Here is a 144,179-nt window from a genome sequence, read left to right as displayed (position 1 = left end):
CATATTTCATCCATAGAAAGAACACGAAAAGACCCACAGAAGCACTTTGAAAAGAGAAAACTGCTATATGCATACAACAGAAATGACTGATAGCATCACAATTTATTGAGTATCTACTAAGTGCTGCAATGTTTAAGTACTTTGCATACATTATTTCCAATCCTTACAGACAACGTAGGCATTTTCATCTTTATTTTATAGGTAAGGAAATTGAGTTTCCCAAGAAGTTAAGTAACTTACCACAATCTATGAGATGAATTAAAATTTCTGGTTCTAAAGCCCATAATTTAAATCACTGAACTACTCTGGCTCTAATTACTTAAATATATCTATTAGATATTCATAATTATTTAAAAATGTGTATTAATATGAATTCTCCAAATTACATGGATGTTATATTATCACTTATGAAAACCAGGATTTTTGATCAATTTCCTGCCTTTCTAAGGGAACAAGATTTGAGAGATATTTGTCTCTTGACTATATTAATTGGGAAAAGAGGGAAAGATGCCAAGGACTGAGGTTCTCAAAATCAGTCACTCAGGGGCATAATCGCTTTGGTATGAAGATGTAGTGGTGGAATTTGGTATTCTAGGTAACTTCAAACAGACTTTTTTCAGTATGATATGTATTAATAATGTTTTCATCAGAAGTAGCACTATTTTCCCCATGAATTTAGCAGTTCTAAGAGTAAACAGGCATATAGGGTTCATCTGGATCCCTTGGCACCATTACTTAAAATGAATAAGAAAATTTAGGAAGAGAACTGCCTTTGAAGACTTACCTTACCAACAGTAAATGAAGAATATATGATAAAGATATGTTAATATGCATGTGGTATTGATACAGGGATGGAACAAGCAGTGAAGAATACAAAGTCTAGAACAAGATCAATGTATACATGATGATGTAGTTATGATAAAAGTACATATCAAATCAGTGGAATAGATGATCTATTCAATTCATGTGTTGAGACAATTGGTTGCCCATTTGAGAAAAGATGCTATTAGATCCTTACTGTTCACAAAAAAATTCAGGGTAAGTGAGAATTTAATGTAACAAACAAACACACAACAAAATAACAATACCATAAAAATCCTAGAAGAAAATATAAGAGAATATTTTTTATGAACTTCAGCCAGAGAAGTTTCTAAGCAAAACATGAAGTTACCAAGTCATATGTGAAAAGAAGTGACAAGTTTAACTACATAAAAATGAAAATTAAAAAAAAAAATGAAAAATTTTCTCTATTCATTAAAAAATGTTAAGAGACAAACAATAAACTGAAAGAAAATATCTGCAATACATGTAATATTCAAAGGAGTAATATCTACAATAGGTAAAGTTCTCCTACAAATCTAATAGTAAAAAGAAAAATATGCCAATGGAAAATTGATCAGATATGGAAAGGCAAATAATTCTTGGAAAATGAAATACAACTAGATAGTAAACACAAATGTATCATCTCACTAGCATTCAGGGAAATGCAGATGAAAGCAAGTTACCATTTTTTCTCCATTAAACTAGCAGAAATGTAAAAGCCTGCCCATGTCTAGTTTTAGTGAGGATGTAAAGAGCACACAAACACTGTGATGGAAGGTGAATTGATACAATACTCATCCAGATTAAAAATACACAAACTACCTGACCCAGCAATTCACCTTTAAAAGCAATTCTATAGAAATATTTTGTACACCTGCTCAAAGATATATGTATAATGTTCATTATAACATTTGTAATAACTGAAAATTGGAAACATACTAAGAGTTCATTAGCATTAAGATAATAAATATGGTACACCTACACATGGAATATTATGCAGACTGAAAGAGGTCCATTGATTAGTAAAAAAAAAAAAAAGGCAAATCTTAGAATAATATGTGTAGTGTAGTCCTATTGATATAAAAATCTATCTATGTATATGTGCAGTGCATCGAAAAGCTCTGGAAAGATATACCTACAAATTGTTAATAATGGGAGGTAGAGCAAGACTGAGACTGGCTGATTGAAGAGTGTGTGTGTTTGTGTGTGTGTGCGCATGTGTGTGTGGTTTTTACTCATTAGACTGTATTGTGAGAAACTTTTTAAAAATTTTACAATAGTTTTTTTCCTTTTTCAGTGAAAGTAATAGTAATAAGAAATCCACTGTCAAATTCATATAAACAGGCATGTTGTAGGGGAGATAAACATATTGTTAGCATTTCCTTTCACGTGTTTACATAAGAAGTCTAGTTGCTGACCCTTCCCAGTTTAGCACCTAGTTAAGAGAAAGGGCTTTGGAGTCAGATGCATGTGCTAAAGTGCCAGTGGAAAATTGCCAAACCTTTGGGAACCTCAGTTTCATCATCTGGAAAATGGGGATAAAGGTTCTCATTTTACAGGACTGTTGTGAGGATTTCGGAGGTAATATACCTAAATTGCAGAACTCAAAATCTGGCCCAGAGTTTGATGAATGGTCACTTTTTGTGGCCTCACAACCATTCTGTGATGTGGTAAGACATACTTTAACTCTAATTTTTTACAGATGGAGAAATTCAGGCTCAGAGAGGTTAAACAGCTTTTTTAAGATCAGACAGAATCTGGGACAAGAGTCTGGATTTAATTATTATTTTTCTGGATTATGGTTCTTTTTCTTAGAAGCTGAAGGAATTGAAGGTTGGATAATTTTTACTTCAAAAATTGCCTATTTTATCTACATTTTAGAAACTACTAATTTCACCTGTGAAACGAAAAAAACTAATATGCAGTGGAAATTGGTATTGAAGGAACAAAAAAATCCCCCAGTAGCTCTACATAATTTCCTATGAATTGCCTGGCCTCTGATGTAGAAATATCTGTCATTTCATGGACTCTAGGGCCATGAAAGAGACAGATTTCTGCTCTATTCTGATTCAGATGGTTTCTTCTTCTAATCTTCCATCTCACTCCAACTAGCCTGCCCCAGTCTAGAATTTCAGCTTCCCCTTCAGTTGACAGAATCCTCAGGCCTCCAGCTTGCTCCCCTGTCACCCTGACTCCTGGGCAGCTGTAATGCAGTGCCTGCTACCATGTTCATTGATTGAATGAATGATTATGACTTTCACATGCTCTTTGTTTCCATCTTTCATCAATGAATAGAATGTTTAGTGCTACAGATTTCAGTTCAATCTAAAGAGGAAATATCTAACAATAGGACAGATTATCTGGAAAAGTTTGAGGATCTATCAAGGATGTCTGTAGTGGGTAGGGAGGTACAGATCATATATATGATCTCTGCTTGGTTCCTGGGTTCTGAGATTTTAAAATCAATGTTGAATATCTGCTTTTTGTGTGTTTTGTTTTGTTTTGCAGAAATTATTTTCCAGCTATTCATTTACTATGAAACTACTTATTTTCATGGAGGATGATTTGCTCAAAAGTTATCCTTACGCAGAAAGAGAAAAAAATGACCCATTGATTAATAATAGTCACAAAATTGCCATTAGCATTATGCAGTTTTTAATGAACCATCATCTATTTTAAGCTAATATTTTTGTGATATGAAACTGACCACACTGTCTTTACAGAAGGGTGACTGAGCAGGGTGGTCGGATCAGTACAGAAAATAAAAATAAGATCAGGGGCTTCAGGCCTTGCTTTTGGTCATGGGACTAAAACTTGGTCTCTAATAAAAACATTTTGAAAGCCCCAGAGGTGGTAGGAGTTTTCTTTTGGTTGACCACCGTAAGACTTCAAGGATTCGCCTTCCCTATGGTGACAGGTTTTCTACAAGACTGTGGTCTGGGCGGCCTCTCCAGGAAGCCAGCAGGTAGCACACAAGTTTTATGAGGACTTTGATTTGCATTAAGTCTCCTACACACACTTCTGAGCAAAGGACGGGAGGGGGATTTTCCATGAGGAGATCCGTTGAGTTTTTGTGCCAATTGAAGACTATGAATTAATGCTTTTCTGATATTCCTAAAATTAAAACCCCATGAACTAACCATTTTAGGGTATTAAGCTTTGCTTCAAAATGCATTCTCCACAGATGAATCAAAGGGCCTAATGCATTTGCTATTTGGGAATAATAAAGCATGAAATGGGGTGCAGGACTTATATATTTACATAAGAAGAAAGAGCTGGAAAAGTTTAGGAGAAACAACGACAGAGGAAGGTGCCACTGTGAGACTTGCTCTGAAAAAAGCAGGCATGTAAATTGCTCCTCTTCAAACCGCTACCCAGTTTATGACAACTGAGGTGCATAAAGGATTTTGGAGGCCTCACCCCTTCCTTTCCTTTGGGTTCCCTAGAATTTCCTCTAGATTTTGGCATTACCCTTGCCTTGCTGTGTAGTCCTGGGAGTACGGTTAACATTGTGTGACACCTATAACGATAGTAATGACCTGGGAAGACAAGAGGTGAAGTAGAGGTGGTTTCTAACTAAGGAACAAAAAGACAAGGGAGCAAAAAGGGTCTAGTTAGCTTTCTCTCTCTCCTCTCCCCTCCTCTCCTCGCGTCTCCTTTCTCTCTCTCTCTCGCTCACCTCTGCCCGCCTCCACACATACTTGTACACTCTAGCTTTTTTTTTTCTTGGCCAGAGCACCTCACTGTGTAGTTGAAAATATTTCACATCATCCAGTGAAGAGAACAAGGACAGTTACTTGACCTTTTTTGCACTTAGTGGCAAGTCATTTCACAGAAAGGAAGCTGGTTTGTCTAGGGAATTAATAAAGAGGAAAATACTAATATATAAAAGGCATTAGCAATAAGAGAGAAGCAAAATCTTTTAAAAATCGCTGTTAGCAGAAGAAAGTCAAAAGCCTTGAGTTTCTTTGGTTATTTCTAACACTGCCTTTTGTTGGGTATCTTTTGCTCTCAAATTTTTGCCAATTGAGATATAAGTTATTTCACTGAGATAGCCAGTAGAAGTGATGGGTTTTACCTATAGCATCAACAAAACCATTGCATTCAGTTAGAAGACTCATTTGTTGTCTATTTCATCTTCGGGGCAGGAGTTGCCTTACTCAGGGGAAGCTATATGGTAACACTCAAATACGTTGTAGATGGAGACTTGATTGGGCTGGCCTTGAGAGTACGGCAGTGTGAGTCAAGACCAACACTGTAATGTGTTGTTTGATTCATTAGTTGGATGATGGTAGCGTGATGTAGTAAAAATAATATATACCTAGAACTGTAGGCCTTAATTACCTCAAGAACTTGCTAAAACCGCCTGATCCTGGTCCATCCCCAAAACTCTGATTTAGTACATCTGGATAGGTCCCAGAAATCTGAATTTTTGACAAGCATCTTAGGGCCAACCTTTGAGTAATACTGACCTAGAAACTTAGGTAGCATGAGGACATTGACAGAATATGAGATTTAATATTGTAAGAACTGGATTTGACTCATCTTCACCATTTAGTAACTGTGTGATCTGGGCAGGCTACTTAACCTCTGAGCTCAGTTGCCTCATTTTAACATGGGTAAACATGCAACTACCTTATAGGATTGTTCTCTGGATTAACTGGAAAAAGATATGTGAAAACATATTGTACATTGCCTGGCACCTAATAAGCATGTAAACAAGTTCCCCCATCATGACATAATCTGAAGTGTTCCCGCAGAGACTGTTTATCTAAAACATCTGTCACAAGTAAGTACCTGAACTTCCTACCAAAGAGTCAAGCCTTTAGGTTAAAACATAGTCTTGAGTAAATAACTGTTGTGGTCCAAGTAAGTCACTTGGAACTGCTTATCCTTTCCTGGTTCTTCCTGGGATGTGTTCTGGGAACAGGAATCCTATGGCATTAAGAGGTGGTATAAAAAAAGGTTCATGGTCAAGTGATTTTGGGAAATATAAGATTATACAAAATCAATAGTTTTTTGGTATAAGCCTTTTCTGAGCCTTTAATATGTTAATACACGTTTTGAGTCTATAAGAGTGGGCTTGTGTATAGCCTTCCCTAAATTTAACAGGAAAGTCTCTTTGAATGAAGCATCTCAGGAAAATTTACTCGGGAAACACAATGACGTATTTTCACACATTGAAGTTTTAGGTTTGCTCGCAGAGAGCAGTAAACTGAGAGAAATACTTCAATGGGGGATTTAGGAAAGAAGAAATAGGAAAAAGCATGGGCGTGGGATCCAGACCAGGGAGGGCAAATCCAAGTGAGAAGCTCACAGCAACAGAGGATATCCTGGGGGTCCCAAGGGTCCTGGAGGCTAAGCCCTAAGAAAAACCTTCATAGTCAAAATGCCTTTGTCACGATTTAGTCTAGTACTCCTTGGCGGGGGGAGCAAGTTTCACGCTTCCTTTCTCTGTTCTTATTTTTACTTTCATAGCTTCTGATCTGCCTAACTGAAGTCACCTAGATACCACAGTTAAAGTGCATTCCTCCTCCTCCTCAACCAAAACCCAGAAACGTCAATTAGATATTTAACATATGTCAGGCATTGAGCTGGGAGCTAAGAATAGAAAGATGAACAAGGTATTGTTTATGTCCTTGAAGAACAGCTTTCTAGTAAGAGAGAAATATAGGTAAACAGATGATTACAGTTGCATGATAATGTTAATTAGGTTACACATACCACTTATAATGAATGAGGGGCAGTGTTTCAGGAATTGAAAGTATCAGAAAGATTTTAGGTATAAAGTTATGGTTGAGCTAATTGTTGAGGGGTAAGGGTTGCCTGAAATGCAAAAGCTTAGAAGCGTGAAGGATATCAGAGTTCTATAGGACAGATTTTCGGCTGGAAGCAGGGAGCACACATATTTGATGGAGCACGCAGCCCTTTTAGAGTGTAAAGGACTGGAGGTGAATTCAGAAAGCAATGACCCTAAATCCACCCTATAATTAAGAGTTATTTTCCATCCATAACACAGTGACGTTTATGAAAGAAGTCAGCCCTATTACACTATGGACAGGGGGATCTAAAGGACTTTGTGGTAACCCTGATAGATCCCCTTTCAGGTGGCCTTTTTGGGAACCTGCATGGTCACTGCTGAATCTTGAGTGCATCATCTGTGCTCTTTGCTTAGACTCATTCTTGAGTCAGATAGCCCATCTATTATCATCTGAAATTAGCCTGTCCTTTAAGGAGTAGTTCACATCTCAGTTATACCCAGTATGAAGTTTTCCCTGACTCAGACTGTAGTTCATAGCATCATCTTTTTCTGAATGTATGAAGTGTTTATGGTCTAAAGAGAACATTAGACACACAAGTCATTCTCTAGAGTCGCTTCTTACATGTGAAAGATCCCTGAAAATTTATTCAATTACCATTTAAATTGGTAGGTCTGATCTGAGCACTCTGAAATTCAAGAATTAGCTAGTTTTTTCTTTGCTAATTTCTTGGCTGTGACCTCTCTTTCCTGGAGCAGTGCGGTCCAAGGTTTCAATGTACACCTTGACAAGCAGAGGAAATGGGAATTTCTCCCCAAGCAGGGAAGACTGTATGCAATCTGAGGTCAAGGGACAGGTCTAATATCTCTTTTTATCCTCCCTGGTTTCCAGTATTATTCTTTGTTGGTTTGTTGGTTAGTGTGGAGAGAGAAGCACCTATATAGAATTAAAACTGTGCAAGTACTTTCCTGGACAAAAGTGGCTACTCATTGTGAAGGTAGTCAGACAGAGAAGCCATCTCTCTGCCTCAAGGCAAGTGTCCCTGATAAACACCTACTTCTTTTCTACAAGGCTCTATGTATTTAAATTATTTTGAAAAAGAAAACCTGGGATATTTATGAAATAAATCTGCTTTCCCCTAAAATTCACAAATTAAGAATTTTAAAATATGTTTAGATAAAATAGAGATAAAAGTCCATAGACCTATTAATTATTTTAAGTTCTGGCAGAAAAAAAAAAACTATGCTGTTAAAGAAATAAGAATTTTAAGAGCCACCTCTCCAGTGCTTTTTGACAAATGTGAAAGAGAAAAGCAGAATGCTGTCTCCTTCATAACTGCTATTACTTTAGGCAAAACTTTGGCCACAAAGTCCACTTCCTTGCCTCTCTGATTTTCTTATTTCAACAATTGCACTAAATTCTGGGTAAATTAATTTTCCCTCAAAATGAAAGGTCCTTTTAATAATTTCTTGAATGTTCACATCATTGTCATTAATGGGCTTTGTTCTGTTCACTGTAGGATAACTTCTTTATATATTTGTCTTTTCAAATGCTTTCTTCCCATGAATAGACATCATAGTAAGTCACTTGAAAAAATCTCCTGTAAATATGGATTTTTTTTTCAATATTATCAACCATTGTCTCATAATTTTCTTTCATAACTCTGACTTGGAATTACAGAAACCCTGGTCATGAATGCCAGGTCACATTCTATACTTGTAGCTTGAAAAAGCCATTTGATAAGAAATACAAAGCTTTTTGTAGTTAAAAAAACAATAGTAAAGCATCAATATGGGTTAGGATTCTGAAGAACTTATTTTTAAGTATCTTTTGTTCTTTTTCAGTACTTTGAAGTTTAAACTGAGAATTCAAGATAAAAATATGAATAGTTAAGAGTTCAAGGAAATGTCACTTCTAGAGACCATATTCTTGAGAATATATATATATATATATATATATATATATATATATATATATGTATTTTAAAAATATTTATTTATTTAATTTTTGGGAGGGGAGGGAGGGAGGTAATTAGGTTTATTTATTTCTTTTTTTTTTAAATGGAGGTCCTAGGGATTGAACATAGGACCTTGTGCATGCTAAGCACGCGCTCTACCACTGAGCTATATCCTCCCCCTGAGAATATATATATTTTTTAAGTGACCAAATGTGGGATTCAGGGTAGTACCGTGGTTAGGGCTGTAGGAACCAATGAGTGACACACCTGATTGTGCTGGTCTCTCGGCTCTTCCACTCATTAGTCCGTCGTGTGACTTTGGTGTCCTCATTTATAAATTGAGGATTACAGTAGCTACTTGAAAGGGCTTTTATGAAAATTAAATGAAGCAACCTACATAAAATGATTAGCAGTATCCTAAACCTATCAAGATAGCTATTATTTTAACAGATCAAGGTAGCGTTTGTTGTAAGACACATGTAATCGAATGTTAACTTTGTGGTCTGAAGTGTTTTGCTATTAAGCAGATTCTTTAGTAGGCCAAATCTCTTGTCACTGAAGTGTTCTGAAACATACCTTGATGTTTAATAGAAAAACACATTATTATTATTATTGTCTATATTTGCCTGTTATTTTGGCACTGTATGGAATTTACAACTAGGAAGCTAAATAATTCCAGGAATGGGAATTTAGAAACTTTTTTTACATAGGGCCCAAAGGAACCATATTATGGGTGATAGTACTTTCATTTGAGGGGCTCGGGTGAGAACACAACTTTCCCAGGAGATTTATGTGATTGAGTATTATTTTTGTGTGCTTCAAGAGGATGGTCAGTCACATAGAACAGGTCAGACCCATACTCCTAGTTCTTAACCTAGAAAAACAAATCAAGTGGATTCAGAATAAATTTATAGGCCACACACCCAGGTGTATCAAAAGCACTTTATTTTTCTACAGATAGAATTAATGTCTACCTCTAGCTTTCATTTACTGAAGGGCAGAAATTCAATTTCCCTTTAATTCAGGTTTGCATCTAAATCCTGGAGGGTTTACACGGTGCTCACTCACCAAGGATTTCTGGGGCTTGACTCAAAGTGTTTGGTGCGGGACTCAGTATCCAATCCACTTTAAACATATAGCACAATTGCTTTCTTGTCTATCCCCTCTTCCTGCTTTACCTTCCCCCCTTCTGGAAGACCTATATTTAGTTGTTGGAGTAAAATGTTATGTCTTCTCACATCGTCTCCTTCCAACTTTTTTTTAATGGATAAATCTTATGTACTGAATCCTTCAGAGATTAGATTTTTAAAATACTAAAGCTCAGTCTTGCAAGTAAAAAAGCTGTGTGTTTCATTTAAGGGCTGTCAGAAAAAATGTGATTAATAAGATATTTGATGATATTAAAGAATTATTGTTTAATTTTTAAATGTGACAATGGTATTTATTGTGGCTATATTTTCTTTAAAAAAAATGAGTCTTTCCCAGTTAATACATCTTGTACAACAAACAAACTGGTATGGAGAAAGGGAATTACCAAAAAGTCTTTATCTTTTGGAGAAGCAGAGTGGGTAAGGGTGTAGGTTAATCAGGATTGGCCTTGAGTTGATGATGGTTGAAACTGGGTGGTGCATAGAAAGGAGTGTATTATATTAATCTCTCTGCTTTTGTATTTGTTTGAGAGTTTCCATAATAAAAATGTGGGTTTTTTTTTAAAAGGCATGAGTTCTAAGAGCCTATTACAGCAATCAGAAAACAAGAACTGAGTGTCTGTGTACTCTGCATTCTTTTAGGTCTTCCTTCTTTCCTTAAGTAATGCCTAGTTCTGACCAACTGAGAAGAGTCGCAGAGTGACATAATATTCTTGGAAGAGGAAGAGCTTGTTAATACATCAAAATTTCACCCTATTACACAAACCAACCGTTTACTTCAGAGTTTGGATATGGATATATTTAATGATTAATAACATGCATCATTGATACTTCCCTAACATCCTTGGTTATATATTCACCATGTTAGATGTGCAAAGTGATGTAGAAAGTTTGGAACTGCTAAAATATTTTGTAGACTTGAGGAAGATTTTTTTTAATCAGTCAGTTAGCCAGCAGGTTTGGGGGTAGGAGCTGGGTAGAGATTATACCATATGAGTTATTCTGCAGAGTTCAGCTAGTGGAAAATGTCTTCTAAATTATGGCCTCTGTTGCTGAGAATTTGTGTAAATTGATCTAACCACATTCTTGAAAATGTTAACAAGCTCCTGTAAGAGAAAGAAGTTGGTAAGTATAAAACACAATATTAAAGTAGTGGTAAAGTTCATGTCAATATCAAAAAAGAAATGACAAAGGCAGCTACTGTGTAGGCTACAGAATATTTAGCAATTTAGCAATATTTAGTAATCAGCAATATGGCTGGTTTCATCTCTGGCTTGTCCCCTACTGTAGAGAAGTTTTTCATAAAACATTTATTGAGTACCTATGCTGTGCCGGGAACTGGACATGAGAAGACAAATAACATAGATGCCAACATAGAGCTCACGGTATGGTAGGTAGCGGGAAGTACAGCTTGGTCTACTTCTGATTACCCTCTCATTCTCTCACTCTCCCAGTTTATATTATTATGTGTAAGATTAATACAAATATTAAGTTCAGGGGTAAGAAAATTCTGCAAAACTTTATAATTAGTTTGAAACATTTAGAAACACATAGATTTATTCTCCTTAATGGCAGAATAGCTAAGATGAACAACTACTGAATATTATAATTTAGTGCATTACTTTTCTTTAATACTTTTGAATTTCAGAGCTAGGTGTGAGAGAAAAGGTATTTTTCTTCTCCACTTGTTTGTTCTCCCACCCATTTCTTCTTTCTTCACTCCCTATATCCTTCCTAGAGCCACAGTGAAAATTACTTTAATTTCTGAAAGGCACTTCTGTGGGAGAGAGGGAAAAAAATATTACAGTGGAAATAAATGTTGGAACAGGCAGTGTCTTCTATGAAGGACACTGAAGTAGCTAATAGTTCCCCTAAGAGATTACCAGTGGAGTGGTCTCGAATGAAAGAAAGGTGGCATGAAAGATCATTGCTTCAGTTATTATTAATGGATTGTTATTCCCACAAAGATCATCTGGGGAATGGTTCTGATTGGTCAACTGGTACCATCAAACGTGGTTTGTTTAGCTGTGTGACTAATGCCACTGTTTTCAAGGTCTCCTCACGGTACTTCAATTAGATGGAGGCTATGGCAGTTAGAGAAGCTTTCTTGAACTCTTTGGTGAGTTTCAGGAAAGAAAAACTTTTCCATTAACTGTGAAATTTAAAAAAAAATCCTATAATGTATTTCTTAATGAGATTAGAAACCAGAACCCTGGTAGGCTTTTGTTTAGCTATTTTGCTAAGGGTGTTCTGCTAAGTCCATGCAAAGAATGAATAATTCAGATTGAAAACCTTAGCATTTTACTTAAAAGCCTTATTTTCATTTTTGGAAAATGTGACAGCAAGAATTAGTACTGGCACTTCTGTTTCAATAATGGTGGTGATGTTTAAATGACAACAAATACATAATTGGACTTACATGCACATTTATGGACACAAAAATGTCACTACCTATTTTGGTGGAACATTTTACACTTACTCTATAAACAACAAAAATCAGCTTAAGTTGTTTTTATCTATAAGCAATGAATCAATGTGACAAACTCTTGTGGTATTCATACTTTGAGGAAAAATATCCTTTTTTTCCATTCCCTGATTTTGAAAGAATGAAATTGTTTGTTTGAAATAAGATCCTTGATGAGTCCTCTTTAAATAAATGTTAACCCATTTTCATAACATTCCTAAAGGTTCTTTGACGATCAATAGTTAGACTCCTCTTCAAATTGGAAGATAGATTAGAGACAAACTGTAGCAGAATAATTCTATGCTTCCCTCAGTTTGACTGAGCTGAAGTTGTCTGAATATTATAGGGTATGAGATTAAGCATTTTATGGTGAGAACAGAGAAAAGAGATCAGGAAATAGAAAGTTGTGGAAAGAATGGGGGAACTCACTGATATCACCTTGAGTACCAATCATTTTACCCGTGGAAGACACAGGATAAATAATGATATAAAACAACAAAGAAAAATAACTACTTATCTCCCAACTAATGCATAGATGTCTGTTTTAAGATTACGAATAAAGCAAATTTGTGTATTAATAAGAAATATGGTTATGAGCTCAAAGACTTGCAGTGAATTCCTGGTCTACTCCATCCCAGCAGGAGGTCTGAATATTTCCATACCTCCTTGAATTTTCTGAGACACGTAGCCACTCTTTTTTAAATTAATTTTTTAAAATTGATGTATAGTTTCTGTACAATATTATATAAGTTACAGATGTACAATATCATGATACACACTTTTTAAAAGGTTATACTCCATTTATAGTTATTATAACCAACACTCTTATTATTACTTTCTGTAATAATATTACAATCTCTTGGCATGATACTATATGATCAATTTGTTAACTTGAATTTGTTAACTTTCTTTTAAATAAAGGGTACCTTGGTAGGTGTTTTCCCAGATGTTGCTAATCTTAAAAATAACACATGCATTCAACTTTGGAGTAGCAAACTCTGCTAGGTTTTTCCTAGAGGCAATTTTAGTCCACCTATTAGTTGGGACATGTGGGTAAACTCTGAGAATTAAATAAAACAACTAGCTACAGATATGTTAAGATTGACTGTCCTGTCTTTAGCATCTTTATAGGATTAATCTGATTTCTCTTGCAATGGGTCAACAAGAATGTGTCTGCTACTGTTTTTGTTCCCTGTTCCTTTCTTAGGCATATGTAATTCTTTATTCCTGTTTTTTGGCCAGGCTGCTCCACAGTTTATGAGCCCTCAGTGGTTTTCCCATCACATACAACTCACACTTTACCAACAGATGGTTCAGTACAGTTTGTGCTTGTCTCAGGTCCTGCCCAGGAATGCAGGCTGTCTCGAATGCAGTCCACAGTAGAATCCTGATACCTGCCTTACTGCTCCTCTCCAGTCATATCCCTCTTGCTCAGTTAGTGCTTTCATGCCCCTTTTTCCCCTAACAAGTCTAGGTTTTCCCTGACAAGAACGATGTTAAACCCACAATACGGTCTAAATCAATGATATTGTTTAAACAGTTGGATCTCTCAGGCACATCTACATCTACTAGCTGACGTAAGTTTTAGAGAATAAAATTATTCATTATTGGTAGAATTTAGGTCTCAAAAGATATATTGGAAAAGTTTTTTTGGGGGGGAATAGGGGTGCAGGTGAGTCAAGGGGTCTTGTCTGGCACCTCAGAAAATATTCCCAGTCTTACTTTGCTTACTTATAAGATTAGTTCTGGTGAAGTATAACTCTGCTTCTCCAGACCATCTCTCTCTCCCTACCTTCATACTGAAGATCAGGGAAACTTCCACTAAGAAGCTTTTCTTGATTAGTCTCACCATGCTTCAGCCAGCCTGTTTAAATTCTGACCTACTCTTCCACTGTTATCAGGCTGTTAAAGACCTCCAAGGGCTGGGGCCCTCCCACTTTTATAGACCCTACCCCACATTATATCACATCGAAATACACTGACATCCTACTTCAACTATGCATATACTTTTTTCTGCAAAAATAATTTAAAAGGATTGTGATACTTTTACGTCCCCAAATTTTTAGCTATGTATATCTTGTTTATTTTTAAATTGACTATAATTTTTTAGTAATCATTGTGCCTGCTCAGAAATTTTGGTGATGAAAAAATATACCTTACTCTTTTTTAATATAATGAAGTTTTATGAACATTAAATTTCACAAGTAACAAAGACGACATTATGTTGACAGTTTGTGGAAATTTAAGTAAACCCTTATTAGTTTACTTTTAAAGTTTTTGTGTTTCGTACTAAAATTGTTTTCAGGTGTCAAACATTTTTCCAAGTTCACAGAAGGCTCATTTTAGTGATCTCTGTATGTCAGGCAGTGCGCTGGCAGCTGAAGTTAAGAAGTTGAAAAGACAAAGTTCTTGCCCTCAAAGAGTTCAAGATGTGAGGAACATATTTAAAGAAATAATATCCATACAGTGTAGTAAGTGCGCTAATAAAAATAGCATGAGGAACACACGATGGCTGTGACTAACTCGGTCCAGCCCAGTTCTCAGAAGAGGTGACTTTTGAGCATAGCAATGACTGACTTCAGTCATTTCTAGATTGAAGAGACCCTGGCTCAGGATCCCGCATGGAGGATTATCTCATTGGTTATTTTCACCGTCTTTTAACTAACACGATCTTGAGTTCTTCTTGTTGAAATCTGGAATGTCTACCAGAGTTGGTCTGACATAATTTTCAACCTGTGGGGCCACCCTGCACTGTAGAGAAAGAATATGAACAGGAGGGAGATCCAATTGCATGTGGTCCTCAGAGAGGACAGTGGTGTTATGATCTCATCATATAGGTGAGGAAAGAAAAACTCAGAGAAACTCAGAGAAGGGAAGTCATTTGCCTAAAGTCAGATGGGTGGTAAAATGGCAGAGCTGGGATTAACCTCCCTTCTGTATGACTCCACAACCCTTAACCTCAGCACTCTATAGACTGAGACACGGAATGCACATTCCCCAACTCATCCTTTGGGTGCTATTCTCTAGGTAACTTGGTGTGTAGTACATTTTCTTCCATTAATTTCCTTCTCTGATGATGAACAGTAAAAGGACTTTTAAAACGAAGGGGGAAAAACTTATATCAGGAAAAGATAACTCAGAAAGGAAAAAACGTGGAGCACAAAATCATTCCCCAAATCCCCCCAGCTTTTCCCATAGCTTCTTTTATAAAGTGACAAGCATTTCCATCTTCACCCTATGTTTTTGTATACCTTAGCAAGAAATGTTTTGCTTGATACATGAATTTTGATAAGGTAAGATTCATCAGAATAAAAAAGCTATAATATTTCATATATTTGAATGAATTTTAGGAAGGAAACTGAACAGAATAGGAGTATTCATATTATAAGAACCATTTTTAATGATCTAATTTTAAGATCTTGTTAGAAGCTGAGAGTAGAACCCACACAAACATTTAGTAAGTGAAAGGTACTAATAGCAAAAATTCCTCAGAACCATGAAGATTAGTCTTTGCTATAAGTTAGGATTATATTCTGTTAGAAGGGTTCTGATTTTAGTATTGTGTAAGCTGTTTTCTTAATACATATCTACCCTCTGCCTAGGTGATATTCATGGAATAAGGCATGGATAATGCATTTAGTAACACTGAGCTGAATCATGCAAAACATAATTTGTGTGCAATTTTGGGGAGTGTAAAATAAAAGTTGTTTTAAATGTCAGAAAAAAAAAATCCATAAAATTAAAGCATTCTAATCAGAGAAAAAATTCAAAAGCTTGTGTCATAAAGGAAAACAATTTACTTGTGCCGGTACCCTTAATAAGTGCCCCAAAGCGTTCCAGTGCTGTTACATTCTCTAATGATATTACAGTATGTGGCACATCTCATCTAATCTGTTAGTAAAATCCTAAAGTCACTTATGTCAGTCTCTAATGCAAGCCAAATGAGTCTTTCCAGTAATAAGAAGCTTCACAGAATTAGTTTTCGTTTTGCAGAAAATTGCCATTGGGGCTGGCACTTTTATCTAAAAATTTCACTCGTGCATAAGCAAAAAACTCATATATTATTTGGTTACATTCCATCAGTATGAGAAATAACATTGTGAGAATTCTATGCATGCTAATGATATATAGAAATCCACCTGCTTTCAGATAAAATGAGTTTAATTTTCTGTTGCCCACTGCCTGGTTGGCCTTTCATAAATTACTTATGCACAGCTATTATTAAAATAGAGGGAAAGCAAATTAGAAAGTCCTCCTATCTCTCCACTGGATTTAGCCAAGGCAGGGCTGTGACAGCTAGAGTCAGCGTTTTTGAAAAAATTCTGCTCTCTTGAAAAATTTTGCATCTCTATACAATTCTATACCACTGTTGTAAACGTTCTGACCTGCCTTCTTACCAAATTAACCTAAATCCTTTCTATTTTTCAACATTAATGGAATCCTCTAGAGTCCTGCTGATATATATTAAAATATATTTATTGGTTAATTTGAATTCCAGTATTTTGTACCTCATTTCCAGCCCTCCTGTTATATCTGAACAGCTTTCAGCTTTAGCATTAAAAACTTACAAATTAAGATACATACAGTACATCTTACAATTATCAGATCAAAACAACTTAACTTTTATTGGAGTATAGAATGGCAAATTTAACTTTCTGATAAAATAGAAAAAGAAGGCTGTCTGTGGGAAAGAGTTAACTGGATTTCAAAGAGTGTTTTCTAGCTGATTGGGGGTGGTCTTTACTGGTCAATGAATACTTGACCTCCGGGTTTTAAGGACAGGTGAAAAGTTTTCATTTCTAGAGGGTTTTGGAATCCAAAGTTTCCAATAACTTAGAACTAATTTCTGTTAACTATTACTTTGTTCAATTATGATCACAAGTTTCTGAGAATATCAGGTGACAATGTCTTTGAAGACTGAATAAGCACTGGTGAGGCTCCACCCTTTCAATGCCATGGTGTTAAAAGAATGATCAAAACACTGTTTTGAAAAGCAACTTCACCTGCAGTTCATATTAAAAAAGATAAACGAATACTTCCAAGTCATTTCATAAAATTTCAATATAAACAGATTATTTTTAAAGACAATTGTATCCTGGGTTGGGGAGGATGGTTACCAGACTCAAATAACATTTAACCTAATTCTGGAAAATAAAATATGCTCATTGGTTTCTGTTGCTAAGGTCTTCGTCGTAGTGTTTTGATATAAGCTTTGTGCATAACTAAGTGAAGTTTTTTAAACAGCACCTTGATAGTATGTTATTAATACAAATAAAATTACAAATGAATATTTGTGGTGTATGGGTGGGGTGAAAGTGGAACAGTCTTAGGAGACTATAGTGGAATGAAAAAGGGAGACACATACCTCTTTTTTTTCTCATCTCTGCCCTGAATCCAAAGTAGCCATTTTTCTACGTTGGGAGAAATCTTTCCAACAAAGGTAACAAATGTACTTATACTGATGTTCAAAATGAATGTTGAAAAAAAATCCCAAGCAAATAAAACCTAGCAACACAACTAAAAGGCATAACAAATGATTTTGGAAATTGGCTGCTATAAGATACCAGAGAAAAATATCATTTTCAGGTCCATCCGCAGTGATTTTTAAATGAGGTCATCTCTCCTTCTGTCAAAGTTTAATGACAAAGTGTTTAACCCTTGAGAGAACTGGATGAAAAATATTGTTTATGTATCCAGCATTATTAATTCTTAAAAGTCAGTGTGCAATTATATGGTCTTATGATGCCTTTAAAATAAATCTATTCTGAAATTTGCAAGGTGGAATTCACTAGCAATAGAGTTTTGTCAAATGTCTCAGAAAGGATACAGAATTTGAGATCGGTGAACTACTTGACTCATGATATGTTAATCCTCTGTGTATAAAATACTTAACTAGCTGAAGCTTCTTAGATGTACTGTTTTTACCTTGGCAATGGTGGTTTGAGCGAAGAAATCCCAAGGAAGACAAATAATCAGTGTGTCATTACTCCCCAGGAGTCTGCATAAAGTCTAACATCTGCATGAAAAGAGAATCGTCTGTTCCTTTAGATAGTTTAAGGTAGCAGCATAGTTGGCATTTTGCAGACACAGCTTCCTATCAGTTCTAAGGGCTGTAGACTAGGAAGGAACTTAAATCTAAATTGACATTAGAAAATGAATTAAATTATCAGGATAGTTAGGGCAAAAAGCTAAAATAAAGTTTTGCAAATAAATCAATCACATGCTATTCCTCAAAAACTATACCTTGTTTTTCCTGTAGACTATTTGCTTTGAATTAATTCATCATTTAGTTGATCCATTGTTTCTCTGTAAATTGTTTGAAAGGCAGCATGAATGGAGTTGTGAAAAGTTAGGAACCGTTGAGTCTCACAGACTTAGATTTGAAACTTGGCTGTATCATTAGCTAGCTAGGTAGGCACATAACCTCAAGGAATCGTTAATTTCTTCATTTATAAAAATGGAATAATACCTAATTCACAGTTTATTGGGAGGATAGAATAAGATCATGTATGAAAATGATTAACTTATGGGTATGTAGGTGCTCAATAAACATTAGGCTTTCTTTAGTACATTTAACCAGCTGCAGGTATGTAAGACTTTTTAGAACGAGCTTCAGCTCTTACACAGTTTTGGTGGTATTATAGGTATGATTTCCCTTCAGTCAATTGTAGGTATGTAAAAATTTTATTGTTGTCGTGGTACTTTAGCTGTAACATATGTTTTTGTAGTGTAGTGTTATGATCTCCATATATAATTCCTCAGTATGTACATCCATGAATGAAGCAGAGAAGGGCTTGTTTCTTAAAAAAGGACACGGACTTTGAAAATACAAAGGATTTCAATACATTCTTAAATAAGAAAATACTTGAGTTGCTCATTGTAGAATATTTGAGAATTATACAACAATATAAGTTGAAAAATGAAAATCTCGTTTCTCTCCATATTCCAAAGACATTTGAATATGTTGTCAGCTTATTTCTAAACATATATCCATTTTTTTACAAAACTGAGATCATAGTGTATTTGCTAAGATTTGATAAACATTTCATTTAATAATGTATTACTCTTTCCTCATGACAAATATTTTTTACAAGCATAATTTTTAATGATTGCAAAATAATTGATTGAATGATCTGACAATAATTTATCAAACCATTTACTATTTGTGGATACTTAGGTTGTTTCTAATTTAGAGCTATTATATAAATTTATTTAACAAACTTTTGTCTGCATTTCATGGTGTCTTCTTAGGTGTCAATGAATATAGACATTTTTGAGGTATTTAGAATTTAATGCCAAAATCCAATAGAGTTATAGCACTTTATACTCCCACAATAAAATGCAAGAATATCCTTCTCAAATTCCCTCTGCATAAGTTGAGCATGTTATTTTTCAAAACTTTTGTGAATTTAATAAATGAAAAATACAATTTCTATCAGAAGTATGAGTACCAGTTTCCTGTAAACCTAATCAGCACTGAACATTATCAACAAAACACAAGATATTTCATTTGTTTTGATTAAATTTATTTTAAATGAAAGGTATATTTGTTTTTACTAGGACTTTTTAAATTGCTAGTCTGTTTGAAAAATTTTTTTCTGTTTATTGGAATTTGAGTTATCTTCTTTGGTAAATCATGTTTTCTCATCTTTTTATCATTTACCTATTGGTGTGTTTATCTTTTTCTTATTGACTTATAAAAACTATTTTTATGTGAAAATAAAAACCATTTAGTATTTTGCGTTTATTTTTGGCCTTTTAATATTATGATGTTTTAAAATGAATATAGTCTTACTTTCCTATAGTAAAAAATAAATCCTTTCCTTTATTTATAATGTTGTAAATTTCAATACTTTTATAAATATTATCTCCAAATATTTTACTCATGGAGAGTAGAAAAATTATTGCTTAAAATTAATTCTCCTTTTATAGTTTCATTTTTTAGATTTTTTGCAAACTGAAATTTATTTTTGTATTTATGAAGAGGTAGGGTGCTACTCTTATTTTTTTCAATACAGTAGGCCACTTTTTCCAACCTCTTGTATTGATTAAGTCTCATGGATTTAAGACACTTTCTGTCTTACTTCTCAGTTATCTATAAGATCTGTGTATCTGTAGGTAGTTTTCCCCTAATATTATGCTCTTTTATGCAATACAAATCTTAGTCATTTTAACACTATTTTGGCAAAAATAAAATAATAATAATTACAGTAAATGATAATTATCAAGAGGAGAAGAACGATCATTTCAGTTAAGTCAATGAGTCATTTGCTAGGTGACCTTGGGTAAGCTACCTACCCCATTTGGGGTAAGTAGAGTGGGAAGGATCTGTAAAATGGGGAGAATAGTATCAGTGAACTCGTCAATAGACATTCCACTTCAACTCTTTAGTGGCCAATAATAATGGTCTTATCAAGCTTAACAGTGAATGGTTTAGATAAGGTCCTGTCTAAGCCAATTTGGGCCAATAAAACTTGAGAAAGTCTTGTTCAGGGCTTCTGGGCAAGAAGCTTCCTGCATGTTAGCAGATGGGCAGGAGTGGTTTCTGTCTGTCAGTCTGTCTCTGACGCACATACATTTCTCTTACACATGAATAAGGAATTCCATTTCCCTGTCTACTACTGGCAATCATTTGAGATTATGAGGCAAGCCAGCCTGAGGACTAAAGCTGACTCAAAGAGAAGGGGAAAGCTGAGAAAATAACAGGAGATGGAGCCAAGAGCCCTTACCTTGCTTTGTCTGAAGCTCACACTACTACTGGCCAGTCACTGTTACTTGCAACTGAAAGCATCCAGATTGATACATATTATCTCTTCCTGGTCTAGTGTGACAAGCAAATAAAATCATGATTCCACAGTGCTTTAGAATGTGGCCAGGAACGTGGCAATATGTGGTTGTTATCATTAAGATGTTGCTAGGTACAAAAATGTTGCTGTTGTTATGCTTGAGTTCGTTTATCACCCATTTCTATTAGCAGAAAATGTTTGAGTGTGCAGCTTCAATATGTTTATTTACTAGATACATTAATGTAAATATCTATGTGATATATAAGTAAAATGTGTATTAGATGTAATATATGTAACCTTGTATACTGTGAACATTATAAAAATTCATAAAAGAGGAGAGAACTAGGAGGAGATAAAGATGAATAACTAATTTAAAAATTATTTTGTTTACTTATTTATGTTATAGAAAACCCTTTCCCACTAGCAGCATCATCATTATTAAATTTATTTATTTTTATAAAATACCTAGTGGATAACATCCCATTGCCTAACACTTATCATCTCAGAAAAGGTCAACAAATTATGAACAGCTGTCTTTTAAAAAAAAGTCACAATTCTCCTTTAAGTTCAGCCACTCTTTTAAGTACTTTTTGAAGAAGCTACCAGCAAAATCTGTAATAAACCTGGCTTCTCTCTTTGTCTAATGTCAGGCATTGTAAAGATTCTCTTCTTTAATGAGGGGAGAGTATAGCTCAAGTGATAGAGTGCATTTTTAGCATGCATTAGGTCTTAGGTTCAATCCCATACCTCCATTAAGGAAAAAAAATTAAATAAATAAACCTAATTACCTCCCTCTCCTCCCTCCACCCCCCAAAAAGACTCTCTTCTTTAAATCTTAATATCCATTTGTATATTTTGGCCTCATGCATAAACTGCAATAAGCCATAATATGCTGAAAGCTTGTAGATGAATTAGGGCTTTCCTGTTGACCCTCTTCATTGCTAAAACCACACACTTCCCTCAGCCAAACTGACAAACTTTTTATGATAGGGTGACCAATTTAGGGTGTCAGTATCAATTGTATATTAAGTACTATAAGGTTTCTTGTATTACTTTTTTAAGATAAAAATAAGTATGAACTCATTATTTCTTCTCCTATGTCAATAGATTATCATTATGTACTCTTGGCCTATGAGTGCCTTGCATTGGAATTGAATATCAACTGTGAGCTGCTAAAAAAAAAATATATATATATATATATATATTTTTTTTTTTTTTTCAGGAAGAGCCATCATGAGGTAACATGTTGAAACAACTGAAAATCAATCCTCAGCAATAGAATATCCTAGTTGATAAACTGCTATGAATGTAGGGGCTCTTGTTTTTATTCTGGCCACAGTATTGATTACAGACTGTATAATGACAGTCACAAGTACAAACCTAGAGGAGCTGATGCTAAGGTAGAAATGGAGGAATAGCAATGTTAAGTCAAGGAAATCACTTCTCCCAGTTAAGGGACAGAACCAGGAATTTATCATAGTATATATTATCATAGTATCTAAATACTATATAGCTAATACTTCAAAACCACATGAAGTATTATCATGAGTGCTTTCCACATCAGTAGAAACTCAGTAACATTATCATTTATTTGTAGGAAAATGCAGATGATTTTAAAATAAGGTAAAAATGTTGTTACATCTGGGTACTCTGAACTCTTGGCAAGTGAGTTGTACCTTTGAGCCAAAGTGTACTGCTCCTTAAGCACTAAACCCTCAATGATCAAGCCTTTTATTATATTTAAATTTTTCTAGTATGAGTTCCAATCATCTATGTACTAAGCAAACATTTTCAAGAGTCTTCTGTAGATCGCTATAGAGGGCTCCTTTGATGTAAGACCATTTGGCACATCCTTGAGCTCTGCACAGCTGCCCTTTTTGAATTCTTGCTTTGCTTTTTATGGTGGTTTTATCTTTTCTTTTTCTTCTGCATTGTCACTTCTTGTTAATATACTAAGTTCTGCTTGTAGAAAATATCCTACAGCCCTTCTCCCCCTTCTTAATTTGCTGCTTCAAGTCAGTTTTGGCCTTGAAACAAGTTAGAAATGTTCATTAATGATTAGATTGGTTTGGATTACTGGCATAATTTCTCTCCTGTGAGCGAAGTGTGTCAGTTTTACTGCCTGTCTGTTAAAATATACATTTAGATTACTTAATATTCTTTTTGTTTTTGGCTTTGAGTTTGGTGAGGGGGCCACAGACCCATGCTTCAGAATAGGTAGATTGTTATTCCGGCACTCAGTGTTTCCTGCTTTTGACCTGATGGCTGTGGATTCCTGGAAATCTGTCACATTTCTGTGTTGACTGATAATCCTTAGCTCATGAAGGATGGTTATAAGCATTTCCTGTTATCCCAACTTATTAAATGACTTTTTCTCAGAATATGGGGTTTGAAAAAAACACATAAACATCCTAAGTAATGTCAGAAAGAATCCTGCACTGAACACTAGTGACACCCTACTGAATTTCTGTAATTCTTTTAAGACCAAATTACAAAGTATTAGTTGACTACGAGTTGTTTCTTTTTGACTTCTGGAAACTTGGTGTCATTGCCTAAACTTTTGGCTGAAATAAAATAAGAAGTAAATAAAGTAAAATAAAATAAAATAAAATAGAATGCATTTATTGTTTGTCCCACAATAACTTAAAGTTTATTTGCCTATTTACGAAAATTAGAGTTGACAGTGTTCACTTGATATTTGAGATGCATTTTATAATATGGGTTTTTTTGCAATTTTAAAATTATTTAAGACCTTTCCTTTGAGAAGTTACAGAAATTTATTAATCATACAGAATGAAGTCCAATAACACCACTTTCTGTCTGCTTTGTATTTTATAATTTCCAAAGCATTTTCTCCATAACTTCATTTTTTTTAGTTCTCAGAACAATGCCAAGAGGCAAATGGGACAGGAATTACAACGATGAGATAAGAAAACGGAGCCATATCAAGATAGCAACTAAGGGTCTGACCAAGGAGGTCACATAGCCAGCTTGTAACTGGCAGATCTCAGATGGGAATGCTGAATCTAGTTAGTGCTTTTTGCCCTTCAGCATGCTGCCTGAGGGTGCAGTTCATGGAGCTCCTGATATGAAAATGAATGCTTGATAAAAACCTGTTGATTGATTGATTAGTATGGAAACAAGTCATCTCTAATTGAAGTGAGGAGACTGGCAAGGATCTCAGAATAGGCCTGGAGAGGACCCGGCACATGCTTGTGGATTTTGTCCTCAGTCACTGCTGGGTCTTGCTCCTACTGTCCATGAACTGGCCCAGGAATACTTCTTCCCTGGCAGGGTTCATACCAACTGTCCATGTAACTAGGATTAAGGAGGGACTGTAGATAAGTGATCTCCCCACTAAATAGGCTGAAAAATATTGGAGATTCAATGTTAGAAACAGTGGGTCTTTGCTTTCCTATACATGCAGAAAAAGAACACTGGAACAAAGTTCCAGGTTTTCAAAGTTTGACTTTCCAGGACTTCAAAGTTCTGTTTTTTTGGTTTTTTTTTTTAATCTTGGGAGAGGACTTTAGGATGATGTATCACATATCAATACATACAGTATTTTACAGTAATCAGTCCTTTGTCCCCAGAAGCTCATTTCCTTTCTTACTTAGTACAGGGCATATCCCAGGAACTTAGTAAAGGGCATGCTACAATATTAAGAATTCTATAATTAATGTTGGCCAGGATTTGAATTTAAATCCTTTACTTTTCAGGGTTTAATTAAACTGAGACATTACTGTGAGTGGAATGAGACATTTTCCTGACCAACCGTTAATATATTAAAGGTTTAATGTGTAAGGATTTTATGTTAAAAGTTTAAAACATATTTGGAATAATGCATTTTCCTTTGAAGTCAGGAGGAGTGAAAAGTTATCTTGCCTTAGCATGAAAGGAAATCACCTTTCTTAAAAGTGGCCTTATTCAGGCAAATACTATTTTATCTCTTTAGAATTCTCAGTAGCTGTAAATACACTACAAGATTGTAAGTATAATTATAGACACTATACCAACATAACTGCTATAGTTTAGAAGGTTTTGGTTCTAAATTACTAATTCATTTTAGATCACACTTTTAGCTGTGAAATTGAGCTCTTTAGGGAATAATGGTAATATTTGCAGGTGGCTTAACTGCAAAACTCTCGATATAACACAATTGTGTACTCAAGTGCTTAATTTCAGGCTTTACTTGGGCTATAAAAGATTAACTTAATATATGTCCTAGTAAGCAAGCTCTAAGAAAACAATCAATCTGTTGACGTTTACAGTGTACTCTAGAAAGGAAATACTGTTCATTTTCTGGCAATCATTTTCCCCCGGAATTACAAATTATATGCATTAACAGCATTAATATCTTAGATGTCTATGGCAAATTTTTTCCAATAATTCAAGTGCTTTTACATTTATTATTTCACTGTATCTTATCATCATTATCTGTACTTCATTATATTTCAAACTCACAAATCAATGTTAATTGAAAATAGCATTATAAAATTTAAACATAAAAGAGAAATGCATAATCTGAAATCTATGAACTATAAAAATTTTAAAAAGACAAACCTCCAAAATTGCTCTGTTCCAAAAATGAATATTCTTCAAATTTCACAAGATGAAACTATTAGTTGGATTATTTAAAATCCAACTAATATTGAATAAAATCATCAGGCATAAATAAAACAGCCAGAAATGCTATAAAATAAGCCCTCAGTTTTTGTGTAAAAATAAACGTGTGTTTTCATGCTCCTACAAGCTTATAATCTTCTGCCCCACTTCTCTGATCTTAGGAAGAAAGGATCAAGTTCTTTTGCTTTTTTTTCTGTTTTGTCAAAATAGAAATCATAGATCTTAGAAGAAGGAGACAAGGAAGCAAAACAAATGGCAAGCTAAGGGCCAAGTGGACTGAAAAGAAGGCTGAGTACATTTTCACGAATCCGACTGTTCTCTGGAGTTGGCTTATCAACGTCTTGTATAGTGGTAGCGGTAGAATAACTGTCACTCATGTTGATGTTCTTCCTGAAAACAGAGAAATTGCCTATTAAATTTAGGAAGAATATAACTTTCACAGAGTCCTCAGATTAAGATCCCTGGCACTGAAAAGAACGCATGAGCACTCAGAAATGTTTAATTTAAGATTGAACTTGGACCATTTACCTTTAATTGTCACCACCAGTGAATCCTGAAGTTGGATCTCTTGAAACTCACTTATGGTTTCAGCAGCACAAAGGTTAAGTTTCCTTCCAACTTGCCCTAGGCTCTTCTCAGAAGCTGGGAGAGCAGTTCTCCCAATTCCCAAGTAACTTATTCAAGACTGCGTAAGGCAGAGCTCAAATTCTTCTGTTGAGGACTTATCACTACTCAAACCAGAAGGAAATCTAAAGAAGTCTGCCAAAATGCTTCTCTGCTGCCCTCCCCAACCAAGAGAGATATAAAAATGGAAAAGTTACAAAGCAAATACAGGCTATGGAATATATATATATATATATATATATATAAAATGTTTCAAAACCCCACCACGTTGTCTTATTTGCATAAGCACAAATCGCTTTCAACTTAATGCCAGAGAAAAAGGCAACATTCCCTGTGATGACTTGCTGAAAAGCTCACTGTATTTGTTTGATAATGGATTTTAGTTCATTGTCATGTACTTCACTCTTCATCAGCAGGAGCACTTCGGGGTAAAGAAACAGGCTTTTACCACACTGGAACAAAAGCCATATAAGAAAAAAAATCCCGAGCAGATGGAATATTATTTGCATTTGCACAAATAGTGGTTTTCAGCACAATTCACATTACTCCATTGTGAGCTAAAGTAAGCCAGATGTGTCTACAGCATGCTGCAGACACAGAATCGGCTTTTTGTTTGTCAGACTCAGAGGTCCCAACCTTATGATATCTTTGTACTTGTATATCCATTAGTTTTATTTCAGTTACTTATCAGGGGGGAAAAGAAGAAAATAGCACTATATATTTAAGAGGACCATTGCAGAGAGGGCCAAATTAACTATTTTTTTATTTTCATGAGTGAGGATCAAATAGGTTTCAGTTATCTGAATGTCCATCCAGAGGTCTAGATGATGACGTAAAGTTAAAAAGCAGAATGTAAGTGTAATGTAATTCAGTTTTCTATGATTACATTAAATAATCCTTGACATACGTATTTTCTTAAGTATCTCTCATGCAAAGTAGAACAACACATTATTTGATGTGATTAAAATAGAATTTAGATCTGAAATGAATCTTTGACACCATGTAGAACTTCCTCATTTTAAAGACTGGGAAAATGAGGTTCTGGAAGAGAAGTGAGTTGTCGGGAGTGGTACAGATAGGACTGGACCTTGGTCTCTTGACCTTGAATCCAATTATGTATTCATATATTAGCATTTTCTAAAATGTTTTAGTTGGGTTACAAGCTCAAACAGGTTTGATAATTCAGGCTTCAAAAAAGTTAAGCTAACAAATTTTTCTCAGCCTTTAGTATGTGCCATGCTGTTGTACCTTCCTAGGAGCAGGACATAATAAGCAGCATTTCCCAAAGTTACTTGGCCCAGACATCCCCTTTCCCACAATACATACCAAGGGTGACTTGTGTGGAATGGTCTTTAGGGGGTTGCTGCAGTGGAGTACTACATCTTCTCTACACTCTAAGACAGTGAACCAATTTAAAGAAATCACAGAGGATAAAACATGATGACTTCAAATTCTGGTACAGATAAACTAAAGGTATTCAGTTTAATTAGAAACAATAAGTGATGTTTTTAAAGACAGCTAGACTTTTTAAAATCGGGTAACATTCATTTATTTCATTTCTTAAGTAAGCCTCTGCTTTCCATGTTATTCACTATGTTTTATATAAAATAGTGTGCTCATCCATACATGCTGATAGTGGAATGGTGGCTGCTCTACTTTTTACCTAGGTAACGTCTACTGGGTAACCCAATAGCCATTTTTATCTGGCTTTCAGATGCTTTCATTCATTTATCCATTTAAACATTTAATGATGTAAGTGATCAAGCTCCTACTATATATCAGGCACTGTGCTAGGCATTGAGACTATAGAAGTAAATAAGAAGAGCACTTCTCCTCAAGGAGCTTACAGTCTAGTCAGGGAGAACCAAATAACAAATAAGCAAATATAAACAAGAAAACAAACATATCAAGAAAAAATAGTTACTATAAAATACATTACACTATATTCCATACCACATGTTATCCTGACATACTTTCCGATACCGTAAAATAGAGAGTGCTTATAACAGGACGCCATGCAAGCAAGTGGAAGGGCATATTATACAGACCCAGACATCAAGGAAAGCCTCCTGCAGAAAGAGCTATCTCAGCTAAGACCTGCAGGGTAACCAGATGTCAGCTATTGTTAGGCACAATGGAAAAGTGAGAAATCAAAAAACATTCTAGGCATAGAGTCTTGAATGTACAAAGACCGAGAGGTGTGTGGTAACATGACATGTTCTACGGATTCTGATGCAAGTGTTTCTATGTGCTGGGGCATAGAGTATGACCAGGCTTGAAGCTATATGGCTGGGTATTTAAGTAGACACCAAAAGATGAGGCTCTCATCAACTATGTAAAGAGTTGAGACTTTATGTACTCAATAGTGGGTATGGGAAACATCTGAAGGATTTTACTTTGTCAGGGTGATCCCTCTGCTTGCTCTATGTACTGAAGGGGAGGGTCAAGGCTGAAAGTACACAGACAAAAAGACTGAAATAATCTAGGAGAAGGATGGTGGGGAAGTAAACTTAATAGTGGTGGTGATGAAAATTAGACAGTTGGGAGAATACTAAAAAGAGAACATACACAGTTCTTAGTGATGGATGACTTGTGTGGACTGGGAAGAGAGAGAACTTTTGACTCACATGATTGGGGCGCTGGTAGGTTACTTTACTTAGTTGTACTTGGTTTAGGTTATTTCTTTAACCACTTGACAGCAAAGAAGAAAAAGTGCCTTACGTTAGATTTGAAATGATGGAGAGCCACAGGGAGGCAGATAAATATTCTCTTTTCCCCTAAAATCTGAGACTAAAAGAGAAACTATTTTAATCTCTTCTTACTGTAAAAATAGCAATATCTGTATCTTAATAACTTTTTAACTAAAAAGAAAACATTTTAATTTAGCAAATGTGCATAATCTACAAAAGCAGATGAAGAAAATAATCTGTCATCTCTCACTCAGAGACAGTTACTACTTTAACATACAGACATTTCTAACTGTCTGAAAGCTTATTATCTGAGTTCAGGAACTGAATTTTGATAGCCTGGAATATCTGTATTTCTTTCTAATCTTTTTATGTGTACATTTTACAAAACTGTATTTGTAATTGTGTCCTGACTTTTTGTTTAACATTTTGTTGCATATATATGTCCTGTGTCATAATATAATCTTTAAAAATGTGATTGTACTGACTGTACAACAGTGCACTGTATCATACTCTTTTGAACCATCTCTCTATTGAAGAACATTAAGGTTATTTTTGTTTTTTCACCGTAACAAACACTGTGGCAATGAATACTTAAAAATGCAATATTAGCCTTTAATTGTTTTTAGTTCATATTCCTAGAAGTGGAATTGATAAATCAAAAGTCACATCTTGAAGTCTCTTAATAGATAATGCCAAACTGGCCTCATACTTTATAACAATATTTTGAGTGTTCTCTGTGTTCCCAGAACACAATTTTGAGTGTTCCCAGAAAGCAGACATATTTCAGAAAACGTCTTTAAATCAGGAGTACATAACAGATATTTGAGTTATGGGAAAATGTGATTTGCTACTCACTTGAAAAGTGGCAGTAGATATACTTGCCCTAAAAACCAAGTATTTAGTGTCTCTTTACACCAACTGACCATTTACCCTGGCCTAACAAAGGTGGGGACAGTGAAAGAGATCCAGTATGTAATGAACGCATCATTTTGTTATATAGTCAGTGGGGAATAAATTAGACAATACACGATCAAATATTTGACTACATATTTCCATCAAGAAAAAAGTTATTTGCCGTCTTCCCTTCTTCCTAGAAAGGAGATGCTTCCTCCACACCACTCCTTAACTGAATTCCTTTTCCAGGATCTTGTGCAGGAAGCTCTCTTTTCTCTGCTCTTCCTTCAATAGCACCCTTCCATCACTAAATTATAATTTTCAAAGTGTTAAAAATATCAGTTTCATAAGCACATACAAAATGATTCTCATACAAATATAAATAAACACATGACAAAAATTTTATTCAGCTCATTAATCAATGAAGGGCCATTATTGAAATAATTGTGACTGTATTGAAGGAGAATTTGAAAAACAGAGATATGTACAAGTAGTTGGGAATGCTGAAATAAACTTACTAGTAGATGGAAAACTGCTTAATATCCTTTAGGGCAGCAAACCATATGTTTAAGGTTACCTTTTCTATAGGGCAAAAGTCAACGATATCTCCACTGGACAAAATTCATTTGTATTGCTATCTCCAAGAATAATTTGCATTACTACCCAGTTTTGTTTTTTTTTTAACAAGTAAAATTCCACCTCCACAGAGTTTTAAAATAGCTTGGTCAACAGAAAGTCAGTCAGAGGTACACAAAATCAGATACATCCTGGAGGGGCCCTGGAGGGGCCCAGTAGGACATTTAATAATTGTTTTTGCCCATTTCCAAGTCTCAGATATTTTTCCTGACACAACCATGTCCTCCCTTTCAGTTAAATGCATTTAACATTTTTTCTTGTTTTACAAAAATTGTCCTTCTACATGTTTCACATTCAAGTTACCGCCACGTTTCTTTCTGTCCCTTTATCATTCAGCTTATTACAAAAGTTGCCTAGACTTCCTGCCCTCACATCTCTCCGTCTCGTTTATGCAGCAGTCACTGTAATCTCCTTTGAATACTCAACATTTCTCTAGAATCACAATTTCAAAAATGACCAAAATCCTTTCTGCCCAATCGCGTGCCATACTGCAGCCCTCGTTCTCCTGGGTCTGTCGAGAGCATTTGGCACTGTTTACCATCTGTCTTGACATGCTCTTTTCCCTTCTTTCCATGCCTCTATTCTCTCCTGATTGTCCTCTTACCTCTCTGGCTTCATATCTACTCATGTGTGAATTCAGCACACATTTCCTGAGTGGCCATGAGGTATCAGATCACTTTGTCAGAGAACAGAGGTATAAAGATGAGGAAGACATGGGAGGAGACTGATGAGTAGAAATAGATTTATAAACACATGATATCTACTCTTAGTCTAGTGTTTCCTATGTGCTAGTTGCTGTACCAATAGCTTTACAAATATCTTCTATTTTCAAAACCACCTTGCAAGGGAGGTATTTTTGTCCCTTTTCCCACATAGGAGAAAATTAAGACTCAAAATAGGTCAGATAATTTGCCAAAGGCCACGTGGCTAGTGGATCAGAGTGGAAATTCAACCCAGATCTGTCTAAATCTGAAGTCTGTGCTCTTGTCCCTAAAGCTCTAGAATAATAGTATTATAAGAACTATAATAAGAGTATTATTGTACAGAATTCCAGGGGCCTGATACAAAGGTTGAAGCATTCAGTTTTATTAGAGGACAAAGATGACGAGCCAACAAAATCTTGAAGAGGTATTATGATTGTGTAATGTCATCACAAATGACTATACATTCCTAAGGTAGATAAAGGAGAAGAGCACTCCACAGGGCGTGAGCATGGACAAAGGCGTATTCTTTAAATGCGGATGCTTTCAAATCTAGAGGATTCCTCTTCTGCCATCTTTTATTTCTCACTTGATGGGTTGTCTGTGGACGATCTCATCCACTCCAGAGGCTGTAAATACTGGTATGGATGTGTTACTCTCACACCTATGTATCTATTGGATCACTGCAACTGTATTCTTAACTCACTGGATGGCTCTACTTGGATACTCAACACACACTTTATTTTATTTAATTTATTTTTATTGAGGTATAGTTGATGTACAATATTATATGTTATAGGTGTACAGTATAATGATTCACACTTTTTAAAGTTTATACTCAATTTATAGTTATTATAAAATATTGGTTATATTCCCTGTGTTGTACAGTAGATCCCAGTAGCTCATTTTATATATAATAGTTTGTACCTTTTAGTCCTCTACCCATATATTGCCCCTTCCTCCTTTCCTCTCTCCACTGGTAACCACTAGTTTTTTCTCTATATCTGTGTGTCTGCATCTTTTTTGTTATATTCTCTAGTTTGTTGTAATTTTTAGATTTCACATATAAGTGATGTCATACAGTATTTTGTCATTCTCTGTCTGGCTTATCTCACTTAGCATAATGCCCTCCAAATCCATCCATGTTGCTGCAAATGGCAAAATTGCATTCTTTTTTATGGGCGAGTAGTATTCCACACACCTCCTTTATTCATTCATCTGTTGATGGACACTTAGGTTGCTTTCATATCTTGGCAATTGTAAATAATGCTGCTATGAACATGGGGGTGCATGTTAGTGGTTTTGTTTTTTTCAGATATGTATACCCAGGAGTGGAATTGCTGGGTCATACAATAGTTCTATTTTTAGTTTTTTTGAAAAAATCTCCATACTGTTTTCCACAGTGGCTGCACCAATTTACATTCCCACCAGAAGTCAACTTACACTTTAAATGAAACATGATTTGTTCCCTTCCAGTCAGGCTTCCTTCCATATATACTGAGATTAAACTGATTTCAGAATCTTCTTAGACTTCTACTGTTCCTCAACATTTAAAATTCTCTGAAAATAAATCACTGAGAACTATTGTTTCTCTTTCCTAAATTATCTCTTGAATCTGTCTTCTCTTATTCTCGCTGGTATTGCCTTAGTTTGGGCTTTTACTATTTCTTGTTGAGAATATTGCTTTATAATGGTACAGTGCAATGTAGCATAGATATGGTGAGGCACAAAGAATATAGGCTTTGGAGTTGAACAAATCTTTAGAATATCATTTCCAACTCTTACTAGTTAAATATACTTTTTGAAGTTATTTAATTTTGGGGGATCATGATTTCTCCCTCTATAAAATGGGGAATCATAATATCTACTTTCAGAGCTTTTGTAAAGATTTAATATGATAATGTGCCTAAAGTATCCAGTACCATGTTTAGTATGATATAGGTGTTCAGTAAATTTTGTTCAGTTGTCCTTTTGTATTCAGTTGTTATGTGAAATAAATGCAATTAAGAGACAAGCAAAAAATGAATGATATTGACACATATAACTGGAAGTTTCAAGACACTGTCAATCCAGGGCTGACACAATGTCCACAGAGCGCTTTTTTTCCTTTCATCTCTATTCTTTTCTCATGTATTGGTTTCTATTTACACAGACTCATTGTATGTAATGGCAGGATGACTGCTGGAAACTCACAGCCTACATCTTTAGAGAATGTTTTCTGAAGGGATCCATGGGTTAAATCTCAGGAAAGAGCTCAGGCTGGCTCTGCTTGAGTCATGTGCTTATCCATGAATCAACTGTTTGTCCCAAAAAATGCAGCATTAAAATTGACCTAAGCCTGTGGTTCTGTGGGACACTGATTGACAGTCTCACCAAGACCTCACAGAGCAGAGAGGAAGTTCTTACCAGGAAATGATTGCTTTCAGACAAAAACAGCATACCCACCAGACCTTTCCTACTCAATCTCCTTGTCTTCAGGATTTCTGTCCCGCATATCCTCCACCATATAAGAAAATTATTTTTCTAAAATGTAGAGTATATTATGTAACTCTCAAAACCTTAAAAACCTGTACCCTGCTTAGAGAATATAGCACCAACTTCTTTATAGGGCTTCAGATATTCACCCTATTTGACCCCAACCAATCTTCCTTTCTTTCCCACTGTGTACCACCAATACCATCAGACCCCTCAACAGATGCTGAGTCTTCCGTCTTCTTACCTTTGCTCAAACTCTTCTGCTTGAAACGACCCTTTCCCCCATCTTAGCACGGAGGTTGGCCAATTTGCTTTTCTAGACTGCAGTGGCATTCATTCTTTTGATCTACCCAGAAATACTCTTTCTAATAGAACTTGCTTCTATCCCTTTGCAATGATGTGTTTCCAAAAGCCTTGCCAGTCACAATAGTGTCCAATTCTGGCTACTTGACATAGGCCGTATAAATATCACATTTGTGGCCACAAGGGTGAGCAAGTAAACCAAGCTGGGCCAATTGGAGTCCTTCCTAGACTGAAAGTAGGCAAGAGAGACTCTTTTCTTTCTGAATCATTACTTTGGAATGAAGTTTAGCCCAAAGCTGCCAGTGGCCATGTTCCTAATACAAGGAGAAAGCTCATGTGTAGTAGAAGACACCAAAGGCAACATGCAAAGAGAATCAGACAAGAGAGGTAGAAAGACTAAGAGAGTCAGTGTGTTTCAGTCCTTTCCTAATAGTGACAACCCATAATCTCTGTTTTTCCCCCTTACACTTCTTTGAATTGAGTCTCTGCCACTTGAAAGAAATAGTCTTCCAGTTCCATGTTAAATATTTCTTCCTCTAAGCAGCCTTTCTAGACCATACCCTTATAGACCTGTTTAATTATGTATTTCCCATCTGCTTTTTAAAGCTATAGTTAAATGTGTACCTATCTCACTAGGTTCAATCATTCAGTAACATCTGCCAAGTATTACCATGTTTCCCTCTGTGCTAGCCTGGGAGCTTGACTCCTACCCTACTCAGCACAGGGCCTGGTACACAATAGAGTTTCAAAAAATGTTTATTACATTGAATTGCTGAAGGTCATTCAAAGAAGGATTTTCTTCCCATTGTGCCTGATGACATGTATTTCACTCTCCATTCCAAGCTCTGCACTGGTAATAGAATCACAAATAATCTACAATATTTCACTGAAAATGTAATTTTTGAAAAAATACATGAACAACTGGAGAACATGAGCTACATTTGAAGCAGAAAGGTTAGTTTTCAAATAATGAACTCAAGCCATTTCTATGTCTTACCTCTAAATAGCAGGTACAAATTGGTTTATTTGCATTTTCTTGGTTAATTACACATTTTGGAATGATCTTTCCATGTGGAAGTCATTGATAACAGGATCTAATTCCAGAGACCAAAGTGCCATTAGTTTCATTGAATTGAAGCATTTTCAGAGGTTGGAGTCAAAGCCTGTGAATTAGAAATCGTGGGTCTTAATTACATCTTGGTCACAGATTGGTTGTTTTCTTGGAAGCACACAACCTCAAAAAATTCAAGTGCCTGTAAAATGAAGATGAGAATCTTAGTTTCCTTCATTATCACTTTTATGTGGTTTCATGAAATACTACCTATACATACCCTTGAATTTCTAGGATGATGTGTGTTACTTTTCTGAGTTCTTAAATAGAGTGGCAATTTAGCATCCTGGATAAATAGGTAAATTAGGGTCTGGTCCAGTGGAAAGCAAAATCTAGTTCTTTGTAAGGAAAGTACAGAAATAAGAAAGAGAAGGAAGCCAACCTGAATCGGATGCTCCTATACACCAACTGGGTGTTGGGCAAGGGTCTTTATTTATTTTCAATCTTTAAAAGAGAGTTATAAGAAAGAGAATATATTTTACCCTAATGAGACCAAACCTCAGATACCTTAAACAATTGTCTTCAGGGTCACACAAACAACAACTGGATGATGGTCTGTGTGCTGGTCTTTGTAAAGTTAATTATGCTGTAAAAAGGCTATGCTTTTGGTTCTGGCAAATTAAGCCATTTACTCATAACATTTAATAAAAACTAGGCAGCCATTCTGGGTATCTGCAAAAGTAGTGTTATACAATTTGTTGTTAATTATTGTCAGCAATAAGAGGAACTTTGAACTTCAGGATGGTTTTGCTTTATCACAGTGGCTCATAAATTTAAAAAGTTAGCCCTTGAGTTTGTTTCTAGATGGGACTATAGGAAGGCTGTGGACAGTCATTCTTAAACCACAGATTAGGCATCAGATTTACTTGTGAAGCTTGTTGAAGAAACCAACCCTGGATGCATTTCATGTAGACTCTGATTCTGAAGAGTGTGTGTGTGCGTGTGCGCATGCACACGTGCGTGTTTACATGTTCCTCTCTGAGATAGGAAGATAGTAATCCAAGAATGACAGGTTTCCCTGGGAGAAGACAAAAGCCAGTCCTAGGGAGATGCATAAATATGGGAAACCCTATGAAATCTAGCATATCTGGAAGGTATCCTGGAGTCCCTAAACTCACCCTCCAGCTGCAGACATTTCTAAATTGGCTTCAGAATTTACCCACTCTTATGTAACCTGTGTGGCAGAGACATCACCTGGTCCTGACAGGTTTTCTCTCATCCTGGAGCAGGTTTGAGTCAAAACAGCTAACAGAAGTAAGAAGACAGCACCCTGGGTAAATACGTAAAGCAGCTAAAGTGAGAATCCCTTGGCTACAAGCCAAAAATCTTACCATGAAGGAGGCTGCACCCCTTTCAACCGCCAGATAAGACAGGATAATACTTTCATGTTTCACTTGGCCAGTTCATAATGTGGCACTCAAAAGGAAGCAAGTCTGTCAAGCTGGTGTCTGCATTATCTGATTTCCCCCACACTGCCCCTACTGTCCCCCATTGTGTCAGAAGTGCATTACTTGTTGGAGCACTGAGGCTCAACCAACGTGGAGAGTGGGGCAGGGAGGATTATGGTGAAGAGCAGTGAGGCTCAACTAATGTGGGAAGTGGGGAGAGGCAGGGAGACACATAACAACACCCGCTCTGCTTTGACTCACACAACCAAATCCACTTGAAAAGCTGGTTCAGATTTGGGTGTAACAACTCTATCGGCAAAAGACAGCAAGGGTTTTCTCAAAGCTGTTTCTTCAGAATTCAGAGGAAACAGTGTTAGGAGGATGTAAATACCACTCCCTTAATTAATTTTATTGAAGAGAGGTTTAATTGTGTGTGTGTGTGTGGGGGGTGGGTTTGTGTGTGTTTATGCACACATGAGTGCACTCATTTATTCCTCCACACACCAGCATGAAAACATGGAAGATGTCTTTCTTGGGAATGGCCATTGAGTGCTATGGGAAAAAGTGATTTCACTGGTGGTTTTTTTGTCCATAACACAAGGAATTTAATCTGATATTCCTTCCCCATAGAAACTGGCAGTAGTCAAATGATATAGCATGGGAGTCTGATGAGCATTAGGTGTATGAGGGTCCACAGTTTAGTTTGAGACTATATGCAAAAGCAAACAGTCTGTGGCATAGTCAGAACAATCAGTACATGTTGACTATGGATTCTGAATAGTTCATAGAATCATTATCAGTATAGGTGTAGTAATCACATTGATTATGAAAACTGACCTTAGAAAACAACAGAGATCATTTAGAAGACTGAAGTCTAACAAGTTTAAATAGATCAGATCATAGATGATGCCCTGTGTTTTCTCATCTCCGTACTAAAGAAAAATATAAATTCTTCAGGTGAGAATACCTGAAGAAATTGCCCGGTAACTTTTACTAGAGACTCTCAAAGTTACTTTAAAAATGAACATTAAACAGTAATAAACAGTTATAATGGAACAGCTGTCCTTTACCTGACTTAGTAGTGTTTTACACACATTATTTCAGTTAATTCTCTCAAAAGCCATAGGGCTTAATGCTTAATGCTCTTAGTACCCCCATTTTACCTATGAGGAAAATGAAACCCAGAGAATTTGAGTTCACACAGATAAAATAAGTGGCGGACTTAGGAATGAAACCTATAGAGGCCTGATCCCTGGAACCTGGTTCTTAATCATTTCTCTATTCTGGAACCGCAAGCACCTCCAACATAACCCAGAGATGTAGCAAGAGGAGTTAAATGGCTTGTCATATTGATAAATCTAGGGTGAGGTTTTCCAAATTCATAAACTAGGGTTGTTCACTAGGTCACATAACTTCATTAAAGCAAATCAAGTAATCCTCCTGGCTTCCTAGCTTGATATTAATAAAGGATGGACCAGGGAGACGAGATATCCAGTTGAAGTTTGTTCTAAGCACAGCCTTGTTTATATAAGCTTATATAATGTAAGCACCATCCTGCTGTCAAAAGATCTCAGAGAAACCTTATTACAGTCTCTTTAGGTTACTTTTCAATTAAGAATTGCTATTTAGAAAAGAAATAACCTTTCACCATAAAAAAAAGGGAAAGAAGAAAGACAAATACACATATATTCAAGAAAAAAATCACCCATTCCTAACCTTATCGCTGTTTAATTTTGTTGTGCTTATATTCTAGCTTTTTGTGTCCGTATATACATTTCTATTTTTCAAATAAAAATTAGATGTAGCATCATATTATTTCATTTACTGTGTTTCCTTGTCAATATATCAATATATGGTTCAGCAGCCACAACCTAGCTTTGCATTTATGAATTGTGAAACTTTAGGAAAATTGCTTAGTTTCTAAATGCCTCAATTTGCTCTTTTGTAAAAGAGAGGTACTATAACATTGCCATAAGGGCTTATTTTTAATATATGAAAAGTGCTTAGGGAAGTGCCTGGCACATAGTAAATATTATATAGACATTTCTTAAATGAAAAAAAAATACCGGAGAAAAGGATATGCACCCTTTTTAAGGATTCAGATATTACCAAATTGCCTTCAAGAAAGATTCTACCAATTTAATGCTTTCAGCAGCATGTGAGTGGAGCATCCATTCTCCTGCTCTTGGCAGAGTGGTTAAGAGTACAGAGGACAGGCCCAAATCTGGCTCCATCGCGCAGTGGCCATGTTATTTTGGGAAAGTTACTTGACCATACTAAGCTTCACTTTCTTTTCCTGTAAAATGGAAATGACAATAAATATCTACTTTTTCTTGTTGTTGTGAAGCTGAAATGAGATAATATAAGTAAACTGATTAGCACAGTGTTTCATATAGAGAAAGGGGTCAATAAATGACAACTCAGTCTATGTTTGCAGTCCCTCCATTTTAAGGACAAAAAAATTTGGACGAGGAAGTATGTCATCCATGACTGAAGAACTAAGGTAATGGGTCAAAATGATACAGGTAATCCAGTGAGGAGGATGTATCTGATTCTAGGTGACAAATTTTCGTGCCTGGCTGACCAGTATGGGTATCTTTTAAAAAACATTTCCAGGATGACTTCCTGTGGCAAGTGCTCAGCATTCGTTAAATAGTGACATGAACAGTGGGACAGAAAGTGCTTATTAAACCTGCCACTGTCAGAGAGGGAGTGCATGATTTCATCTTGAAAGAACCAAGAAAATACTATTCTACCAGAAAAATATAGTTGACTACTTGAGAAAAATCAGCTGCCCAAGTACCAGATAGAGAATAAGTGATGTTCAAATCAAGAAGCAAAAGCTCTGTCAGTCTGTATGTGCAAAACAACGTGTGATGAATCTACTGAGTAAGTCAACCTGTGAGACTCGAGCAGATATACTGAGAACTGGGTGGTGTCCTGCTCCTTTTGGGCATCACTGACCAGCCTTTTTGATAAGTAACAAGATAGGACTGGGTTCCTTAGTTAGGAATGGTCTTGAAGAGTGTAGGATGTCATCAGATAAGGCTTACAATACAAATGGCTGAAAAGATAAAAGTACCTAGCATTATTCACCTTGAGGAATTTGTCAGACATTTTTGTTATTTTTTTTTCAAGTACAGGCAAGACTCTCTTAGAGAGGAAAGAGTACAGTTGTTTATTTCCACTGAGACTGGAACTATGGGAAGTGGATTTCAAACTGCAGCATGAGAGATTTAAGTTAGAATGATTGGAAAAAACTTATCAGTGATGTGAACTGTGAAACATTGTAGATGATTACCAAGCAAAGCTATGTAATCTTTTCAGAATTATTTAAAATAAGATTTTTTTTTATATTAGTTTCAAATTATTTTAGTGAGCCTTAACTAAGGGCAGGTGAATAGGCTGGGTAGACTCTCAAGGTTCCTTTTTATGATTTGATGATAAAAAGACTTGATCCTGTAAAGATTGCTCTATCTTCTTTTTTCTTGCAGCTACCCAAGAAACAGCTGTTGCCTTGACAACAAGCGACATTCTTAGGTTCCTCATATGCTAATAGGAAGACGGCCAATTTTCTTGTTCATAAAAGAAAACTCTTGGTTAATGTGTGCATCTCTTTCTCTCTCTTCCCCACCCCTCTCTCTTTCACTTTCTTTCTCCCACCATTACCAGCCACCTTTACATGAACCTCAGTGAGAGGTAGAGTTAAAAGAATATGAGAAAGAAGATGAGAACAGTTAGTATTTTCAGAAATCCTCACTGAAACTTAAGAAACTCATTCTCAAAAGAGTTTGGAGTAAGATAATGCTATGGGAATAACAAGAAGTCAGCATTGGACATGTAGAGAAGAAAAACAATGGATGGCATGAAATTCTTAGAATGTGGGCAGGCATACTGAACAGATTCCAAGAGGAAAGCCTCAATATACCTTCAATGGTCTCATCATGGGATGACATAACCACTTCCAATTATCTAGGCGCATGTACACAGACATCATCCACTTTTGACCGGACTGAGTAATGGTATACAGATCTAGCTTCACATAGGATTTATGTGAATAATACTACAGAACATAGCAAAAGAACAGCAATTATTTCCACACACAGTTCACTAAAGTAATAGGCAGCAATTAGTACCCCTAGGGCAAGAACCACAGAATAATCCTGCTTTCTCCTTTGCTACCAGAAATGTAGCCAAATGCAGGCTAAGAAACAGATTGACAGCTGATAAAAAGTGCTTTGAGTAAACTTACCCATATATTATGTGGTGAGCTATAGTACATTGAGTTAAAGCAGGCCACCTCTCTGCAGTGTCTCTTAAAGCCTTCACTGTAAAAATGCCAAATTTCTTAGCCCGGTGGAGTGGTACTTTCTCCACACAGCAGCATGGAAGATTCAAGCCGTAGCACCGTACCAGGCTTGTTCTCACACTGTGCGCGCGGGGATGGTGTGTACATCACGACAAATGCATGTTTCTTTGTATCTTTACCCTACCTTTTTCTATACAGTAGTTATGTGGTGGGTATGTTTTTTGTTTGCTGTTTTCCCACTCCCCATTACCTCCCAAGGATCTTTTTTTGCCCAGAGGAGGGGTATTATTGTTGTTAAAAAGTATTTTTCTTCTGATTGTAAAAATAATTCATGCTCATTGTAAGGATTATGAGAACAATTCAGAAAAGAACAAAGAAGTAAAGGAGAGAATCTTTATATTATTTTGAAAAGCAGTACTGAAAGCAAAGAAAGCCAATACATATATATATATATATTTATTTCTTTAACTAACTGCTGGTATAGCGTAAGACACAGGATATTACTTCCTGCTTGTCTTCTTTATCTTTCTGTGTTTACCACGGACCCTGGAGCGTAAGAACACTCTGATGATGTGCACTGTGGATGTCGCTCTACACTCGACTAAAGGAGTGGGATTGTTAAGCACATGGGAGAATATATGAGGTTGAAAGGCTAAGCAAATCCACTATTTGTGGAACGATATTGCTGGCAGATTTTGGAGCTGGCTTTTCTCATCCCAAGTCCACTGGTCCCTGATATTTCCCGCAGAATGAGAAGACCATCCTCTTGGTTTGTCTCACTTTTAAACAGTCACAGGGTCTTATCTTCTGACTCTTTTCTCTTTCCTATTTCAGATCCTCATTACTGATCTCTTTTCCATTCATCCCCCTACTCCATTTAAAATTACTCAAGGTATCCCTATTGTCTGTAAGAGAATATTTTTGTGACATGGGACCTTTCCAGTCTCCCTGCCTCAGCTCATGGTACTCCCCCAGGCAAATGCTACCTCAAAAGTCACCCCATTCCCCATTCAGCAGTGTTGAACTATTTGTAGTTTCTCACTTCCCTCCACCTCCTAGACTTAAGATTTTTTACATTATTGTCTTTTTATTGTTATTCTCTCCACCTGGAATAAACTTTCATCTCAACTTTTCACCAGGAACCTTTGCATCCTCGTCTTTGAAGTTTCAGGTAAGACCTTATTCTACTGGTGTGACTGCTCTGCCCCTAATCCCCTCCCACCTGGAGCCAGACATGCTTTTTTCTGATAAGTCCTGATAACTTTGTTATACTGTGTGCATTTGGTGTGCTTTAGCTAATTTAACAAAAATTCTAGAAGGCAGCATCCTACTCTCGTTTCGCCTGCTGATATATGTCCCCATCACTTACTACAGAGAGTATGTCACACATTAGGTGCTCAGTGACTATAGTTTGAATGAATAAATGAATGAGTGAATGTCTTCTGTGTGCCTAGTGCTGGGGACCCAGTGTTAAGTACGCTGGACACTCTCTGACTTATGTTGCTTACAGTGTAATAGGGGGACTCAGAGAAGTAAAAAGAGGAAATGCCATATAGTGGAACTGTGAGGCCAGGGGAAGTGCAACAGGGCAGGGAAGAGTGACGTTAGCTGGGAAAGTGTGGGAAGCGTGTCCAGGCAGCAAGAACAGATGTGCTAAGGCTTGAAGTTAGGGAGAACTTGAGAAAAAGGAAACAAACTCATTGTGGCCAGAATTCCCAATGTGAAATGAAGAAGAAAAAGAGATGAGACCAGGAGAGAGCAGGGCCAGTTCCTGAGGGCCTTGGAATCCCTGTGAGGAGGCCACGCAGAGTGGTGGAGGAGCTTTTATGAGGAGGGCTGCTGTGCTGAGATTTGAGGGTTAGAAAAGTCATTTTGGCTGAGGTGTGGAGATAGTAGTAGAGAGATTAGTTATGGGGGCAGTTACCAGTCAGAAGGCAGCTTCTGTGGTCAGTTTCCTCACTTAATGGCAAAATTCTTGAGGGAAAGGATAACCACTTTTTCAATTTTGTAACTTAAGGGCTTAGGTCAATGTTCCTTTTTTAAAAAAATATTTTTATTGAAGTATTGTCAGTTTGGTCAATGTTCCTTTTACGAATGAAGAACTCTACATATGTCAATTATCGTACTTCAGAAAGACAGAAATAAAAAAAGCAACTTCCTTAAGAAGTTGTATCCTGTGTGGCTCTTCTAGTCATTGGGTCAATGTTAACTACCTCCAGGTGAGTAGTTAGTTAGACAAAGGCGATTTAGTGGCACCCCACCCTGATCTTGTTCTCAATAGATATGTAAGTTGATTTATGTTATCTTACTTTACCTGTAGTATAACTGTTGAAATTGTTTTTTATTTTGGGGTTTTAAATAAGATGTCTTTGCTGGATTAAGACCATGCTTTTCCCTGTTGCATGATCTACCTAGGAATAATCCACGCAATTCTACCTCTTTGAGTTTATTCAAGGAATGGTAAGAGTTAATGAAGATGTGAATGCAGGAAAGCACAAGTGACAAAACAGTCATCTGAAAGTCATCATTACTTCTGACTTCCCTGTATTTGTGTTAGAGTCTAGTCGTTAAAGTAATATAATTCACTGAATAAAACCTTTCTACTAAGCCTTTGGTCAGCAGATTAATAATACCTATATTGTGTATAGAACTCATCTAAAATTAGTGATTACAGTTCTCATTTTTCTTTTGATACAATGAAGAGTAAAAGCATGTTCAAAGAATGTGAAAGGACTTTGTGAAATCATATCACAGTTAACTTAATCAGAATTTAATATAATAAACCAATACAGTAATAAAAATGTCCTAATTTTTGTATAAGCAGTTGACATCTCTTTATCCTTATTTTATAATATGAGACTTTCAAAGCATTAGAAATTTGTGAGCTAATAACAAATCTACAAAGATAAAAAAGGCAAAAAATTGATACCTTCTGATTCAGAATATATGTCAAGTTTAGTTGTCGTGTTTATAGTAAATAAGTAACATAAATTAACTATTTGTAGGTTACTGGGTGATATGGATTGTTTTTGCTGTTACCTAAATAGAGTTCCTACTTTTCTAAAGCTTCCAGTCTTTTATGACTCACAAAGAAACATTAACATTTATGATCAGCTTAATCACTGATTCAACAAATTTGCTTTATAAGATTTCATATACCTAAGTTTTTTTAAGCATGTGTTATCTTCTTAAATGGATAGTTTACATGTTGATTTATCCATGACAGTCTTAATTTAAACTTTCATTGTTAATTATTATCATTGTTATGGTTGCTTCACAATAATAGCAACTAACAGTGTTCAGAAGAATAAGAGGGACTATGATATTGAATCTGGTTGTTTTAATGGAATGACACAGAGTTCTGTGTGACACCAAAGATTTTGTCATTTTACAGTGAGAATGAGCTGAGAAAAAAACCTGTTAATAGATTGTTAGGTTGGTATTTGGGCCACAGTTATTTCTGTTTTTTTTTTTTTTTTTTTTTTAAGTACATCTTTAAGGCTGCACCTAGAGATTTGGCTCAGATGTCAGGAATAATGAGCTTCATTATAATGGTAGACCTTGATGAGAGTTCTGGCTAAAAAAGAAAGAAAAGATTAAAAAAAAGAAAAGAAAAGGCATTTGTGGTACTTTACATATACAGACATGTAGCACCATCTACTGGATTTGAGTAAGTGAATAAAATCTGTAAAATAATGTGTTTCCACCAGCAAAAGAATGAAACTATGAATATGAAAGCTGCTTATAGTACTGGTTTATCCATTTCTTTCAATTTTGGGGATTGTTTTTACTGGTAGATGTGAATACTTTGCTATAAAGGGCCTTCTTTTCCCCTTTGTCCTTGCTTCTAGGAAATAGTCACAGAAAATCATTAGCCATTATTTTAGGTTACCCATTTACAGCAATTGATTTTACATGTGCATACACACGCATATCCCACTGTACTCAACAAAATTACATAATATTTTTTACAAGGCAATAGTTGCCATGGGCAAAATAAATTTTGTGAATGTAATTTCCCAGAAAAGAATTTGAAGTCTGTAATTAAGGAGATCTTTCCTCTACTGTTTCTCTGCAACAGAAAATGTTTCCATTAAATATAGTTGCGGTTCCCTGTTATCAGGAGAAATAAATCCTTAGAACTAATCCATTCATTAGTTCATTAATTCAGCGAGCATTAATCAACGGATTACTATGTTTCAGCAACAATGATAAAAACATTAAAAAAAAAACAGTGATTTCAGAAATATTGCATAGTATTTGGCTGTGAGGTAAGTGTTTGTTGGTTAAGACTTACATCCACCTCTTTCATTAACTGAACAGCCAGTTATCTAATATAGTCTTGTAAAATGTACAAGTTTGCAAAAGGTTATAGATACTGGTCAAGATATTCACCACTAAAAACATGTTTTGTATAGGAAGGGGAATTGTGGAACAGGACAATTAAAAGACTCCTCTGACCTTCTTCCAATGAGACTGTTATCTCATTATCCAAGTTGTTATCTGTTTCATAATATAATGCACTTCCTCAGGAGGGAGTGAGCACATAAGCACTAGCAGTGTGAAAGCATTGCATGTCACTGAAGTGCACACTGTAGCTGGATTGTAGATTGTGGGCAATCTTGGAAGTTTCTTCTAATTCTGAGGTTATAAATATGCTCTGAATCTAGTCATATGCAACTATATTAAGAAAGAATTACATAAAAGAAAATCTGAGAAAATGGAGACATTGACCATATTTCTGGGGAGGAAGACAATAACAGTTTCATTTCTTCTTAAATTATTATGTATATTCAAGGAAATTTCAGTGAAAATCCCTAGGGTCCTGTGTCCTTTTTTTGAACTTGACAACTTGATTCCAAGGAAGTGTTTGAGAATAGACAAGAATAGTTGTAATGGTGGTAGTGGATGGTGTGTCTGTCCCTACCATAGTAAGAAGCTATGCTAGACAAAACAGTGTGGCACTTTTGTAGAGATAAATAAATCAACAAAATACCAAACATCCAGAAACACAGCATTGGATATATAAGAATTTAATACATAAAAAAGGACACATTTTAAACCAAAGGAGCAAGATAGACTATTTAATAAGTGATGTTGGGAAAATTTCTATTTTTTTTGAAAAAGAACTATGAATCTACTTCCTCTAATACACAAATATGAATTTTATGTGCATTAGAATTTTAATGTAGAATATATAATTATAAAAGTACTAGGAAAAATATAAATATACATAAAACATTTTAATAAACAACAATAAATTTTAATGAATAAACATTAAATTTTAATATTAATAAAAATTTAACAATAAATATATAAAATTAAAAATTTAATATTATTAAAATTTAATAATAGTATAATTTTAGTAAATGAAATTGTATATTATATATATGTATAAATACATAATATATAAAAATAGATCAATTTTATAGTCTTCCAGGAAAGGCTTTCCTTTAGTGAGGTGCAAAACAAAAGTTATCAAGGAAAAGGCTGACAGATTTATCTATGTGAAAATTTAAAACTCCTCCTTTCATTCATACATTTATTTTCTCAGCAGATTTTTATTGAGCACTACCAGGTGCAGGTATTCTTCTAATTTCTGAATATAGGCTGAACAAAATGCACATGGATCCTATTGTCATGCATGTTATAGTCTAGTGGCAAAGATAGAAATAACTAAACAAGCAATTAAAAACATGAGTACTAATTGTGGTGAATTAATCCGAATGTAATTACTAAGTGTGAAAAATTTGCTTTAAGAATGAATAACAGGTAAGAGCTATATTGGATTGAATGGGCAAGGAAGGCCTCTCTGAGGAGGTTATATACTATAAACTGAAGAGCATAGAGCCCTGAAGCATACTCCAGAACTAGACCTTATGGAAGGAAAATATTCCAGGCAGAGGGATCTGCACATATGAAGACCCAAAGGCAGAAAGACTCCTTGGTGTTTTGAAGCTCTGAGAAAATAATTTAAAAAATTCAAGGTGGCTGAAACAGGGAATAAGGGGAAAGATAGCAAGAGATGAGGCTGGGAAAAAATAGGCAGAGATAAGATCACATGGGACTTTATAGACCAGGCTAAGAAGTTTAGATTTAGTTCTAACTAAACCAGGAATCCACTGAAGAGTTTTAACCTGGAAGAAATCTTATTTAAGTTTTTAAAAAGCCCTTAAAACAGTACAACTTTGGAAAAAGGTCTGACATGTTTTGTAAAACTAAACCTACACCTCTCCTATGGTGAGCAATTGTACTCCTTGGTATTTATCCAAGAGAAATAAAAACATGTGTCCTTGAAAGGCTTGTACTGAGAGTATATGTTAATAATTCTGAAACTACTTTAAATGTACTTTGGGATTGAGCAAATAAGTAAATGGATGATGGATATGATGGATAGTGGTAGCAAAGTTTCTCACTGTCAGAGGGAAGTTTCACATAAATAAGAGAGGAATCAAAAGCCTATAAATTTAATTAGGCCACCTATAATGAAAAAATATGAAAATGAATATGTATATATATGTATGGCTGAACTATCATGCTGTACACCAGAAATTGACACAACACTGTAAACGGACCATACTTCAATAAAAAAAAAAATCTCCCAACATCAACAACAACAAAATAAATAAAGGCAGGCTAGAATGAACTCTGTGGTATAGGATTGGAGACATCAGTATGTATTAAAATTTAGTTTACATAGATAGATAGATACAAACACAATTATAGATGTATATCAATTCTTGGGTTAATATACATACATATATTATCTAGTTTTGTCTGCTGAAAGGGCCCAGAAGCAATGACAACCTGGTAAAAGCAAACATACACAGAGCCTAGATCTTGCTTTCTAAATACCATTCTCCAATAAAAGGAACCAGAGCTTTTTGGAGAAATGACTAATTCTTGGGCCATGTAAGGAAAATACAAGATGAGCCTAGAGCATTTTGCAGGCCGGAAAGTAAGGAGTGCTCAAAAAACAAAAGGACGAAGGCATGTCAAAGAAACACAAGGGGCCAATGGCCAAATCTGGAACAAATTGGGTAACAAAATAGCATAGTTTGGATTATAGTCCAAAGTATAAAATATATATGAGTCTGTAGTAATATAAATAAATAATTGAATAAATAGATAAATGGAGAAATAATCTTACTTACAGAAAAATTTCAAATAATATTATGTAGGTACTCTTCTTTTGGGAGGTAGGGTGTACTCTCCCTCCTTGAGGGCAGACTGAACCCAGTGAATTATTTAGAGTATTGAAGGGGAAATAGTTGCTTTATAATGGAGAAACCTGGCAAATGTTATCTTTTGGGGGTGGGGTGGGGAGGTAATTAGGTTTATTTACTTATTTTAATGGGGGGACTGAGGATTGAACCCAGGACCTTGTGCTTGCTAAGCATGTGCTCTGCCACTGAGCTATACCCTCCCACTAAGTGCTATCTTAACAAAAGGATCACAGTTAAAATCACCAGTAATGCCATGAGAACATCATGAGCCCTCTTATATGATGTGATGAGAAGTATATTTCACCTCTATGGTTTTCTTCCCCCAAACCCATAACCCCAGACAAATCATGAGAAAATCTTCAGGTAAACCATTAAGGGACAGTCTACAAAATATCTGAACAACACTTCTCAATACTGTCCATGTTATAAAACACAGGAAAAAACTGAGAACTTGTCCTAGATCAGGGGAGACGAAGGAGACATCACAACAACAAAACACAATGTGGCATGCTGGATTGGATCCTGGAACAGAGAGAGAACATTAATGGAAAGACAGGAAAATCTGGTGTTTAGTTTATAGTAATGGCCTAATATTTGCTTCTCTCTTTTGCCAAATGTACCAGGGTAATGTATGATGATAATGTTAGAGGAAACTGACACTAGATGAGGGATACACGGAAACTCTGTATTATCTTTGCAACTTTTCTGTAAATCAAAATTATTCTAAAATAAATAAATGTATTTAAAAAACTTGTACAAGAATGTTTATAATAGCTGTAGTCATAGTTGCCCCAAACTGAAAACAGTCCAGGTGTTCATCATTAGGAGAATGGATAAACAAAGTGTGTTATACTTACATGAGGGAATACTACTCAGCGATAAAAAGAAAGAAACCATTGATACCACAATATGGATGAATATCAAAAACATGAAGCCAAGTGAAAAAAGGCCTGACATCAAAAAGTACATAGTTTCATCAATCTGGGTGCCATCAGAAGAGAGAAACCACACAGTAATTTAATAGAGAAAGTTTAATATAAAGAATTGTTAACTGTAACAGAGGATTGGAGTAACAAGGGGCTGGCTGGTAAGAAGTAAACAAAACTCTAAAGAATGTAGAAATATCAGATGCAAGGAGCAGTTACTATCCTTAAAGCTAAGAGAGTGTGCCCAGGGAAGTGGTCTTCCAGGACTTGATGAATGGCAGAGAAGTCACTGTGCTGGTTGAACTTGCTGGAAATCTTTTCTCTGTGGTGCCAGGGGAATCTATTAATGGGGAGATGTTTCACTGGGGGCACTCTGTTGCCAAATTGCCCAAATTGGGGTGGGAGTGGGTGCTAAGGAGAGCTGCTGTGCACAGCAGGAGCTGGGAAATGGAGAAGCTGCAAGTCAAGTGCTGCAGGAGCCTGATGCTGGAGAAACTGCCTGTGATGCAGGACCTGGATGCTGGAGAAGCTATGCATGCTGCAGGAGCCTGTCAGGTGAGCACACTGGAACCAGGGAGAAAAAGAGCTTTTTTCTTCCTGCAGTGTCTCCTGTGCTCTTTATTGATAAATCTTGATAGCGTGCCACCCGTTGAAAGAGAAATAAAGGGCCCATATCTGTTTTCACAGGGCAGGCAAAATGGGTGAATTTGGAGCTGAGAGGAAATAAATTGTAAATGTAACACAATATAGTGCCTTTCCATTTATTTGAAGTTTTAAAAGAGAGAAACTAACTTAGAGAAAATATCAGAACAGTAAGTTGCCTCTGGGGATTAGGGGAAGTGAGAGCAGGCACTGACTGTAAAGAGGCAAGTGGAAACTCTTTGGGGTAGTGTTAATGTTCAGTAACTTGAGAGTAGTTTAAGTTAACCAGGTGTATGCATTTGTAAAGATTTGTATATTTCTTTGTATATAAATTTTACCTATTGAGGAAAGAATGTAAACAAAAGTAAACATATGCATAGTGAAGTACTTACGGGGGAAGTGTACTGATTACTGCAATTTACTTTGAAATGCACCAATAAATAAGATAGATTGATGAATGAATAGATAGATATGCGGTAACGAGAATAGTCACATTGATGGTAGAACCCAGGAAATATCTTGATCAAGGGGGTACTGGTGCTCACTGTAAAACTGTTTCAACTTTTCTGTGTAGTCCGAACTGACATGGTGACCGTGGAGATGGAGAGAAGTCATAAAAACCAAGAGAAGAAAATGTTTTAATAGGGAAGGAACAGCTGAGCTGAATGTAGTCCATAGATCAGGTGAACTGATGATGAACAGAACCACTGGAATGTGAAGCATACTGATGGAACAAGAGCAGTTTCTGAGGTATGTATGGCAAAATACACTAAAAACAAAGTTTAAAAAAAAGCAAAAAAAAAAATGGAAGAAAAATATTATTCATAGACACATAAATATGCATGAAAATACTATCTATAACATATAAAGCACTGCAGTAATTGAATAAGAAGAGACAATCTAATGGGAAAAAATGGGCAAAGGATATGATAAAGAAATTCTTAGCAGAACTGTGTTGTCCAGTCTCACTTGTTATTATAGAACTGTCATTTAAGAACGAGATACTATATTGTTCTCCTTAGGTTGTAAAATATTTAATACTTCAGAACATTCAGAGTATGCAAGGATAGTCTTTCTCTTTCGGTATGTATAGACGTTTTGAAAGATAATTTAGTGGTAGCTATCAAAATAAAATGGCTTACTCTTGTTTCCATTAATTTTACTCCTAAGAATGTCATGAAGAAACACACAGGTGTGCAAGATTATATCTTATTCACCAAATCTTAAGATGCCTCTAACTGAAAGATGTATTCCAATTTCAGAGATATTAAAATATGAAAATAAGTATACTCTAGAATTGATGAAATTCAGTATTGTAAAGATGTTCACTATAGCATTGTTTAAAAAGTTAATATTGATTGATAATACTGAATTTTAATCTCCATTAAAAGACCATAGATCTAATACACTGACACGGAAACACGGCCATTACTGCTAAATGAAAAAATGAATTTGCAAAAGAACATTTATAGTATGATTCTATTTCTATAGGAAAAATTAATATATGTATATATTTATAGCTTCCTTTTAAAAAATGCCACTAAGATAAACACTAAACAGTGGCAACATTTTGGGAATGAACTGGTATGGAGGTGAGAATATCTTTTTCGTTACTTCACACATAATTGTATTTTCCTTTTTTTTTTTTTTTACAAAGATCACATTTTTGCAAACCAAAAATCTCTTCATATTTTAGCCTAATCAACCTGATTTGGATGAAATTATCTATTTGGGAATGAGATGTAAAAGAGTAACATCTACCTTATCATTTTGGGATTAAATAGATTATTTCATGGTCAATGACAAGGCTTGTAAATCTATGGGTTTTGTTTTCAAATCTAGATCTGAATGAATACAAATAGAGTTATGATCTGGAAGTTGTAGAATTATAAAAGTGGGAATTGGATGAGATGGAATGCTGTGCTGATGAGGGGGAGAAGCAGGGATATTGTTCAAAGGCAGAAATGTAGAATTTGGAGACTGCATGCACATTTTGTCCAAAAGTCAACATTGTATATTCAGGAAATAGAAGCCTTGAGGTATAGGAAACAGGATTCCTTGCAGGGATTTGGCTGCCAAAGTTCTTATGTCCTTGGGGCCTAGGGGAGTACCCAGCAAAGACAGCTGCAGTCATGTATTTGGCAGCTACAGCTGACACTGAGAGGGGTGGATCAACAGATTGGCACAGGCCAAGGCAGCTGCCTCAGTATTTACATTTTTAAATAATAATTTTTAAAAGGGACATTGCCAGAACAAATTTCAAGTAGAAATAACTATATGTCATCTTAATATATGTTGGATACTAACATTTTTATTAGTAGGGATGACTGAACTATTATAAAATAAAAGATGATCTTCTATAATGTTATTTAAGCTCTAAAAGTCCATTATTCCATATAGGTCAAAATTCCCTCTACATCTGAGTCTTTCTCCCCCACCAGCTTGGAAATTCAAGAAGTGGGGAATAAAATGCCTTGTTAACTCTAGTCTTTGAAGACACTATTTCTAAGTCCATAAGATTAAATATATGGAAAGTCATGTAAACACAAAGACAAAGCTACAAAAGAGGATTTCAAAAGTATAGTGACAAACCAAGGATAAAAAAGACATTTTCAAGACATTTGAGGAAATACGAATATGAAAAGATATTGATAATGAAGAGATAGTTTGATATTGTTAACTTTGTTAGATGTGATAATAACATTGTTTTAAAGTTAAAAAATAAACGTTAAACATTAGTGATGCATGTTCAAGTAGTTAGTGGTGAAATGTTATGCTGTTTGTGATTTACTTTAAAGTGCTTCAGCAGAAGATATAGATGAAGCTAACATGAAAAAAAATGTTAAATCAAGGTGATGAGTATGTGGGGTATATATACCCCACTCATTATTCTTACATATATTTAAACTTTTTATAGTAAAAAAAATTAACAATGAACAGGTAAAATAAAATTCCAAAGGGCAAAAAAATCTAGATAGTTGATTATTGGATAAGCAAAATTAATTGATCCTTATGATGCACTGGTAGAGAGTATTCCAGCCAAGAACACCCCTCATAGCAGAGAGCATAGTTTGGATTAGCAGACCTGTGTCCTAGTTTAGGTCCTGCCTAGTTTAATCGCTTCACCCAGGGAGACTCAGTTTATTCATCTAGAAAATTAAAGGATTAAATTAATTGTTTTGTCCTTTCTAGTTCTGAGAAGCCGTACCACAGAGGCCCTAAAATCAGCCCTAAATTCAAACTCCTACCTGTGCCTAGCAGGTGATTCAAGTTAGTGAATTGATGGAATGCTTGCCAGTCTAAAGGGGGCGCCTCTTCAGCCGAGTAAAGTCTTCCGATAATGTAGGCACAGATGTTACCTACCCTTTTTTCAGATTAGGAAGAAACACAGGTTTTTATGTGAACTGTAAATGTTAACAAGTGAAAAATGTAAAGAAAATAAAGGAGTGGGGAGTCTGCGCTGCAAGTTTGCCTTCTTTGCGCAGTTCACGTCTGCGGTCAGCTAGGACTCCACAGCCAGGCAGCAGAGCACTGTGAGGAAGACCAGAAGTTAAAACAGACGAAGATCAAAACATCCAGTAACGATTCGAGGGTGTGAATTCTGCTTCAAAATACCAGTCTACTTCAGCCTGCGAGATTTCATCTACTAATGGAACTCGGTAAACGCCACTTGATTGTTGTCCTTCGCTCTCATCTTCCGCCCGCGATCGCAGCTGCGTAGCGCTAAGCCATTCCCGTGCCCTGTGGTCCCACGGAGACTGCGGGCGCCACCGATTTTACACCCCTCGGGAGCGCCGGGAGGACGGACGGGGCCGCGCTTTCAAGGATTGTTGTGCTGGCGCCTGGCAACCCAGTGAACCTCTGGAGGAGTAAGTTTATTCGCTTCTCTGGGTTCTCCCGAAGAAAAAAACGTTTCTCTGGGTCCAGGGAAGGAGTTCTCAACCGGAAGTCCTGCCCCCGGACTTGAGCGCTTCCTGTTTGGTAACTAAGGGCGCGAAACGGTTGCTTGAGCACAGGTAGCAATTACTCCCGAGCTTCGCGAGTGCCTGGGATTACCTCAGGTGCTGTTCACGGGCGATACGAGAAGGTGACTCTTTCCTCCTCCGGACGTTTTCTGGAGTCCCCTCTCCATTTGTCATCATGAGTAGTGAATTTCTGGCGGAGCTGCATTGGGAGGATGGGTTCGCCATCCCGGTGGCGAATGAGGAGAACAAGATACTGGAAGACCAGGTGAGGATCAGGTGAAGAAGGCGGGGGATGGGGGGTTTTGGAGGGACGTTTTCTGGTTTGTAGAAATACAACCCTTTTATTTCTCTCTGTTCCTTCCTTAATCTCATCTTTTCTGTCTACCTCTTCTCGGCACCATCTCCTTCCACACCTGCTCGCCCTTTTCGGTACTTGCTAAGCATAAAAACAAGCAAACAACAGAAACGGTAATTGATATTCACGACTATAAAGCCTGAATCTGTATTCTTTCCTCCTCTTCCACTCCATGTACTCATTTCCAGCCTCCTGAGCAGTAAAGACTGTTCCCGCGCCCTCTTTTTTCTTCCTCAGAATTAAGCGCGGTTTGCAAAGGGACTTCTGAGATTTGCGTGGCATCAGCTATTTGGGGATGCTTGTAAACAAAATACGTTGTGGTTGACATTTCTTTTTGAGTTTCGGCGTATGATGTTTAAAGTTAAGGTGACTTGAAGAAATGTTTTCAAGAGGGATGTTCTAGTAAGAACGTAAAATGTGCAGTTTACAGCTTTTCAAAGTGAGGATTAAGTTGTCACAGAACAATATAAAATATTTTACGTTGTAAGGAATATTTTACAGCAGCTTGCAAACAAAGCATGGTAGTTATAAAAATAAACTTGCAGCCAGCTCAGGAAACTTTTAAAAACCTTTAGCAGCCAGTCTAAAGTTCCACCACATGGCAATGTGTTGTATGGAAGAGGGTCGGAGAACAGATGATGTTTACACTACTTTAGAGAATGGAAAAGAAGGTCTTCTCTCCTCTGAGAAATGAAAATGAAAATCCCCCACTCTGTGTTTTGGAAAACTTTTTTCAAAATATTCTGACTTACTTACTTCCGTCTAATTTAGATGGCTTCAGTTTTTGATTTTTGTATTTTTCAGTGAAGAGCAACATTAGGAAATAAATATATCACTGAGTACTGAGGAATATCAAGAAGTGCTGTTCAGATACCACTTAGCACTTTGTCTATTTCTTCTACTTAAACTGTAATAAGTAAAATAATTATCTCACAGTGTTGTTATACAGCTCTAAGGACATTAATATAGGTTAAAGTTCCATTTAAATGTTAGTTTTTGGTATTATTGTCATACTGTTTGTCTCAGGATTTTATATACATATGACTTATATTAGCTATTTTGAAAAATATTAAAGAGCAATAAAAAGAATAATGAGGACCATAATCACTTCAGCTGAATAAACTCTGATATTTAAAAAAAGCAACTCTTGAAAGTTTAATATATTCAAGCAGAACAGAAGGATATAAAATATAAAAATACATGATATTCCCTCCCCCCAAAACCCACTGTTGCTCATAAAAGTGGCTATTGTGGCCTTAAACAAATATCCAAGACATCATGGTCTACAGGTATATAGTTAGAAAAGACAGGAGTATTATAAATATGGGATCCTACTGTATATTTTACTTGTATTTAAGAGAAGAAATTCAGTGAGTGTTACTTAATTACAAGAGAGAGTGGTTGCTAAAAAGCTTCTTTAATACTAAGAAAAACTAAGTAAGAAAAAATGAAATGGTTAAATTAATTGTTTATTAAAAATTATTTGCTTCAATTGTAGACAGTATGGGTTGACTCCCTGCTCTTTCACCTTTTGTCTTCAAAATGAGGAAATTAACTCTCTTAACACTTTCTGCCACCTTCTTTTCCCCATTAAAAACTGGTGGTTTTATTATGTTTATATTACATTATTTGATTTTCAGTCTATTCAATGTTCTTAATTTATTACAAGTGTTTTGTCTTAGTTGTGTATTTAAGATGATTTAATGGTCCTTAATGCAGCCACTTTTGCTCAGTTTATCTTTTTTTTAAATTTTTCACTTCGATTCATCTTTTGATTAGTTGGGTACTATCCACAAATTGCTGTTTCAAGAAGGGCCCATAATTACTGTGTTTTTAATTTCTCATATCCTTGCTTGCCAGTCTGGTTCCTTGCATTGCCCGCTTTGAGTTTCTGTTCCTTAAATCATAGTATCAAATACTTTCTCTCACCCCTCCAACCCCAACTCCTTCCTTCTGGAGTCTTGTGTTTTCCAGTATGGACTGTTTTTCCACAGGCATACCTCCAACTGTTAACTTAAGAATTCACTTTATTCCTTTACTGGGTCGATGCTCTATTTCCTACATCACATTATCTTCTTTTTAGCTTGGATTATTCCCTTATTTTGATGAAATACTTTGTGTCTCTTTAAAGAAGAGTCTATGGGAAGTGAACACTCTGAATCTGAAAATGTTTTTATTTATTCTCATGTTTGATGGTACTTTGGCTGGGTAGAAGATTATGGGTTAAAAATAAATTCTCCACAGAATTTGGAAAGTATTGTCCTTTTATTTTCCAGCAGTGTTGTTGGTGAGTAATCTGATATTAAAATGATTTCCATTTTTTGTAGGTTACTTTTTTAATCTCTGTAAGCTTTTAGGGTTTTGTTTCATCTTTATGTAGCAGTTTTTAGTTTGGCAACTATATTAATCATATTTTGAATTTTCAGGTTATTTGCTTGTTGCTTTTTTGTAGTACATGGCCTTGTTTTAGGAATACAATATCATTTATCATTTATCATCTATGTATGTGTGTCCGTGTCTGTATCCGTGTGTGTGTGTGTGTGTGTGTGTGTGTATTTAGTACTTTTCTTTTTTGTCCTGAATTATCTGTTTCCTTTGGGATCTTTTTGTTTGTTTATCTTGATATCCCTTATATTATGTAAGTTTTCAGTAAATATCTGGTGGTCCTTGCATGTTCTTTATATTTAAGAAAGAGGCAATAAAATATTGTTTGGAAACTATGAGAGAAGAATTATCAACTTGTGGAGAGTTAATCATTATACTTTCATTAAAAAGCAGATGCTTTTGCTCTGGGTTTATTATGCAATGATAAAAGTCATAATCGATAAAGAAAATAAAAGTTAAAGTACCAAACAACACAACAGCTAAGTATATAAAAGTGCAAACTATTAAAAATGCAAGTAGATCTTGACCTTGATATACTGGGATACTTCAATATTGACTTCCTCAGAATTAGACAGCTCTAATAGACAAAAATAAAGATATGAAGGATATAAATAATACAGTAAAAATAAAAGCATAGAGAGCATATATCCCTTACATAGAATATGTTCATAAAACATTTACAAAAGTAGATCATTTACTATAACAGAATAAAAACCTTAAAACATTAAAAGGGAGTAATAAACTTTAAAAACATCATGCTAAGTGAAATAAGCTGGACACAGAAGGACAAATATTGTATGGTTCCACTTGTATGAGATAACCTAGAAGAGTCAAATTCATAGAGACACAAAGTAGAATGGTGATTTCCCGGGGCTGAGGAGAAGGGAAATGGTGAATTAGTGTTTAATAAGTACAGAGTTTCAGTTTGGGAAGATGAAAAATTTCTGGAAATGGATGGTGCTGATGGTTGCATAACATGTGCATATGTTTAATGACACTGTATTTAATATATGCTGAAAAATGGTTAAAATGGTAAATTTTATGTTATATATATATATATATTTTACCACAATTAAAAAATGAGTGATAGAAATTTTATAGGTTGATTCCCTGATCATAAACCAATAGAATTTATAATAAACCATTTAAAAAATTATCCTCCATTATTATGGACTGAATGTTTGTGTGTTCCCATCCACTTAGCCCTTTCCCAGCCACCAAATTCATGTTGAAGCCCTAATCCCCAATGTGATGGTATTTAGAGGTGGGGCCTTTGGGAGGTAATTAGGTTTAGATGAGGTCTTGATGGTGGGGCCCCCATGATGGGAATAGTGTCCTTATAAGGAGAGGAAGAGAGACCAGGGCTCTTTCTCTCTGCCATGTGAGGACACAGTGAGAAGGCAGTCATCTGCAAGTCAGGAAGAGACATTTCTCCGGAATTGAATTCGCTGGCACCTGGATCTTGGCCCTCCCATCCTCCAGAACTGTGAGAAATAAATTTCTGTTGTTTCTGCCACCCAGTCTATGGTATTTTGTTATGAAAGTTGACTAAGACATCAATCTTAAATTCTTAGGTAAGTTTCTCAGGAATATATTCCTGGATAGCAGAAAGAAATTGAAAGGAAAAGGTCATCTTTTAGAAAACAATAAAAGAAGACTGCTTCATATCCACTTCCGTGGGTAAGAACAAAAAATCTGTCTTAGATAAAACTTACTGTCTTAAATGCCTTCATTTTTAAATCAGTGTCTTAGTCAGCTTGGATTGCTATATAAGAATAACATAGACTGAGTGACTTCAAAAAAACAAACATTTAGTTCTCACAATTCTGAAGGCTGGAAGTTGAGATCAGGCTGCCACCATGATTGGATACTGATGAGAGCCCTCTTCCTGACTTGTAGATGGCTGCCTTCTAGCTGTGTTCTTACGTGGCAGAGAAAGAGTGAGCTCTGGTATCTCTTCCTCTTCTTATAAGGACACTAATCCCATCATGAGGGTCCTATCTTCATGTCCTAATTTAAATCTATCTACCTCCCAAAGGCCCCACCTCCAGATAACATCACATTGGGAGTTAGGGCTTCAATATATGAGTTTGAGGGTGACATAAACATTTAGTTCATGAAAATCAGTAAGACAAAAAGTAAAGAAATGAAGATCTCCTCTAATAAATTAAAAAAAATAAAAGTTAAAATAAAAACTGAAATTAATGAAATAAAAAGCAAAAAATACACATTTATTATTACAGTTGACCTTGAACAGTGCGAGCGTTAGGGGCGCTAGTCCCCTCAGATTTGAGTACTGCTATCTCTGCCTCAAGAATCAGGAACTGATAAGTGACTCACCCAAGGACAGGAAGCTGTGAAACAGTTTGGATAGAATCAGGACTCAAACCCTAGTTCTTTTGATTCCACATATTGTGATCTTTAGTTGAACATAGACTTTTCCCCACACTTAGTTAAAGATCTGTAAAATGAAAATATAGGTACTATATTTATTGAAAAAAAATCCAGGAATAAGTGGACCTATAGTTCAAACCCGTGTTGTTCAAGGGTCAACTATATTTAGTAAGTTTAATAAAATAAAGGACATAACAAATGATTAAATTAGTATTTATTTATTTCTTTTTAAATTAAATATTCAAATATTTCTTCTGCACTTCAGTGGATGGTGTTGTGCACCTCCTGAGTTGTAACCCCAATTTTGGGAACCGCAGCTCAAGACTCTAAGGAAGCATATTTTTGTATTGTTGAGCTTTTACATTGCTTTGAGGGATGACATATTCTAATGGTCCTGAGAATTTATGTTGTAATTTACTAAAGTTTGTTTGTTTGCTTTGAATTTACAATGTTTTGTTTCTACTCGAGGTTCTAATTCAAAGACACAAAATACAGTAGAAAATAGGTAGTAAGCAAATGGGAGTTATTCTGTTGTGTTAAGGTTAGCCTAAGTCTACTGGTTTTGAATAGGAGTTTAGGGAGAAGCTATTATGCCTGGTGTTCAGCTACTTTTCAAGTTTATGGTTCATGCTCTGTTTGTATTTCATCTTGTTGCTATGCTTTTGTTTGCTTTAGCTATCTTGTGATATAATTATGGAATAGAATCTCATTTCCTCCGTTTAATTACTGCTGTATGAAAAAAAGCATTTTAGCAATGACCCTGCTAAAGCTGTAAATTTGAGAGATTTCTATTCTCTTTTAATATGGTGCTAATTTTCCCACAGTAATCTCTAAATCACAATACTATTTTACAAGACTTAAAAGATCAGTAGATTTTAGAAGTTCAAATGGCTATTGAAACAAGCAAATAAATGAAGATTTAATTTTCTTTTGATTTTAGATCTTTTAATATGGTAAAAACTTAGTAGGACTTTGGTTAATCATAGCACTTAATATTTACAGTTGTCAAAGCTGCAGAATGAAAAGTCAAGCTTGCAAGATCAGCAACGTGACTATGAAGATCGAATTAATGCTATGACTTCTCATTTCAAGAATGTCAAACAAGAGTTCTTATTTACACAGGTATAATAATGTTGAAATCCACATTGATTATATATCATGTATAATCATGGAACATTTCACATTACATTTACATCTATGATTTGGTTTTAGAGATATAAAAGAAAACTTTAGCATAACTAAATGATTATGAACATAGCCTTGAACCTGAAAGTAGGTAGAAAAAAATACTTTTAGGATATCACCAAGTTCATGGAATAATTAATTCATTGAATGAGAAATCATCATTCATATAGTCTGATATAATACTAGGCAGCAGATTATATGAAAAGGTACAGTGATGGTAGTGAGCAATGATGGCTTTAAGTGGGAAAAGACCTAATATAACACGAAATACATTTTTTGTCTACATTTAAATTTTTCAGCATAATCCCCTGGGGCCATTTTGTGTGGAGGCAGAGTCCACACACTTGAGTAGCTCTTAGGACACCACGGTATTTTAACATGGTTTAAGAATTGAAATTTATAATGACAATCCTGAGATAACAGAAAGGTTAAATTATATTTAGGAAACTATTTAAGGTAACTGGGGAAAGTATAATGCATTTTAGAAATATTAATACAAATAATATAAATTAAAACTTAGAGTGATTAATTAAGTAAGCATCTGTTTTATGGATAATCTGTTCATGTGTAGAAGCTCTTTCTTTGTTGCTGCCCAGGAAATCAGACAGCTCTGCAAGTAAGCATTGGAGAGTTTTCTAACTTCCATCTCAAACTATTTTTTAAAAAATACATCTACTTTTCTTTGAAGAATTGTGTAATTCTTGAAAATAAAGTTGTGTTTTTAATAATAATTTATAATTAATATAGATAAATAACTTTTATGGTTTTTAAAGTCTTATTTAAAGTTATAAATTTAATGACCTTTAAAAAAACAATCTCAGGATTTTTTAATCCTGATGTGATTTAGTAATTAAAAATGGCTTGGAATAACATCTTTTCCTCAAGTTGTTAAACCACTGAGTTGGGGATTTGAGAGACAGAGATTCTCGTTAGGTATATTTCATTATAGTCAAACCTCAGTTAAACAGGATTATAGAGACAAAAGATGATAGACTTCCTACAACAGTAACAGCTTTAATAATGTAAAAATAATACTGATGGTAATAACTTTGAAGCCCTACAAGATCAGTAGTCAACAAATACAATTTTTTTAAGTAAAACTTAACACAAAAGCATTGTTGTATATTAATATATTCTAGGAAATATTTACAACCATAAGTGTTTACAAAATTATTTAAAAATTATGTTTGCTAATTAGAATGTGAGATCAATTCATACATTTTATTTCCTAAGTATTTTTTAATCAATTTCATTTTTATTTTTAGATAAGTGAATTATCTTTTCAGGTCTCATCTTTATATACTTTGTTTTCCTGCAGTTTCCCTAGACCAACATAGTATCTGAAAATTGCTGACATTTTTTTCCCAGCACATTCCACAAACTGACTTTTTTACAACTAGTAAGCAACAATGACCACACTGAATCACGAAGTCTGATGTGGTGTGGGTTTCAGAGAAGTGGAATTAATAGCACTTAATCTATACATTTTGTAGGAACTTTATTATCTTTTTGTTTAATGGATTATTATAAATATTTTATAATATTAAAACTTTAAAAGTCTTTCTGTCCTGTATATTATTCTGTAGTCTCTTTGTAAAGCCAGGGAGCATGAGATTGAAAGCGAAGAACATTTTAAGATTATTGCTGAAAGAGAACTGGGACGAGTGAAGGGTGAAGTTCAGCGACTGGAAAATGAGATGGCTTCAATACGGGAAAAGAAAAGTGATAAGGAAGTATGTTTCAAAATGTTACTTAAATTTTGTGCTATTGTTCCTTCTTCTCTCACCCAATAAACATCGATTTTTTTTTTTTTTTCTGTATGGCAAAGGCATTCATTAGTTTCCTGACATCCACTTATGTTGTTTTATGGACAGTGGAAGTCACATGGAGCTGTGATTTGAATCAACAATGACAGAATATTACATTTATTTTCACAATTTTCATTTACCAAATACTCATTGAGCCTTATTATGTGCAAAGTACCATGCTGGCCGCCTGTTATGCCATATTAGGCATAATTTATTTATAAATGCTACATTTTTTAAAGCTACATTAAAAAATCACTTATTTTAGAATTCTTTTTCAGTTAAAATTTTTACCTTTCATATTACCAGCTTGTAACTCTAATATTAAACTACCATAACCTATTTTTCTCTTTTCCTTAGTTTTTAATTACCTAATTGGGAGGTCTTTCCAAATTTGATTTCTTCTCTTTACATATGCAAATTTGATTTTCTTCTCTTTACAAAATGTATATATATGTATACATACACATACATAAATATCTTATTATATTAATTTTTGCATATTGACCTATTTTTTTTTATGAATCTAGATTTGTTAAATGAATACATTGACAGAAATAGTTTATCTCTTTAACTACTACATTTATTTCAATTAGATAAGAGGCCTTTTAGAGGCAGCAATCTGGTTGGAAATGGGGCTGAAAGGGACTTGTCTTGGGTTTGAGTTAGCATATCAAGCACGTTATTTTTACTAAGATTATGTACCTACTTGTCGTGGCTTTGGTGAAGTGACTTATGAGATTGCTCTAGAGGAGCTACCCTAAAGCCTTTCTAAGCAAACTTTGGTTCAACTACTGTTCTCAACTTTGTGTAATCATCTCCCCTCTATTTCACAACTTAAGAACTAAAATATAAGTATGATAGTTACACAATTAAATATGGTATGTTATATACATCTGGAGATCAGGGACAGGGACGGGGTTTCTTTCTTCTTTTAAATATGTTCTGTAATATGTAATCTTATGTTTAATTTTAGTTTGTATAGTAAGTAAGGTTTTGTAATCTTCCCTGCCCCCTCTCTTTGGAAATTAGAATTATATATTTAAAACTACTCAAAAATTGGATGGTTTGAAATGTCAAATGAACTGGGACCAGCAAGCATTGGAGGCCTGGCTGGAAGAATCAGCTCGTAAAGACAGTGATGCCCTCACTCTTCAGAAGTACGCAAAACAAGATGATAATAAAATTAGGGTGAGATATTGTAAATTAAAAAATACTAGATTTTCTCTGAATCTGTAATAATATCAACCATTTTTAAAATCTGAGTTGGACTTTTAATTTTAAAGTAGTTCTCAAAATTTTGGGGGTCTATTAAAGTCAGGTATCCTCTCTCTAGAAAAATGAATATGCTCAAATACTCACAAAATTTTGCAAGTTTTACTAATCCTTTGAAGCTCTTTGACCATTTAGGGATCTAGGGACTTCAGGTTAAGAATCCTGATTGAGAAGTTTTTTCAAAAGCATTTCAGAAAAGAAAGTTTTGTACTAGGACTATGGATAAGTATTTTAACTTCTCTTGTGTAATAGTTTGAATGTTACAGATAGTTTTTGCTGATTTGAGACCATAGTGCTATAGATTATGTAATATATTATTATGACCATTACTTAAATATCTACTTATAATTAAATCTGGTAGTACTTTAGTTATCATGAAACATACTATTTTCTAATAGATTTAATACCACAGGCATTATTTAAAATAATTGTAAATGGCAAATTATTGTTTAATCCCTTTTCTAACTTTAAAAAGTACTAAAGGTCTTTTTAGAAACAATTGAGTTTTCATTGCAACACTTTGCAGTTAAAAGATGAATATATATATATATGTTATTTTGTAGTTGTTTTAGATATCAAATAAATGAATATATATACTATAATATGACTTATAATATCACTTAATGTGAGATATACTAACATCTTTTATGTTAATGAAATGATAATTATGAATATTTTTGTGTGTAACTACATCATAGGCACTGACCCTGCAGTTAGAAAGACTGACTGTGGAATGTAATCAGAGAAGAAAGGTACTTGACAACGAACTTGCAGAGACTCTAAGTGTGCAGGTTGGTTTAGTAAAGATTTTTATTTCTTAGTTGTCAAGGTGATGTTTGCAAAAGCACTTCAATTCACAGAAATGTTATTTGCTCTTATTTGACAGTTAGAATTGGATAAAGCAGCACAAGATTTTCGTAAGATTCATAATGAAAGGCAAGAACTCATTAAACAGTGGGAGAATACAATAGAACAGATGCAGAAGAGAGATCGAGACATCGATAACTGTGCCTTGGTAAAGTAATTGGTCGTTGCAGTGTTCAGCTATATTTATCTCTTTTGTATTTAACTCATTCATTTCAAATGTAAATCACCCTATTTGAAAGTCACTTTTGTAGCATGATTCAGTGGTTTTGGTAAATGTTTTTTTACAGTTGACTTTGTATCCATTTAGAAATGTGATTTTTATGAAGATTAGTTACTTAATATATATTATGCTGAAGACTCTGAAATGTGGGACAAGAGAAAATCAACAGATAGTGTTACTGCAGTAAAACCAATGCCCTGACTTATACACGGTTGTCCAGGGTGCCTTGGATTTAACATGTGTGCTATTTGTGTGCTAATGACAGGTGTAGGGAAATGAGCCTCATGGATAGCCAATAAAGAAGGAAGGAGAGTAGGAAAGAAACCTAGACTGCAGCTTCCCCTTCTGAACCTGAGGCACCCATCGTGGGCTAGAAGCTCTGAAGGGGAAGAACACCACTCTGATTAAACACAGACCTCGTGTTATTTTTTGCTACTTCCAGAGATAATTTAGGAGAACTTTTGGGGGAATCATTAAAGAATAAAATAGTGGTGAGTGAAAATTAGAGAAGATTGGAGAAAGTTGGGAAGGAGAAGGAGTTGAGGAGGAAAGAAGGCAGGTGAGACAATGTGCTGACTTCCATTCTGAATATACTCCATGGAAAGGCATTCGGCAAGCAGTTCAGGCACTAGGAGTTTGGAATTCTGATTTCTTGATGTGGTTTACTTGTTATATGTAACTTATATGTAAAATGTTACCCTTTTAATATAAATTTCTGTAAGTAATAAATATTTTAGCAGCAAGATGGCCTGTGCCTCCCTAGGAGGGACATGGAAGAACCAATCTTAACTATGAGATCCTTTGAATTCTTAATGCTGATGTTAGTTTCTTTTTCTTGACTTTTTATTGCTTTCAAACATCAAGTCCTGATTGCTTCCTTTATGTAAATCAGATGTGTCAGATCCAAGATCGCAGATCCATAATTGAATTCTCATACAACCATGCAGCTAAACTGACTCAGCCTGCTGATTTGGTGGAATCCACAGCTTATAGCTCCCTGGTCATGTTCATAGTGGTTCCTTATTTATGAAGTGACATCTGGCAGTGTGTATTGATGGAGACTAGAGAGAGTGCTAAGAAGAGGCTCCATAGGTAGGGGGATGTATTTAAGGACTGGCTCCTGATTTGTAGCATTTCTGATGTCTGGTGAAACTACTTCTATACCAACTTGATTCCACTGATCACAGAGTTGAGAAGAGGTGTGTAAGTCAGTTCTGGTGAGCCAGTGAGAGCCATTTCACACCACTAGAGGATTTAATCTGAGACTGGACCCTTTTGTTCTTCGTCCTCCAAAATAGTTCCTGCCTTCTCAGTGCCTTCTTGGCAGGAATCTGACCATATGATCCTGAAATTGGCCTCTTAGAATAAACTTCTACATTATTTAGGAAAGGAAAAAATATTTGTCTATTATAGTTCTAGTCTAGTGTAGACATTTTGGGATGCTACTTACAAGCATCACCTATACGAAAACAATTGTAAATACATTACACCGGTAAGAAACGTGAACCTTGAAGTAGATATTAAAGCATGTGATTAAGTGATAGAAAAGTTAATTATAAGTCAGGAAATTCTAGAATAATCGTTTGACATATATAAACTTGGGAAGTTTTGACCTGTCCTTTGGTTGAATGAACACAGTAGATATATGTAGAATGCTGCAATTATAGAATGTTAATTGTTATGGAGATGGGAATACTAGATTAAACAAATTTAAAATGTGTCTAAAAATGCAGTGCATCTCAGATATATTTTGGCTTAATATGCCAATATGTACAATACTACACGCAGCATTTCTAAAACTTACTGATTTCAGAACACATCCCCTCCCCTGAACCAGTCTCCTGGGATTAGTTGTTTGGTGGGACCCTATTTCAGAAAACTTGAAAGAAATATATTTTAGGGTCAATTTTCCTTCTCCATCTAGTTCATCTAACATATTGCCATCAGAATCACCTGTAAAAACCATATATAGTCTTTTAATTCCACAACTCTAAAATCTTCTTTGTTCCACATTGCTTAAAAGTTGACCCTCTTTAACATGGTAATTGAAAAATTGAATTTCTTGACAGTTTGGCCCTAACTTCTACCTTTCCAGCCCCAACCCTTTCATCTGTACCCACCCCTTCTTAATGTATCCCTGTTCCATCCCTGCCCTCCCCTGCTACACTTTAACCACACTAGAGGATTTATGCAGCCCCATTTATCTTTTTAGGCCTGACTCAAGCAAAGCCTTTTAGGTAATGCCTTTTAATGATTTCTCTTGTGTAGACTTCATCACCTCTTTGATCCCATAGTGCTTTGTCCACACCTCAGTTACTACTTTGTATATTCTAGTTATTTTGTATTCCCAAGACCAGCAAAAAGCCTGAGTGAAGGCATTCCTATTGAAACTAGTAGCAAAAATACTATTCTCAAAAAATGAAAAAAGCTGGTCTTGTGAAATATTTGGAAAATATTGAAATCCAGCTTTCTATGTGAAAACTATTCAATACTTTTATATTTTTAGATGTCATCTTCCACTGATAAAAGGTTGATATTTTTCTTATTCTTTAGCAAAGTACCAGATGGATGAAAGAAAATAGAGAGGCCTTTAAAAATAAGAACTTATAGGTATTATTGTCTAATATATTAATATTGTGCTTTATTAATATAAAATAGTCTCCCTGTAAAAAAATTTTCTGAGAAGTTTTGGTAAAATAAATTTTGACTATTAAAAAAACTAAATTCTTCTTAGTTTTAGTTTTGTTCATCATATTAACTATATTTAACACATTTTTTAAATCCTAGGCATTAGCAAGGATAAAGCAGGAAATAAGAGAAAAAGAAAATTTGGTTAAGGAAAAGATCAAGTTTTTGGAAAGTGAGATTGGGAATAATGCAGAGTACGAGAAAAAAATTTCTGTTGCTGATCGTAAAGTTTTAAAATGTAGAATGGAATATCAGCGTCATGAAGCTAACAGAATTCAGCTGAAAGATGAGGTATGTCAACAAAAAAGACTAATTTGTGTGTTTATGACAAATTACTATACAAATAACCATAAAGACTTTCCTTTGATTAAGGAACTGCCTTCTAGTTCTTTTTGTGGAACTTCCTTGGGATACTCTAAGGAGACCTTGGTTGGTGAAGGCAACAGGTGGGTGTCATTCACATCACAGGTGGCGTGACGGGCTCCCCCTGGAGTTGTGCAATGCCCAACTTGCCTGCCTAAGTGACCTGAGGCAGAAGGCTCCTGAAGGGTCTAGACTGCAAATCGTAATTATCAGATAGTTGGCAAACGCGCAAATGTGAAGGTGAATTATTGACATTGGTGATAACTAGCAATGTCCTTCCAGTGCTACATATGTATGGTGGTTTTAACTCTCAGATTCTAGGTGGAGCTACCTGCTTAAGTTCAGTTTCTCATCTTGGTAAGGGAAAATATTCTAGTGTGGTAGTGGGACAATATAGTGGTAAAATACCTTGAAACAGGCTAAGAGAGAATGAAACTTCTCCTGCTTTGTTCTTTTTTTTTTTTTTTTGAGCATACATGCCAAAAGATTATTCCATAGGGAGAGTTAGCAGTCCCTTAGTTAGCAATAAAGGGATCTTTATGAAATTTGTGCCTTGAGGCCATGTTATCTGAAGTTATTGCTATTAGGTGGGAAATTGGAATATTGCAGAGCATTCTATTCTATAAGTTGTTATACTTTTTATTTCTGATAAAGAAGGAAAGATTTTTTTTCTGTCCAAAGAGAATAAGTACGATCCTAAAAAGTAAAATAAGTGAATTTCTTGCATAAATTCAATGTCACTCCTAATAGCTCATTCTTAAAAATTTTGAAGTTTAAACCAATTGCTGAAAAGAATTCCTTCATTTGTAATTTGTTTATTGAGATAGAATTCACATATCATAATACACCCTTTTAAAGTGTACAATTCAGTGGTTTTTAGTACTTCACAGAATTGTGAAACCATCACCACCATCTAATTTTAGAATATTTTTGTCTTTCACAAAGAAGCCCCATTAGCAATCACTTTCCTTTCCCTCCTCTAACCAGGCCCTGGCAACTACTGATCTACTTTCTGTCGCTATGGATTTGCCTATTTTGGACATTTTATATAAGTGACATCATATAATATGGTGCCTTTTTTGTCAGGTTACTTTCATAATGTTTTCAAGGTTCATCTGTGTTACAGCATGTATCAGTACTTCATTTCTTTTTCTCAAATTTTTTTTTTATTGTGGTGAATACATGTAGCATACAATTACCATCTTAACTGTTTTTAAGTGTACAGTTCAGTGGTATTAAATACACTCCTAATATTGTGCAGTTATCACCAACACCCATGCTCATAGCTCTTTTCTTGTAAAGCTGAAACTCTGTACCGTTAAACAATGACTTCCCATCTTTTCCTCCCTGCAGCCCCTGGAAACCACCATTCTACTTTCTGTCTCGATAATTTAGACTACTCTAAGTACCTCATATAAATGGAATCATTAAATATTGGTCTTTTTGTGACTGGCCTATTTCACTTATTTTACTTAGTAGAACGTCCTCAAGGGTCATCCATGGTATAGCATATGTCAAAATTCAGTTCCTTTTTAAGGATAAATTCTATTCTATTGTATGTACCTGCCACATTTTGCTTTTCCATTCATCTGTTGAGACCTTGGGTTGCTTCCATGTTTTAGATATTGTGAATAATGCTGCTATGAACATGGTTGTATAGTTGTCTCAGAATTGTTGGATCGTATGGTAATCATATTTTTAAGACTTTGAGGAACTGTCATATTGTTTTCCACAGTGGCTATACCATTTTACATCCCCACTAACAGTGCACAAGGGTTCCAGTTTCACCACATCATCATCAACACTCGTTATTTTGGGGTTTTTTTGATTGTAGCTATCCTAATGGGTGTGAGGTACTACTTCATTGTAGTTTTGAGTTGCATTTCCCTAGTGGTTACTGATGAGCACCTTTTCATGTGCATATTTGCCTTTTGTATCCCTTCTCTAGAGAAATATCTCTTCAAGTCCTTTGTCCATTTTTGAATTAGGCTGCTTTTTTTTTGTTGTTGTTGTTGTTGAGTTTAATTAGTTCTGTATATATTCTGGATATTAGTCCTTTATCAGATATATAATTTGCAAATATTTTTTCCCATTCTACGCATTGCCTTTTTGCATTGTTGTTATTGTCTTTGAGGCACAGAAGTTTTTAATTTTGATGAAGTCCAATTTGCCTGTTTTTTCTTTTGTTGCCTGTGCCTTTGGTATCATATCCAAGAAATCATTACCAAATACAGTGTTGTGAAGCTTTTGCTGTATGTACCTTTAACTTATATGTGTAGATTTCTATAGTATCATACAAGTCATTTAAAATTTAGTATCAGATAAAAAAGAAAAATTGTTAAATATGTATTGCAGCAACATGGTTACTTTATTTGTGGTGTGATGTAGCCTAGAAATCAAGGTGTTCAGAACAGAACTTCTCAGAAAAGAAATTAATTTATAAGATATAAAGTAAATATGTAATTTCTGTTTATTAACTAATAAATAGCTGGATTCTTTAAAAGCCACTGTGAATAGAAGTTCCAGTGATTTAGAAGCTCTGAGGAAAAATATTTCCAAAATAAAAAAGGACATTAGTGAAGAAACAACAAGGTAAGAAAAAAGATATTTAAATATGTTTATGGTTTTTGACTAACCCTAGAAAAATTATTGAATATTTGACTTTTTGGTTAAATAACTGTAAAATTATAGCTACTAAATTATTAAACTTAAAAAACTTTTCCTGGGTTTTTCAATACAAAGGCTTAGGATAAAATTTTTTTAATTGTTATTTTAAAATTTCATTTATTTTTAGGGGGGAGTTTATTAGGTTTGCTTATTTATTTGTTTATTTGTTTATTTATTTATTTATTTTTAGAGGAGGTACTGGGGATTGAACCCAGGACCTTGTGTATGCTAAGCATGTGCTTTACCACTTAAGCTATACCCTCTCCACCTTAGGAGAAATATTTTTTATGGCTTATTAAGTATATATTGGTAATAGAAAGGTTTATGTCAAAAGAAAATAAGTTATATGAAGAAATCTTAGGTTAAACTATTACTTGTTTGTTTGCATTAAATATATTTTAGACATGTTTTCCTCATAAATTTATTTTTCCTCATAAATTCTCTATAGGTTATACAAAATTAAAAATCATAATCAGATTGTAAGAAAAAAATTAAAGCATATAACTGAGAAAACTATGTCTGTGGAGGAGAAAGCTACTAACTTGGAAGACATGCTAAGGGAGGAGGAAAGAGGTGTAAAGGTAAGGTTTTTAAAAAATTACAGCAAATTTAGCAATAGTGACTTAACTAGACTCTTGATCAGAGGAGTAGGAGGTCTTTTAAGAGGCTCCAATTTCTGGTGTGATCACATTTGTAATCAGATTGTTGAGTTGTTGGACCCCTTTTTTAATCTTAAGCTCCTAATTCTCTGTTCTCTTCACTTTCAGCCTTTAACTTTGATGTCTTCTTTTAAAGGTAGCCCCTCTATCTTAGATTCTCTGCCTTCTCTATTCTTACTGTGTCCCTATTCCTGTTTGCCATTCATACAGATAGTCTTATATTGCAAATATACCTTGAAAAGTGCCTTTGTTTTACAACTGATTATCTTCATTATTGTTTGTTTGTGATCAGATTCCCAGCAATGGTCTACATTCATTACTTCTTCATCATCTATCTCTTGAACCTCTTACATTCTTCTACCATTTATTGGTAAATGGGCTTTTAAGTGCTAACATTTCACTCACTTCACTGGCATCCCCCTTCTACCTTCATCTCTGTCATTCTGGTGGCATTAAAGCCAACTTTTGAGGAACTGGAAAAGGCTGGTTCACCATTTCCTCTTTGAAAACTTCAGATTGACTTGTGTGACCTATCACTGTAGGTACTACTTCTTGCTTTTACTCTTTTTTGGAAGGGGGAAGAGGAGGGGCAGCTGAAGATGGTGGCAAAATCCTCCATTTGTTGAGGCTTATGTCAAGTATGGTTTCACTTATATTTGGATAGAATCCAGCTTCCTCAGTGTGCTGTTGTGTATGTATAAAATTCCTGAGTAATGAAGCCATGCAACAATCTTTTTTTTTCCCTTTTCAGTTTTATTAGGTAGAATTATTACAGTTTGACTGCACATATACATTATATTACATTTAAATACATATATACAGTATACTGCACATCCATGCAATAATCTTGACTTGAGTGGTATTTGAGTTCAAATCATACAACATTATTTTTCAAAAATTATGGCTTTTTCTCCCCTTAAGACCATGATTTTCTGTAGCACATGAAATGGGAGGGTGTTAGGACTTATTAGAAATATGTAAAGACCATGAAATTTATATGAAATAGACCTTCTGATGACAGAATTAAAAACTAGTGATTTTTTACAGAAATTAGCTGAATTAGAAAAATATTAGATTGGTAGCATGTGAACTGATTGTGCCCTAATAGGGTTGTACTCATAATCTTGTAGCTGTCGATTTTGATTGGAAAAAATCCCAAGCTTGTTTTGGAGATGTGCTATGTTATTCACCATCAATCACCAACTGTAAAACTGCCAGGCAATCTTTCAGAAGGTCTTAAACTCAATGAAAATTGTCTATTATATGACAAGTAATGTATTTCACAAGATTAGATCAGATTATATTTCTTGATTGGTGAAAACCTAAATGTGCCAATCACAGACTTCTTTTGTTTCATGTTGAGGTACATTGGTTGGCAAAGGGAATTATTCTTATCTGGGTATAAGTGCACAGAGGAAACTTACTCCAACATTTTAGAATGATAGCTTTCAATAGATCTTGGCATGGGAGGTCTACCTGAAGCCTGGAATACACTGATGTGATGTCTTGAGGTCAAAATAGGCTTGCCTCCTGAAAAAGGAGCAGTGGGAATGGGGGACTGGTTTTTATCTCCTAGAGAGCTGCACATGTAGGGAGGGCAGCTACAGGCAAGGTGTCAGGAAGAGGCAGTGCCAGTAGTGTGTTAGGGCCAGCTCACACTGGCTCACAAGAGCTGATAGTTAAATTTTCTGAAATTTTATAAGTCAGCTATTAACCATAACTACTACTAAAAGTTAAATTATATAGACTTAAAATTAAATTACATTATAAACAAAAGTAATAAGTACTCAGCACATATCATTTTCAAATTATTTTACAACATTTTACAGTTACCTCTTCTCTTAAGACTACTCAAGATTACTAACATCTATTATATCTGTATAGTAGAAACACTGCATAATGGTCTGCTAATGCATATCTCTTCCAAGTGCTGCATTTAGTGGAATAATGTTAATAATGTACTTAAAATTGGCCATAGTGGGACTATAAATAATCGTGGTAATCAGCCTCTTCCCCCTGCTTCCCACCAGAAGGCTGGTGGTTAAACATTTACCTGCCCACTGGGTAGTTCCCAAAAGAAGGTGGGAAACTGGGTGATGTGATTTCTTCCCTTGACACTCTTAAGACTTTATTAAACTTTGTGAACTTATAAGCTGTGTGTCTCTAGTGTATTTATTTATCTAGCACTCTTTTTTATTGAAATATAGTCAATTTACACTGTGTCAGTTTCTGGGGTACAGCATAATGTTTCAGTCATGCATATATATACATATATTTGTTTTAATACTCTTTTTCATTATTTTTAATTATAGGTTCATGTATTCATATATTTTTTATTTTAGGTTACTATTAGATATTGAATATAGTTCCCTGTGCTGTACAGTAAAAACTTGTTGTTTATCTATTTTATATATAGTAGTTAGTATCTGCAAGTCTGGAACTCCTGATTTATCTCTTCTCCACCCCCTTTACTCCCTGGTAATCATAAGTTTGTTCTCTATGTCTGTGAGTTTGTTTCTGTTTTGTAAATAAGTTCAGTTGTGTCTTTTTTTTTTTTTTTTTTTAAGATTCCTCATTTAAGTGATACATTTTGTATTTTTCTTTTTCTTTCTGGCTTACTTCACTTAGAATGATGATCTCTAGGTCTATCCCTGTAGCTGCAAATGGCATTATTTTATTCTTTTTTATGGCTAAATAGTATTACATTGTATATATGTACCACATCTTTTTTATCCATTTGTGTATCAGTGGACATTTAGGTTGTTTCCATTTCTTGGCTGTTGCAAATAATGCTGCTGTGAACACTGGGGTACATGTGTCTTTTCGAATTATAGTTTTCTTTTGATATATGCCCAGGAGTGGGATTGCTGGATCATATGGTAAGTCTATTTTCAGTTTTTTAAGGAACCTCCATATTGTCCTCCATAGTGGTTGCACCAATTTACATTCCCACCAACATTGTAGGAGGGTTCCTTTTTCTCCACACCATCTCCAGCATTTATTATTTGTAGACTTTTTCATGATGACCATTCTGACTGTTGTGAGGTGATACCTCATTGTGGTTTTGATTTGCATTTCTCTAATAATTAGCATTGTTGAGCATCTTTTCATGTGCCTGTTTGCTGTCTGTATGTCTTCTTTGGGAAAATGTCTATTAGGTGTTCTGCCCATTGTTTTGATTGGGTTGCTTGGTTTTTTTTATATTAAGCTGTATGAGCTGTTTATATATTTTGGAAATTAGTCCCTTGTTGGTCACATCATTTGCAAATATTTTCTCCTATTCTGTAGGTTGTCTTTTCATTTTGATGATGGTATCATATCCTTAGCTGTGCAAAAGCTTGTAAGTTTGATTATGTCCCATTTGTTTATTTTTGCTTATATTTCCATTACTCTAGGAACTGGTTCAAAAAGAATATTGCTGTGATTTATGTCAAAGAGTGTTCTGCCTATGTTTTCCTCTAGGAGTTTTATAGTATTTGGTATTACATTTAGGTCTTTAATCCATTTTGAGTTTATTTTTGTATATGGTGTTAGAGAATGCTCTAATTTCATCCTTTTACATGTAGCTGTCCAGTTTTCCCAGCACCACTTGTTGAAGAGACTGTCTTTTCTCCACTGTATATTCTTGTCTCCTTTGTTGTAGATTAATTGACTAAAAGTGTGTGTGTTTATTCTGGGCTTTCTATCCTGTTCCATTGATTTATGTGTCTGTTTTTGTGCCAGTACCATACTCTTTTGATTACTGTAGCTTTATAGTATAGTCTGAAGTCAGGGAGCATGACTCCTCCAGCTCTCTTCTTTCTCAAGATTGTTTTGGCTATTCAGGGTCTTTTGTGTTTTCACACAAATTTTAACATTTTTTGTTCCAGTTTGGTCAAAAATATCATTGGTAATTTGATAGGGATTGTATATTGCCTTGGATAGTATGGCCATTTTAACAATATAGTTTTTGAAGTACAGATTCTTTGTCTCCTTACATAGATTTATTCCTAGGTATTATATTCTTTTTGATGTGATGGTAAATGGGATTGTTTTCTTAATTTCTTTATCTGATGTTTTGTTGTTAGTGTATAGAAATGCAACTGATTTATGTATATTAATTTTTTATCCTGCAACTTTACCAGATTCATTGATGAACTCTAGTAGTTTTCTGGTTGCATCTTTAAGATTTCCTATGTATAGTATCATGTCATTGGCAAACAGTGACAGTTTTACTTCTTCTTTTCCAATTTGGATTCCTTTCATTTCTTTTTCTTCTCTGATTTCTGTGGCTAGAACTTCCAAAACTATGTTGAATAGAATAAAAGTGGTGAGAGTGGGCATCTTTGTCTTGTTCCTGATCTCAGAGAAAATGCTTTCTGCTTTTTACCATTGAGTATGATGTTAGCTTTGGGTTTGTCATATATGGCCTTTATTATGTTGAGGTATGTTCTATCTGTGCCCACTTTCTGGAGAGTTTTTATCATAAATAGATATTGAATTTTATCAAAAGCTTTTTCTTCATCTATTGAGATGATCATATGGTTTTATTCATATGGTTATGTTTCTCGACCTTGGAGAGGTGGCCTTCTGTGGGAGAAGTCCTGTGCATCCCAGCAGTGCACTCCCCTGTCACCCAAGGGCCAGAGCCCAGTTTGTCCCAGGGTAGAATCTGGCCTGCTATTACAGACTCCTTCCACAGGCTGTGGGGCTGTTGTTTTCTTACTTATGTTATTGGCCTCCTGGTGAGTAAGGCTGGGCTAGAGGCTTGTACAGGTTTCCTGGCAGGAGGGGTTGGTGCCTGCCCCCTGCTGGGTGGAGTTGGATCCTTGTCCTCTGGTGGGCAGGGTTGTGTCTAGGGGAGTGTCTAGAGGTGGCTGTGGGCTCAGGAAGTCGGCTGATGGGTGGGGCTGCATTCCTACTGAGTATGCTGTTTGGCCTGAGGTTTCCCAGTACTTAAGCCTACAGGTTGTTGGGTGGGGCTAAGTCTTGGCACCAATGACCTAAACAAAAATGTCAGCCTCCAGGAAAGCTTGTGTAGATGAACACTACCTGAATGTCCGCCACCAGCATTTATGTCCCCAGGGTGAGCCACAGCCACCCTCTACCTCCCCAAGAGAACTTCCAAAACTAGCAGGCAGGTCTGGCCCAGGTTCCTATAGAATCACTGCTTTTGCCCTTGGCCCAGTGCATGCAAAATTCTGTGTGCACTTGCAAAGAGGGTGAAGTCTCTTTATCCTCCATTGCCATGGTGCTCCTGCAATTAAGCCCCATTGACCTTCACAACTGGATGTTCTGAGGACTCCTCACAATGCCAGAACCCTGGGCTGGAGAGCCTGACATGAGGTTCAGAACTCTCACTCTTCTGGGAGGGGCTCTGCAATATAATTTTCTCCAGCTTGTAGGTCGCCCACCCAGGGATAGGGGACCCAGTTATATCATGAATGCACCCCCTACTGCCATCCCCTTGTGGTTCCCTCTTTACATTTCCAGTTGAAGGAGATCTTTTTTGCTAGGTTCCAGTCTTTTTAATCAATGATTATTTAGCAGTCAGCTGTGATTTTGTTGTGATCATGAGAGTAGGTGAGCTTGTGGTCCTAATACTTTTCCATCTTGACCAGAAAAATCCTCCAGTATATTCTATGTTCTAGGGAAACCACTGGAATAGCCAAGTTCTAAGGCTAAGGTGACATAGAACAGAGTTAAGATGACAGATCAAGGTACAAGCTACAGGAACAGAAAACTGCTATTCTAGTCTACTAGATTAGAGTATCCTACAAGCAATGTTGGGAATTTGTTGAAGTTGTGGGAAGGGCTAAAATGGGGGCCTTTGAGCCCCCCATTTTAAGAGCCCACAAATTATAATGTTCAGGCAATAAAACATTTCAAGGTATTATAATTTCATTAATCACTTTTATTCTTATCATCAGGAAGTAGAAGTTCAATTGAACATAGTGAAAGATGTGTTATTTAAGAAAGTCCAGGAACTACAGGCGGAGACAATGAAAGAAAAAGCTGTTGTATCTGAAATTGAAGGAACCCGTTCCTCTCTAAAGCACCTCAACCATCAGTTACATAAACTGGACTTTGAAACCTTGAAGCAGCAAGAAATTATGTACAGTCAGGTAGATGTTACACTTATGAATATTTTCCAGATTAATTTGTTATCATTGTGACAGTCAAGATACTGCAGTGTCCTAAGGAAACAAAGATTTCTAAGAACTCTTGAGGGGATAGATGGATGCCGAAGATGGGCTATCATGTTAGGTCAGTAGCTGGGTGAGGGAGCCTTAGAAACTATTTTTCTCTCAATCTGAAATGAACAGATAAGAGGATAGACAACTCTAGTAGGGAAGAGCCATGCTTTAAAGGAATCTTGGAGCAACTGGATCTCTAGCAAAACAAAACAAGGAGTGAAATATCTGAAACCTAGAAAAACTATGATTCTTAGTTATGCAGACATTGGCTTCCCCACCCCAACCTGTGGACCAATAGGTTAAAAATATTTTTTAAGTTTTTCCTTATTTGTTCTGTTTATATATTCTGCCTTACATTACTTTATTAATGTCTTCCTTGTCTACATCTTAATTTCCCTGTCTGATATATTCTTAGTTTCTCAAAATTACAGATGCTAATATGTAATTTTAAAAATAACTCATTAGAAGTTCATCAGATTTGTTAGGCCTTTCACTCCTAACAGTCTGTGACTTTATCTTTTTTACACCCCTTAGAAAATGTCCCATCAAAAATCGATGTCTGTGTAAATTCAGTGGATTCACTGAGGTTCCATCATGGTAGGATGATAAATACGTACTTAGCTGCTTTGTTATATTTTCAGAAGATTATTTCTGTGTCATTGTCATGTACCCTGGCTCTTGAAGACTAGTTTGTTGTTTTACCCTTTAGACTAAGAAGGATTTCATCCTGTAAATTACTGAAGGTTTAAAGTGACTTTAGTAAATGATGACATCAGGCCAAACTCATATAAGAAAGTATTTTTACAGTGTTTTTGCGTTTGTAGAAATGATTTTAACTGTTTTTCCTTACTAACTTATTTTTTAAAACTGTAACAGGATTTTTACATTCAACAAGTGGAACGCCGAATGTCACGGTTAAAGGGAGAAATTAATTCAGAAGAAAAACAAGCACTTGAAACAAAAATTGTTGAACTTAAAAAGACATTGGAAGAGAAAAAATCTACAGTTAGCCTTTTGGAAACAGAGATCAAGAAGCTTCATGTAACTTACATTTTATGCTTCATATATTCTATCATTAGTCATTCTGTTTTAAAGTTGACATGTTCATAGGACTTTACTTTGGACAGGATGACTGCCAAGCTACCCACATATATAAAAAATGTATGAACTAATGTTCATATTTCTATACTGACTAAGAGAATGAAACATTACCATTCATTACGTATTTACTATATGCTAAATATGTCTTTAGCATTTTATTTCATTTAATCCTTATAGATGTCTTGTGAGAAAGAATTTATTACTTGTTTTACAGATTAAGTAACTTGTACATGATTACACAGCTACCTCATGGAGAGCTAGGATTTGACCCCTAATTCATGTGACTTAAAAATACTCTTAAATAGTATGATTTTAAAAATTGATAAATTCCAGTTTTATATTATGTATCTACTATAATAACTTGATTGCCCTTTATCTTTGAAATGACACCTAAAAGAAGCTGCTCTTTTATGGGTCATCTATTGTTGTTATCCAAATATTTACTTAGTTAAAATATTTCAGATGACTCAATATTGTTAATAAGATGAAAATGTTCATCATCTTTAGGTATTTTAATATGTTTATGGCAATATAAAACCTATATTAGGGGAACCTGTGTAATATAGAACCTATGTTAAAGTTTAACTGAAAAGTAAGAGTGAAGGAGTGAGCATGGACCTAAATGTGGGGAAAACTCCAAAGGGTTTAGATGTTAAAACAGCTGGAAAGGCTAGTGATGAGTGTCCTCTAGTGGTTACAGAAAGAATTGCCCTGAACTCCTTTAGGGCTAAAAGGTGAAAGGGCTCAGCTATTGCTTTTTAAAATTAAAAAAACAATAATAATAAATTTTAAGATGACAAAATATTGGCTTGGAGTAGTTTGGGCCTGATGAAATTTTAGAAAACCTGCTTCTTGTGGTTTAATGGAAAAGAGCACATGTTTTGGAATTAGAACTGGTTTTGAATGTCAAGGTTATACTACTACTGCTATTTTACTTTTTCTGAGTCCTAGTATTCATTTTAAAATAGAAAACAATATTTAATATTATTTTAGGGCACTTGGCATTAGAAGCATTGTATATCTTAATATAGTACTTTTAGTAGGTACTCAATAAATGTTTTTAAAATTTCATAGAATATGAGAATATTAGTGCTGCAGAATGATAGGAGGATGACATTTGTATCTGAACATGTTTTTTGACCCCGACCTGAATTATGTCTGTTTTGCTTTGTGGGGATGCTTCCAGTGTTCCCCCTTTTAACTACCGTGGGGCTCTGTCCATTATGCAGTAGGCTAGTACTAATGCCTATCTCAGCTCTGGTTTTGATAGAGAGAGAAAGTGAATGGAAATGCAGTGAATTTTTGAAGATATTAAAGCTAGTTAACCTGCTAATGAAGGTTTTCTCTTCTCAGTAGTAGCATCAGATTGTAAAGTCATTCTGTATTCAGTCTCTCATTCCACTCCATCTCTTATTTTCCTTAATAGAAACAAATTACTTCAGGTTGGAAATTATCTCAAATTAGAATTTTCTTTCTGAAAGTTAATTTTATAAAATCATTCCTTTATGTAAAAATATTCTTACTGCCCTGCATCAGTCTTAGGTCCTGATACATCAGAGAAGTACAAGCAATGAGAATGACAGAGGAGGGAGGAAGGGAGGGAAACAGGAAGACAGAAGGAGAGGAGAGGGATAGGTCTTGGCACTAGAAAATTTTTGTTTTAGGTACCCTAAGAGGGACTAACAGAGGACAAGGAGCACAAACCTTGTTCTGGTTTTGCGTTGGAGGGAGGGTTCCAAATGGTATAAAGCTAGAAAACTGGAATCTGAGTATGTATGACCCATCTACGCATCCGATGGGGTTACATCCTATTTAGCATTTTTCTCTCCAGCAATATGTGATTAGATATGTAATAATAATAATAAGACATGGCGTTTCTACATGTCAAACATTGTTGTACATACTCTTTGACAGTAACTTCTTTAACCATCACAACAGCCCAGGTAGGTAGGTATTGTTATTACCTCCATTTTAGAAATGAGGAAACGGAGGAAGAGGAGGTTGCCCCCCAGGATCAGATGGCTAATACGTAACTAAGACAGTCTGATTCCAGAGCTTATAGTTAACCAAGAACCTGAGCTTTCTCACACTGTAAATGTTTTTACCTTCTGGGACATGGGTTGAATCAGATAATGAACCCTAGAAGGTGAACCATCTATTGAACCAAAGCCTGAGATCCTCTCCCACCTATTTCTCCTCATAAGTAGCAGTCACTTAATAATTCAGTTTTAACTGTAAGCATACGTAATATTTCCTAGAATTATTGAATTCAAAGTAAACCCAAACATCAATAGATAATTATATCAGAGACATTACAGCATGAAGGGTGAAATTTAAAAATTTGATTATTAGAAGTATTTAATAGAATATATAACTTAATGTAAGACATGTTTAGTAGTATGTATTTAATATTGTTATTTAAAATATGTATTTATGTACCTTGTTTCCTTTTTACAGAATGATCTTTACTTTATCAAGAAGTCAAATAGTAAAAATTGTGATGAAAAGCAGTCCCTCATGACCAAAATAAATGAATTGAACCTTTTCAATGACAGATCAGAGAAAGAACTTAATAAAGCCAAAGCTTTGAAACAGGTGCAATAAAATCATATGTATAAATACTATTAAAAAGCATATGTTTTCATGCTAATTGTAGAAAAAATTTTAAATATACCAAATTATAAAGAAGGAAATAAGTCACTATATCACTGTACACAAGATAAACAATGTTATAGTATATTATTTTCTTTCAATCTTTTGAAGAGAATTTGCTTTATGTATTGTATTTAAAACCTTAAAAATACATTGTACGTGTTTCCTAAACATTAAATATCTTCAATGACTTCCTACAGTCCATTGCATAAAGTTACAATAATTTATTTAACCATCTCCTATTTTTTGGATATATGTTTGTTACCATTGTTTGGCTCTTCTAAATAGTACTATCATGTACTATGCGTATATTTTATTGTACAGTTCTTCATGTAGTTCTTTAGGATAAATTTCCAGCTGTATAATTATGGTTCAAAAAGAATGAACATTTTTGGTGCCTTGAAACCATTTTCAAGCCAAGTTTCCCTCTGTAGGGTTCAGTTAATACTGCCACCAGCAGTATGTAAATTTTCTATTTTACTCACCACCACCAGGGCTGGGTATTATAATTTATAAAATTGTTGTCAATTTGATGGGCAAACATGATATCTCATTGATTTTAGCCTGCACTGGTGACATTTTAAAACATCTAAAGTTTAAACATAAAATTTAAAATATTTATGTTTCAGTTAAAATGTTTGAAACATTTTTTCTGTTATGTTCCATAATTTTTCTTTTGGATTTCTAGGTTTATTTTTTGGGCCCATATTTCTACTAGGAGGTTTATATTTTTAAATTGCTTTGCAAAAGATCTTTATGTGTAAAAATATTAACTCATAAATATTGTCAGTATTTGTCCCATTGTCTGTAAATTTTAATTCAGTTTTTTTGACATAGAAACTTTTTTTAATATCAAATATTTAAGTGTTTTTCCCTGTATAATTTTTATGCTTAGAAATGTCTTCATCACACAAAAACTCAAATAGCAACTGTTTCTAGTAGCTGCATTGGCTTCATCTCTTATATTAAGTTTTTTAAATTGACCAGGAGTTTATTTTTAAATTATTATTATTATTATTTTGCATTTTTAAAATTTATTTATTATTTTTTAATTGAAGTATAGTCAGTTTACAATGTGTCAATTTCTGGTATACAGCATAATGTTTTCAGTCATACATGTACATGAATTATGTATTAATTTGTTTTCATAATCTTTTTCATTATAAGTTACTACAAGATATTAAATATAGTTCCCTGTGCTGTACAGTAGAAACTTGTTTATCTGTTTTATTGGAGTTTATTTTTGGTACATATGAGATGTGGGGATCTAATCTTTTCTCCAACTGAAAGGCTATGTTTTCAAACAGTAAAATCTTATATTCTGGAGTATTTTTTCTAGGCTTTCTATTCTGAAAATTGATCTATTTGTGTATTCTTGCATCAATAGTCATGACTGAGTTGTTTTAAAATAAAAATTTATTTACACATTATTCTGTATGATTTAGTTTAGAATATAAAAATCCTCATCCATAGGCCTGTATATATATTCTGGATATTGTAAGTTTCAATTTTAGGAATAACTTCTTACTTTTTTTAAGTAAAACTTGAATTTAAAATTTAATTTATAATAAAAGACTTGGAATAGCTGTAAACCCTTTTCTTATAATAAAAAGAAAAGAAAAACCAAGTCATGACTTGGAGCAATTTAAATTTAACCCTAATTAATATTTAGAAATTGGAAGAAATTGTATTTTCAGGTTTCACTTTTGTAGCAATAAAAAAGAAACACATTTTGGTTTAGGTGCACAAATGATTATATCAATAGCTGATGATTTTGTTATATTGTTAGGATCTGATGGTAGAAGACAATCTTTTAAAACTTGAAGTTAAACGTACTCGAGAAATGCTTCACAGTAAGGCAGAAGAAGTTCTTTCTCTGGAAAAAAGAAAGCAACAATTATACTCAGCTATGGAAGAACGGACTGAAGAAATTAAGGTTCACAAAACAATGCTTGCATCACAAATACGATATGTTGACCAAGAACGGCAAAACATAAGGTATTAATTAGAATTTTAAAGTTCTGCTTTAGCATTTTGAAAATGTAAGGGTAATATCAGAAGAGCTGGCTGCCACCTCCACCACCTTGCTTGTCCATCTTTTTCTTACTCATTTGAAAAAGCTTTTAATATAATACATAGGAAATATTTTATCCACAAATCTATGCTTTTTCCTTTCTCTTTCCTTAAGCTAACTCCTACCTCATTCTTTGGATTTCCCTTATTTATGTTAAGATCTTTAATTGGAATTGATTTTTGTGTGTGGTTTGTGGTAAGGGTCTAATAACATACTTTCCCTTATGGATACCCAACAGCTGCCTTTATTGAAGCAGTTTTTTCATATAGGTTTTGCATATCTTCTATAAGATTTATTTCTGGCTACATGTTTTTTTATAATGTTACTGTCAACATTATCTCTTTTATAACATTTCATTTTTGGTTTGTTACTGGTATATAGAAATACATTTGGTTTCTGTATATTAAGTATCCAGCAACCAACCTTGCTTAAACTCTTATTAATTCTAACAATTGATCTGTAGATTCTAATTTCTAGGTATTTCACTGACATTTTTGGCAAATAACAGTTTTGTGTCTTCCTTTTCAATTTTTCTCTTTTGTTTTTCTCGCTTTATTGCCCTTGTTATGTAACCTTCAGTTCACTGCTGAAAAGCAGTGGTGATTGCAGGTACCCTCATCTTGCAGGTGCTTGATCTCAAAGGGAAAGTTTTCATTGTTTTATTGTTAAGTATCAACTTTACCGTGGTGTTTTTTTGAGATACTCTGTATGATATTAAGGGAGCTCCCATGTATTTTCATTATTTGTTAAGAGGTTTTTTTTTTTTTAATTTGCATTCTTTTTTATTGAAGTATGTAGTCAGTTTACAATATTGTGTCAGTTTCTGGAAGAGGTTGTTTTCATTTGTTTAATCAAGAATGAATGTTGACTTACTGTATGCTTTTTTGTACTTATTGTTATGATGTAGTTTCTTCAATCTGTTAATATAATTGAATATATTCATTGCTTTTTCAAAGCTAAAACAAACTTACATTCCTGTAATAAACACAACTGTCTGTCACATATTACATTTTGTATAGGCCTAGATTTTGTTTCCTAATATCTTTATACAATTTTTGTATCTCTGTTTATAATTCTCCTTTCTCTCCTGCCCTTGTCAAGTTTTCAGGTTATGAGGGTTATGTCTACTTTTATAAAATTATTTTTGTGTTCTTATTTTTCTATCCTCTGGACAAGTTTATAAAAGCAGAATTATATCTTTCTTAAACTTTCAAATACCTCACTGGTAAAGCCATTGGGAATCTGGAGTTTTTTGAGGATTTTCAGCTGTTGGTTCAATTTATTTATTGGTTATAGGACAATGCAGATATTATATTTCTTCTTGAGTCTGTTTTAGTAAATTATATTTTTCTCTAGGAAAAATTTTCCATTTCACTTAAATTTTCAAAGTTATTGCCGTAAAGTTTTTCACAATATAATTTTATTATATGTTTAATAGCTATAGTGTTTGTAGCTTTTCATTCTTGATACTGATTATTTGTGACTTTTTTTTTGGATGGCATAAGTCTTGCCAGTAGTTAGTGAATTTTATTTGAAAAAAATAAACTCTTGCTGATTTTTTAAAATTGTGAATTCATTTTTTATTTTACTAACTGCTGCTCTCACGTTTACTATTTTTTCTTCTATTTTTGGGGGGTTTATTTTGATGTTCTTTTTCTGACTTCTTGAGATAGATAATTAATTTACCTTGAAGGCTGAAACAATTTTCTAAGTATTACTTAGCTGTAACCCACACAATTCTCTATAAGGGCCGATAGTAAATATTATAGGTTTTGTGAGCCATATGGCCTCTGTTGCAGCAACTCAACTCTGCCATTGTGGAGTGTAAGCAGCCCTAGGCAATATGCAAATAAATGAGTTGGCTGTGTTCCAGTAAAACTTTATGGACACTGAAGTTAGAACTTCATATATTTTTATGTTTCATGAAATATAAATTTTCTCTTAATTTTTCAACCATTTTACATTAAAAAATGTAAAAGTCATTCTTTGCTCCTACCCTAGGCTGTATAAAAACAAGTAGCAGGTTTAGGATTGTTTGCTGATCTCAGCTTTTTATTGCAAAGTGGTAATATTCCATTGTATGTGTCTGTGCCAATATATATATATACATTTATCTGTTGATGAATATTTGAATTGTTTGTAGTTTCGGGCTGTTGCAGATAAAGCTGCTATGAACATATATATTCTTGGTATGGACACGTGCTTTCTTTTTTCTTGGGTAGATACCTAGAAATGGAATAGCTGGATCATATGGTAGGTATTCTTTTTGTCTTTCCTGTCTTTCATTGGTTTTACTTTTTTCCCCTTTGTTTGTAGATACACATTTTAATTTTAATTATTTTTTTGTTTATTCTTTTTTTTTTTAGTTTGATGCAGAATTTATTTATTTTTTTTACTGGTTGTTTATTCTTAAATTCAGAAGAAACTCTAATCTCCCTATCTCTCTATGAATACTGAAGATTAAGTCGTTCCTATTATTTTTCCTTCCTAAATGAATTAAGACTTTTAGCATCTTTTACTGCTGCATTTCTTCTCTCCATCCTTCATGTATTGTTGAAATCATTGATTATAGTTTCAGGTTATTATTTATTGTTTTTAATATTATGTCTCTACTTTTAAAAGAACTCCTTTCTTATAACTTGCATTAAACTGTACAGCCCATTGCCAGCAATAATTTCAGCCTACCCACATTTTACATGTTTATTGTTTTAATATTCTTTCATGTATCTTAAAAAAATTTCTTTTTATTAAAGTAGTCAGTTACAATGTGTCAATTTCTGGTGTACAGCACAATGTCCCAGTGATGCATATACATACATGTATTCATTTTCATATTCTTTTCCATTAAAGGTTATTATAAGATATTAAATATAGTTCCCTGTGCTATACAGAAGAAACATTTTTAAAATCTTTTTTTATGTATAGTGGCTAACATTTGCAAATCTCAAACTCCTAAGTTTATCCTTTCCCGCCCCCTTTCCCTGGCAACCACAAGATTGTTTACTATGTCTGAGTTTGTTTTTGTTTTGTAGATGAGTTCATAGTGTCCTTTTTTTTTTCTCTTTTAGATTCCACATATGAGTGATACTATAGGGTATTTTTCTTTCTCTTTGTGACTTCACTTAGAATGATGATCTCTAGGTCCATCCATATTGCTGCAAATGGCATTATTTTATTCTTTTTTATGGCTGAGTAGTATTCCATTGTAGCAATATACCACAGCTTCTTTATCGAGTCATCTGTCAAGGGACATTTAGATTGCTTCCATGTTTTGGCTATTGTATATAGTGCTGCCTTTCATGTACCTTTTGTCATAATATTTTCTTGGATTCTCATTTCATTTCTCTGGAGTATATTTTGTAATTTTTTTCCCAGGACTGATGTTTTCTGAAATTTTTGAGTCCTTGCATGTTTAAAACATATTTATTCTACCCCATATTTGAATTAGAGTTGAAGTTTGAAACCATTGTTTCATATTCTTCTAGACTAAAGTGTTGTTTATGAGAGGTCTGATTCCAGACTAATTCATCTGATTTTGTAGGGAACCTTGTTTTCTTTCTGGAAGCTTTAGGACAGTGTTTTTATTTGGGAGCATTTTAGAATTTCCATGTATATATCTGGGTGTTTTATACTTTCTCATTTTTCTTTGGTGAGCTCTTTCAGTTATTTCATTCAAGTCTTTCTTCAGCTCAGGAAAATATTTTAATTCTTTAATATTTTTTTCCACACCACTCTCCCCATGTGTTGCTCATTTTTAGTGGGTGTTGGCCTTCTTAGATTTGTCTTCCAGATTTTTAAATTTTTGTCTTGTTTTTATTTTTTATTATTTTTATTTCATTTTTTAAGGTATTCTCTCTCTCCCCATCCCCCTCCTTTCTGTCTTCTCCCCATTCCCTGCCCTTCTCTTTCTCCCTCTCTCTATATCATTGATTCACTCTTTTGACCTGTTGTGTTTCTGACCTGGGCCAGTTCACCCCTCCTGAGGCAACCTGGTGGTCTCCTGCTCCCTGGAGGTCACATATTGAGGCTGAACTTAGTGGGGACTCCTGATCGGCATAGTGCAGGACAGCCCAGAACTCCTGGCCTCAAGCAGTCCTCCTGCCTCAGCCTCCTGAGTCGCTGGGACTGCAGGAGTGCCACCGTGCCTGACATTCTTCACTACTTTTAGATTAAAAAGGGAAGATTATTTGTAAGAACTCTGTTCTTTCATTGGTTCTCTCTTTTCATAGTGGCCCATTCTTGTTTTATGACTATTTTGGGGTGCAATATTCTTTCATCTTTTAGACGATACTAATTAGAATACTCTGAAGGTTCTTTTCTGTCTCATGTATTATCTTTGTTTTTCTTAGGGTCTGTTCTGTTTTGACTCATTTTCTTTTTATTCATGCTGCTGGCTTTTCATAAATGCTGATAGCCTTTGGCTTTCTGTTGTATTTATTAACAAATGCTTAATTAATAACCATGATGATTGGTATAGCTAGCTGATATGGTTTCTTCAACAATTAGGTAGATCTCTTTTTCTAACAGGTCTCTCCCCTAACTGGAAGGGCTGACTCTGCGCTCTAGGGTAGTCTATCTGGAGCATAAGGAGTTTATTTTGGGCGATGAAAACTTTCATTCCTGACTAGAACTGCCTTTTTTTATTAACCTCCACTATTGTGGAGGTCTGGAATTACATCATGTTCTTTTTCACTTTTCTCTCCAGGTTCAATGTGCAACCGTAGGAACTCTGGTAATTTTGGAGATTATCATTGGAACAGAAATAATTCCTGCTAATATTTCTGTGTACTTTGAGGCGCTGAGAGTGGCCCAGATGTTCTGTAGGCAATCCTTTTATTAATTACCTTATTAATACCCTCAAAGATCACTTTTGCTCTTTTTCTTTCTTATTCCTGAGTTTGGATTTTCTCTAGACTTCTTTGGAAAGAAGTGTCCTTTATTTCTATATTAATCTTCAGTGTGTGTATCCATTTTTTCTCCTGTCAATCATATTGTATTTGCTTTCCATTTTTTCATGAATTCATGAAAAAAAAATTGTCTTTCTTGTTCCCAGAGCTGTGGTGAGGTTTTTTTTTTCTTTTAATCGTTTCCATTTTAGGAAGGAGGAGAGTTACGCTTGTGCTTAGTCCACCATCTTAAAGCTGGAAGTCTAACAAACCTTGTTGTTTACAATCACTTAAAAGATGAATAAATACTTTCTGATGAAACAACGATAATACTTAAAAACAAGCAAAGCTGTAACTCTGATACTTAACGTATTTTACCATCAGCTTTATGTAGGAGTAGAAAACTGGTAGGTTGAAGATTTCTTTTGACCATGGTTGGAAGGCTCCCTTTCATGAGGTTGTAGCACACAGATGAGTCGTTCTTTGCATTGCTATGCATATATTAGTGTTATTAGTATTATAATAAAATAAGTTTGAAACAAAAAACATAAATTTACTGTGATAAAAGGGAAAAAGTAACTAGCAAAAACGGTATAGTCTATTTTTGAAAAAAGTATGCTATTTGTTTTTCAGTGTTTTCCCTTTCTTTTTGTTTTCATACTAGCACTGAGTTTCATGAGCGGCTAAGTAAAATTGATAAGCTGAAGAACAGATATGAAATCCTTACTGTTGTTATGCTGCCTCCTGAAGGAGAAGAGGAGAAAACACAGGCCTATTATGTAATAAAGGTAATCTTGATTTATACTTGTGATAAAATGAAGTATCCTTTCTTTCTTAGCTCTTTGTTAGCAACCAAAATGGCAATTTTTTTTTTTGCTGTGAAATTCCAAATTTTATAGCACTCTAGAAGTTACTGAACTTGATTAGGGACAGAAAACATCAGTTGCTAGATGGAGGTACTAAAGCAATATTAGTTTTATACACATCCATTAGGTCAAAGAGAGGTCTGGACCACTGTTGTTTTTTCTTTTTTTTTTTTGGACTGTCATTTGTGTGATGTTGTTTTCTCTCATTTACTCAAGGGTCGTAACCTCTTTTATTCTAAGACCTGCTGCCACTCTGGCTGTCTAATATATATGCATGTGACAACCTGTTCAACACCTCGGGCTCAGAGCTTTACTTCACTGTCACCCATTTGTATGACCACACCCTAGACTTTATCGTCACCTGGAGCTGCCCCACTCTGACTCTTATACCCCAGTTTACCATTGCTGTGTGTGGCAGATGTCCAGAGAGGAAGGGGGTTGTTCCTTTGCCTTCATATTGGATGGAAGACAAACAGATCTGGTGAATCTGCTCTGATGTTCTGAGAGTTGTCTGCTGTCTCATGGTTATCTTTACCTCATAAACTTAAGGGGCAGTTTAGAAGTGATCAGGAATTGGATGCAGTTTCCTTCCTGACTATTGCTATCTTCATCTTTCCCATGTAGAAAATACCCTGAACAGGTGTGATTTCCTTTACAGAGAGGTCTGGGAAGTTACTCAAAACTACGAAGAAGGAATGGGAATTTTAACTAACTCATTTTTCCTGTATCATACATGGATAGGAGTGGGAAGGAGGTCCCCAGTTCACACTTTTTGAGGATGGCCCTTGTGGATGTGCCTTCCCTTTGACTTCTACTTAATCTTGCAAGTTTTCTTCTGTAGTCCTTCTTTAAGGATGCCCCAAACACATACTGCACACTCTGCTGCTTTGCCTCAGGAAATTCCACCTAACTCATGTATGAGAAATGAGTCCCAGGTCTCAAACCCTTCTTATAACTCGTCAGTCTGTGGTACTTCGTGCTTCTGCCCAGTATTAACAGGCCTTTCCTCCTCTCAGGTTTTGAAGGTTCCCAAGAGGTGAATGGTAGGTTCGAGTCTGTTAAGCTGGGAAGTAGACAGATGTTGCAGTTCCAGTTAACTTTCTCTACCAACAAGGGATCTGATGAGTTACATAAAAGCACTGGTGTTAGAGTGTCTTTGCCCATGCCTTGGCTCTATCAGTGATTAGGTAGGTGACCTTGAATAAGTTATTTAGCTATTTGAGGCTTTAGTTTTCTCACTTGCAAAATTAGGATAATATTGTTATTTTTGTTGTTAGAAGTGACAAAATATATGTAAAGCCCTTAAAACAGTACCTGGAACAAAAGGAGCCCTCAATAAATGTTAGTTATCATTATTGTTTTTGCTGTCATGGTAATGATGATGATGAAGAATTCACTTCTCAGGAAGACAGGCAAATTTTATGAGGAAGAGTATTCCTTCTGTGCCAGTATCAGGAATATGTGGAATTAATCAAGGTTGTCAGTTGCCCGTCTCAATTTCCTGATGCCTCACTTCACTTTCCATCTTCTCCAGGGTCTACAGCTTGCCACATGGTTATTCGCAATTTTTGTTGTGTGGCATATTTAAATATTTTACTCATAACACTTCACATGTGCCAGTTGTATAAAAATGAAACTTTTTTTATAACTAAACTCAATCTGGTTTACATTGAGAAAAATTATCCATGGCCTGAAAATGGGCAAAAACAATCAGTGCATTTGCAATGATGCCACCTCATGGTGACACTAAACACTTGGCATTTTCTAGTGGGCCTTCCAGGGATTGCCTGATTCTACAGAAGTGCACACCTTTGATTGATTTTCTATTGGCTAACATACTTTACAACTCTGTAGAGGGATAGATATTAATTTAAAAAAATTGAAGTATAGTTGATAAACAATATTGGTTAGTTTTAGGTGTATAACAACATGATTTGGTTATATATATATAACCAAATATATATATTCTGAAATTTTCAGATTCTTTTCCATTATAATTTATAAGATATTGAATACAGTCCCTCTGTATACAGTAAATTCTTATTGTTTATCTATTTTATATACAGCAGTGTATGTCTGTTAATCCTATACTCCTAATTTATCCCTCCTCCACTCTTTCCCCTTTAGTAACTGTAATTTTGTTTTCTATGTCTGTGAGTCTTTTACTGTTTTGTAAACAAGTTCATTTGTATTATTTTTTAGGCTCCACATATAAAGTGATACTGTATATGTCTTTCTCTGTCTGACTTACTTCACTTAGTATGATAATTTCTAGGTCCATCCATGTTGCTGCAATGGCATTATTTTATTCTTTTTTATGGCCATATACATATATATATATGATACATATATCTCACATCTTCTTTATCCATTCATCTGTTGATGGACAGTTAGGTTTCTTCCATGTTTTGGCTATTGTAAATAGTGCTGCTGTGAACATTGGAGTGCATATATCTTTCCAAGTTGTAGTTTTATCTGGATATATACTCAGGAGTGGGATTACTGGATCATATGGTAACCCTATTTGTAGTTTTTTAAGGAATGTACATACTGTTTTCAATAATGGCTGCACCAATTTACATTCCCACAACAGTGTAGGAGGGTTCCCTTTTCTCCAGACACTCTCCAGAATTTATTATTTGTAGACTTAAATTTTTTTTTAATTTTCAAAATTTTTATTGAATTTTTAAGTGTTAATTTTCATTTACAGTTATTATAAAATATTGGCTATATTCTCTGTATTGTTATTTGTAGACTTTTTGATGATGGCCATTCTGACTGACTGATGTGAGGTGATACCTCATTGTGGTTTTGATTTGCATTTCTCTAATAATTAGCGATGTTGAACGTCTTTTCACATGCCTGCTGGCTTATCTGTATGTCTTCTTTGGAGAAATGTCTATTTAGGTCTTCTGTCCATTTTTTGATTGGTTCGTTGTTTTTTGATATTGAGTTGTTTGAGCTGTTTGTATATTTTGGAAATTAAGCCCTTGTCAGTCACATTGTTTGCAGATATTTTCTCCCATTCTATAGGTTGTCTTTTTGTTTGGTTTATGGTTTCCTTTGCTGTGCAAAAGCTTATAAGTTTGATTAGGTCCCATTTGTTTTATCTTTGCTTTTATTTCTTTTGCCTTGGGAGACTGATGTAAAAAATATTGCTATTATTTATGTCAGAGAATGTTTGCCTATGTTCTCTTCTATGAGTTTAATGGTGTTAGGTCTTATCTTTAAGTCTTTAAACCATTTTGAGTTTATTTTTGTGTATGGTGTGAGGGAGTGTTCTAACTTAATTGATTTACATGCAGCTGTCCAGCTTTCCCAACACCACTTGCTGAAGAGACTATCTTTTCTCCATTGTGTATTCTTGCCTCCTTTGTTGAAGATTAATTGGCCATAGGTGTTTGGGTTTATTTCTGGGCTATTCTGTTCCATTGATCTACATATCTGTATTTTTGTATCAATACCATGCTGTTTTGATTACTGTAGCTTTGTAGTATAGTCAGTCTGAAGTCTGGGAGGGTTATGCCTCCAGCTTTTTTCCTTTTCCTCAGGATGTTTTGGCAATTCTGGGTCTTTCGTGGGTCCATATAAATTTTAGGATTATTTATTCTAGTTCTGTGAAAAATGTCAAGGGTAATTTGATAGGGATCACATTAAATCTGTAGATTGCTTTGGGTAGTATGGTCATTTTAACACTATTAATTCTTCCAATGCAAGAGCATGGGATATCTTTCCATTTCTTTGAATTATCTTCAGTTTCCTTTTTCAGTGTTTTATGGTTCTCAGCATATAAGTCTTTCACCTCCTTGGTTAGGTTTATTCTTAGGTATCTTTTTTTTTTTTTTTTTTTTGATGTGATTTTAAACTGGATTGTTTCTTTACTTTCCTTTTCTGATATTTCATTGTTAGTTTAAAGAAATGCAACTGATTTCTGTATATTAATCTTGTATCCTGCTACCTTGCTAAATTCACCTATCAGACCTAATAGTTTTTGTATGTAGCCTTTATGGTTTTCTGTGTAGAGTATCATGTCATCTGCATATGATGACAATTTTACCTCTTCCCTTCCAATTTGGATCCTTTTTCTAGCCTGATTGCTGTGGCTAAAACTTCCAATACAATGTTGAATAAAAGTGGTGAGAATGGGCATCCTTGTATTGTTCTGGAATATAGGGGGAAAGCATTCAGCTTTTCACCATTGAATATTATGTTAGCTGTGGGTTTGTCATAAATGGATTTTGTTGAGATATGTTCCCTCTATACCCACTTTGGTGAGCATTTTTATCATGAATGGATGTTGAATTTTATCAAATGCTTTTTCTGCATCTATTGAGATGATCATGTGGTTTTTTTCTTTTCTTTTGTTGATGTGGTGTATCACACTGATTGATCTGCGTATGTTGAACCATCCTTGTGACCCTGGAGTGAATCCAACTTGATCATGGTATATGATCTTATTATATGTTGTTGGTTTTGGTTTGCTAATATTTTGTTGAGGATTTTTGCATCTATATTCATCAAAGGTAGTGCCCTGTAATTATCCTTTTTTTTTTTTTTTTTTTTTTTTATCTTTGTCTGGTTTTGGTATCAGGGTGATGTTGACTTCATAGAATGACTTGGGAGTGTTCCCTCCTCTTCAGTCTTTTGGAAGAGTTTGAAAAGAATAGGTATAAGTTCTTGTAGGTTGGGTAGAATACCCCAGTGAAGCCATCTGGTCTTGGACTTTTGTTTTCAGGGAGTGTATGTATGTATGTATGTATGTATGTATGTATTTATACATAAAGATTCTGTTTCGCTTCTTATCATCAGTCTGTTCAAATGTTCTGTTTCTTCTTGATTCAGTTTTAGCAGGTTGTATGTTTCTAGAAACTTGTCCATTTCTTCTAGGTTGTCCAGTTTATTGGCATAAAATTGTTCATAGTATTTTCTTATGAGTTTTTTTTTTTGTATTTCTGCAGTATCAGTTGTTATTGATCCTCTTTCATTTATTTTGTTGCCTTTAGAATCTTTTTTAACTTTTGCCATTTTAATTATATGTCTTGATGTAGGTCTGTTTGGGTTCATCGTGTTTGGGACCCTCTGCTTCCTGTATTTGGATATCTGTTTCCTTCTTTAGGTTTGGGAAGTTTTCAGCCATAATTTCTTAAGATACCTTTTCAGTCCCCTTTTCTCTTTCTTCTCCTTCTCAGATTCCTATTATGTGTAGATTAGCACACCTTATATTGGGATAGATGTTATTTTAGAGAAAATTGATGGTCATGTGTATTATTCTCGTCCATAACAATGCAAATGGATTTGGCCAGTATAAATACAATTGACTTATGCTTGTAGGAAAGATAACCTAAACATTGTTATTTTATTGCCCTAAAAGATATTAGCCAGTTTTGAATCTGTAAATATAAACAAACTTATTTCAGCATTTTTGACTCTGTGTGTGTGTGTGTGTGTGTGTGTGTGTATAAAATGTGTTGCAATTCTCCTTTTGAACTTGTCAAAATTTCATAGTTTACTTCATTAATGAATTGAACAAAATCTTTGACATGTTCATTTTATATTTGTATAAGCATAATTTTTTTTTTTTAACTTTTTAAAAGTAAGATCTCAGCAGTTTCACTGCTAGGAAAAACTTAAACTTGCCAATTAGAAGCTAACCATCATTTCTGTTTCTGAATGTGGTAGATTCAGGATGTAAATTTAGTCAACTTAAGCTCCTTTCCTTTCCGTATATCCTTTACATTCCTCCCAAAGGTAATGTTTCTGTATATATGTATATACACGTATGTGTGTGTGTATATATATATATGTATATATATATGTGTGTGTGTGTGTATATATATATATATATAATAACTGGGGAAGAGGAATTTAGTCACCGTGCTAACAACTGTTTAATTTATTGCATACTGTATTTCAGAAGTAAGCAAACTATGGGCTCTGGGCTAAATGCTGCACAATGCTGTTTTGTAAATAAGCATTGGAACACACAATACATAAACTCATTCATATACCTATGTCTCTGGCTGCTTTCATGCTACAATAACAATGGTATTAAGTATGAGTAGTTTTTACAGAGACTGAATGGCCCATAAGGCCTACAATACTGTCTCACCCTTTACATACAGTTTGCTGACCCCTTGTACTAGTTTGCTAGGGCTGCTATAACAAAATATCACAAGCTAGGTAGCTTAAACTATAGAAATTTATTGTCTCACAGTTCTAGAGGCTGGAAATCCAAGATGAAAGTGTCACCAGAATTGGTTCTTTCTGAAGGCTGCGAGGGACAGTCTGTTCTATGCTTCTCTCCTAACTTTTGGTGGTTTGCTTGCCATCTTTGGTGTTCCTTAGTTTATGGAAGCAACAGCAACACCATGATCTCTACATTCATCTTCATGTGGCATAATCCCTTTGTCCCTTCAGGCTTCCCTCAAAGTATGTCCGTGTCTCTGTCCAAATTTCCCATTTTTATAAGACACCAATCATATTGGATTAAGGCCTCCCTAATGATGTCATTGTAACTTAATTACATCTACAAAACCCCTATTTCCAAATAAGATCACATTCTGAGGTCCTGGGGGTTGGGACTTCTTAATATTTTTTGTGAGGAAGCAGGTCAACACACAGGCCTCATTTTTGGTCCTGCACTGGCCTCTTGTCTATGTGGCACACATGGTTTTATATTTCCTTTTACCCATTTCCAAGTTCCCTTGTCTTTATAAGGAAATGGTCCAGTTCTGATCACAACTGAATGAAACCATCAAATGGAACTACTAGAAAATTCTTTAAAATGTTGATTTAAAACATGTAAGTAAAAATGTCTTCCAAATATCAGCTTTTCTAATCCAAGATAAAAGGTAAATATTACATAATTTCTGATTTCGAGGCAAATGGGATCATAGAGATTTAGAAATTTAAGGTATATATGGAATTAAATCAGGAATTTGTATAAATGAACAAATTCAACCCCTTCATTTGACAAGTAAACTGAACTTGGAGTAGGGAAGTGTATCATTTAATGTTGTTCAACTCACTCATAGGAAATCCACAACTAAAACCTAGCTGTTTTGATTCATTCTAACTCTTTCTTTCACTATAGTATATTTCAAATGAAATGTTTGCTAATTCTGGACTCAAAGGAATTAGATATAATTTATCTAATAACTTAACTTTTTTTTGCTAAGCTTTTTTTATTATATGCTATTTGCTATAAAAATATGTGTAATATATATCTTGAAGCATAATAAAACAAAGAACAGTGAAAATGTTAAGAATTGTAACATTACCACTAAAACTTTTCCAGTGACCATATTCTGGTTTAAATGTACATACTTGAGACTGAATAAATTAACCAATGAAATTATTAGTTGATTTTGACAAAAAGTGGGTTTTGGCACTTTTAAGTATATATGCATGCTAACCCTGTAAACCCGTAATTGGAGAAGTTCTTTGGAACTATTTTGACACAACTCTAGAAGGCCTAGCCCAGTGACACAGTTAAGCTGGAAAGTCACTGAGTATATCCACTCACTGAGGAATTGGTTTTCAGCAGTTTTTACACTTTATTTTTTCTAGCCATGTTTATCACAATTATCTTTCTCTAATTAAAACTATTTTTAAAATGTGGTAAAATATACTTAAAATTTACTGCTTTAACAACTTTTAAGCATACAGTTCAGTGGTATTAAGTATATTCATATTGTTGTGCAATCAATACCGAAATCCATCTCTAGAACTTTTTTCATCTTTTAAAACAAACTGTACCCATTAAACATTAACTCCCCATTTCTCCCTCCCTGAAACCCGTAGCAACCACCATTCTACTTTGGTTTTTGTAAATTAGACTACATGAGATACTGCACAGAAGTGGAATCATGCAGTATTTTTCCTTTTAAAGATATGGGACACTTCACAAATTTGCATGTCATTCTTGCACAGGCGCCATGCAATCTTCTTTGTATTGTTCATTTTAGTATGTCCGATTGAAGCAAGCACTCTAATTCTACTTAGGGATGTTGAGATCATACTTCTAATAACTACTTCTAACAACACACATAATAACTCTACTTCTAATATACCTGGGTTTGAAATGATAAGTATTTACTTTCCTTGCTCACCTCTTTTACTTCTAAGATTTAAAATGAGAAAGTGTGCTAAGCCTCTTTCAGGCCAGAAACATACATTCTTTTTATTTAATATTTACTTTGAAATCCCCTTCTAGCTAACCTTATTTTTCTTCCCAGTAAAATTTATACCTGCTTAACTTTTTGGTCATTTTTGTTGGAGAGTTTTCACGTAAGCTTTGGTTAGTTACTACATTTCCATCACCATTTTGTATCTATATGCTATATTTGGAAGGCCTTGAGGATTTGTTCTTCTACTCAAATCAAGTACAAGAAATAAGTGCTTGGTGCTGCATGTAAGGTCCCAAGGCAAATTGGTACTGTTGTCAGTTAAGTATTTCTTGCCCTGAAAACAGACATTCTCCCCCATGATAAATACTTTTAATCAATCAGTTCTATTCTGTATTTTATAGGCTGCTCAAGAAAAAGAAGAACTTCAAAGAGAAGGTGACAGTTTGGATGCTAAGATCAACAAAGCTGAAAAAGAAATCTATGCTCTAGGAAACACTTTGCAAGTGCTGAACAGTTGCAACAACAATTACAAACAATCTTTTAGGAAAGTGACTCCATCTAGTATGTAGGAATTATTCAAACTTCTAATTGAATATACATGCAATGAAGCTGTACAGTTATTTATTTAAAAAAGAGGAACACTATGAGACAAGGAAAACAAAAATGTACCATGTTTGAGTCGGAAAAACTGATCACCCCCACCTCCTGTAAAATAAGTGCTAAGGTGTTATTTCCATTATTAGTTCTAGTGATATGACATAACTTCTCTGGGGAATTAATTTCAAATCTGAAGAAAATAGCAGCATATTGGCTGCTCTGTGTTGACAAAATAAGAATAGTTATTTCATGCCCTGTTTTTAACAGTTAGACATAAGGAATTTAACCTTTCATAACAAAAAATGTTAAAGGTTTAATTTATTTAAGACTTTAAGGTTGCTTTCTTCACAGCATGTTAAACATTTAAAGTAAAAATTCTCTAAATTCCAGGTGATGAATATGAGCTAAAAATTCAACTAGAAGAACAAAAAAGAGCTGTTGATGAAAAATACAGATACAAACAAAGACAAATCAGAGAACTACAGGAAGATATCCAGGTAAATTCTATAGAATTTAACGATAAGCCCTTAGTAAAAGTTAACTACTGTTATTATTACTCTATTGTTTTCTTGTACAAAGACAGTTTTTTAGAGAAGTAGATAGTAAGAGATGTCTCATTTAAGTGAGAAAAAAACAAGAGATCAAAATAGTAACTAAATTAGTTAAAATTCCAAGGCTAAGCACAGACTGGATCCGTGACAATTACTTGTTAATTAGTTGATAAATCATAGCTAGCTAATTATGATCTACCCACTAACCTTTATTTAGTGAACTTTTATTTCATTTAAATCCTTAAAGATCACCTTAAAGATTGTTCCTTAAAACAAAAAAGTTTGAAGGATATAAATAATTTAGTAGACAGTAGTTACTAAAGTACATCACTGAAAGAGAAAACAATGTGCTTCGTAAGCAGGTTCTATATAAAAATTTAGACTTTTTTGGCTAATGAAGTTGAAGGAAAAGGTCTGAATTGGGAATCTGAGAACTGTATACTTTCAACAGTCACTGTTTGAATTGTTTATTTTTCTCTCAATTACCATAAAAATACTTTCCAGTGGAATTATATACAAAACTTAATCCATAAAACCATTATACTTATCAACCAATAGAATGTACATTATATACAAAAATAAATGAAAATTAAATGAATACTTAAGTGGCAATTTATAAGTTATTTGATTCTAACCAATAAGTATGTTAATACTTTATTTTCTGCAGAGCATGGAAAATACTTTAGCAGTTATAGAGCATTTAACAAATAATGTTAAAGAAAAATTATCAGAGAAGCAAGCTTATGTACGTCAACTAAGTAGAGAAACTGAGGAGCAGAAGCCAAAATTAGAGAGAGTAACTAAACAGGTATTTATAACTTTTGAAAACTGACCTGTCATATTTATATTTTTTGGAGTTCCAAATGATGACCCCAAATCCTCCTTCATCCATTAAAAAATATTAAGTTGTGGAAAATAGGTTTATATAATAATTGACTACTATTGACCAACAGTATGCTAAGCTCACCAAGGAAATCCGTCTTTTGAAAGACACAAAAGATGAAACACTGGAAGAACAAGACATTAAACTTCGTGAAGTGAAACAGCTTCACAAGGTCATTGATGAAATGTTAGTTGATATCTCAGAAGAAAATGCTGAAATCGGAATTATCCTTCAAACATACTTTGAACAGGTAATAAGAATACCTTCTAGATAAAAATATTTCTTAAACACTTAATGAAAATAAAAAATTTATGGCATTCATCATAAAGTGAAATCTAATGAGAAATACTCTAAAATGCAGTGGTACTAACGATTGCTATTGAATCTTCTTCCAGAGTGGTTTAGAACTACCTACAGCTAGTACTAAAGGCAGTCGTCACAGCTCTAGATCTCCTTCACAGACTTCACTGTTATCAGCAAGGTAAGTGGAAGGTGAAAAAACCCATCTCCTTCCATACAACTCTCATGGCTTCCAGCCTAAGTGAACCCAGCACCTGCACATTGCCGCAGCTGTGGGACCTGCCAGTGCCAGTGCTCTCCTCTGCATTACCTGCCTTCCTATGTCAGTGTCACATACGCAGGAAACAGCCAGCAGAGCCAGACTCTTTTCTTCTGACTTCTGTCTGGTGTTATCATTTCCATTTTGGTGTAGAGTGCTTTGTGACTCCCAGCTATTTCAGTAGGATAAAGCAGGGTGAAATTTTGGAGGTTACATCTAGCATGGTCAACCCTGAGTAGGGGGAGAATTTATTAAACCATAAATGGGCAACTTGTCTTTACAGACATATAGAATAAGACTTTTATGATTAAAACCCATTGTTAAATCTTACGTAGTCAGACTTTTATGATGCTTTATTTTGCTAAGAAGGAAATTATTCTTTACTTCTGCAGTTTAGTTTTATCCAAAATTCTATAATCAGGTAGACATTTAGTCAACATCCTTGTGCTTTAACAAAATAAAAATTATTAATGATCATTCTAATTTTAAAATTTCCAATCTCCTACATTTACCAAGTTAGAGATGTCACAAAGGGGCTTCCCAAAAGATAGTGTTTAAAAACATAAACACCCCACTTTCTTTGTAAACATGATGAGCAGCCACTTGAACATCCCAGTACTTTCATATAAATATATATATTTTAAAAACTTAGCAGTTAGAATTGTATGGCTAGTTATACTTTTCAAATGGACCCACCACTCTATCCGATCAGTAGGCCCCCTCACTTTCTTCTCGTCAGCTTAAATTACATAACCTATCATTTTAGTCACTCTTGCCGGCACTCAAATTCCCATGCCCGTTTTTGTTTTTATGTTTGATGAATTTTGCCAACTTTTAATACCTAATGATTCTACCTTTAAATTGATTATAATGAAAGCACTTTTCATATAGAAATACATTTGTTGAACTGTTTTTTCTACTAGCTTGAAACCTTGTTACCCTTCTTTTCCTTTTTAAACTAATTTCTTCATATTATTAATGGTCATGCTTTTAAAATTTATTATTAGCATTATTAATAGTATATCTTTTTTGATTCTTTAATTACTTGTGGGATTATGGCATCTTTTGCCATTAATAAGGGGGTTTCTGCTAAAATATAAATTTTGAATTAACTTTTCAGTACTTCTGGTTTTATTCTAGGTCATCTAAAAGTACAAGTACTTCTGCTTCTCAGACTTCGATTAAAGTATTAGAGCTGAACTTCCCAGCCTCTCCACTAACTGGCAGCACTTCTAGACCAACTAGTGCTAGCAGTGGCTCCAGTAATGGTAAAAGCAAAAAAAGCACCAAATAAACATTTTAATCTCTTTTTTGAACAAGTTGTAAATGCAAAAACAAAAATCTCATAATTTTAAAATAGTATATCCCACTCTATGCTTTCGGGTGCCGTACATTGGTATAGAGGCCTACTGAAATAGTGTTAGAGGAATGAAATGACCAGACAAAAGTTTTATCCAGTGGAAAATATAAAACTGTTAAAAATGATTTAAGAGTCATTGTACTATATAGAGTTTATATTATTACTAAAATTCTCTTTTACCCTAGAAGATCTTGAAGTTAGCTTTTATTAAAAGAAACATATTTTCTTTGTGGAAGAAATTTGTTGTTTCTTCTTTTAGCATAATTTAAAAATTCTTAGCCAAAAAATAGCATTATCTTCCCTCAGCAGGAAAACGATTGGTAGGAAAGAGAACCACTATATAACAATGAGTGCAGCTTAAATTTCTAGAAAGTAGTCTACTCTGATCTTGAAAGAAGTTACACAAAGATTTTGCTCTCAAGATGCAGCCAAGAATGTATTTTTAAGATTTCCCTGATTTAATAAACAACTTCAAGACAGCTAGGTGTGACTTGACTTGCAATAGGCATTTCATAAATTTGCAGTGAAGGCAGACAACCAGATTAAGAATTAGTTATTCTAGTCAATACTTTTATTACATATGCCCAACATTTGGAACTCTTGGAACAGAGTGTGAAGGATGACTATGTTATAAAATTGGTTTTCAAATAGATGTATCAGAATCTATATACTTAAATAAGTACTGTCTCTTTCAATCTTTGGGAAAAAATATTTGTTATGACAGCTGTCATTGCTTAGAACTGTCATTTGCAATTCCTTCTGAAAGGCAGGAGTGGTGTAAACCTGTTTCTCCTGATCATTATTTGAGTATTTTATTATTATTATTTTTAGAAATAGCCAGCAAAAGGCATGGCCAAGTCCAATGAATAAGATGGGTAAAAAGCTGAATTTTTTTGGTAAAACATTGTTCTGATGAGTGAGATTTATTTTATAAGACCTAAGAATTGATTAATCTTATGGTCACTTTGAATGTTCACTAAAGTTCTTATTTTCCACCCTACAGTACTTTGTAAACTACTTGGAAGTTGAAATATTAAACACCGTATTTAACGAATCTATGAAACACTGAAGGGATTATGTCTTACTAGTTCTGTGACCTTGGGAAAGTTACTTCTCTATGCTTTCTTCCTCATTTATAATATAGAGACAGTAAGTTACCTCTATCAAGTTTATTAAAATAATCAGGTATTATATATAAAATGCACAGGTCCTGACACATAAGAATTGCACAATAACTTCTACCTATTACTGAGTCACCAACCAGTCTAGCACAGTATTTGTGGAATGGTTAGGTTCTCAGGCCAGCATACAAGCCTGCATTTAACTCTTACAGTAACATTTCCAACCTCAGTGTAATGTTAAATGGTTAGACAATGGATCAACCCCGTTATCTCCAAATGCGAAGTCATCTTAACATTCACCTGTTGTGTCAGAAAGTCATCTACTTATGGAAACCAAGATACAGCCTGGGTATGTACAAACTATAGACATAATGATGTTAAGGGGAAAAAAAATTGCTTAAGATACCACTAGGGATTCTTAATAAGTAAATCCCCCCCCCCTTTTTTTTTTCTGTGATGGGTTTCTTTTATGTTTACGATTAATATGTCCTGGGAAAGCAGCTTTGGGGAAGATGCAATTTCTAAATTTAGGCAGGCTGTTATGTAAGTTACTATCCTAATTTTTTTGTACCTGAATCTAACAGTAAACCACAAAGATGCTTTGGAAAATGACAATGCTGGTTGACAGTGATGCTCAGAGATTTTATTAAATAAAGTGTATGTAAAATTCTGAAGCTGTACTACACATTCCTAAAAGTCAAGGGGTATGTCAAGAGACAGTTTCCACTCTTTAAAAACACCACTATGTAGGACTAGGTCGGGATGATACCAGAGCTATTAATACACAGAAAGAACTGGAGAGTCCCTTCAGATCAACTTGTTGGTGCAAAGACTGATGCCCAAGTGACTGATTTCTACTGCTATCATCTACTGTTTTTGACCAGAATTTCTTTTTCTGTTCCATTGCAAAACAAATTTTAGCTTTTTTATTAGGCTCCCATCACTGAAGTCTAAAGGTTTCAAATAGTACACATCCAGTTGCACTTAAAAGTTTTGGTATTTTACTGTTGGCAAGAACTGCAAGACAGAACAAGGACAAGTGTCTTCTTCCTCTAACATTCTCTCACTTAGACCTTTGTAGATGGATACTCATATCCCCCAACCCACCCATCCAGTGTCATCATGAGTTGGAAAGGTTCTAAAACCAAGTGTAAACACCTATGACTTCTATTTCTCTCTCTCTCTATCCCTATCTATACTGTTTTCAATAATCTGGGGAAGATCCGTATGATACAAGTTCCTTTCTTCTTCAGCTCTAGTTGCTGAAATTTATCCTGAGCAAAACGTGGCTCTGTCAGCTAGTAATTTATTCAGACTCTGAGAAAGGAGGCATCAGGGGAGAGGTGTTAAGGAAGAAAGCGGAAATGCAGGACAGCTCTAGGCTATTTAAAAACATCCCAGTGCCTTCCCAAATGGACATGAGCAATATTAGGACAGTTTTCTAGTTTCCTATCCCTTAGTGGAAAACCAGGTTTATAGTGTGCTTCTCTTGCTGTTTTTGCTAACAGGATTCTTTCCTACTCTGATTTATTCTTGCCTGGAATGTAGTCTCTCAGGGTCTTGCCAATAGTTAAAGAAATTTTTTAGGGCTATACTGCTAGTAAGAAGGGAGAAGAAAAAGAAAAATGAGCAAAATGGGCCCCTATTCAACTTTCATGGCTTTATTCCTAAGAAACTTGTTAAACAGTCGGTACACAAACCATTTGAATTAAATGAGGCTTTAGAGGTCAATTAGACAAGACAGACAACCTGTCTACTGTTTTAAAGTTATGCAAAAAACTTAATATTTAAACAAAAGACTATAAAATGGTACTTAAGAAATATTCAAATGTATCTTTTAAAAGCCAAGGGATTTTAATTTGACAGGAGAATGAAGTAATATTGATAAAAATGATCCAAGTGTTGAATGCACAAATTTAATTTTCTCTCAAACAGCAGGATAAGGTGGACCCCCAAAATTCTCATACATAATGAAGAAACACTACTTTGAGAGTTATCTTTAGGTGAAGAAGTTTAAATCATCTGAGTAAGAAATACTGTACATAAACATACTCATGAAAAGCCTAAAAAATCAAGCTGTTAAAAGGGGACCTACAACTGAAACAAATATACTTTGAGAATAGCTATAAAAGGCATCTGATTTCTGCAATCTCTACAAATAAAATAACCTTAGGAGCAGAGACTTCTGCACCAGACTGTTATAACTACAAGACTCAAAACTTTCATTAAAAGCCTTTAGTGTAATGGTGCTGATCCCCTTAGCATATTAATTTTTTGGCTTATTTCCTTTTTCTTTCTCAAATGCAGCTATCTGATTAAATATATTGAGTAAATTTTGAGGTAAATTTTTTTTAACTCCACTTTCTGAATGCTGTTTGCTATTTAGTCCCTCTTCTGGAACCTCTGTTTTATCCTCCTCAGAATTACCTTCTCTTTCATATTCTCCTTGATTTTTATTTAGTTGGTATCTTTGCTCATGTCTACTGAAGTCACGTGATCCAGTGTAAGTGTATTTTTTATATTTTTCAACTGACTTCCAAGAGTAGTCCGAGCTTGCTGGTGAAGTGGAACATCTCATGGAACCAGGCTCCCACCTTCTATAGTGCTCTTTTCTTCCTTCTATCTCTTTTTCAAATCTTCTGTAACCATAAATTTTCATCTTGTCCTCTGAATTCCTATAGGACTCTGAGGAATCTCTTCTACTAGAAAAATGTCTTTCGGATTTATATGGCTTTTCTGTTTTGCTACTACCTGCCTGAGTTTTAGAGCTATTATAGAAATCTCTTGGATCTTCAGACCTACCTCCAAAATCATCCGGAATTTCAACTGAAGATGAAGAGAGAGGGCATCTATCTTTCTCTTTTACCTGTTTCTTTTGATATGGTAACCTATCCTGCTTTTCCAGTAGTTTTTCCACTTCTTGTTTTTGGTTAAGAAAAGATGCTGAAGTATTGGCTGGAACGGGGAAGCACTCATCTTTCTTATTCTGATCTACCTGATTTGAGGATGACTTAGCTGAATGCCTTTTGGAACTTCGAGAAGACTCTGAGCGGTTCCTCTTATGTTTCTTATGCCTTTTGTGACCAGAAGAGGAAGAGGATGATGAAGAAGAAACTGATTCATCAGCAGAAGAAACACTTGATGAGGAAGAAGTTGATTTTCTTCTTTTTTTCTTTAGCCTAAAAAAATGTAGTTAACTCATCAGATATGTTGAGTATAAAATGTTTAATTATCCATAAAGATTTTAGTTCTGTTCTAACGATTTCATAAAAGCTATGCCTTAGATAAGGAATTATTATAATAATCTTAGTTACTACAGAATCCAAGTTTATCATTACTCATGGGTTTTGGGGAAAAAATACTTGTGTAGACAGTTGTCACTGTAAACAAATCCATCATTTCTGAAAGACACAGTGACACTTCTAATATTACCTTAAAAACTTAAGACCATCTGAACACATAAAGGAGAGAACTGAAGTTTTATATTTGGCCACCTCTGGTTCATAGTTTCTCCACCTCAGCACTATTAAAATTTTTGGCCGAATAATTTTTTGCTAGGAGGGTAGTGTGGTGTTGGGGGACTCCTACATCACTGTAGTTGAGCAGCATCTTTGTCCTCTACCCACGAGATGCCAGTAGCACTCTACCAGCTATGACAACCAAAAATGTCCCCTAGGGGACAAAACCGCTCCTAGTTGAGAACTACTGCTCTAGTTCTAAAACATTTCTACCTAAAATACAGATAATTAAAATAACTTATTATATATATATTTTTTTAATTTTATTTTTTTAACAAGAGGTACTGGTTTTAGATTAAACCCAAGACCTCATGCATGCCAAGTATACACTATACCACTGAGCTATAACCTCCCCCACTAAAATAACTTATTATATATTTTAATTATAAGGTTATTTATTTTGCAGAATTCTAGCCTTAGACTCCACTTTGCATTATCTCTTTTATAAAAAAATTTGTGGTGTACACATACTTGCTAAGAATTACTGATTATGACTTGAAGCACTTTTATTTTTTTACTTACTTTACCTCCCATATGGCACTTTGGTTCAACTCAGTACTTGCTTTAAGTTAAAGAATACTGAATATCATAGTTTACCTTTTCTCCTCTTTTAAGAGCTTACGCAACTTTTCTGCACTTGTTTCTATTTTCTTTGTTTTCTGCTTTTCTTCCTTTTCAGCTTGTTTTTCTCTTAATTCCAAAGATTTCTTTTAGAACCCAGATATCGGAAAAAACCACACGTTAAAAATAGCAGAATATATAAAACCCAGTTTTCAAAAGACCGCCCCCCAACCAGAAACCGAATGTAGTATATCCAAATCACCATTCATCCAGCATTAAACAAATATTTTTAACATATAAAAATTAATCACACAGGTGTTTGGCATTAATCATTGGAACAGCCAGAACAGAATTGAGGACCATATTGCAGTTGGTATTCCATGAAAAAAGGGGAAGCCATTGCATTGGTACCCATGACCCAGAATGCACAAAAGAGAAAAAAATAAAATACACAAAAATTAAAAAAAAATTAAAATTTAAACAGGACACAAAGTTTATAAATAAAATTCAAAGAAAGTCCATTAAGGTGAATTGAGGAAGGAATCACCACGTTCAAATACAAACCATTTAAAAAATAGCACAGCCCAGGTGGATGCATGATTACATAAGAAATCATTTTCCAGTTTGAGGATGGGGATGAGCAGCACCAGATGTCACAGACACAGCAGCAATGGTCCAATTCAGAAGAAAATGCATGAGAAAACATCATCATCAGTATTACAGGAAAAGACAATCTAAAATATTTCTCAAAAAAGGTTTTTTATAATTAGCTCAATTACAGTAACAACCCTGAATTCTATAACCACCAGGAAAGCTCGCAACGAGGACAGTTCTCAAAGCCGCATACCAAATTTAGACAACGGGAATTTTCTCATGGGGTTATTTTTACTTTTGAGCATTAAAACTATGAAGCTATGTCAAACCCAATTAAGAAAACCTGTATCTGAAAAAATTCGTAATGCCTTAATTAAGTGATCTATTCTAATCTTCCCCAGAAGAAAGTTAAGTTTTGGTACTAATTTCAAATATCACTAAATTTCTAAGAGGAAATAAAGAATCACCTGCATATATTTATGAAGCTTCTGCAAAGCATCCTCTGCATCTTTAAAAGTTTCATCCAAAGCCAAAGCTTTCTTATAGTAACTTTCAGCATTTAAAAACTTTTCTTCTTCTTCTAACCTAAATTTGAAAGGAAAATTTAGCTTTTTTTTTTTTTGGTAAAAATAAGAAGTCCTCAAATATGCATATGGGGCAGAGGATTGATTATATGAGAGAATTTATTAGGGAAAAACCATGTGTAACAAATTATTTTCCAAATTGAACAATACTTAATATGCTTGTTATTGCCTTTTAATTTTTTTTGCAAAAAGACCATATAAAACCACATAAAACAGAAAAACAGAACTCATAGGTACAGAGAACAGATTGATGGTTGTCAGAGGTGGTAGTGGTGGTGATGGAGGGGTGGCCAAAATGGGTGAAGGTGGTCAAAAGGCATAAAATTCCAGTTAGAAGACAAAGTCCTGGGAATGTAATGTACAGCATGGTGACTATAGTTAATAATACTGTATTGTATATTCAAAAGTTGCTAAGAGAATACTTCTTAAAAGTTCTCATCACAAGAAAAAAATTGTTAACTATGTATGACAGATTTATTGTGAACTCTTCACAATATACACATATATTGAATCATCATGCTGTACATAGCCTGAAACTAATAAAATGTTATGTGGCAATTGTATCTCAATTAACCAACCAACCAAACAAGTAGGAAACCATTACTGGTAACTAAAGCCATGCTGTAGGTCAAGTATTGGCACTGAAGTATACAGGACATGAAAATACATGATCAACTGAGGTCCTGTGTAAACTTAGTATGATCTTGATTTAGCCCAGAATTATACAGACTGACTTTTCCTAGTAATTTACAAAGAATTTTCTACAGAAAAATTTCCCCCAAAATTCACTGTTAAAAGTTGGAAATACCAAGGCATATATGTATATCACAACCAGCCTATAGACAGAATAATTATTAGATCATGCTCACAAGTCTCTGCTGTGAAAAGTCAGAATTAGAAAGTTTGGAAACAGAGCTGTGAAAGGACTTTGCAAAATAGTTTCAGTTTTTAGAAAGAAGGAAAAAGTAATTATTATAAAACAAATTTAAAAAAACCAGTGGCTTCAATGTGATCACTTCTGTGTCAGATTGGATGAGGGGAATAAGGGACCAAAGACGATTAACATTTCTGGCTTGGATAACAGAATAGATGGCATTGCCATTCACTCAGCTAAAAAAAAATCAATATGTGAATACTAAGACAACCATATCTAAGTAGGTACTTGCTATGTATCTAATGAGAAAGTGAAAAGCTGTTCCAATCACTTAGGTCCAAGTAGAAATTCATATCGGTTAAAAACAAATATTACAAAATTTCATTAACATGGAATTCTGGAATGATCATACAAACTGGAATGGTCAGGCAAATTCATGAAACAGAAAAGAGATGATTCTATTTTAAAAAGTAGTGAAAAGATGCTATTAACTATAAACTGGCCTTTAATTATTAAAACTGGTTATTACCAAATTATTTATATTTGAAGTATTATGTTTCTTCAAAGCATTTTATGAATTAGACTAGTCTGTTACTCATTAAATATTTACGATACAACTACTATGCCAAGTATTATGCCAGCATCTTGGGATAGTAACATAGGTTATAGGGTTTGTTTTTAATGTTTTGCTCTTCCATTTAATCTAAGTTTGTGGTTTTACTAGACAAAATAGAGCAAATAAGCTGAATACAACAGTGACAACTTATTCACAATTAACTATAGAGTTCTCAATTTATATTTCAGGCATTATATTACTAGAATGATGGAATGAATTAGAAATTAAATTTCTTTCTATTAAAACAAAAACTTCTAGTGCATGTCTAAGAAAAGAATATTACCTAATTGCTTGTACCTTTACTCTTCTATTTCTATATAACAAGAATTAATATTCAGAACAGTGAACTCAAGACACTAAAATATCTCCAATCATAAAGAGTCTAAGTAATAAGTAAGGAAAAAAGGACTAAGAAAACATTTTCAACCAAAATTTAAACTAAGGGTATCCGAATTAAGTTGAGTTAAAGATGCTATTTCCTTACATTAAGTTCAAGATTTTATAATAGTTGGTTGAAATATTAGATCCCTACTATTGAACAAAATCTGACACTTACTGCCCTCCTCTTTCTACAAGTGTCTGGCAGAGGTATTTTCTTGCATTCCTGTGAGTTGGACAGTTTTCCAATGCAAGCTCAAAATCTTCTATTGCTTTGTTCAGACTTCCTTTTGTTGCATATCTATAGATATGAAAAAAATTAGAGGAATTCATCTTGTAAGCTATTCATAAATCTTGTACACATTTATGTTGTAAATAATCCTTAAAACCCATGACCCACTTACAATGCTCCACGAGCTACTAATGCTTCCACATTTTGTTTGTCTATTTCCAGAGCCTTATTGTATTCATTCATAGCATCCACATGGCGTCCAACCTTAAAATAATCAACTCCAATCTTCACACTAAAAAGATATTTGTCAAGCAAACGTAAATATTTCACAGACTGTCCAAACAAAATGTTACCATGGGTAAATTTTTAAAGCATATCAAATTTAGTTAATATTTAGTCTTCGATATTCTCAATATAACTAAAAGCATTCTGTCTTTGGATAATTTTATAACAAATATTTATGAAATCCAGATACCAGTATACTAATTCCTTTTTAAAAAAAATAAAAAATGTTGGCTAAAACTTAAATTTTTAAAGTTTATGACATAACACCGTTTACACCTGTAAAATAGCTAATGTCAAAAAGGTTATCAATTTGAATTCATTTATAAACAAATTTGGTCTTAATGATGACACAAGCATGCTTGCCTTACTTGAACCTTTTAGACTAGATAACACAATGGTGGAAAGACAAAGTTTTCATACCATTTTAAAGCCCAAGATGCTGACTGTTTCTTTCTTAATGCAGAAGCAAAATCGTCTTCAGAGAAATTTTTGCTATTAAAGAAAACAAAAGTCAAACTGTAAATGCTTTTTTGGGTAACTATATTTCACTCTGCCCAGACAAATGAAAACTCAACACTAAAAAATGAATCCCAAGCAAGAAACTGGTATTCCATTTACAAAGCAAAATTCCTGAACCCTCAGGAATGACTATTACTGTTAAATAGTATTTTTCTTAAGCATACACACAAAACTGATCAATTTTCTGCATCTTTCTTCACATCTTGTAAGTTTTTTCTGCATCCTCTTGGTCACATGATACACATCAAGCAGTGTTAAAATACTCCATTCCAGAAGGAGATAGGATCACCTAGTTCCTTCAAACTTCGGCATATTGCTGCCATCTGGCTTAGGATAATCAAAAATGTCCCTCAGTTAAGTAGCTTTTGACCTCAGCACTCATCTCACCACTTAATAGAATAATGCTTATTTACTATACCTCTGGAGGCCTCTCATTAAAGACGGTGGGTTGGATTCATCGATTCCTAGTTTTCCTAGAAGGAATTCAACTACTCCTGGATTAACAAATCCCAGGGAACTCTGCATGATATTCTCATAGGATTCCAAAGAATTGCTATTTAGTTCAACGCTTCTCCTTGAGAAAAAAAGAAAGAAAATGTATGATTAACACAATTAGCATGTCCCACTTCTATTCAAGAACTAACATTATCACATAGGGTTTAAATACTCAGACCATTTTTGTACATGAAGGTGTGGCATTATTGTGATTTGATTCCTTTTATCAAGTTTGAAGAAATTAAAAAGTTATAAAAATAAAACAAGCATATTTTGAAATAAGAGAAAGTAAGATTCTACTTTCTTGTTAGAAATTGGACAAAATTTGTTATTTTTTAGCCAAGAAGCAGTTTTGCAATTAACTTGTTGAGACAATGTGGATAAATTACCTGTAGTACAAAGGAAGTTCTTCAGAACTAATTACACCTAATTTAATACCAGATAGGTATGGTGGAAGAGATGAGCTATACAGAGATACTGCAAGCTTTTCATGATATCTGTCAATATCCTTGATTCCAGCTTTAAAAATAAGAAAATTAAGTTGATTAAAAGGCAATGCAAACTAAAATAACTATGACAACTGTCACTTTTTACTAACATGAAAAAACTGATCACCTCGAATGATGTCACCAGTTTGATAATATGATAAAGGATCGCCGTGGTTACTGAGAGAAGGTACATCTCTTAATGGACACAGAGCCTGAAATGAGAAGTATTTTAAAACACCAGACATTCCATTCTTTGGTAGGAAGTGTCTTCTTTTATTCTAGTTGTTCAGTAGAAACAGCAAATAGTTGACAGGAACATTAAGGAAACAACTAGCACCCTAAAGTCTAAATTTAAATAAGGATTTTAATAATTTCTGTGCCCAGACACAATAAAACAATGGTACTGTTCAAAAACTAACATCTCATGAAATTTGCAATTAGTTTTAGGAACCAAATGTAAGTATGGATTATGAAACAAAAAGATACTTTATGCTTGTTAAATATAAAACTAAAATTTGTCCAGAAAGCACGAGTTCCAATGAAAATGAAATGTGAATTCTCCAGAGTTTAGATCTGTTATCCAGTTTGTGATACCTTCTGCTTTTCTTCCCTTTTCATCTGCCTTTTATATTATCAAATCCTTTAAAGTGATATGTTGAACCTTTTACATTAAAGTGACATATTACTTCAAATTCAGGTCTATTCATCTTGGGCAAAGTATCTCATTATAATGTACAAATTACTTAATTACTGTAAATATATAAATAGGACAGGAATTTGTTTCTAAATTATCCACATGCAAGTATCTAATGCTGAATACTAAGTAATTGAAGATGTGTTCAGCAACCTCAGGCTACCAGTCAATCTTACCATGTCCACTGATATCTCTTGGAGCATTTGTTTTAAAAAGGACCCCACGGGTGCCAACCAAAGGTACCAAAAAACCCCAAAAACTAGAAATGGTGGAGGAAACTGTAAATAACTCTATTACTACTAATTTTTTAAAAAGAAAAGGTGCTTTATTTCTCTCCAATTAACACTTATTTAATTCTCAAAACTATGTCTGCAGGGTACACTTAATTACAACTGATGCAAAGACATAATTCTTGCATTGAGATGACACTTTATCAAAATCAGAAACAACTGGAAAGTGAGTAACTCACTGTGATTTCTAAGTGCGATATATCTCTCATGATGCCACTGCCTAAACAAATCAACACCATGAAAAACCCAAATTCCCGAATGGAACTAATTCTTCCAATCACTATATCACCACGCTCAATATCTCGGAAAAATAGCTCTCTCCGGTCCATACTGGGTATCTCCATGAATTGCTCTAAAGGTGGCATGACTGCATAATGATCTGAAAAAATAATTAACAAAATTACTAACAATAGCTTCCTGTTCTGCTTCATCTGAAGTGCTGTTAAACCAAACCGCAGTCAAAAGATTTTAAGACTAAACTAACCTTCACTGTCTTCATTAACTTCAGAAGCTGTAGGTACATCTGATTTCCAGGAAAGTGCAAAAAGCAGATCCGCTTTTTTGGAAATGAATTTTTGTATTTCAATGTTGTCAACTCTCTTCTCTTTTCTTAAAAAGAAGCAGAATTTATGAAAACTGGTTTATCTGCAAGACCTTTTAGTACGTGCAAGCTTCTGCTCACGGCTTTCATCGCCCAAACGGGTCCAGTCTAAGCTCTTGGGCGTACATCTGGCCGTACATCCTCCAGGAAAAAGTTTTAACCAGGGATTCCCTCATTCGCCAGTTTGTAGGTGGAGGGCGGGGAAACTTAAAAAGTGCCACCCGCGCAGTTCCAAATAGGAACACCCGAGGGATTTTAGCTAAAGAATCCGCATCTTTGCACGCACTACCAGATTTAAAAAATTCAGCCCGCATCCCGCATTGCCCTCACACCAGGAGGGCGGACCCCTCCTCCATCCTGCCCTCCGAACCAGCGCCGCAGTCCTAACGTGCTCATGGCCACCGCTCGGCTCCTTCAGGACTCAGGACGCTGCGGTAGTGGAGCCAAGAGCTGCGTCCCCTCCCCCGTCTCGCAGCGGCGCCGCCGTCCCATTACCTGCCCTGTAACTGCTGCTGGGACGGCGGGCCCCGGGCAGGTTCGGCCACCGACCCCAGGAGACTCCGGAAGTGCGAATTGTCCTGCTGTTCGCTGCGAAGCAGGGAGAGCAATGACGGCCCGTGGAAATTCAGTGACTGCCGCAGAAGGTCCCGGTCCATGGTTGAAGATTGCCGGGCCCAGTGACTGATGGGCTGCCAGCCTCCCGTTCCGTACCCTCTACTTCAGCCGGGTGGTCCCAGCCTGGAAGCCGCCGGATGCACACATCACAGACACTTACAGACTGGCCTCCCGGAAGTGTTCTGGGGCCGCCCTCAGCGGCGCCTCCGCGGAGCTCTGCCTCGGTCTCGCGAAGTTGAGCGAGACTACGGAAGCCGGGAGGATTGGGCCAGGCTTTTCCGGAGCTAAGGGCAACTGCGGCTTTGAGGTAGCGATTCTTGTGGCAAGCTTGGTTTTTAAAACTTCTGAGGTGATGTTACATTGAAATGGCCCAGCTCTAATCTGTGGTAAATAATAGCTCATCCTCTTATTTAGTGAGGCGCTTCTAAGTGCCAGTGTTAGGATGAGAACCTCAAACGGGTTGCAAAGTTTCTTTCCTTGAAGTATTCGCTGGATAACTTACTTTCTACGCGTCAGGCATAACCACGTTAAAACGACTGCTCAGGGAGATTTTGTGGTAGGCTAAAGGGCAGAAAAAAGGAAGGACACTAACATTTATTAAGCACTGAAGTTGTGTTCTCCATCTGTACCCCGTTCACTATTAGTGACTTTAGAGTTAAAACCAGAATGGCGTTAACGCCTAGATATGTGCATGTATACATTCTTTTTTATTTCAAGTGGTTTCTCAAAATTTAGGGCCCACAAGGTCTACTTACAGTCGTGTTGTGTTCGAAAGTCTGTATACTGTACTTCTGGGTAATTCAAGTGATTTTCAAAAGTGGTTGTGACTTAGGCTCCCCCCCGCCCCTTACATACTGGCTTGAGAACCTCACCTCTGTACCTTACTGTACTCTCATTTTAGAGATTGAGGAAACAGGCCCAGAGACTCCCAATAAATTACTCAATGTCACCCAGCTGGGTGACAACCTAGGTCTGAAAAGATTTTCACCGGCAGAGTTGCTGGAGAGAGTATTTTTATCATATAGAAAGCCTAACTTACACTTACATTGAGATAAGGTGGCTTGGTCTTATTACAGTATGTTAAAAAAAATCTATACTACTTAAAAAAGTGTAGTTTAGTATAGTCCTCTTGAACAAAAATAAAAAGCAGTAGTTATTCTGCCTCCTCTCCAGCTATGTCTATTTGGGGAGATCAGTTTGCCCTTCAGTGTCTCACCACCTGAATAGAAGACCCAGCCAGAATATAGTGAATGCCTTCACAGTATTTTGTGGAAAATCCAGGCAAACAGGTAAACAGTTTACTAAGACTTGAGAAAATGCAATAAAGAAGAATAAGTTAAAAAAGTAATAAATGTTAAGCCTTTAGGGGCACATCAGAAAAGTTTAATCAGTGGTACAGACTGATTTGTGTTAAGCGATGCAACTCTAGAGAATTTCTGTTATTAGGAAAGAGGGTGCTGACACTGAAAAGAAAAGCTGACCACTAAAAATGAACTATATATATGGACATTTTAGTTAATATGTTATTAATGATCTAATTATCTCTGGAGGGACTGAGAAGCTAGTGTCTGAGCCAGATGCCAGACAGTGGCAGTCTGAGAATGCCACCTTGTGATGTCCTTCTTGAGTAGCAATGTGCCTTCATCACTATGGGATCTGGCTACTCTTTCCTAATTCCAACACCAAAGTAACCTTCAACCACCCCATATCTTGAACATTTAAAGTTGCTGTGGTTTAGCCATGAAAATAGGAGAAAGTAGCTGCTTTTAGAGGGTAAGCGGTGTTCATCAAGAGTGACATTTATTGGAAGCTAGCAGTATACACAGTAGTGACAGAAAATAAAATTCAAGCAGATGTAATCAAAACTCAGGCAGGTGTTTTCTATCTTTGGTTAGTGCTGGCCTGGAGGTAGTGATAGTAGCTAAGTGCCAGAAGCCACACTGTTCTTCACTTTCCAAATACCTCTCCCACAGCAGGGAATTGAGCCCTTTCTGATTACAGTTGTATTTGAATTCATTTTCTCCTGGGTTAGACCCTTTGACTTTGAAGGGGACAGAGCACTGAATTTTTGAGGTAGAACTGGAGGGAGTGAGGAGAGAAAGTGAGGGAACTAGTTTTGCTTCTTATTTTGGAGAAACCAATCCCACACTTGGGGTTTCTCAAGGTGGACATAGAAAGAGAAAACTTTTTTTTTTTCACTTCTTACTTTAATTTTTTGGTTGCTGGCTTGAGCTTTAAAAATATTTTTTAAATGTTTTCAAAATAATTTTTCCACATTAAGCAGTATGAATGATAAAGTGAATATATAGGAGAGGAAAAGGGCAGGGCATTCAAGACAATCAGATCTTTAGGATCTGCATCCTGGGCCTATTTTTATTGTGACATCAAATTCTGTTTCTAAATAAATAAGTATGTACATCTTTTAACAAATGCTTTCTAGGCCCTGGAGATATAAAGGTGAAAAAAAAAACACCTGTTTTTTCCGTGGCACACAGTTCAATGAAGAGTAGATATAAGAAGAAACAGATATGGCACAGTGGTAAGTACTATTGTTGTGGACACCTGCTACGTGTCTGCTTAGCTCCCTTTGTTTTCCCCCAGGGGATGAGGTAGTGGGAATTGATGAAGGTAAGAGAGGAGAGGATGGGGTAAAGTATGTGCGTTTCAGGATGAGGGAGCAATATAATTAAAGAAGTAGAGATGTGAAAAAACAAGATGCTTCCTGGAGACTGCAACACTGAAACTGAGGTAGGTAGGGATGTTTTAGTTATGGACATTTTAATTATATGTGTCATTTCAGGTAGGTTATAGATTGGTGGGAAGAGATCCCTTGTTGCCTTTGTGTGGGTGTACACACACACACACACACACACACACATGAAGATTAAATGCCTGATTTATTTAGCAAGGAACACAAAAACTTAACTCAACCAAGGCAGCCACATGAAGGAGAAGCAGCAGCATATCACAAAGTAGCTTTTCTTGGATCCCCCAGTTTTTCCAAAATAACATGTGTATCTGCAAGTGACACTGTGTGCAAAAGGTAAAGTATCTGGATCTCAGAAACTTGTATATTACCATTTGGAAAGGATTTACACAAATAATCTATGACTGTATAAGAAATATCTGTAGACAGGTTCTTTCTAGCTCTTGACTCTAATGGAAACAATTTCAGCAAAGCCTATCCTCATCTGGGGTTAAGGATGGGATGTGTGGATCAGGAAAGTGTGGGTAGAACTGAACAAGATCCTGGGATTATATTAATACATCTCCCTTTAATTTTTCAGCATCTCTTTTTCTTACAAAAAATTCCTTTTTGTGGCTTAAGCCACCTTGAGTGAATTTATAGTTTGGAACCAAAAGAATCTCGACCAACTAGTCTCTGCTCTAGTTTCTACTCTAACATTTAAAAAATGAATAAACAGATATGCAGAGCTTAATAATTTGTTCAAAAACTAACTTTAGAATCCATACTATCTTTATGTCTATCCAGTATACTTTTTACCATGCTGTACAGTTTAGAGGGTCAACTGAAACCATGCTCCTTAAGGATGTGGTTTATAAATATATATGCATGGAACTTATGTTATTTAAGAAATATCTATTAATATCCAAAGATAACCTTGAATCTTTTTTCTTATAGTAGAGCTACTTGGTTTCACTCATAAGCACATGGTGCAAGAGATTTAGATTACATCTTTGCTACCATATAAGGTTGTTAGCTTTGTTCTTTTCAGAGTTCCATTCAAAGTCCCCCTAAGTTGACTCAAGGAAGAATGAAGAATATTAAATGAAAAGTATGGCTTGACAGCCAAAAATCCATTCTCCTTATTAGAGAAGTAATTCAAACTACAAGACCTTGTGATAAGGGTTGATATATCTTTATTCATCCAGTAATTTTGTTTTCACCACCTTTTTTAATTTCTATCACAGACCTCCACACCTCTTTAAGAAAAACGTTGCCAACCTAATATTTAACCACTTGAGGGTGCTATAAGATCGTTGTGGATATCAAATTTTCTACCCTTCACCAGAAAACCAGCTGCAATTAAACAAAGAGTCAGGGATGGGAAATTTTTACCTATCACATAGAGTCATTTTAAGATAGTTGAGTCTCTAACACCTCCATTTTTCAGTTACTGGTAAATGTTATGAGGATATTATTTTAATGTAAGTCAGTTCGTATCTCATTGTCTAAGATTGATTAGCTCAGTAATTTTGAATTACTTTTTCCAAGAGGAAAAGATCATTGATTTCAGTTCCAATCTGGGCTGGTTAGATTGAGCAGACCCACAGGTGAATACTGCACAACTCCAGGGCAAGGTGGTGGTGGGGGTGTTGGTGCATTTAGAATCCATACACGATCTATGTGGCACTCCCAGAGATGTGCAATGCTAGACGATACACGGTGGCCACCTGCAGTGCTATTCTCAGCCAGCCATTTGTCCATGTTTGTCTTTGTCTGCAAAAAGGACCTGGAAATAGAATGAAGATGTTTAAGAGCAAATCCATCACAATTGTTGGAAAAAAAAAAAACACTTTAAAGATGTGTGCGATACTCGCAGGGAATAGGTCAGTATGCTTACCTTCAGACACTTTGTCATGACTGCCTTTTAAATCTTTTTAGATGCAAACATACACACATAAATACACACACACTTCTGAGATTCTCATTTTGTGGCAGTTTCTCAAAATACTATGCAAGGGAACATGTCTGGATTATAACCAAGAAAAATTGACAGTTTAATTGATGCTGAATATATAGTATTCCTTGTCAAATACATTCTGGGTTGGTTTGATATCCATTTTTAATGCAGCTTGGATGTTTCTTTGAAAAAGAGTAATTGATCATCTTTTAATTATTAAACAATAACTCCTTTTTATTTTATTGATAGCAGCACCGAAGAAGAATTTCAGAGACTAGAAATGTATTATTGCTTTAGTATATTGCCCCCCTTAGTAGAATCCATTGGAAGAGCCAGCATATCTGAGTAAAGATTTAACTTTGATCTTACTCACATTAGGTATGACATCTTATTATTGGTAGATATAAAGTGGTCAAATTTCTGAATGCAATTAATTGAATGAATGAATGAATTCATCTAGTAAATATTTTTTGAGGATTAGACACTGCTTTAGATGTTAGGGATATAATAGTGAAAAAATACACCAAAATTCTGCCTTTATGGAGGTCACATTCTGGTGGAGGGAGACAGATAATAAGCAATAAACATAATAAGTAAATGTAGTATAAAGTTAAATCAGGGTTAAGGGCACTGGAAGTACAGAGGGGTGGGTGTAATCCTTTTAAATACAATGGTCAGGGCAGGTCACATTAAGAAGATGACATTTGAGTAAAGACTTGAAGGGATTAGTCATTCAGCCTATTTGGGAGAAAAGAGTTCCAGGTAGTGGGACCAGCTAGTACAAGGGCCCTAAGGCAGGTAGGTACTTGGTGTGTTGGGAACAGCAAGGAAGACAGTGTGGCAGGAAAAGGGTGAGCACAGAGGTGCAGGGTTTGTGGGCTATTGGTAGAACTGGCTTTTACTCTTAATGAAACAGGAGTCACTTCAGGGTTTTAAAGCAGAAAGGCACATTATGACTTTCATTATAAAAGGATCATTTTGGCTGCCATATAGGCTGGAGTTAACTACCTATTGCTCATAATGAGAAGGAGAATGTTTTATAGAAGGCTGTCTTTTATTTCTTAGGAAACATAATTTCATTTCAAAATTTACCCACCATTGCATAGAATGAGAATATGAAGTTTCAATGGCTGCAAGATTAAGAGTGTGAGCAACTATTACCATGAGGTAGGGGGTTATCATAGTGGAAACAGTTTAGCCCAGGAGTCCTGGTTGTGTTTTGGGAGCAGACCATCTAATCTCCTAAGCCTCTCTTGTCACCTTTAAAACTAAGGATTTTGATACAATGAACTTTGAGATCTAACCCTTAACATTCTCTGTTCTATGATTAAAATAGTCCAAGTGCTAAAACTGCATGTCTCTCTTTAAGCCACTGTTTCTTTTCCTGTGAAATAGGTAGGAATTTCTTTTCCTATCACATTGCATTGCTGATAAGTGGGGTTCCTACTGTGGATAGTCTCTTTAAATGGATGAGATTCTCTAGTTCCAACTGGTTGTGGATAGAAAAGAGACCACCCACAGAAGTCACAGAGAGACATTGTTGGTCAGTCTGAGGAAGTCTAGGTGTGGTAGTTCCATGAGGTAGTCATTGCATTGGGGGATCCTGTTTTTCAAGTGTAGAAATGCAAGTCAGGCTTGGCAGAGTGATACACACTAACCAAACTAATGAGACACTGATGTAGAAACCACATTGTTGATGTTTAATGGTGAAATATAAATGTAGTGTGCACCAGAACCTCATATGGAGTATCAGTATATTCCCCCATGAGAAGCCAGCTTTAGTCAGAAGAAGTTTGTTTGTGAGCCTGGAATTGTAGCAAAAGCAGTCTGTCAGGTGATGTTAGTGAGTAATTCCATCAAACTACATAATCTTATGCATTCATTTCCTCTATATGAGTATTTCTGCTAAGGCTATCAGATACTCTGCTCACCTAGCACTCTTCCTTCTCTCTCTCCCCTCCTCCTCTCCTTATGTATATATTTTATAGTCTCCACATATATAATATATATATATATATGTTATATTCTCCATGTATATCATTTTATACATATATGTAATTAGAGTTGCTGTTTTTGAAGCAGTTTTCAAATTTTTTTTTTACCTTTTTTGAAATGGAAGCCCAATATGCAAACAGATAACAGCAGAACTGTCTTTGTTGGCACATTGACAAGAAGATATTGAGCAACCTATTAACACTTCCCCCACCCTCCCTATCCTGTCACGGCTGCTGAGGTACCTTTAAGGAATATCGCAGACTTGTTAACAGATTACTTCTTCAGGCAGGGTTCAATATCATTGATTATTTTTCACCTTAAGTTATAATCATATTCTAATCATTATTCTTTATGTCTCTACTGTAGTCACTCTGGAATTGTATATTTCTCAAACTCTCTAGCCACACACACACTTTGTCTTCTGTTTGTAGCCGCTGCCACAGATGGTGACTCTTGTGCATTACGCTTTAATTCTTCCTGGTTTCACTTTCTGAGAAAGTAATTGGATTTCCAAGTTCAGGAGGGCTGCATTCTTTGCTCCGATAAATTTACTATGAAGTTCTTTATGATCTAGTTTCTACCTGTGTATCCTCCCTCATTTTCAACCCTTTCCATTGTCATCCAGTTTCAACCACATAGATTTTCTGATATTTTCTAAATGCTCTAAGTTTTCCCCACTTCAGAGCTTTTGTACATGCTGTGCCCTTCCTTTTCTTTATTTTATTTTTACCTTCAGGTCTCAGCTTAAAGGTGACCTCTTATCTCTCACAACACTCCATTTATTGCCATCATAGCAGTTATCATAATTTATTTTTTTATTGATTATCTGTCTTCTCAACTAAAGTATAAGACCCATGAAGGCAGGGCCATGTCTGTCTTGTTCATGACTCTGTACTCAATAACTAGCTCAGTGTCTGGCACATAACATGTATTAATAAATATGTTTGAGTGAATGAGTGATGATATACAAATACTTACATGCAGATACCACACTCACTTAGGGTAAGGGATGGGATAGAGTATGCCATATATGTCGCATTTATGGCTGAACAAGGCTTAACTAGGTTGCAGGAAGGGGAACTGGAAATAAACTGATTCTGGGCCATGGGACCATCTCTTGGCTTGGGAGGTAGTTATGGCAAACAAACATGTCATTTGGAAATTATAGCAACAGACCAAGGTGGTATTCCAAAGAAGTAGTTCATATTGTTGGTTCAACTTGGAATAAAAGAGCTTTCTGGACAGGTGCAGGGAACATAGTAACTGGATACCCCAGAAGTAGATGGGTTGATTTATAAGAAAACTTTAAAGGAGTTTTTTTTCCCTTTAGCTCAATTATGAGTTGAATGATGTGATAGCTAAAAAAGCAAATGTAATTTTCTCTCTTCCTGCCTTTATATTTTTCTTCTCCCGGGTTTACATTTGGTTTTTGTTTTTTATCTTGTATTAATATTTGTTGATTTCATTGTATCTGTGACTAAGGATCATCTCTCTAAGGTATGACTAGGAATAATCTCTCTGCAGTATTTTGTGCATATAGGACAAATGTCTGCATACTTGTTGTATTAGTCAAGGTTTTCCAGAGAAACAGAACCAGTAGGATGTGTGTATATATATAGAAAGAGATTTATTTTAAGGAATTGGCTCATGTGATTATGGAGGCTGGCAAGTCCAAAATCTGCAGGGTGGGCTGGCAGGAAGAGCTGAGGTTGCAGTTCTAATCTGAAGGCCATCTGCTGGCAGAATTCCCTCTTGCTTGAAGAAGGTCAGTCTATTAAGCTTATTTTGGCCTTCAGCTAATTGGATGAGACCCACCCACATTATGGACAGCATTCGGCTTTACCCGAAATCCACCAATTTAAATGTTAAGTTCATCCCAAAACACCCTCACAGAAAACATCCAGAATAATTTTTGCCCACAGGTCCAGGAGCCATGGCCCAGCCAAGCTGACACATAAAATTAACTATCACAATTGTGTTGTACTTCAGTGCCACATTTTAAGGCAATGAAGCTTATTTGATAGTACAATCCCATGATAGGAAAGCAACTAGAGGCCATGTTATATGAAGAACAGTTGAAGGGACAGAGAATGTTTAGAAATTCTGCATTGTTCAACCTACTGCGTTCAGTACTTGTTCATGCCAGTATCTTTCTGATTTCAATGATCACATCTTATTTCTATCAGAGTTGTAATGCAAATTGTAGACATTTCACTGTCCTTTTACTTTAAATTGCTTTAATTTCAGTTAAGGGTCTTTATCAACAAAATTTTTAAGCTTGTAATATGTTTATTTCATTATTTCCAAGATCTAGAACTTAAGGAGATTTCTTACCTACCCTTGTGATTTCTGCAAAATAACTTCTGTGTTGAGCACTAAGTAAAAAATTATCTTCCATTCTGCATGAGTCATTGACTTCAAGTGACTTCCCTCTTTAAGCTGTAAAACATCACTCCTAATTGTAAGAACCTAGGGCTTTGCTGTTAACTGTTTCATGCCCATTTCTGTGGCCACTTTTCAACTGCTTCCCCAACAACAACAAATAAAACCAAACACCATCATGTCAGGAAAGGTTTTTTGCTTTTATTTTTGTTGTTATTTTTCTTGACACTTAGACGTGTATTAGCTGATGATCCAGAATTCTTTATATTGTATTAATTTATTGCATTCATTGTTAGCATCATGGTGACTAGCATGCATATAAGAATTGTATTCATTCATTCACCTAATGTTTACTGAATATCTACTTGTGCTCTAGATGCTAGGAATTCACTAATGAACAAGTCATAGAAACACCATAATTGAAAAAGATAGCAGGAATGGTTATCACTGATACTTTGTTTTCATCCTGATGAATCTTCCTTAGTTCCACACCTGTGGGCTTGGATATGAAAGAAAAGTAGATTATTTCTATAATTTTTATCAGTCCTACAGAATAGAAGGATCTGTTAAAATTTTAAGATTTATAGAAGGATAAAATTCACAATAGTGTAGTATAATTTCATAATAACAAATACCACTACATTGATTATCTCTGTATAATTAAAGTATTTCCAAGTCTTTTCTTATTTCTGACAAAATTAAGAATAACTCATTTCCTGAACTAAGTGACAAGGCAGTATCTTTTGGATCCCTGGAATTAGATGAATTAGAACTGAATTGTTGACATTTTCATACCATTTACTAGGAAATTTGTTTTATGAAATTTTCTGAGTTGGCATAATTTCCTTTCCCAATGTTCATGGAGAGAGAGAGTTGAACTATGAGCAAGTGTTCTTATGATAGATCCTCTTAAAAATGATTAAACAAAAATAAACATTTTGTGTAAGAGATATTAAGTGAATTAATAGTATATCACTGCTGAAATTTTATGGGCAATCTCAGTATTTACAAACCCATTTACCTATTTGTCTTTTTCAAACATTGATGCCTTACCTCTTCTCAGAGCTGTATGGGACTTTTTGGCATGCTTGTCCATTTAGGTTGTATACCTTCCCAGTTCTCCTGAAATTCTATCCTAAGTGTTCATTTCAATTTCTCCTAAGGTCCATGCAAGACCTATGTCATGTTCCCCTGGGGCATGTGACACACTTCTGCTCTAAGGCTGGCTCTAGCACCTCACATCTTTAGTCTTGGAGGCAGCCATGAAAATCCTCTTAGCTCTTCCTCACTCGAGCCTCTATTTGTCCTCTTCTGACGGAATATGTTTTGTTTTACCAAGGCCATTCAGTGAGCCAACACCAGCCCCCATCCTGCCATTGACTGCAGGCTCCTGTATTATTAAATTCTGAAACTTTTCAATTTTATTAGAAAAGAGGAGAACTTAATCCCTCCTTTGTTCTCCAAGAAATTGCTTTTCCTTTGTTCTCCTGGAAGTCATTTTTAGTTCCCATCTTCTTCCTCTCTTCCAGTAACTTTTCTTTGTCCTGTTTTGTGAATAAATCTTCTAGCTGATCTCTCTTTGTGACATACCTGAATTATGGTCATTACAGAAGTAATAAAATTTGACTATACAGTCTAGTTTACATATATATGGAAATGTGGGATGTTATAATAGTATCATTTATGAATTATTAATTGATTTTTCCCCTGGTATAAATGATTAAATGGTGATCCACTTCTCATTGGGCACCTACATAGAAGGATACCTATTATTTTAGGGGTTGTCAGTAAGAGTATAAATGGGGAAAACTGGCAACTGTGACTGACTGTTGCCAGACAATAAATAATTGAAAGAAAAACAGGACAAAATATATGAAACAACTGTTTTCAGACATTGTATAACAGGCAATGAAAAACTGCTGTGTCTGAGAGAAGGGAAGCAAGCTAGATAAGTCCTACAACTTCCCAGTTTTCTGGCTGGATGCACTTCCTGGACAGTGGTGCACAGAGATGGAACCCACACAGAGCGCTGCAGCTTTGCTAAGCTGGGAAGACAGATACCAGGGTTAGAGAGACTTAAGAAACTGTAATTTATGGGGCAGAGGATCAAAGATAAGGGAGCTAAGCAGAGAAAGAACTTCAGAAATTTTCATGGGTGTCCATTTGAGTATTTGACTGAATACTAAGATTAACATATATGGGATGAGACTCTGCAAGGTCAGACAAATAACTACCAGGGAAGGAACTGTAAGCTGAGAAACCATCAGAGTTTCACAGGGTTGAGAGATGTTTGAATCCTGACCAAATGGATTGGAAAGACCTGTTCACATTCCGGGAATTCAGTAGAGATCCCAAAAGGTTATACCATTAGTTTTGATACTAAGAAGAAGGAAGGCTTAAGAAGGGCTAAAATTAGCCCTAGAATGAAATCTATTCTAGACTCACCTTAACAAAGTTGAAAAATAAACTCCAAAATGATCATGTTAATCTCCAGGTAAGGCACACCTCTGAGATATTGTGGTTTCAGTTCTCTACCACTGTAATAAAGTGAATATTGCGATAAAGTGAGTCACACTAATATTTGGGTTTCCCAGTGCATGTAAAAGTTATGTTTATACTATACTATAGTCTATTAAGTGTGCATTCTAAAAAAAATCTTAAAAACAATGTACATACCTTAATTAAAAAATACTCTGTTTCTGAAAAAATGCTCATTCATCTGACAATGCAGAGTTGTAACAAACCACAATATCTGTGAAGTGCAACAAAGTGAAATGCAATAAAACGAGTATGCCTGTAAATTAAATGACTACCAGAACAAAACTCAACTCCCTTTACCGAAACAGAAAAATCATCCAACAATAAAATTTACCATATCCAACATTCATCAAAAATTACTAGACATGAAGAAGCATGAAAATGTGACCCATAGCCAAGTGAGAAATCCATCAATATAAACAGACCTAGAAATGACAGAGATGATGGAATTAACAGATGAAGACTTTTCAAGCAGCTATTATAAATATATAGGTTTAGAATGGCAATGGAGATAAAGGCAAGGAAGAGAGCTTTGTCTTTTTCTGTGTAAATGAAATAAATTCCCTTGGAATGAATTCTAGAGCAAGTATAGGGAGAGGAGAGAATGGTGTTGAATTCTTCTTCCCCTCTTCCTCTGATGGGTTTACTCTCTGTGAATGACGCTTTCTCTCTGGGACTTTGGTAGGCTTGCTGAGGATCACATACCATAACAACTGGAGAGCAATGGAACAAAGAATGCTGGAGAGGTGGTATGGTACAGCAGGTGCCTACTGATAACCCTAGAACCTCTGTGGTCCAAGAGGTGTATGGAAAAACAGTGAACGTTCCTCTTGTGTCCACAAGAAAAAAAGGGCCCAGAATATAGGTGAGAAAGAAAGACTCAGCAGACTTGCAGGAGGTTTGCCAGCCTCTCAGCCTGGGTAAGAAAAATCCTAGGGAGATGGGGGAAGATCAGAAGAGGATGTTGCCACATTTCAGTGGATTATCAACATAGTGGTGAAACATGATCCCCAAGGATACTGGTTTCCAAAAATGGGACCAATTAAAATGCAAAGTGGACAGCCCTTCTACTAGGATGCCATAGTGACATATTTAAGTCTCCCAGCTCAGCAAAAACCAGGGAGGAGGAAGAGGACAACAGGAAAGCAATCTTAAATAGTAACGAATTTTCATTTTGGTACACCTCACTTTCTTTCTTGTTAAGAAGACTAAAAGAAAATGATTTCTTGCTCTCCAATTGCTTTTCTAATCATCTAGCTTTAGCTTCATTACTGGGTAATTTCAGAGATGTGCTTATTTCTGTAGAGGAATAAACATGAAACCAGCGTATAAATCCATGAGAAGCTAATGTGCTTTGTGTAAGTAAGCAATTTAAAAACTAATATGTAGGTACATTATTGAGAGGAAAGGTAAAAAAGCACAGTAGACAGCTAAAAATAGAAGGTTTCCTGTATCATTTTAGAGATGTGATGATTAAGTACTTGCATTCTTCACTTTGTCTTATCAGCAAAGACGCAGCTGCAGTAAAAAAAAACAAAACCCTCCATTTGCCCTGTAAATATGATCTGAGAGAAATGAATCCTATGTCTACCTGGTTAAAGCTTTTCTTCCTTAAACAGGATGATTTAAGGAGAATATACATCTAGGCTCAGCTTTAATAGTCCCTTGCCACTCACATGGTTAAATTTACTGTGGATTGCGAGTTCATGTGGTGTCCCTGACTAAAATATAGAAGCTCCACTCATTACCTCGCCATGCTATAATTTCTCTGGGACACAGACTTTCATTTCTTCAAGATTTGATTTTAAAATGTTGTCTAGTTTTTAGGTCCCTTGAACTTTGTTAGTACTCAGTTCCTAAAACAGCCCAGGCCTTTCCAGCTTTAAACTTCTGTGACGGCGTGATATTTTGGATTTCAAAACCACTTACGTTTGAAAATAAAGATACTGCTTTTTCAGAGAAAAGTACCCCAAAGGATAATTTTATCATTAATAACATCAAGTTGACTCATTAATTCATCCTCCTATTCCAATAGTTTGAAAGAATTTATACTATCAACTAAGAAAGAAGTGGCTCCTTTTTTCCCCAAGAATTGGTAACCTGAAGAGAATGTTCATGTGGTGCACACTGCTTATAGATTTTGAAAGCTAATATAAATATTTAATAGAACAGCAAATCAAATTATTGCAAGATGGGAAATTTTATATACATACTTATACAGATAGCAGTATATACACATATGTTTATATAAACATATATGCATGAATAAATGTGTCATGGCTTCACTGGCATAAAATGTGGAAATTAGAAGAAAGGTAGAAGTTGTCACCATATTTTTCTTATGCTACATGGTCAACCTAAACTGGTGGCTTCCTGGATATCCTAAACTGGATATCCCTGAACATCACGATAAGTAGAGCTGAGAAGTGAATTAGATTACCAAATAGGCCTCAGGGGTCATTATTGTCTTTTGGCAGCCTAACATCCATTTTCTCTAGTTTTGGTAACAGTGCTCACCTTTTCCCCACCTTCTGTTGTTGGGCTTTGTCTGGCCTAAACTACTGAGTCTGAGAATAGGCATGTGATTCAGTACAGGTCAGTCATGTTTCATTCCTCTGATTAAGTTGATTGGTTTAGGAATAAGCAGGTGACTTGATTTAGGCCACTGAGAGTTAAGCCCAGGAACTCTGATTAAAAGGACCTTGAAAGGACCTGTTGAAAGGACCTTGTGTTTTTTACTTTATTATTTCTTATTTTGTTTTATTTTATTATTATTTTACTGTTTTTTCCTGGACTTCAGTCTGAAACTGCTATCAGACGTCTTGCCTCTTTGAATAAAGTCTACATGGAAGAGCTGTTAGAGAGATACTGAATCCCGATGACATCCTTTGAAATGCTACATGAAGCTGGGCCTGAAGATAGAGCTACTGCTATAGTTTTGGGATACTTGAGTCAATAAATTCCCTTGTTTGCTTAGACAAGCTTCAGTTAGATTTTATGTTACCTGCAAGAGTACTATATTGGATATTTTCCATTTGCCCTCCCAGATTCACTCTCTACTCTTCTCCATCCTCTCTGTGCCCCAGGGGACTGACTGACCTATCTGGACTGCATCAAAGAGTTCTTTGTCCCTCTAGCTTCTGGTTGTGTTCAGCCAATGGAAATCTCCCTGAAGGCTGAAATCGGGGCATTTTTTCCACATTTATTCCCAAGGGACTCTCACTGGTAGATAATAAAATGTTGGCTAGTCTCTCTTGCAGAGGCTGTAGATCTGTCAAGTGCCCTTCTTTTCCCAGGTTTGAGTAGTCATCTCTCCTTTGCACCATCAGACTAGAGGAGTAGTGTTTCTCCACAACTGCTAGCCCTGGGGTAAAGCATTATTTTAAATTAATTTCCTGTAACCCTTCCCATACTTCTGTAGTCTATTAAATGCTCCTCAGTTATCCAGTTTGAGGATAATCCAGAGCCATACCTCTTTCTGCCAGAACCTGAGTGATAACATACTTCATTCATTTGGACTCAAAATAAATGGAAAATGCAGTAGTTTAAGAAGACATAATCAGACTTGCCATTTGAATGATTTATTGATGGTGAATGCTCAATAGAGTATTAAGACAAGGCTTCAGACTTTTTGCAGTATAGTCTCTTATGAAAGGAAAATCAAAATGGAGTCAGTATTGCTAAGAGAGCTTTCTAAAATGGAGCTGGGAGGCCACTGAGGAAGTGACTCATTCATCTCTCAGCCCAGATGGAATCTGATCATTTAAACACTTACTGTCCTATTCAAGATGCTTATTGGACACATCCCCTAAAATAACTTGTGACAACCTATCTACTTATGTAATTTTTACCCTAAAACAACTTATGATTTCTTAAGGACAAATATCCTGACGTGCATCAGAGTAAATCACAATTCTCTCACAATTTAACACCTTTGTGGATTTTGTTTTTTTAAGTCCCTGTCTCTTTCTCTTCCCTGGAATAGTATTTTGGTTTTCCCAAATCTGTGTCTCCCAAATCGCAATTCTTAAGACCCCAAATAAAGCTCTGTTCTTTGCAGCATCAATACAGATTATTGTTCGACACTTTCAGTAGCAAAACAGCTTTAAAAATATGTGCTAGTCTTAAAGAGAAATCTAATAGATTTAAGAAAATATGTGTTATAGTAATAGTTAATATTACACAAGAGTTCTGTAGCATGAATTAGTGTTTCACTGTGCTAGGGACCCTTGTTGATTACAGGGTACAATAAAATATGGTTCCTACTTTTAAGGAGAATTAAATTTAGGACAAATGAGCTATCAACACTAGGAAGTATAAGAAACCTTGACATTTCAAAGGACAGACTTGCTGAGGACTATTAGATGAAGAAAGAGGCAGTGTGTGCAGAACTCTGGCCTTGGCTATACTCTGAGCTTTAGTCCTGGGTACAACATATGCTAGTTATATGACCTTGGCTAAATATCCTGAGACAAGGTTTTCAAAATGAAGATGGTTACTACCCTCCTGCCCCACAAAATCACTTGGGAAGATCTGTCTTATGCACTCAACTTTTCCCTACTAAATTCTCTTTCTTTAGTTTCCTTTGATATATTTTCTAGAATTCCATCCTCAGCTGTCTTGTCTTTTCAATTTCATAATGTCTTCCAAAGAAATTGCCTGGATGTATCAAAGGCTCCTTAAGCCCTGCATATCCAAAAACTGAATTGATAATCAAATTTATTATACAGAACATGTTTAAGACAATAGCCGAATTTTCCCAATTGTAGTTTTCATACCTACAACTTCTGTTACCAGAACATTTAAATTGCGAAAGTAAGTAAAATGTGATTGTATTTTCATTTGCAAAGCAGTAACACTCCAGCATCAATTTGCAGGAAAAATTAGAAGATAAAGGAATGGAGCTTCCAGGCAAAAGATTATGAAGATCTGAGCTCAGGCAATGGTTGTGGGCATGGATCATAGTTAAAGAGGGAGTTAGGAAGAGGATAAGCAGATTTTTCACCTCTATGTTTTGTAACATAGAAGCATTGGAATAATCTGGTCTTTGGAGGTTTGCTAGAATTCCCTTGTAACACCATTTTGGCCTTATACTTTTTGTAGGCTAGTATTTTCAAAAACTATCTCTATTTCTAGAGATAGGGAATCAGTTTGTTCAAAATCTTACATACACTAGAGTCAATATTCTGAATGCATACATTTCATCAAGTTTTTATAATTTATTAGCCCAGAGTTGTACCATGCAGTCTGTTAATGATTTTTTAAAATTTCCTGTTTTTATGGTTATTTACTTGTTGTCATTTCTTATTTTGTATATTTGTGTTTCTTCTTTTGCTTGATTAATTAGTAGATTCCATATTTTGTTAATTTCCCCCAGACATTTTAAATTTATTTATTCTTTTTTTTTCTGTTTATAACTCATTATTTTTGCCATTGTTTTTAATATTCTCTTTTCTCTGTGTTTATTTTTAAGTGCTTCCAAGTTAAACTTTATGTGCCTGTGAAGAATTGACATCTCTGTGATATTAAATAAATCTTATTTAAGAACAAGGAATGTCTTTCCATTACTTCAAGTGGATATTAATTTATTGTCCTTCTTCCATTTTTTTCTATGTAACCACTTAAGGCTATCATTTTTTTCTCTAATCTTTGCTTTAACTTTATCTCACTGATACTAATATGTAGTGTCTGCATTGCCATTATTTTTGTAAATAATTCTGAAGTTTCAGTTCCCCTGTGCTTCAAGAGTTGTTTAATAAAGAGTTATTTAACTTTGGATAGAAAGTCCTATTTATGTTTTGACTTTGTTATTAATTTCTATATTTTTAATATGAGAAGATTATCTTTGTATCATTTCTATTTTATGAAATGAAATAATTATTGTTGTGTTATTTCTACTTTGTTAAGCTCATTGAGATTGTCTTTGGACCACAATGTATGTCTATCTTTATGAATGCTTATGTGCTCTTGAAAAGAAGATATATTTTCTATTTTGGGATTCAAAGTCTGATTTACATTCATATAATTTACTTTATTGATTATGTTGTCTAGGACCTCTATATCTTTATTTTTGTCAGCTTGTCTTGGAGAGTGGTATATTAAAATTGTACATTATTGTGTGTTTCTGGTTCTTTCTCCTTGGATCTCTTGGAGTTTCTGCTTTATAAAGTGACTGCTATGAAATTCGGTGCATAAATATTCAAAATTTTTATATATTATGTTATTTTGCATAATGACATGTCATTTATTGTCTTTTTTTTAAATGCTTAAGGTACTGAATTCTAGCTCATCAGATATTAAGATCACAATGCCTCCCTTCTTTTTGTTTGCTTTTTTTTTCTTGTATACCTTTGCTCATCTCTTTATATTTAATCTTTCTCAATAACTTTGTTTTAGGGGTTTCTCTTATATATGGCATAGAGATGGATTTTACTCTGTAAGCTGAAGTAACCTTTTCTTTTCATATATGAGTTAAGTCCATTTGAATTTGTCAATGTTATTGATAAATTTTGATCTCTGTCATTCACATTGTACATGTTTCCTTTGTCCTTTTTATATTGCTTTTGGTATTTAGGAAGGTTTATATTGTTGTTCTAGTGGCTACCTTTATATTAATTCTAATGATTTTCTGTATATAATGCCTTTAGTACCACTTTTTCTTACTTAGGCTTCTGTTTAGTTCATGAGTTTCAGATGCCATTCTTTGACTATCACCTACTACGGTGTTGGTGCATAAACATCTTGTAATTTAGTCTTAACTGTTGATATATATTTCTGATTTCTCCTATTGTTTGGTTAGTTATGACTTAACATCTCTCTGATGCTTGTTCATTTCTAGACTGAGTTTCAGTATTTTTATATCTATAATTTCTTTTTAAATTATATTTAATTTATATTGAAGCCTCGTTAGTTTTCTCTGCTCTGTGGTTGATGTCATCTTTTTTTTTTCTGTCTTTCTGTCTTCCTTTTATATTTTCTGCAACTGAAAACTTTTGACTTCTCTCCATTTTTGGATGAGAAAATTTGAGGTGCAGAGAAGTTTAATGCTGAGTTTGGAGTCACACTACTAATTGTAAAAGAATGGGGATTATGACTCAGGTCTTTTGACTTTCAACATGCAACATTCCTGAGCTACATTAAATTAAAAAATGCAATCTTAAATAAATAACAGAAGCAAGGCTACTGAGTGATTGAATATACATATGGACAATGGCCAGACTATATGTATGAATAGAACTCTGACCCACAGTTTGCAGCAACCTGCCCAGGAAACCAACTCATTATCTATAGTGAGCAGCCCAGGAAGCCAGCCTGCTATAAATCAGAGTAGTAAAAAGTCAGAGTACTATCTCCAGTAACAGTAAAAACAACACAACAAAAACCCTTGTTATAATCTGCCCCAAATGTCCAGAACTTGAGTAATAACCAACAGCTTCCATAATTTTTGTACCTGCTTCCAATTTAGGACCAGCCAGAAAAAGCCAAATACGTATTCCTAATTAATCACATAGGATTCCCCACTTCTGTTGAGCCAGCCTACAGCTTCCCCTTGCCAACAGTTGTCATTCAAGGCATACCTGAAACCTTCCCTTTTTTTCCATTATAAAGCTTTCCCACTCTGCCTGCTTTGAATCTCTGCCAAAATGCAAGTGACAGTGGCTAACTTCTTTTCTGTAGCAAGCTCTGAATAAATAGCCTTTGCTTATTTTAATTTGGTTGATCTTTATTCATTTCCGCACTGCTGTTCCTCATAATCAAAAATTTCCTTCAACATAACTCAAATATGACTCTCTCTCGATAGGACTACCTTCCCCTTAACCCTCTTACAGTGAGTGGTCTTATCCTCATTTCTCATTCTCCTCCTAGTGTATTGAACATGACAGAGGTGTCCTCCTTGCTCCCAAATATCATTTTTATGTCATTTTGTCACTTTATTTGCTACTGTCATCCCATTTCTCATCTGAGGTTCAGATAATCCATTTAGGACACCTTATCCCCACTTGTAGTTTTGGGTACTGGTTTCCATAACCCATTCCTGTCTTCAGCATGTTGCATGGGGCATATTTACATTCTCTGTCTCTGAGTTGTCCAGTAAGGAAGCCACTATTCACATGTGGCTATTAAGCACTTGAAATGTAGCAACCAAACTGAGATGTGCTGCCAGTGTGAAAAACACACTAAATTTTGAAGATGATGAACAATAAGAAGAATATAAAATTCTGGGGGAAGTGTATAGCTCATTGGTAGAGTGCATGCTTTGCATGCACGAGGTCCTGGGTTCAATCCATAGTGCCTCCATTGAGAAAATAAATAAATTATAAACCTAATTACCGCCCGCCAAAAAAAAATTTTTATATTGTGAATTGAAATTTTGCAATTTAATATTTGAAATTGGTTTAAACAAAATATATTATTAATTTTACTCATTTCTTTTTACTTTTTTAATGTGGCTACTAGAAATTTTTAAATTATACATGTGATACGTATTACCTTTCTATTGGTCAGTGCTAATATCACCCATTTTTCCTACTTCCTCATTATCTTAAAATTTGGCTTACGTTAATAGCCTCTGAATTGATAAACTTAATTTTTTCTTAATTCTCATTCTCATTGGTCTGTTTTCTTGTGCTTCACACAACTGAGATCCTCAGTTTCTTGCTTATCTTCCTCTCTTGACCTCTGTAACTCTGAGCCACTCCAGTTCTCATTTGGTTTCTCTGATTACTGTTCTGCTGTCCCATTCATTGGCTTCTCTTCATCATGCCTTAATGGTCCAGCCATATGCTCTGCTTGTTTTTCTTCACTCTTTCCCTTAGATGTTTCATCCATTATAATGCCATAACTGTTGTAGAAATGAAAATGATCAAATCACCACCTTTGGACCTGCGCCCTCTCTTTGGCTGCAGTACTGTAGCTGCAGTTATCTGCTAGACATCTCTGTCATCAGTTTTAAAATTTCATATCTGAAGTGAAATGCATAATTTTGCTCTCAGAACCAGTTCTTCTCTTTTCTGTTTCTTCTTTATGGTGTCATGATTCTCTTTATGACTCAGCTTGAAACCTCTGATTTAAGTTGAACTCTTCCCTCTCTCCTTAGCCTCTACTGTCCATTCAGTCAGGAGGACCTAATGGAGTCCCTTGTATCCATTCTTTCTGTTATGCCACAGATGGATGTCTTCACGTGCTGCTCAGGCAGCTGCTGCTTTCTAAACCCAGGTTACCCAGGAGCATGGTATGGGTATGAAACACCAAGGGATGGGGTTGGGAGCCATTCCATAGATCATTGCTGCAAAACGATTTATTCATAGTACTTTTAAAAAAATGTTAATGTATCATTTTGGCTCATGGGTGAAACTAGGATTAAAAAAGGAACTGTTCTTATATAGTCATAGTCAGAGGCAGCATTCTTTATTTGGAGGGAAAGAGCTGAATGTAGACATACAGGCAGAAAAGACAGAATGAAAGCACAGTATAGACAGTGGGAGAGTTGAGGAGAAGAGAAATGAGCCTTATCACTCAAACCACATTGACTATGAAACATACTGCAGTCACAGTGTTCTGAAATCCTCTTTATCGGATACACTGGGATTGTGAAAAAGGCTATGTGAGTACTAAGGCTTTTGCATTACTGACAGTATTTTAAACTATTTAATATTCTGTTGCTTTGGATTTTAAGCCCTCCTCCTCCCCTCCTTTTTTTTTTTTTTTTTTTTTTGACAGAAATGTAGTTCCTAAAGAGATAAAAACCACTTTATGCATTCTTTTAATTTCTTTGACACCTTTTACATAGATGGTATTTTTTGGCCACAGGAAAACACTCCATAATTCTCAAAGATGTGAAACTGAAAGCTTCAAGAAAGCAAAGCATAAAGATCTTTGGTTGGTCCTGGATAGAAGTTCCTTAGGAATTCAAATAAAATATAAACAGATTATGTATAATACAAAATTGTATCTGAGTTTGGGCTGGCTGGTCAAAGATGAAAATGCCAAAAGACTGTGCCTTGTTCCTGCATTGACACATGTTGACCTAAAACAAATAGACTATCAAATATTTCTCCAGCTAAAGTGAGTTTATTGGAGATCAACAAGGAATTGCAATTCAAGGTCTAGAACTATGGGGAGCCACAGTACAAGTTCCCACACAGCAAGAAGTGAGCTCTTTCACAGAGGAGAAAATGAAGTTGGGAGGGCTAAAGTAATGAATAGTTCGTTGGAGGAATTGAGACTTGAAGTATAGTGACTTTTCATTGGCTGAACTCTTGCCAGGCAAGAAGAGGAAGTCTTTTTTTCTTCCTAATGGGCTCTGCTATTGTTGTGGAACATGAGAGCCCTCCTATCTGCCTCTTGACTCTATTTTTATTGAAGTTTCTGTTTTACTAATTTTTACACACATGATATGCTATACTTTTCCTTCAAGTTTTGCAAAACACTTCACAAAGGCAGATTATTCCCTTTGGTGCACCTTCCCATGAAAGCTTTCATTTCTTTGTTGTTTTGTTATTTAAGCCTGTGACATCATTCTGATGTTTTCTATCTTAGTTAAAAAATCAGTGAGTACAGTAAGACATTGTAATTTTGATTTCAGTCTCATGTTTCTGCCCTTTGATGAGATTCCCATCTGATCATCTTTTCTTTCTTGTCTAAGAGGATATACTCCTGATAATCGTATTATTTACTTTTGTTTTAGTTTACTGGTTCTCAAACTTCAGTGTACATAAATATAGCTTAGAGGAGCTAATTTAAAATGCCGATTACAAGTCACCAGTCCCAAAGATGCTGATTGAGTAAGTCTAGGATAAGAATTTTAATAGGTTCTCTACTGAATGCAGGACATTGTGAGATCATACTGTCAGCAGCACTGGCTTAGTTAATTTAAGAAAATGTGTTCCCTTTCCTAAGTTATGTGTGCATGTTCCTATTTTCTACTGTGGAATATAATTTTTATGTCCCTGTACATGAAATTTCAGATATTCAAAGGAAACAAATAGGGGAATAAGTAAAAGTCTACCTGGTATGGGAAGGTTATAGTGACTAAAAGAAAAGTTTTAAAATAGTATTAAAATATGTATTTCCTCTAGAGAGCTTTTTCTTTTAAAGTACAAACTCAAAACTTATAATATTAAACAAATAAAATCAAATTTTGATAAATATTATTAGAGCATATATAGCATAGGAAATCACAAAAGTCTACCTTGTTCATTGAAAATATGCATATGAACAATTAACACAAAGGGAATCTATTACACTTGTAACTTTTTATCATTCCATAATCATACCTAAATTAAAAAATTATAATTAAAATAGCAGTTCCCAATGTTAAATGCCTATTACACACTTCAAAGGAAAATCATGTACAGCAATTTTTAAAGATTTGAATGTAAAGCATTAGTTTGCTTATTATTTGTTAACAAATATAGTTTGGATTGACAACAATATTCATTGAGGATAGCGTGTATCTATACTATCTGTATTTCATTTGAATAATATTTATGATAGAGAAATAAGTCTCATAGAGGTATGTTGATGGGAATGGGAAAAGAAATTTTAAAGTAATTTCAGAAAACTCAGAATCCCAGCTTTCAAGTTTTATCTCTAATGATGCAAATAAGACCATATTTTGAAAATGATCTTTTAAGTCTTTATCAGTAGCTAGTTCCAACAATTTATATTGTAAAGTTTTTTTGACAAGCTTAAATTATCTTTCAGCAGAAGAAATTAATTCAAAATTCATGAATTTCCTGTGTGGATTTTCTTCTGAAGGAAAATAAAACTCAGTACATTCTACCAAATTTATAATGTATTTGGTGGCAGCTTTTCATAAATATGTAATATCAAGATTATCATCTACTTATTGATAATTGTTCAATTATGGAGCATACCATAATAATGTAGACAGCTTTTTTTTTTTTTAGCATCCTAAAAAGAAAACAATCAGGTAACTCTTAACTGCATTGCTCAACATTGGAACAGCTAGAATGGGATTAGCCAAGTGAAGAAATGTATGAAATCTGATTTTTAGTTTTTCTTTCATCTTTTTGTTACTTTTAGGGAAGAGATAAGTATTGCCAAGAAAGTCCCCCTTTTTTATTGTGGTAAAATACACATAACATAAAATTTCCCATTTGACCAATTCTGTGGCATTAGGTACATTCACATTGTTGGGCAGTCACCACTACCTTCCATATCCAGAACTTTTTCATCTTCCCCAACTGAAACTGTGTACCCGATAAATACTAACTCCCCATTCATGCCTCCCCCAGCCCTTGGCAACCACTGTTCTACTTTATGTCTCTATGAATTTGACTACTCTAGGTACCTCATTTATGTGGAATCATACAATATTTGTCCTCTAGTGACTGGTTATTTCACTTAGTGTAGTATCTTCAGGATTCATCCATATTGTAGCATGTGTCAGAATTTCCTTCCTTTTTAAGGCTGAATAATATTTCATTGTATGTATACGCCACATTTTGTTTATCCATTCATCCATCAGTGGACACTTGGGTTACATCCATCTTCTGACTCTTATAAATAATGCTGCTGTGAACATTGGTATACAAATAGCTGTTTGAAGGAGAAGGCCCCTTTTCTAATTTAGGAAAAGCCCTATAGGTTTATTGCTATGCTTTCTAGATACATAAAGTTTATTCTCAGCCACCTACTGATAGAGTGGATATAATACTACCACTTGCTTGCAGAACACAAAAATCCCTGGGTGGAAAGTCTGCTGCATTATTATTTATTTATCTTCTGTCTGTCACAAATAACTTCCTTGTTCAAGAGACAGTGAAGTCTTCCAAGTGAAATATCACTCCAGAACTGGAGTACAGGTTTGCCAACCAGTGACCTGGAACCAATCCATATGCAGTAGCATTACAGCATACATAATACAGAGGTATAAGAGAAAAATAAAAATACATCAGAGTGCCCATGAAACCTGTAGCAAACTTGTTTCTAGCTCAGCTCTTTCTGCCCTTACAAGAAAGAAATGAAGGAAGTATTACTGTTTAAGCAGAACCAAAAGGATTGAGTATGAGGTGGATGTGCTTTCAGAAAGGGGTAAATATAGTCAGAAGGAAGATTAAAAAGAACTAGAGCTTTGGCTGGATCATTGGGTTAAGCAGAGGCCTAGGAATGAGAGAATGTCACTTTGGGGGATCTCCTCTGGGCAGTCTTTCCAAAGCACCCCCTCCACCCTGGCCTGTGTTAGTGCTATCACAACACCCTACCAGTAGCTCCTCATAACATTCCTCTCCTAGTGTGAAAGGGCATAAAGCACTCTCCTAGCGCCCCTGGAGTTTATACTCTGATTATGGAGAAGAGGAATAGTTCAATAAAAGTAAAGCAACCAAGCAACATGAGATATAATGAATGGCAGAGACAAAGGTGCTTTAGAGAAAAAGGGAATCGATATGTGCTGATGCACTTGGAAGCTGACTCAGGCAGAAGTTGGAAGTTAGAACTGAAAGGACAGGTAGGGTCTGGATAGGCGGAGAGGAGACTGAGGGGCCCTCTGAGAGGTGTTAACTTGTGTAAGTTAGACCAAAGATGGAAGAAAAAACAGATTTTTTTTTTGTCAGTACTAGAATGTTCTTTGTCAAAAAGAAAAAAAAAGAAAGAAATGACAGTTTAAATCCAAGCAGCAGCAGCTGTCTCCTTTATAAGCACTTCCACACTTGTAACAAAAAAAGCTTCCTTTCCTTTCCTTTTTTTTTTTTTTTTTGAGATCACTAGACTTCACAACTTGACAGGATTATCTCTTTTCAAGGACTTTTGTAGTGTAAGGAACAATTTAACAACTTTTTTCAACTTTGCAAATTGGGTCAATCTGTGTAAAACTTTCAGGTTAAATTCTGAGTACACATCAGAGTGTCAGGTTGGGGTTTGGCAGAACTGGGTCTTTAGATTCCTTGATAACTTTGTGCAGAGGTTGCCAAAGGAGTTGAGGACACAAAGGATTTCAAGATTCTCTATACCTAGTGAATTTATCGATAGTTTCACAGTTTACCTGTTATCTTCGAATGAACGATTCTAATGAGCAGCTTGAGAATGTGCACAATAAATACTCACTAAAGAGCAATTTAGAAGAAATAACCATTGAGCATTCAATGAAGAGTAATTTTACACATTTCCCTAAAGTAATTAACATTCTTTTTCCTTGTTTTAAGTTTTGTTTTTACCTAAATTACCTTAATGTTGCTCTTAGTAAAATTGTTTAAAATAAGAGTCATTGGAGTTGGATCTTCCTTGATTAAATGTTAGAAATACTGGAATAAATAGACCAAAACTGTATCTGAAGCTGTTGAGTACAGATCAGTGGTCCTGATGTTTTCTAAGGAAGTCTTATGTTTCACATTAGACTTGGAATTTAAGACATGGAGGACCATCATCCCTGGAGTTCCATTTGTACCTCCACCTTTGTGAAAACAAAGCACACAAAAGGCTAATGACTTGGAAGTATTATCTGGAGTTAGGTGAACTCCTTCCTTCTCACATCTTGTCTTGGAAACAAGCTAGTAAAAGTTGTGTTACCCCAAGTGGAGCTGAGGTGAGGCTTTGTAGACATGTTCCAAAAGTCTAGCCTTGAGGTAGAGAAGAAGCAAGAATTTCTAGAAATTAAATATCTATGATCCCTGAACCAAAGGGTATTAACTAAAACATATATGCCTCTATCATCCACAAAATACATTTCTTGCAAATACAATGGCTTTCTCAAACTTTTTGACCATTTTCTGTTGGAATGAGAACTTGTAGGTAATAATGAAGTGTCCTTGTTAACCTTCCCCCTGCTATCCTCCATGGACTGAATTTCATATAACTGTTTTAACAATGGAAGTGTGAATGACTCATTAGAACCACATTTCATTCTTGTCTTAAGACCTGTCAGTACAAAATTATATACCCAAAATACTATTGGTATAAGCATGACATCATTACAAATAGTTGAGTAACCAAACAACCATTAACAAACTCGATTGATAATGTTAAAGCTAAATGAAAAGTTCTTTAAAATTAAAAAACAAGAATTGAAGCAATTAGTGACCTGAAGCAATTCATTTCATTCATTCAGCTAACAAATATATACCAAACACTTACAATTTTCCAGATATGCTATGGGCTGGGTACACAGTGGTGGAAAAACCAGCCATGACCACTGATCTTTTAGAGCTAATAGTCTGATCTAGACTTTAATTAAATAAATTAATTACAGTTATGTAAGTGGTATGGGATAAAAGTACAATGTGTTATGGTTATGATGGTGTTTAACACATCTGTGAGGTAATTTGGGGATAAAACATGTAATCTTTGTAAAAGTTAAAAAGGCTAAGAGGTAGGGAACAATTCTGGTGTTGGGCCAGTTTTAGTTTTTGATACTAAATATAAGTAGCGTTTAATAAATCATTTAGTAGGTTACTAGTAAGTAGCCTCACATGTACGTAACAGTAAGTCTATGGTATTTCATGTCATTTATCCAGCCCATGACAACCAAAGAAGGAACTAACAATTTTGAATCACATATGAGGAGAAAACTTGCAACTCCCAAGTTATCAAAGACCATAGTTTAAGAATTATCATCCTAGACCAAGGGTTAGCAAATTGCAACCTGTTTTTGTATGGTCCATGAGCTAGGGATGGGTTTTACATTTTGAAATGGTTAAAGAATAAATAAAAAGAAAAACAACCTTTTGTGATATGTGCAAATTACATGAAATTCAAATTTGTATCCATAAATAAAGGTTAACTGGGACTCAGCCATGGTCTTTCATTTATGTATTGTCTGTGGCTGCTTTTGTGCTCCAAAAGCAGTGTTGAGTAGTTGAGACAGATACCTTATGACCTTCAAAGCCTAAAATGTTACTGTCTGGCCCTTTACAGAAAAAGTTTGCTGACCCCTGCCCTAGAATATAACAATTTAAATGACCCCTATTAGCAGCATCACCTGTCCCCAACTTTATAACTTTTCTTGAAAGATCTTAGAAATATGATCCCCAGAATGATGACCCCAATTTTTTTTGTGATGGTTAATCTTATGTATCAATTTTCCTGGATCATGGTGTGCCCAGGCAATTTACTAAACATTATTTCTGGGTGTGTCTGTGAGGATGTTTCTGGATGAGGCTAGCATTTGAATCAGTAGACTGAGTAAATCAGATTGCCGACCTCCCCCTGTGTCAAACAATGTGAGTGAGCATCATCCAATTCACTGAGGACTTGAATGGAACAAAAAGGCAGAGGAAGGGAGAATTTGCCCCTTTTGCTGACTGCTTGAGCTGGGACATTGGTCTTTTCCTGCCGGTGGACTGAAACTTACATCAGCCGCTCCCTGGTTCTTAGACCTTTGGACTTGGACTGAACTACAAACACTAGCTCTCCTGCATCTTCAGCTTGCAGACAGACAGTAGATTGTGGGACTTATCCTCCAGAATCACAGGATCCAATTCCTCATAATCACCTAATCTCTCTCTCTCCCTCTCTCTCTCCCTCTCTCTCTCTCTCTTTCTATGTATGTGTATATATATATATACCTATTGTTCTGTTTCTCTGAAAAACCTTAACTAATACATCCTTGTTTAAAATTGACTAATCATAGGCTAGTATAGTAAGGCCAATACTAATCAATTGGTGTTGGGCCAAAGTAACTAAGGGTGACTTAAAAAATTCAATTTACTGATTCATGAATGGAAGGAACTTAACTGCATAGATGTACAATCAGTCCATTGCAACAAAAACATATGCTTCTGAACAAAAGAAAGTTTTTGGTAGAGGTGTTATCTCAGTTATCTGAGTTTCCTTAGAGTTTTTCTCTGGGAACTCAGGACACAAGATGAAAATGGACTTTACTCAAGACATGAGGAAGCCTACTCTTAGGCTTTGTTCACCCAGCAGAACTTGCAACCTGCTGCCTTTTTGTAGACATCCTATGGTCACTGGTTATGTGAACCCAGATGGTGTGATCTCTCAGAGTTCCTAAGATTTCTCTGAGAGTTGACCTCTAAGGGGGCCTCCAGTCTTTCCTAATTAGAGAGCCCTGCCTTAGATTATCCCTTTGGTCTTACCACTCAATGGACTATAGTCTCAGAGCATCCCTTTTCTCCTCTGAGCCTTAATTAAACACCACAAATTGAGATTTGGTAATCATATACTACAAAAAGAGCAATCATTGTAACCTGTCCCTAGAATTTACTTTTCATCTTTTCTCTCAGCAGCCCCAATTCCCACACTTCCGTTAACACTTTTTCTGAGTCCTTTTCTAAATGATGGCTCCCAATTGAGTTGTCTTTAGGCTTATGGATATTTCAGGCCCAGTGTTCTCTATTTCTCCTTGTTTCAAGCCTGTTCTACCCATAGACCCAATCTTACCCTCCCAGTCTAAAACTGGTTTTGTCCTGTTTCATCAGACAATTAAGGAACGTTTAGTTAAGATTGTCCAGAGAAATAGAACCAAAGGGACGTGTGTATGTGTAAGTGCATATATATATGTAGATATATATAGGATGTGTACATAATAGGATATGTGTGTATATATATGTGTGTATGTATGTACATATGTATTAATAGGATGTCTGTATATATATGTTTATATAATTTCATATATATACAGAGAGAGAGAAAAGGAATTGACTTCTATGACTATGGAGGCTAGTGAGTCTAAAATCTGCAGGGCCAGCAGGCTGGAGACCCAGGAGTGCTGGTGGTGCAGACAGATTCTGAAGGCAGAATTCCCATTTGCTTTTGTTCTATTCAAGCCTTCAACTGATTGGATGAGGCTCGCCCACATAAGTAATCTGTTTACTCAAAATTGAGTGATTTAAAAGTTAGTCTCACTCAAAAACACCCTCCAAGTTGATACATTAAATTAACCTTTATATTAAGCTAACTTTGGTTTGATTTGGATATTTAGCTAGCATTTATTAAGTGTCTGCTGTTTGTCAGACACTTTATTCCTCTTTGAATCATACAGCAACCAGCAAGTTAGGTAATACTGTTATTTTACTGATAAAGAAAGTTGAGCTCTGTGAAGTGAGAACATTGTTCAAGATCTTACAGCATGTAAATGGCAGGCCCAGAATTGTGAATTCAGACTTGTTTGATTCCAAAGTCTGTGTTCTTTCTATTGCGCTGTAGTACCTGAGAGACCAATTTCAGCTTCTGAATTCTTGGTTAGAGGATGCCTTTTAGGGCCAGTAAATACAATTTACTGAAATGCAAAGTCACAATGTATGCAACTTTGTCAGCTATATGTTTTTTTGGTATGTAGAGTGGGATATGGCAGATGTCAGGAAGCAATAGGCATCTGCTGTAGCCAGAAAATTGCACCCACATAAACATCAGTTGCCTAAATGTTTTCTTTCATATATCCTGATATTTCTCAGAAGTGCACCATCTGCTCATCAATAGATACCAGGACATGTCTGCAGCAGTTTTTCTTGTCAAGTTATCTCTCTTACAATGCATTAGTTTGGTTCTTATGCATACTTAATCCAATCCAGTAAAAAGCATACAGTATTTGCTGGCTCATTCACCCCAAAGGAAGGGAATATATACTGAATTGATTCAACGTGGAGAAACTGAATGTGTGGAGATTAAGAGCTCAGTCTCTGGTATTTGACAAAACTAGCTTAAAATTTTAGCTTTTGAATTTTAGCAGTTTACTTTATTACTCTAAGCCTTAGTTTCCTCATTTACAAAATAAAGACAGTGAAAATAGTGCTTACCTCATAGGGTTTTGGGAAAATTAAATAAGGTATATGTATTTGAAACACAGCACAGTGATTATCTCATAGTAAGAACTCAATAAATGTTACATGTTTTTATCATGATCTTTTTTTTTACTTGCGTGACTTTCTCCTTTATTGTGAGTAGACTATGGTTAGTTGCTCTTTCGTTTGGCCCTATATGCTATGTAGTGTTTTAAAATCAAACTAACCTCTCCATTCATTGTTTATCCAAAAAATATTTAATATGCCTTAAGTATTTTTCTAGTTGTGTGGAAGGAAACAGTAAGCCAAAGGACAATGTCTAAATCAAGGTCTAAGAGCCCTTAGGGCTTTGAGTCTAATGTGAGAAAGAGGCATTGAGCAAATACCCATACTCACACAGGTTCCCAAATAATTATAGTGAGGGGAGAATGAGAACAAGGAAGGTTGGGAATTGGGAGGGAGCACTTGACTTTATAAGTGACATTTGAATTGAATTCTGATGAATGAGTAGGATCTCACTAAGGGGAGAGAAATAGCAAGATGAAAAAATATTTTAGAGGGACTGATATGTTCATTTCCTCTCCCCACTCCATTGCTTTCCGTCTTCTCTTTCTCAGCTACCCAAAGCTCATGACAGTGTCAAGGGTAATGTTCGATTGGCATGTATTGTATGGATCTTCCAGGAGTTAAAAATACTGAAATACTTTTTTACTGGTTGGTAAAGAGCCTATACTCCAAGCTCTTTGACCCCACCCTCACCCCCACTAGCTTGGCCCTAGACCCTCCCCCAGAACTCACCAGGCCTCCCCCAAATCAGCAACAAAATGGTTCTTGCCTGCCACAAAAGGGGTCCTCAAAGACACTACTTTCTTTCTCTGGCAGGCTGGAGTCTACTCTGCAAGGTCAGTGCTTGTACTGTATTGGTTGTAAGATACTTTTGATCTCGTACCTGGTTAGGATATCAACAGTTCAGTCTATATTTTCTGGGAGAGAGATGAAGTATTAAAATGATATAAATCAGTCTCAAGAGTTATGTTCACTGTCTTTGTTTCAGTTTGCTTATAGTTTTTAGTTTATTATCTACAGCCTTTGAAGCCCACAGCAGGGTAGCTAACTCGTTTTTTGAGTGAATTACTAACTTAGAATTTCACCTTAATTCCTTGGTTTATTGTGATTATATATTACTTTGAGGTTGTTTATTTTAATGATAGAGTCACAGAGACTGTAATCTATGCTTCAAATAGAGTTTAAAATGTGTAGATCTAATCTCAGTAGAAGGTTAGCAGAGGGCACAACTTCAAAT

The 144,179-nt window shown here is 35.1% G+C and overlaps 2 protein-coding genes, 1 long non-coding RNA gene and 1 pseudogene across 5 annotated transcripts; 2 read left to right on the top strand and 2 right to left on the bottom strand.

The window, feature by feature from the left end:
- The first annotated feature begins 53,355 nt into the window (after positions 1–53,355).
- CCDC39 (coiled-coil domain 39 molecular ruler complex subunit) lies at positions 53,356–101,900 on the top strand. Its single transcript, XM_010976234.3, has 20 exons — positions 53,356–53,717; positions 59,589–59,708; positions 61,358–61,504; positions 62,609–62,767; positions 63,550–63,642; positions 63,738–63,866; positions 66,726–66,917; positions 69,478–69,581; positions 70,105–70,237; positions 76,225–76,419; positions 77,368–77,532; positions 80,050–80,187; positions 82,034–82,242; positions 87,869–87,992; positions 96,601–96,760; positions 97,187–97,293; positions 98,015–98,155; positions 98,301–98,480; positions 98,626–98,711; positions 99,930–101,900. Exons 1-20 carry the CDS (start codon positions 53,628–53,630, stop codon positions 100,081–100,083), a joined length of 2,826 nt encoding a protein of 941 aa, XP_010974536.1. The 5' UTR covers positions 53,356–53,627; the 3' UTR covers positions 100,084–101,900.
- LOC116155896 (U6 spliceosomal RNA) lies at positions 95,958–96,057 on the bottom strand (annotated as a pseudogene).
- A 1,015-nt stretch (positions 101,901–102,915) lies between the features above and the next one.
- On the bottom strand, positions 102,916–112,797 carry TTC14 (tetratricopeptide repeat domain 14). Of its 2 annotated transcripts, XM_010976235.3 has the most exons (12): positions 112,495–112,793; positions 111,883–112,007; positions 111,578–111,777; positions 110,542–110,626; positions 110,316–110,445; positions 109,850–110,005; positions 109,333–109,404; positions 108,800–108,919; positions 108,574–108,696; positions 106,411–106,528; positions 105,386–105,495; positions 102,916–104,449 (listed from the first exon to the last, which is right to left on the bottom strand). In XM_010976235.3, the coding sequence occupies exons 1-12, from the start codon at positions 112,653–112,655 to the stop codon at positions 103,537–103,539; spliced, it is 2,313 nt and encodes a 770-aa protein (XP_010974537.1). In that variant the 5' UTR covers positions 112,656–112,793; the 3' UTR covers positions 102,916–103,536. The 2 variants fall into 2 exon arrangements, 1 of the variants encoding a protein (XP_010974537.1); XR_010383586.1 differs by lacking the exon at positions 102,916–104,449 and having other exon boundaries at positions 105,236–105,495; positions 105,914–106,528; positions 112,495–112,797.
- Positions 112,798–112,846: 49 nt separating this feature from the next.
- LOC135322765 (uncharacterized) lies at positions 112,847–129,695 on the top strand. 2 transcript variants are annotated; one of them, XR_010383596.1, is made up of 3 exons: positions 112,847–112,921; positions 115,055–115,153; positions 129,649–129,695. It is a non-coding gene; the product is annotated as an uncharacterized LOC135322765 (long non-coding RNA). The 2 variants fall into 2 exon arrangements; XR_010383594.1 differs by lacking the exon at positions 129,649–129,695 and adding an exon at positions 126,976–127,463.
- The last annotated feature ends 14,484 nt before the right edge of the window (positions 129,696–144,179 follow it).

This window comes from Camelus dromedarius, chromosome 2 (assembly GCF_036321535.1).
Source record: "Camelus dromedarius isolate mCamDro1 chromosome 2, mCamDro1.pat, whole genome shotgun sequence".
NCBI lineage: Eukaryota > Metazoa > Chordata > Mammalia > Artiodactyla > Camelidae > Camelus > Camelus dromedarius.
This window is presented reverse-complemented; position numbering and strand designations above follow the sequence as displayed.

Bases quoted from the DNA above. Each gene is read 5' to 3' on its own strand.
- TTC14 (XM_010976235.3), bottom strand. From the start codon at position 112,655: ATGGACCGGGACCTTCTGCGGCAGTCACTGAATTTCCACGGGCCGTCA. The intron at 112,008-112,494 runs GTAATGGGACGG...CTTCTTTTTAAG, and splicing joins CAGCAGCAGTTACAGGGCAG to AAAAGAGAAGAGAGTTGACA. The intron at 110,627-111,577 runs GTGAGTTACTCA...TTCTCATTTCAG, and splicing joins TATCGCACTTAGAAATCACA to GCTCTGTGTCCATTAAGAGA.
- CCDC39 (XM_010976234.3), top strand. From the start codon at position 53,628: ATGAGTAGTGAATTTCTGGCGGAGCTGCATTGGGAGGATGGGTTCGCC. The intron at 53,718-59,588 runs GTGAGGATCAGG...TAATATTTACAG, and splicing joins ACAAGATACTGGAAGACCAG to TTGTCAAAGCTGCAGAATGA. The intron at 66,918-69,477 runs GTATGTCAACAA...ACTAATAAATAG, and splicing joins GAATTCAGCTGAAAGATGAG to CTGGATTCTTTAAAAGCCAC.